Source organism: Falco cherrug, chromosome 2 (genome assembly GCF_023634085.1).
Source record: "Falco cherrug isolate bFalChe1 chromosome 2, bFalChe1.pri, whole genome shotgun sequence".
Classification (NCBI taxonomy): Eukaryota; Metazoa; Chordata; class Aves; order Falconiformes; family Falconidae; genus Falco; species Falco cherrug.
Genome location: NC_073698.1, coordinates 68,747,807 through 68,869,702, shown reverse-complemented (window position 1 = coordinate 68,869,702; position 121,896 = coordinate 68,747,807). Strand labels below are relative to the sequence as shown.

General features: G+C 41.1%; 3 protein-coding genes across 3 annotated transcripts; 2 read left to right on the top strand and 1 right to left on the bottom strand.

The window, feature by feature from the left end:
* Positions 1-11,377: 11,377 nt before the first annotated feature.
* On the top strand, positions 11,378-49,796 carry SLC9A2 (solute carrier family 9 member A2). Its single transcript, XM_055702473.1, has 12 exons — positions 11,378-11,811; positions 17,369-17,832; positions 23,235-23,485; positions 29,960-30,177; positions 31,529-31,731; positions 34,562-34,651; positions 35,943-36,013; positions 37,470-37,631; positions 38,191-38,287; positions 39,183-39,314; positions 41,191-41,281; positions 43,365-49,796. The coding sequence occupies exons 1-12, from the start codon at positions 11,538-11,540 to the stop codon at positions 43,733-43,735; spliced, it is 2,424 nt and encodes an 807-aa protein (XP_055558448.1). The 5' UTR covers positions 11,378-11,537; the 3' UTR covers positions 43,736-49,796.
* A 1,307-nt stretch (positions 49,797-51,103) lies between these two features.
* On the bottom strand, positions 51,104-60,595 carry MFSD9 (major facilitator superfamily domain containing 9). Its single transcript, XM_055702474.1, has 6 exons — positions 60,286-60,595; positions 57,944-58,031; positions 56,533-56,576; positions 55,114-55,243; positions 53,269-53,478; positions 51,104-52,722 (listed from the first exon to the last, which is right to left on the bottom strand). Exons 1-6 carry the CDS (start codon positions 60,469-60,471, stop codon positions 51,932-51,934), a joined length of 1,449 nt encoding a protein of 482 aa, XP_055558449.1. The 5' UTR covers positions 60,472-60,595; the 3' UTR covers positions 51,104-51,931.
* Positions 60,596-69,672: 9,077 nt separating this feature from the next.
* TMEM182 (transmembrane protein 182) lies at positions 69,673-90,686 on the top strand. Its single transcript, XM_055702399.1, has 5 exons — positions 69,673-70,067; positions 70,460-70,559; positions 71,971-72,069; positions 80,799-80,936; positions 89,589-90,686. Exons 1-5 carry the CDS (start codon positions 69,927-69,929, stop codon positions 89,810-89,812), a joined length of 702 nt encoding a protein of 233 aa, XP_055558374.1. The 5' UTR covers positions 69,673-69,926; the 3' UTR covers positions 89,813-90,686.
* Positions 90,687-121,896: the final 31,210 nt, after the last annotated feature.

Below are 121,896 nucleotides of genomic sequence, written 5' to 3'. Positions count from 1 at the left end.
TTCAGGCATGAATTCTCAGGGTAAATCGGACAGTCCAAGCCCAGAGTTTGAGTGACCTCCTGAGTTAGAAGCCAACTTCTCAGTGCCAGCTCTGAACCCTAACAATTATGCCTGTTTCCAAAAACTGCATCTGAACCTGCCATTCTTTTGACCATGGTGATTTTGGCAATTTGCATCTCTGAGCTCATCCTGTTTTAACACGCTGCAGGTGGGACAAACCTGAGGCTCAATCCCAGGAGAGAAGGCTTCATCAAAAGCTCCCAGAGTAGCAACCACTGCAGAGCTGACAGGTAAAATCCCTTCTCACCACAGAATCATAGAATGGTTGAGAAGAGACCTCTGGAGATCGTCTAGTCCAACCTTTCATCCATGGCTCCTTTCCCCTCTTGTGGGTAGTCACTTGGAGAAGACCTCAAAAGTGCACACAGCTACAAGGCTTTTAGCAATGATCAAACCTCATATCCCACCACAGTGAACAATGAGGGAGAAAGCACCTTGCTCAGCTTGGCCTGTGATTTTAATAGCAGCAGCAGGACAAGTGAGGTGTTGGAATCTACCACATCTGGCTTCAGCTGTCTGCACCATTTTATCAGCCCGGGGCTCCTTTCATGCTCAGCTGTAAGAGGCAGCATCTACAGGCAGTGACTGATGGACCTGTACTGGGAAGCAGCAAGCAGGCCCTTGTGAAGTGCTTGCTGCTTTCCAGGAGCCCTACCAGGAGCTCAGGTGCCATTGCTAAAGGACAGATGAGCCATCCTGAAAAAAAAAAAAAAAAAACAACTATATTTTACTGAGGAGTTGAAGGGATTTTAATAGATTTTGATCTTCCTATGAGCAGCTCCTGTGCACATTTTATATGGTGCTAGGGCTGAGCTTGTGAGCAGCTGTTAAAAGCGTGCTGATACTTTTTACTGTAGTTTTGTACCCAGCAACATACTTGCATTAGCTCTAAAAAAGCAATTTCCAGAACCGGAACAGCTGTATCATCATCTGTACCATGAGCCCTGTGCCCATGTTCATCTAAGGCAGCCAGCCGTTTTTCCCCAAGAACGTATCTGCCCACATGTGTATTGCCCTCAGCTGGATTGGGAATCCTGCTGCCAGAGCTGGACTACATGTACGGTCAAAATTTTGTTAGTTCCTCACTGCTGGAATTCATGCAGCTTCAAGTTTTAAGGCATTTGACTTCTACAATAAAAAACACAGGTCAGGCTGATTCCTCTGTCCTCTCTGAGGTTTTTCAGATAACTAGCTGCTCTGGTTTATTTCAAACATTGTGGGATCGTTTCTGCTGCCACTACAGGACTGTCACCAACAGGCTGGTCTAGCTGAGATGAGAACCAAACTGCTTATGTGACAAACTTACTTCACCACAACACAAGCAGAGGTTGATTGCACAGGACGGATATGCAGCCTCTGTTCCTCTCCTCAGAGCGAGCATTATTATTTTCCTGGCATTTTCCAAGGTGTCTGCAAATGGAAAATGGGATTTACTTATCTCTGTGTATCAAGAGATAATAACCCCTTACCCAATCCTGCTAGAAATTTTGCTAATTCTGATTTTTGGCAGTATGTTCCTTCCTTAAGAGATGTAAATGGTGTGTCACACAGGAGAAACTAAAAAAAAATACCAGTAGTTAATGGCTGTGAACATAATTGCTTCACCCTTTTTTTCCATGATGTAATGTTCCAAGAAAGACAGTTGCACAAGAAAGCAGTCAGAGAGAGGCTAAAATATAAGTAAATTGATACAATTTTCTTAATATAGTAATGCTATCTTGACATGGCTTCTGTGACTAGATTTCTTTTTTGTAGGCATCAGAAGGCACTTTACCATTCCTCCACACTTTCCTGCTATGCTTATTAAAATGGTTTTCATGGGTTTTTTTGGTTTGTTTGTTCTTTTATTCCCTGTGCAGCCTTTTCTCTGTTTAAAAAGTATGCTCACATTGTGATCCCCATATGTATTTGTGGAATCAAATCCTACTGCTTTTTTTTATAACTTGTAAATGCTTGGGATTTATGCCTAGCTGAAATGATTTAAAAATACAGGAGCAGATTCCAGTTGCAATAGCTGCATTCATGAAGAAAGTGAGAAATTATTTAATATGTAGGACTGTTGATCAGAGCTAATTACATGGAGATATATAAAATATATGTAAAATTAGACATATATTTGCATGTGTAAATGTATAGATATAAAATATATATATATACACACACACATGTAAAAGGTTGGCTGTTAGACCATGCAGGAGCAGCAAAATTGTTCTTTCCTGAACTCTTAGTATGCCAGTATAATCAAACCCAGAATATAGGTAGATACAGACAGTATGGAAGTCAAGTGACACTGATGATCACCAAAGGACTGTGGCCACCGAAAGGGTTCATCAGATCTTTCCAGCGGTATAAGTTGTGTGTGTCTTGCATTTAAGAAGTTTATCAAATGCTGTTAAAATTAACTGAAGTCATTTCACTGAGACAAAGAAAATTTGCCATCTTACTTATGATGCCGATGTGTCTAGCTTGTTTCTATAACAGCCAGCGACTATTAGTTTGTTAATAAAAATTTTCGACTCATTTGGAAGCTTCCCAATGAAGTGTCCACATTTTCCATTCCTGAAAGCTCCTGTATCCATCTTTCCAACTTAAAATGGCATTAAAACTCTTTAAAAAGTTTTATATTAGTAATTTGCCCTATTACTTTTCTTTTTTTTATTTGGAAAACTCTGTTAATGAAAATATTGTTCATTTTCTTTACACTCTTTTGGACAGTTAAATGAGGCATGGGGTTCAGCCATATCATCGCTGAGATCAAGAGAAAGCTCTTTCTATAAAACAAAGGATTTTGATGCTTGGCTGCTGCTCGCTCTAACCACTGCACCACTGAGTATTTTAGACTGAGGCTCTGTTAACTCCCCACACTGATGCTATTCCACTTAGGAAGCGCTAAAATTTGGGCTGCAGGTTAGAGGCAGGGCGGTTCATATGCAGCTGAATGCCCTACTCTTTATTTCCAGACCGGAGAGGCAGAGTTTAAGAGCCATAGTTCTTTTGACTCTATGTTTATGGTCCCTACAGGGAACTTCAAACCAAAGGCTTTCTTTTAACTCTCACAGGCTCACTGACTGTATTTTCTCAAACACACTTTATCTTTATGCAGCAACGGGGCGTGGGGACTTTCCCATGATATTTCTTCTTGAATGAATGAATGATTTTCATTAATTTCTCACCTGATTGTTCTGTGCTAACTTTCCCAAGGACAGGATTACGTGAAGAGGTGAGGAAGGTTTATTTTTACACATGACTTTGGAACAACAATGAACTTGACTGATTTTTATTGAAAACAAGCCATATGTAACATTCTGTGTAAAATTTAAAGCTAAACTTCCACCAAGTCAAGTGGAAAACTTAGGTTCACACTGGCTGTCTACTGGTCATAAAGCCAAGCAACTGAGATCAACAGTTAAAAGATTCTGCAAGCGTTTATTAACCTTCTGCAGTGAAAATAGGGTGACGTAAGAGGTGCAAGCAATGGCCAATTATCTTCAGTGAGTAGGCTGGATAAAGAGAAATAAGAAATAAGGGAAACTGGGAAGAGATAAGCAAAACATAAACTAAAGCCACTGAAAAGAAGTGAGAATTCATCAACTTCTGACATACAACGTGTATTTCTGAATCTTAACAGAAAGTTATACATAGCATATAGAAAACGCCACCTACTTTAGGTTTATTCTTTTTCTGCATAACATAAGCTCACTATTTAACCCCTGCATACACAGTATTATCATACAGGCAGTTAATTCTTTGACTGACCACTGCAGCAATTCACAAACTGCCTTGCAACTCAAACTGCAAAACGCCATCTTTTTATTAGGGCTGCTTCTGCTTCAGCTGTCAGGAACGCTTCCCTGCCTTCAGTGGGGTATGTCTAGCTTCACTCAAGACAGAGAGTCAGTTTTGAGGATTGTGGAGGATCTAAGGTAGTTTTTTATGCCCTTGTTAAAGGATGGTTCCTCTTGGCTCAGTGATGACCAGTACTGGTCAGCTCTGACTGAGCAAGCACAGGGTGCGTGTATTCATATTTTACAGGTGAGTTCTTGGTGTAAAGGCGGGAGACAAGACAGTGTCAGAAACAAAGGGGCAAGTGAGGAAGGGGCCATAGGGTGACTAGTTCCCTATAGTACCCACATATGCATAGCAACTCCAGCTTCTGGTTATAAACTGACCTGCATCACTGACTACAGGATGATGTTCTGTAGGGCACCTAAGTAAGCATTTCTAGACTCCTCCTGAAGATCTGATTCCTCTTAGAAAAGCCCTTATCAAGGGCCTAAATCTAACCTGCCGTGCCTGTACAAACCAGCTCGTTGGTGAAGGGGGAAGCAGACTTCAGGCTGTGCTCATGAGCTGAGTGCAAGTACAGAGAAGAAAGCTCCTGGACCAGAGGAACTGGTCATGGTAGGAGAGAATAAGATAGCAGTTTATTTGATTCAAGATAGAGCAAGTCTCAGTGCATTTTTTGCTTGCTTCAAAACAGCTTGAAAAAAATTGTAACCGAAACTTGATTTTGGGAAAAAACAACAACCCCTCAGCATTTTTGAAAGCAGCATTTATTCAACACGTTAGTGCCATTAATCTACTGACAAAGAGGGAGTAGGAAATGTAGCTTATCAGAAGACCTCCCAGGACTCTAGGACTGGGTTAGCCTTTACCTTGCTGCTTACAAACAGAGGTTTGCCAGAGTTGTTAATATAGACTATAGAACTAAAGGAATCACTCCAGTCACCAGCTCCAACATTTGACCTCAAGGGAAATCATTCAAAAATATGTTTATAAACCTATCAAACTCTGCTTTCAAAAGAAAATTCTCATTGTTGGTCATGATGGCATTGTAAGGCTGAAACTGGAGGCATTCTTTTAGTCATTAACTTTTTTTCCCACAAAAGTTAAACATTTAAATCAGTATTTCTGTATTCATGGCAATGACAGGTGCCAGGCTGGAGAACAGTGGCTACTTTTGACAGCCAGTGTGGGGACACAGCCTCAGAAATCATTCAATGACTAAGTGTCCTGGTGCAGAATGAGCTAAAGAGAGAATTTACAGTTTAAACATTAAACATGTTGCTTAGCGATTAAACAATTAAATTGTTCTAATCCTTCAGAGATGGAGACCGGTCTGTCATCTCTGGTTCTGGGTTTCCAGCAAATGTGCCCAACAATGTCATTTTCTAGCGATACCCAGATCACCTAGAACACAAGTAGTGAAAGAAAGGAAAAAAGCACAACCCCTCTCTGGGCAGCTCCTCTCGATCTTGCCTGGTTTATGAACAGAAGTGCAGTTTACTTTCAAGTAATTGCAAAAATTAACATCGTGGGTTATTAGCCTTCCTGGGTTGCAAGTGTCCCTCTGGAGCTAGAAACATCACTTAGCCCTCCTGCAGGAGCTGACGGCAGGTCCCTTTTCTGTTCTTCAGGATGACATTTAATGCTGATGCCCTGCAGCACTGCAAAGGCCTCTCTGTTACTTGGTATAAGGCACAAAATGCTCTCTCAGAGCTTCCTGGCTGAACCTGCTAGAGATGCTTACTCACGGAGAGAAGAAGTGCCTGTCTGCATATCAGCCAGCTGGGGAAGGCCTTAGGAGAAGTCTTCGGGAGAGTGTTCACACAGGTGCAATTACTCTGATACCCAGATTAGCTCTGGCTCTGGGGAGGCCGTTGCCCATAATCTGCAGAAGCAACAACACGTTGCTCCCTCAGGGCTTCATGCTGGAATAACTGCAACGAGTGCTGCCAGGTGGAAGCTTCTGCTTGCAGCCGCAGGAGACCCCGACAAAGCAGAGCTGATCACTGCGTTCAGTGCCAGCTGTCTCCGCTCTGTGCCACAAACTCAGGCTCAGCTTTGCTGCTGCGTTCTCCATGGGGCTGCTTTTGAAGATTAAAAATATAGCTATGCTCCTTCCTTTGTGCTCTGCACCTGTAGCCGTGCGGCCTGCTGCTTCTGCCACTCCTCACGTTCTGGAGAACTAGGTGGCTGCTGGTACCTGTGCCCTTTCCTCAACCCTTTCCAATTAAAAAACCGAGCTGCACAGACCAAACAGTTCCCATCGTAAGGGCCCTAAGGGAGCGTAGCAAAGTTCAGACCTGCGCAACTAAATTGCTGCCATTAAAGTGCCCATATGAGGAAGGTATAATGCCTCTGGTGGACTTGGTTTATGGGGGTGGTTGCTAAGCAGCCCTGGAAAAGGCTGTGGAAAAACATGTCCTCAATGGACTATTGATTTCATATAATAAATCACTCGATAGCTAAGATATTCTTTCACTAATTAATGGATTTAGAGACAGTTACACTGTCAAGGCCCTGATGACAAGGCACTCAAAAAGAGTCTAACCCCTAATGGAAGAGAGACTTTAAGAATGTTTGTCAACATAATGCATGTAGGTAAGCCACCAGCTCCCCTCCCAGAGAAAATAACTCTCAGTCAAACACGTTTGCATTTTATAATCCTTAAATCTCCACTGAAGCTGTTTCTAAATAAGTAAAAAAGATCTATGTCACCTCTTTGGTGCCTGTTACATAGTTTTTCCCTGTGCTACTGTGATTCCCATGCAGCTGCAGATGTCAAGAAGAACCACCTTTTTACTGGAGGTAACCTGAAAACTTCCTTCTTTGTTCTAACAGAAATACTAGAATTTTTGACAAATGTATTTCACTAACACACTGATGTATTTCAGAAAGATGGTCCCTGGTTAAGTCTCCTGTATTATACTTTTGAGGAAAATTGGAAAAAACTTTGTCTGTTTTAGAGAAGTGGCTAAGAAGAAAGGTGAAATTTATACTTTTTTTCTAAACCAGGAACACAGATTTTACAATACTGCTAGCTGGACTGTGTCAGGGAAAATTTAAGTATGAAACCTAAAAGCTCCTTTGCACAGTTAACTTCCATCAAAATAAAATATCAGCAGCAGAAGACATCTTCTTTTTTATCTGCTTAAAATGTCTGTCAAACTAAAACAGCAATGAAAATTATAGAAAAATATTAATAAATATGTATTTATAAATATTAATGATTTTCCCCAAACAATTTTTATTTTTTGGATGATATTTACTGGAGAACACCTGTAACATTGCTAGTAGGAGATCTAGTTATTGAAATAGTCACAGTACTTTTTCCAGAAATGTTACTGTGATATGAAAGTCTTGATATAAAAGAGGTCAGAAAATTAAGTATGAAAATATGACCTCATGTGTTTTTTTGAATCTCTAAAATTGAATGATGAAAATTTGAACTCATTTGTTCAAATCAGCATATTTTATTTCAATTGTGAAAGCAGATAAAGATAGGTCTGTGCCTACTATATAGATAAAGCTGGAGTAATAACAGATGACATACAACCCGGTAAGTTAAAGCCACGCCTACAACAAAAAGTCCCAATGCCCACTATAGCAGAAATAAAACCAAACTGTCATAACACCTGTACAAACCACCTGAGCTATTGCAAACCTGCATGGTGTAACTGCCAATACCTCTCTTTCCTAAACAGCACTCTGTGGGTAGCCTGAGCAGTTCCTTGCTCTGGTAGTAATTTCCAGTAGTAATCAATAAATGGATTAAAAGATAAACAAACTGAATTATGTGAGTTACCATCTTGATGTATAAAATAGCATGCACTTTGTCACGTGAAGTGCTGTTAGCACTGTATCTGGTAAAACAGACAATGCCTGCGAGCAGAATTAAAGAGATGAAAGTACACCGGGGTGCAGATGGCACGGCATAGCGTGGGCAGTGAGGCATTGGTGCGGGCAAGGTGGGAAGTCCTCTATGGATCAGTTGCAATCAGGCAAGTGCGGCGTACGTGCTTTCTGTTTGTGCTATCACTGAAATGGTGCGGAGTGACCCGCCAGAAAATTGTTCTGAAGTGGGAGCAGATGCATTGAGCTGTCAGGGGCAAAGCCATGACGAGACACTGTGGCGCCAGGGACACACCTTCACGTCTCCTCTGTTGCTTTCCCTGGCTGAGGGGACCCCTCTCCCTCCCCTTCCTGGGCGGCTTTGAGGCTCAGGAATATTTTTCTCTGTGTGGCGATGTCCCAAGTCATGGCTTCTTGTGCGGGTACCAGCAGGGCTGGGCACGGTGCGAAGGGTGATGGAGGGGAGTGAACCTGTTGCTGCTGTCTCATGACACCTGGGTGAAGGAGAGAGAATATCATACCCCATGCTGCTGTCTCAGGCAAATCTCTGCCTGGATTTAAAAACATTCCACCAGTGGTGAAACACTTCAGCATCTGTGGGACCAGCTGCACAGTGCTGGTGGCAATTAAAAGCAATGCCGCAAATACTGGGAGAAAGTCCACAAGACCTTCAGCACCTTAGGCTGTGCTGGCCTTCACTGCATCTATTTCAGCAAGCTCCAGAGTCAAATACGGTCCACTGCCTAACTGTCATCCAGTCCTGTGAAGGCAGTTCCTATCCAAATGTTGGATATTCTCATCTATATAATCCATCCATAAAATGGGTTATTTTGGTGTAACAATAGACAGTATCAACTCCGGCAATTAATCTCAACTCCAGTTTTCTTTGCTCTCCAAGTTTTTTTTGATTCTGTGTCAATGTATTATTACCCTTTTTATTACTGGCATGTAAGTCACCAACCTCAGGATTAATGATGCCTTTCCTTTTTCTTTTTTTTTTTTTTTCTTCCCATTTACCAACTTCTCATCTTCATAACATTATAACAAAAGAAAGTTAGTCTAGTACCCAGAACCAGAGCAGTGTCATAGCTAGACGGATTTCTGTTGCATGTGCCCTTTTATTTTTGGAGAGGAGGAAAGTAAAAGGACAAATAATGGCAAATATGTGGATGGTGCCCCGAGGAAGGGGTCTACATTCCTGTGTCTGCCATGACCTAGGTGCCAAAACATCACTCTGTCTCTGCCAGTAAGCAGAAGTCAGGCTTTTTCATCCCTCTGCTGCCTGTAATGAAAAGGGCAGTAATGAAGAACTTTTCCCGTGAGAAGGGACTTTCCTCCACATTTGTACGCTTCAGCACTTTCTCACCCAAAGTCTTCACCTCTTGTGGCAAACTGAAGATCCTCAGCCAGTTGTTCATGATTTTCAAATGCTGGTCTGGCAGCTTCTGTACCTTCAGGGCTATCGGACGGTGGTCCACCTCCCTGGTCTACAGTGTATTTCTGCTCTGACTATAGAATAGGGACATGAACCCTAGCACAGAGGGGGATTATGAGGTGATATTAGAGAAAAGGGTAGATGGGACAGTGTGTAAATAACAATACTTCCAATAGCCTTGGCCAGCTTGCTCTTGCCAATGCTTTTTCACTGACATTATTCTCAGTCCAGTGCAATATCCTGCAGGCAGATAACTAGAAAGGATCTGTAACACTGCTCTTAGGAGAGCAGGTATTGAGACTTACATAACTGTATTTTCAGGAAGGCTTTCTTCATCTGCAGGAAAGGTTGTAAAATGAGATGTGCAAGTACAGATCTTACGATTGTAGACAGAATTAAATTTATGGTTTACAGTATGATTTGCACATGGGAGATAATATTATCTCCTTCACCTGAGGGTTAGGCTTCTCTTTTTATGGATGGTCTTCCAACAGGGACCAGGAGATTCAGGAATGAAAGGGCATTTTCTTTTTGTATTTTTTCCCCATTTAAAAGAAATGTCCTCAGAACTGGCAATATTTATCTGTTTCTTTTACTTCAGAGAATCTACTATAACAAGTAAAAGGACCTGTGAAGATACCACATGCAGCTAGAGGGTTAGATGGTGTATACGCTGGTTCTATATTCAAAGGTGTTTTCCTGGCTGACTTGTAGATAAAATAAAAGAAAAACCTTTTATTAGTGTCGTGTTTTTAAATCTGTCATAAAAAACAGGCTTAGTGCCCTGTCTTCAGGTTCTGGGGGTAACTGACAGCTACAGATATTCAGCTAATTGAGCCTGAGCTTTAACTCCCTAGCCTAGAGAAACAGTAGCCACCGGTTACCTTTTGCCATTGGGGACAAAAGGAGAGCTCTTACCTCTTGCTTCATTTGAAGTAAAGACAGATACGCTTTGCTCTTAGAGGCACGCAGAACGGTGTGCTACGAAGATTTTACGAGTTTGAGCTTTGGAATACTGTCTTTCTCATAAGGGGTGAAGTCATGAGTAAATCATGGGTGAGATTCCATTCTTTCAGGAAATACAGAAAGCTGGTGCTCAGCAGTGTCTGATGGAATCGTATCCCATTGCCTTCAGGAACAGGGGTTTGTGACTGACACGTTCAATACTGGCAACACACACTCACACACACATAAATATATTATTAGTTATGTATTTATATACACATATATCAAATGGTATGTATGAATGCTCGTGTATGTTTATACAGTGTGTTCATTTAACTCTCTGAATTGCCAGAATGTACATTTCTCAGTTAACAGGAACAGGATTGTGCCTATCATGTTTTTGATGGAGGGCAACACACAGATGATCTGTATTCATATCCTATTTATTGAATACATGATATAGTATACTTATATAGCATATATTATACGGTATGCATTATATGGCATGTATATACAAATATACGAACCTACATACATGTATGTAAACAGAATGTGTTCTTGTAACTCTATAAACTGACAGCATTTAACTCCTAATTAGTGGGAACAGAATGTTGGTTTCACATATTTGGCAGAAGCACCTTTCCTGTAATTGGTAATGGCAACATATATATCTGTACATATACATATACATACACATGTGAAAATTACTTTATTAAAATATATAGAGACACACACTCATCCATATGTATATAGATACACACGTCCGGACATATGCATGTACATACATACACAGACTCTCTCTCGGTATGTGAATTACTTATAGATATATGCATATAGAGGCGCACGTCTATGTATAGATAGGCGTGTACACGTCCACACGGAGTGTGTTAGCACTGCAGATTAGTTTCCATCGACACATACAGCATGTAGGTGCGTTACTGCGCTGCACACAAGCCTCCTCCGGCGCACCCCGCAGCCAGAGGCGCCCTGCCGCCTGCGCCCGTCTCCGCGCCGGCCCGGCCGCCTCGGCGAGTACCGGGGGGCAGGCGCTGCCCCCGGTGCCCGAGCCCCCTGGCCGGTACCCGGCCGGCCGGCGGCGGGCTGGCCCGCTCCCAGCCCGAGCACCTGGCGGCGGCTGCGACCAGGCCCCCGCCCGGGCGCTCCCGCGGCGCCTGACAGCGGCCGCCCGGGCCCGGGGGCGGCGGGGGCGGCGGCGACTGCGGCGGGGCCGGGTCGCGGCTTTGCCCCGCGGGGGCGGCCCCGGGGGCGGCCCGGGAGGGAGCGGGACGCCGCGGCCGGCCGGCGGCGCCGCGCCGGGACTCGCCCCGTCACCGGGGAGGAGGCGGAGCCGGAGCCGGCGGGGCCGCGGCGGCGGCAGGTGCCGGCGGCGGCGGGATGGTGGCGGCGGCGGCCGGCGCGGGGCCGTAGGGCAGCGGCGCGCCCGGCCGACAGCGGGGACGCCATGGGCAGCGGCGGCGGCCCCCCGCGCCCCGCCGCGCCTCTGCTGCCGGTGCTGGCGGTGCTGGCGGTGCTGGCGGCCGGGGCGGCGGAGGCGCGGGCCACCTCGGAGAGCCAGCTGCCCGGCGCCGCGGCGATGGGCACCGGCACCCCGCCGAGCCCCAGCGGCACCGCTTTCGAGGAGACGCGGCTCCACGTCTTCACCCTGGACTACCCCCACGTGCAAATCCCCTTCGAGATCACCCTCTGGATCCTGCTGGCCTCCCTCGCCAAGATCGGTGAGCGGGGCCCTCGGGCGACCCCCCCTCCCCTGCCCTCCCGGGCCGCCCCCCCGGGCCCGCCGCGGGCAGCCGGGCTGGGGCGCTCCGTGCCCGGCGGCGGGGGCGCGGGGGCGGGGGCGGCCGGGGCTGATGCTCCTTCGCGGGGCGGGATGCCCGGGCGTGACAGGGCTGGCAGGACACGGGTTGTTCTCGGTGAGGAAACGTGCGGAGGAGAGAAGCGGTGGTTACCTCCAGCCCCCGGCAGCGGCGCGCAAACCCCGGGCTACGAGGACTGTAAACCCCGGAGCGCACCCGGTGCGCGGCTGACTTTCCCCCGCTCGCCCTGCGGTCATTGAGCGCTGCCTTCTTTCTCTTAAAGTAGCACCGGGCATAATGACAGTTTCAGAGGAGAACAACGGATCGATGGAAAGCAAATATTTATGAGCGTAGAGTAAGCCTCCTCCTGCTTTCCCACCATTCACTTAGCGTCCCGAGAAAGGCAAAAAAAGACAGCGCTGAATGAGTAAGGAAGGCCACCTCTTCCCTCATGTGGAACACACTTGTACTGCATAGTTTCACTGAGTTTTGGGCAGCTCGTATGTAATGCTTTTAATGAGCTTTCTACTTCCCAAACAGAGAAGTGGGCACAGTGTAACAATCTAAGGAACGTCAGGAAGTGGTGTACTAAAGAGCTGTTTAAAATCAGTATGTCTCTATAAATTATGAACTTTGTGTCTTCTTACCTAGAAGATAGTCTTAATGTAAGGATTAAATCCGTGGTAACAAAGGTTTGTTTACTCGCACTCCAGTTATTTGATTCAGAACTCTGAATTTGCAGCACAGATTTCCATAAAAATCTGTGGTCATACTCATTTTGATAAAACTTCGACTTCTGCTGGTGGCATTTAAATAGACTGTCACATTCCGGTTAGTGGCCAGGTTAATTAGGAGTCTGCAAAACCAGCAATTTGCACTTACCTGCTGCCACAGCTAGCGTTGTGGCTGAGGGCCTGATCATCTACCCCAGCAACTTGCTATGGCTGCATTACTTTCTGCAGAAATATTGTATGTTGCATCCATTAAGGATGCATGTATCTTGATGCATTAAGGATGCTTGCATCTTGATGCATTAAAGATGCATGCTTAGTCTTGAGTATGTGTTTAGGCAGTTGCAGAATTGGGAGAGAGTCCAAATGTGATATGCTCAAGCATATCATGAATTGTAATAGCCAGAAAATACAGAGTTTCATAAAGAACTTAGCCAGTTGAGTGCTGTAAAAGTGCTCTGGCTTCTGGGTTTAGATGCAGCAAGAACTCTTGAATAAGCTGACTAGTGAAAAAAGTTTTTGTTTTATTAAAGATTACAGGGAAGCTGTTTGAAATGTAAGTGCACATACATGCACATTAATATATAATTTATATAGGACTGTGCATTCCAGCTACCATGACATTTTGCTAGTGCATAGGCATCTAAAAAGTAAAGAAAAAAAATTACTTAACTAATTTTCTGATCTGAGTGCTTTACAGTAAATACGCATATAGCACAGATGAGGAAAAATGCATATGATTTTTAAATCCCTTCAGTTATACCAAATGAAAGCCAGTGTGGCTAATCTAGGGCATTACCTCTGCTGTTACGAGCGTGCATGCGCCAAGCAATGAAGGCCAGGTCCAGGAGAGGCCGTAGGTGTGGCAGTGCTCAGCTTCACCACACCTATCTGCAGGCACCCTGACTCCGGGACTGGAATTAGGAACATCCAGTTCTTACTCCTGGAGTTCTGTCTGTGCTTCCTTATCCAGTGAGTGCATCAGGTAAACCATCCCAGGATAGGCTGCTGTCGCTCCCAGGTCACATTCCCACAGCACTGATTGTGCCTTCTTTTATATTGAAGGTAGTCCAGATGGGCAGCTCTCTAACCACCGAGATACAGAAATGTCAGCTCTGCCACGTCCTACTCTGTTACTAAGAGTGGTCCGTGTGTCTCAGTTCAAAGGGACGGAGGGTTTTTTTCCAGACCGTCTCACTGCCTGTAGCCCAGAGAGCAGAGCGAGGAGGCTGTTCCGTGCATTCCTCTCCCCAGTGTTTCCTGCTAGGCAGCACTGGCATCTCACCCCTGTCATGCCAGGCTGCATGAAATCCACCTCAAGACTCACATGCTGCCCAGGAAACTTCGGTGCTTAATCTGGCATCGCAAATTCCTTTCTGGGGCTAGGTGCTGAATGCTTACGCTTGGCATTGCCGGGTAGCAAACCTTTACGAACGGAGCCCTAAGGTCTTTTCAGCGGCAGGTTGCTCAGAAGGTAGGGCCGCATTTAACAACAGCTCTCACAATGTGTGAAGGATCCCAAAGGCAATTCTGTTGCAGCACTTGCTTATCACCTGACGAGTCTTTTTGAACAAATGTGTCTTCACTGGAGAGCAGTTTCACTGGAGCTGAAATGTTCCAGCATTCGCTGATTTTTATAGGGGGATTTACCTGAAAGGTTCTTCCGATCCTGGCTGTGATCATGTCATTGTAGGCTAGGTTTAGAGGGAGCAAGAAAGACAGCATGAGAAAGGAAAACCTGAAGTTGTAAAGCAGAACTCAAACATTTTGACAAGGTACATTTTCACAAAGACATTAGAAACATGGTGCTTTTTATTTCAGCACAGAACAAGGGCACATTTTGAAATCTAAGAAATTGCCTTGAACGGAATTGTTATTTTCTGGCTACCTCTACTTACTTACTATCTTGTGTGGTGATACCACATAGGAGGTATGTTACATGCTGGTGGACTCTGTGAGTAAATAAGGTGGGACCCAGTGCACCCGAAGTATGCTGCAGTCTCTAGGTAGTGAGACTAGCCTACTTACCTCTCAGTTTTGCTTAATTCTTATGCTGTTAAACCTGCACAATGTTGTCTAACTGATACAGATTACACTTACTTCTGCGTTTAATCACAAATGTATGATTAGAAGCGTTTCTTCTGGGAACTGAGCTGATACCCTTCCAACACTTTGTTCCTGAAAAAAGGTTTTAAGCTGCTCGGAGGGCCCTTGGAAAACTCACGTATAATCAGAAGTACACGTCTCAGTGTCCTTTCCAGCATCAGACCGTGCTGGATTTTATCCAAGAAATAGGAAGCTTTTAGCTTGAAGAACAGTGAGCTTGCACTTCACTTGTCCTATTGCCCAAAGGCCTGAGGGTAAGCATCTTCCACACTGTTGAAGTTGGGTCACTGCATACTCAGGATCCCAAGAACACGGTCAGAGGAGGAGAAAATGGCTGTAGTCCTGGGTTCAACATAAAAATCTGAGTATCCATGTACTGCAGGGGATCTGCTCCCAGGACGCTCCTGACCATGTGGCTGTGGATCCATCAGAGCAGAGAAGATGCCCCTCATTCTGCAGGGCACCTGTGCCTGACTTGATGTGCACTGGGTTCTAAATCCTAGCTCTCTGCCTTTAAATGGGGAACCCCAGCCTGTCCCTGATCACCTCTGAATGCTTTGCATGGAGGCAGGCAGTCTTTCAGGAGTTTCGATGCTCTTTACTTGGATAAAAAGGACACTGAACATAGTGGGAGCCTTTCCACTACCTTTAAGGATAGACGAGGCGCAGTCCCAAAAGCTCTGGGAGGGTGTGAACTTCCCAAAGAATGACTTGTAAAGAAGGAAAGAAGCAGATTTTTATTTTTATATTCACAATGGGCACTTCATTGCTGTTGCGTTACAACTGGTTGGGATGTTTTTTGCTTTCATTAAAAGCTGCATTTACAAAAATTCCCTCCTTTTCAATTTTTATTGTGAAAATAATTTGAGATACTTTTGAAGGGCTTAAAAATCTTTTAGCAAAATATACTTACTCCGGGGAAACTTCAGTCACTGTGCTACTGCAGAAACTAAGGCAAACCATAAAATGTTAATGTGGAAGTGGCTGAAAGGTGAAGAGTCAAGTCTTCAACCACAAATTCTTGTGTTTCCAGGGTCAATACCTGTTCTACTAAAATAGGATATTGGTGATTACAGTTTCGAGGAATGATGGTGGATTTGGCAGTCCTTCAAAGGAATCACATAGGCTGTGTTTCCAAATATTAAAAACCAGTCTGTGTTTATCCAGAAGGGAAGAAAATGCAGCTTGAGCTGCTTGCTTTGAAAAATAGTTTTCACCGTTATAGAATGTGTAAGCAAAAAATCTGTGGATTAAAACAGCTTTCCCCTTGGTCCTTCTTAACCATTTGGTTTTTGTCATTATAAGTTCAGGCTTTCTTTTACCTGGAAAAAAATCTGTGATGAAGGGAGAATTAACAAGATAGGTCTTAGAAGATACAGAAGCCTGACATTGGGAAACTGGATGTGAGCTATACCAAGCTTGCATTAGTTTGAACTATACCAAGCTTGCATTAGTTTAACTGTTTCAACTACAGGTGTGAATTTTACTGAAATGGTTTTACTGAAATAGACGCCCGTTATTACCACACCCAGTGTTTCCGTGCAGCTCTCATTTAAAATAATTTAAATGCTTTTTAGTTAGGCAGGAATTGTGGGATCTTGTGGGTGTGGATAGTTTTCTATGTAATTATGTGGGCCAAATATAGATAAGGAGGAGCCTGGAAAAGATTGGCATCACTAAGACCTGGAATGTGACCTTGGTGCTTAAGGTTGATCATTCCATTAGATTGGCCAGAGTGAGCTCCTTCAAAACTTTTCCCATTCATTACCAAAATTATCCTTACAACAGCCAACTTCTATAATTAATGGAAATCTTTAAATCAAAACTGCATGGCTTCAAGAGTTTTTGTAGGCTGAGGAACATTCAACCATTAAATCCTCATTCAGAACTGGTTTTATCCATTTTTTCAGTACTTTGCACAGATTTTTATGAGAGACTCCTGACACTACCACAATTCACATGATACAGAAGAACAAGCATAATAATACAAGCTACAACTTATTGTCACTTTATGGAAAACATGTTGCTTCTGGTGAAATTAATTTGGAGGCTCTGCTAAAATTAAAAGAGTAATTGTGTCTGTAAGTGCTTCTTCAGGGTGGCTGGGGAAGTGACCATGGGTGACTGGGTGCAGGTCATATGCTGGATCCACTCCCTAGCATTGAGACTCTAGAAGACTTGTAAAAATAAAATTAATGTACTCCTTAAACTCCTTTGTGAAGCTGTACATGGAGGAAGGAGTGGTTAGTATGACTTTTTTTTTTTTTTTTTTTTTCTCTAGTGAGATGTAATTTGCCCTAGAAAACCGTTTGGGTTTTGTTTCTGGAGTATTCCACATGGCAAACCCCCCGCGCTTTCACAAACAGAACCCTTGCACACAGTTCCCCAGCCAGCCTAGCTATTAACTGGAACGCCTGGCTATTGAATTGTCTCTCCACCAAATTAACTGAATTAACCATCCTAGCTGACACATTCGCCTTGACCTGTTGTGGTTGTCCAGTTCAGTCTTTGCAATGAAAATGGAATTGCCCTGCAACCACTGTTTGTTTCCTATAGAATCTAAGATAATAGAATCCAGAATAATATTTTGGATTCTGTACAAATAACCACTTCACTTTCTTGTGTTTGAATTTCCTTTGAAGGCTTTCATCTGTATCACAAGTTGCCCTCAATAGTACCTGAAAGCTGTCTCCTTATTCTGGTTGGATTGCTTCTTGGTGGGATTATTTTTGGAGCAGAGGAGAAGTCTCCGCCTGTAATGAACAGTGATGTTTTTTTCCTGTATCTTTTACCACCCATTGTACTCGACGCTGGATATTTTATGCCAACTCGTCTTTTCTTTGAGAACTTTGGTACCATATTCTGGTATGCTGTGGTGGGCACGCTCTGGAATGCCATTGGCATTGGAATTTCACTTTATGGAATTTGCCAGATCAGTGCATTTGGTTTGACTGATATCACATTGCTGCAGAATTTGCTTTTTGGCAGCCTCATTTCAGCTGTGGATCCTGTGGCGGTGTTAGCTGTTTTTGAAAATATTCATGTCAATGAGCAGCTTTACATCCTGGTGTTTGGAGAGTCTTTGCTGAATGATGCTATAACTGTGGTAAGTTACTTGGTAAATGACTAGCTGATAAAAATGATAAATGGTTGTTTGCACATCACTCCATTATATTGCTTTGTATCTGGTTATTACAGCTTGCTAATAGATGGAAGTCAAGGAGTGCTACTGTGTTTTTGTAATTCTCTGAACTTGAGATTCAGAAACTATGGTAGTCTTACTGTACCAGAGTAATGTGTAATGGTAACGTATTTGCTCTAGGGATTTTACTACCTGATCTCTTTGGTTTCTGTATCTTTGAATTCTGTTACTTCCGTAATCAGAAACTGGAGTTTTTCCTCACCTGCAGAAATGTCATGGGGCAGGAGAGGGAAACGGGTCGATGTGCGGTGTCCCAGAATGTTCACAGGGAGAATGGGCAAGTCATTGTGTTGGCGCAGGACCCGGCTGATGCTGGCCTTTTGCATGTGCCCATCCAATTGGAACTGCCCTGAGACCACCAATACGTTTGTCCCAGGCTACAGATGAGATAGGACAGGCATCTGGAAGCAGTAATTTCTAATCATTAACTAGCTGGACTGGGTTTGTGGTGCTGACCTGAGGACAGCAATTCGCAAATTCCATTAACACCCCCAATGCTCCTCATTTGTACCTGATGACACCGTGGCTGGGACATTACTCCATTTATCCATGCCTTACTTGAAATCCTGCCTGTGACAGCTATGTCCTGGGATGCTGTTTTGTGAGACTCAGAGGTCCAGTTTTTCATATGCCAGAAGGATCGGAAGGATTCACGAATTGGGTCCATACATTCCCTGTCTCTGTCACTGACTTCTTATTCCTATCCCATTCTATGCACAATTGTCCTTCCGTTTTCCACTTTTGTAGGACTTTGCCTCATCTGCTTAATGCATGTATATCTCATCATCTAACGTGACCCTTGGTACTGATAATTTCTTTTGTGTCTGTGGGAGTGCTGTTTTCTTTTTCACTTTTGCTTCATGCTTTACCTGATTCTGTTGCTACCCAGCCAGCTGAATTGCATCCTCTCTTATGGGCTTGCTTTAAAGCCTAGCTTTTTTCATTAGCTTACAGCTGAAACCGGCTGCCATTATTAAACTGGTACTTAAGCCAGTCCTGAAAATAAGAGGGTGTAAATACTGAGTTTCAAAAGGCTTAGCACTGCATCCATAGCTGTGTCTGTCTATTCACTTGTACTGGCCACTCATACGGTGGAATTCTTTTTATACAAGTTTTTCTGGGGGAAAAAGGTCTGGGTTTATGTTAATGTAAAACTTCTTTTGGGTAGATTTTTCCAACCAAAATAATTTTTCCCAATCACAAAATCAATCACCTTTCCACTGGAGCAGCAGTTAATCCAGAGGGATTTGCTAGGAGAACACTGCATCCTGATGATGGAAGTATTCATGCGTGCCATTGCCCAATAGCAAGTTACTTCGAACCACCATTTTTATAGGTGCTAGCATGGCAATTTAGTAACCATGATGCACGGCTGTCCTGTAGGCGTCATTATTGCCTTCTTTGTCTCAGGGCATGTTGGCCCAGATGCCCCTAACACAGGGGAGATACTCTGAGGAATCTGCAGGGCCAGCCCAGTAACATACTGGCCATACATATATTCACGAAGGAGTGGAAGGAATTTAGAGTACCTTTGGTCTTGCTTCCCAGCTATCGCTTAAAGGCAGCACTTGGCAGGACGTCAGGTAGTTTCCACGTGCTAAGCATTGGTCTGCTAATGGTCCTTGTTATGAATTTGCACACCTGCAATCATGTGATTATTCTTAAAATGGGACCCAGGCTGTCACACAGACCCCCCCCTGGAGTGCCCTTAGAGGACCTCATCTCCCCTGGCCAAGGCAGCGCTGCCAGGTCACTCCTTGCCGTGGTACTGCCAGGGTGATGCCACTGTCTGCTCAAAGGAGGTGATGTTTTGTAAATAGTGTCCCTTCCTCTGCCCTTGTGCTACCCAGAGAGCTGATGAAACTAGCTAGCAGGCAAAGCCTGGCACCTTCCAGCTTCCATTTGCCGGAGCCCTTGAGTCCCACCTACCCTGGCATGTGCCTCCGGTGGGATGTGGGGATGAAGCAGGAGGGGAGTTGAACGCAGGCTGGCCATCCACGGAAGCTGCCTAATTCCTACAGCCACTGCAGTATCAAAAAACCCAGGGGCTGCACAGATGGGCAGTGCAGAACAGCATGGCTTTAGTAAACGTGCTTTCTAAATACTTTAAGCCCTTCTTCCTGCTATCCCGCTTGCACTGCCTGGCTTCTTCTAATGAAAGCTTTTATTAGGATAGCAGCGTCATCTATGCTTTCACTTTTCAGAAAATGTGCTACCACACCTTCATTTTAGATACAAAGCGACGTGTACTTTCTCAGGAATCTCAGCTCTGCTGCATTTCTCAGATGCTTTCATGCCTGATAGTTTTTGCGATATGCCCATGCAATTGGATGATCCTTTTCCCCCACTGACGGAATTTTGGAGCTTGAATTTGACTGAGGACAATGTTTGCCAGTTGGCTTCTTGTTCACCGTTGGTGCCTTACGGAAAGACTGGGTCAGTGATAACTGGCACAATGATATTAAATAGCAAGGTCACAGTTGAAGTTGAGTGTTAACAGTTCAAATTCCAATTCTGGGCTTAAAATCACAGAGAAGGAGCCAGTGTCATTACAATAATATTATTCCCACTTTAGAAAACATTACAGCAGTGATCTGTATTCCATCTCTGCTGAAAACATTATTTTAGAGTGCTTTAAAGTAATTTCAGAATTAAAAACTGATAGCTGAGAACTAATGAAATAAGCAGTTAGTGTCCAGGAAGAGCAGATATACTCTGAAACAAGATTAAAAAGCGATTGGTGACTAATAATCCTTGATGTAACCTTCAGCGAGTTCAGCTGAAGAGTGTTGACTAAAGGCAGATCTTGAACTTGAACACCCTCCCCCATTCTCATACCCAAATGGATTACGAAATGTGACCAGAGTTGATGCTAACTCCCCTGAAAGTTTAGAGAGAGCTGTAAAACTGAAGTGCTGTGGAGTAAAAGGGAAGTGAACCTGATTTTGATCTCATTTACTGCAGTGTAAATAAAGAACAATAGGAATGAGATTAAAATCATGTTCATGACATTCTGTAGTCCTAGCTGCTGCTTCTACCACTGCGCTCTCGTTTTGATCTGAAGTACAAAGAACATTGCTTTTCTTCTTTCGAACAACTTACGGCAGCAGAGTTGAGATTTATGGGGATGTCTGTCTGTGGAAACAACAGGCTCCGCTCTGTTTGCAGGGTGAATACTTCACTGTGCGGATGAGGTGATGTTATGGAAAAGCTATTGCTTGAGTAGACCAAAATCATATCCTTCTTTACAAGCAGGTCTCAGTGGCCTTACTGTGGAGACTTGCCTTATATATATTTATATAGTTACTTTTTAAAATATAAAAAAGGCTATTTGAAACTCTTAATTAAGGAAAATAATCATCTTCCCTAATACATACCAAGCGAGTGTTCTGCTAGGTCAAATTCTGTAGGTGTCTTGAAGAGTAACACAACTCTGGAGTAGTCCCAAGTTTCAATAAGTGACTCAGGGAAACTCCTGTCCTTGCAAGCAACAGAAGCCAACAGTATTTTTTTCTCCAATCTGTGATTCATAGAGTCCTGGGAATCTGCAGGCTGAGAGGTCCTTGTAAAGTGACCAACAAAGGCACACCTATTGTCAATAGGCTTTATTCTGGTGTACTTCCCATCTTGTAAATCCCCAAGGTGTACACATCAAAACAGGTGGAAAACTAGTGAAGCCTCTAACACCGCCCTCCTGTCCTGCAGAGGACATAGTAACAAGGGACAGGGCAAAAAGGCTGGAAGTCTGCCCCAGAGCAGCAAGATGAAGGGTGAAAAAGGACACTTCTCCCATGTGGACTCATCCTGAGGGCATCATTGTTACCAAGTAATTAGTTCATACTCCTGCTCTTGTCCTTTTTTGTTGCTTTGTAATGAAAATTTCTGATGACCATGCTAGGTTTGATTTAACCTTTTTCATGCTTGCTCTGAAATATGTTTTTTCTTTTCTTTTTCAGTTCTTTCTTTTTACTTAGTCCAAAGGACCCATAATAGGCAGTGTCTTTGCATTAGTCTATAGTGAAAAACTCTTATCTCTGTAAGACCTGTGAAATTTTGGCCGAGAAGAGCTGAACAACTTACTTTCTGTCATGTGAGAGAGAACAAGATTGTAAACATGACAAATCCTTCCCAGTCACTATTCAAACACCTATATTGTTGGCACAATGCAAGTACTGATAAAACATTTTTCTCTCAAATAGCATTTCTGAGAAACCTGTTTGCTTTACTAAGAAGTCCAAAAAGAAAGTGGAGGTTTAACTCCTGCAAGCTGTCCAAGTCAGGTGTTTCTTATGACCATGGTGGCTTAGCCTGGGAACCCACCATGATAGGAATAGGTGCCTGTGACCAAACTGCTCTGTATGAGGGAACTGTGTAACCATCACAGTATCACATGGCTGGGAATGTACATGCAGCACCACCAAATGCTTAAATCTCCCAAGTAAGTCTGCAGATGGGGACGCCCTTTAAGGTTTCTTTAAGAGTAACTGAATCCATTTTTTTCTGTTTTGTAGTGACTAAAATACTGGATGTTAGAGAAATGTGGACTTCCCATCGTTCTGTTTCCTGCGTAAAACAAAAAGGCTCTCTGGCTAAGAAAATGTGATAATCCCATTGACCCAGGGTTTTTTTGAGGATGGTTATAAACACTTTGAAAATTAAACTGGGCAAACACATGTTAACAGGTCTTTGAATGGGAAGTAAATCCAAATCTCTAGAAATAATCTGAAATTTGACTTCTTTAATTCCTGATGGTTAATAAATCAGAGAAAGAGCACTCCATGGATGCCATGTTTCTAGTACTCTTGAGGTGGTCACTGTCCTGCCCCCCGCCTCCCCCCTTCCCCCCCCCTCCACATGCCAAATGAATCTATGGTCTAGTTTAGTACCGCAGCTCTCAGTGTCTTATGTAGATCAAATGCATCTGCTTTTTCACTGATTATGAAACTTTTTTTTTTTTCATCCTTTTTTATTTCTTTCATTCTGGGGAAAATCTGAGATGGCCATTTGTGGAGAAATTGGAAGCTCTGCGAATAAATGAATTTAAAGATTAGATAGATCTATGCTTCTGGCCTGCAAGATGGTATGGGTTAAGAAACCTGTCTGATTTGCAAAAATGGGAATCAATATATTTGCCTGCTATTTATGGATGATAAGTAATATGCTAGAGGTAAACAACAGCATATCTCAAAAGTGAGTTCAAGGTAGGTAGATAAATTCAAAGTACAGCATCGAAGCAGAGGAACATAATGACATGAAGGGAAATCAGAAGAGTTCAGAAACATAATGTGCTTTCTTTTTCCTCATAGGTCCTGTACAATTTGTTCAAGTCTTTCTGCCAGATGCGCACAATTAAGGTTATTGACATATTCGCTGGGATTGCTAACTTCTTTATAGTGGGGATCGGTGGAGTATTGATTGGAATCCTTTTGGGATTTGTAGCAGCCTTTACCACCCGTTTCACGCATAAAATCCGAGTGATTGAGCCACTCTTTGTCTTCCTGTACAGTTACTTGTCATACATAACAGCCGAAATGTTTCATCTCTCAGGCATCATGGCGTAAGTACCCCAAACTTCAGTAATAATAGCACCCAAGTAAGAATGCCAATAGAAATTGCAGAGAGGACCAGATTTTGCAAACTTTGCCATGTGGCATTGTTCCACTATGCATGGCAGGGATGTTGGCTTGAGGATTTCCGGCCTCTCCCCTCCCACTTCCATCCCATTCTCTCAGCTTGCCACCACACCAGCTGTGTCACTAAAACTGTTCATGGCATCACACCATAAACCATATCTTTGAAGTGTTCCGAGTTAAAAATAATCCCTTGTATTTTCAGTGGGGTTATTTTTAACCCAGATCAGTTTGGTGACCCGTGTCCTCATGTGACCCTACAATAAGGGCATGGCTGAGGGTGGCCCACTGTGATGTAGGGGCAGCGGTGGCCTGGAGGGAGTGGGAGTGGTAGCTTGGAACTTCATGAACTGGCTTCACTTCCAATGCCAATATATTGTGAAACTACATCTTACACTTAGTCATGTGAGCAGCCAGTAAGTACCATTCAATGAAGACAATGTACATATCATTAAGGCAAATTCCTGCTGGATTACAAGCACAATAAGGATCGGGCGAATCTAAATTTGCAGCATCTTGTCCTATGGTAATTTAACCCTTTAGTTTAGTATGTTCATATGTGTGCCAGTGTGTTACAATGCTCTCTGTATATGTCATTATGTATAAAATAATATTATTCTTCCCACTTCCAACAGATAAAAATATTTTCACTCCTGTTTTTTCACTCCTGGGCTTCAGTAAAGAGCGAGCACAGCCTCTCGCTTGATGCTGTTTGTACTGTAGCAACCTCAACTTTAGAAAGAGCCTTTGTGACATTTGATATACTTAAATGGTTTGCTCTGGTTCCAAGTAGTATTTTTAAAGGCCAACCTTCTTTAATGACTTTCTATTGTTCTAGTGGCAAATATGAGTCATTCAGGCATTAGGAGCATAGCTTTTTATGAAAGTTCAGATGTTACTTCTGAGTATCACTAATACCTGATAATACTTCATCTGATGATTATCTTCTAGGAAAGTGAAGATAGGTTTGATATCATAGTCATGCCAGTATAAGTTTTTCTGGGGCTGGGAAGCAATTTACATGGAAACTTACAGCTGATGATTTCAGTAGTACTATAGAAACAGAAATAGGCCATGGAACGGGAGGAGTTCATACTTTAATACAAGTAAGAAGCTAAAGCTTGCATGGGTTTCTTTCTCTGATATGAACCTAAATAAAGTAACATATGCATCCACTTTGACCGAGTTCATAAATGTGCCATCTCTTTCCCTAGCTTCTATTCATAGCATTTGTGTGGTTTCTAGTTTCTTCCACTTCTTAAGTCAAATGCCCTTGATGTCCTCTGATCAAATACTTAAAGGGCTTCTAAACCAAAATGTGTGGCTAGACTGTACATCGAAAAAATTGTGGCAGTGTTCATGAAAATACTGATTTGGACACCCTGCATCCAGGTTACAGTGGAAAGGGCACGGCAGGTCTGCTGGTGGTCGGTGGACCCCACCGCATGCCAGTGCCTGCAACCAGCACACCAGTGCTCCCCGTGGTACTAACAGCCTATTCCTTTGCATTGGTAACAGTGACCCCTTCGTGGGTGCAAAACAGAGGAGGAAACACAAAGTACCATTTCCCTCCGACAGCACAGTAGCAATGAAGTTATCTTTAAAATGTCCTGTACATTTTTTGACTCTAAATGTGTTTTGTAATAGCTAAGGGTGCTGGATACATCAGTAACACCCAAGGGGAGCAGGACTGGCTCTCTGCAGCCCTTTAGTGTCTCAGCTGTCACGAAATGTAAAGCATGCCCCCTCCCAGCAGTGCTGCTGAGGGCCTTAGAGCTCCTGTAACCTCTGCAGCCCCTTGGGGTAAATCTACCCCGTCCTTTTCACATTTTGCTGGGCTTTGAACTGCAGAGACTGTTTTGCCGTGTGTCACGGTGCAACACGCACCGGTATTGAGTTCCCTGTAGTTTTCTGCAGCAAATGACTCACGGCAGGATTGCTTGGGTCTGACTTAAAAGTCAGCCTCCTTTGAGCATGTAGTTGAACCAAATGACCTTGGAGTGTCCCTTTACAACTGGATTACAATGGATTGTTTATTCATTAGATGCTTCCATGGCCATTTATAGTTCAGCCTATAGGGAATAATTGCCTGATCTCCCCTTTTTCACCCACATCCACGTCAGTCTGTTAAACTACGGATTCCTGCTTCCTTCATAACCAGGTTCATAAAGGTACTCAGCAAGACCTTGTGGTTACACACTGTGCCATACTTTAGGGGGAGGACATGATCAGGAATGTACAGTGTTATCAAGTATATAAGATACATACACAGAGTGCCTCATTTCTGTGCAAGGAGGAATTCAGTGGCAGGGGAATAGAGGGGAGTGAAAGGTGCTTGTCCTCTTCTGATAAGTCTGTGTACTCACACTGAGGACAAACAATTCCTCAAGCATCCATGTAAAACCCCTGCAGCAGGTTACCCAGCTGAAATAGTGAAGGGATTCAACCATGTCCCTGTGAGCTGCAGTAAGAAAGCCCTCTTCAGAAGGAGAGAAAAGGGTTCCTACTATAATTAGAGCTGGGCTTAAATCAGGATCACGGGTGTAAAATGTACAGATGTGAATCTGAACTTTATTTGATAGGTTTCATTTCTAATTATAATGCTGCATTTTCTCCTTACTAATTTCTCATAAAGGCCATGAAGCAGCAGAACTATTAATATATGTTTTGGTTTTTTTTTTTTTAACAGTGAATTAGCAGGCTGAAAGGAGCAAACATTGAAACTACTGTAAATTTAGTAGGTCAAGGAAACTTGAGGATTGAACCCAGTGGCCTAGTTTATTGCAGTCATGACAGAAACTGTACTGTTTGTACAGGAGGACTTTTATTCTTCAGAAGCACAGAAGGTTGCAGGTTAATTGCAATTAACTGTTTTTTCCCTCCCCTTCTTGACCAAGGCAACTAGCACAGGTCAGTGAAGTGGAAGCCAAAATTAAAGTATGTGGATGAGAAATGTAACATAAAACACACCTAAGCTTTTGCTTAGATTATGGTGACAGTAAAAATTTAGTTTTGGAAGAAGGCATTATAATAATGTAAATAAAATCTTGCATATTTAAGGAATATTTACTTGCATATTTAAGGAAATTGATTGTATATTAAATCCTAACTCTATATTACCATATCATTTTCAAATTAAAGGCACTTCAACAGGCTTTTTTCTAACATAAATAATTACTCTGAAGTGACACCAGATTCATAACATGAGCAGTGATAGGCTGTGGATTATTACTTACCTGAAGAGTAACAAATAATGTACAGCACTATTTATTATACTGGTGAACCAACTCATCAATTAGTTGACTAATTGAATGAATGCAAAATGTGACTGATAATAATATTATAAGAGTGTTGTCCCTTTAAATTCTAGTGGTTAAGCATGGTAGGTGTTTTAAATTACAGCTTGCAAAGATCCTGATTAATCTGGTGACAGATTCATATCGGACATCTATTTACAGTGTCTCCATTACCTCAGGATCCAAAAACAAACCATGTCCAGAGCATGATTCCCCACTCTCCAAGCTGTAAGGCTTTCCTAAATGACTATAATAATGAAAAATATTTATTTTAAGAAGATAGTAAATAGTACTGAATATTTTGTTGCAGAATCTTTGATGCAGACCTGACAACCCTAATGCTTCGGGCAGTGAGCTGCAGCTTTGAGACTCTGAAATGACCACGGCTCTGGAATTGCAGCCTGCTCGCTGCATTCTTGCTGTATTGCATTTGCTGCCCCTGCACTTGCCAGCTCCACCGAGTGCAAAATTGGCTGGGGGTAGCTGGGGTGCATCCGACTTGTCATACTTGTGCAGATGAGCAGTACATGCAGAGGAGAGCTGTCACGACCTGTGGTGTAACCTGAGATATTTGTAGGTCTGTCAGTGCAGCCTGTAGCTTGCGAGGAGCTGGTTTGCCACTGAATATGAGAGTTCTGGAGGGTGAATGTGTTAAGTAGATTTGAGACCTTCTTCACATAGACTTCTGAGGTTGGTCACCAGAACGGTGTGTAAACTGAAGAACCTGGGAATGTTTGACAGCTTCTGAGAATGGATGTAGGTCCTTGTCAGGACAAAATCCATGCACAGTCTAGGTCCTCTCCTGCTTTCTTCCTGAGGTATGCAGGCATATATGTTTTTGGGGTGTATGGTGGGATCTATAACAAGTCCCCTGTCTGGGCAACTGTAAGATCAGAATAGGGAGGAGACCTGTGAAGAGCATTGGCAGTCTGTCAGTACTGGCAAAAATGCAGGACCTCTGTTGTCCCAACCACATGCTCAAACTAAAAATGTTACCTAAACTGCTGAGTGTTGGAGGGAGGAAGCTTGTATGCTTATGAAATCTGCATCATTTCTTCCGTGGTGGATCCCATGTACCCATGATGAGCTCTGCTTCCCAGACAGCATGCTATTCTTGGGCCACAGAGGATCTTTCTCTTCCAGACTGTGGTGAGATCAGCTGACAATGAGGAGAGAGCTGACTAATTATGCCAGTGCTAGATGCGGATGGGGGTCTGGCGTAGTTTTAGTCAAGCTTTCCTTCTTAGTCGTGAGTTCACTTAGGTTTGGAGCTAGTTTATGCATGGCAATGGACATTGTATTTTTTGCTGACTAGATCTGCCTATTTCATCCGTTGTAGGTGGATGAAAATGCAGGGTGAAGGCCACGTTAGGTGCACTGTTCTGCTAGCAAACCCTCTCCACCTGTATTTATAAGCCACCACCTGCCCTGCTGGACTGCATCTGTCCCCATATCAGACCCTCTTCCCTGGGTTTTATTCACCCTGATGTGCTGCTTGACAGAGGTCAGCAAAGTACACTGTGTCCTCTCCCAGTGTCCACGTGTCCTCCCAGATTTGTCCCACAGAAGTAATGCTGCCCAGTCATTTTGAGGATGTGGATGTGTTGGTGGGATCAGAGATCTACAACTGTGTTTCAAATCTTGCCCATTGTCCTGCAGAGCAGGCCATGCTGGCTTCATGTAAGAGAAGGAAACTTCTGGACAAAACTAACTTCAATTAATTAGCAGAAACCTGTTCAGGGTCAGCGATGGGGCTCTTGGCTTAGAGGCAGACCATGGCCAGCAGAAGACTTTCTGCAGTGGGATCTCCATGAGACATGGGAGAGTCTTCTTCAGCTTTTCCAAAGAGATGCTGGCAAACCTACCATCCTCCTCCATGAGACAGAGAGGTGTGGAGATTTCAGTAGGAAAAAATATCCCCTATGTTGGCAAATAATTATGAACTGAAAAACTAGTGGAACTGGGATAAATAACTGTAGGACAAGTCCCCATGGGCTGTATTCAGAAAGGCAACAAATATACATCTCTTTACATTTAGCGTGCATGGTTTGACTGGGTATGTACATGAGTGTGTATAATGTTTTTAACTGGGAAATCAGAGAAGATGTTTTTGCCTTAGATAACAGAACTAGGAGTGACATCTACTTCACAATGCATCTTGCCTTAATTGCCCACCCTGATAATTATTAGGCAGTTCAGATGGTGCTTCTCTACACTGAGGCACCACTTTGAGGTTATCCTCCAGTCATCTCTGCTAACTATCCTTAAATCGATAAACTTTGTAGCTGAGTGGTCCTCAGCCATCCCTGCACCATAGGCAGCTGTACTGAGCAAGTGATGTGCAGCCATTAATGTCATTCTTTGCTCTTCCTGCTGATTAAGAAACTACTTAACTAACACAGGCTTAGAGCACAGACACGTACGTGTACTTAACAGTACACACATCTCGTGTATCAGCCCAGATGCCTATTTCATTCATTTGTAGGTGCTTTAAATGCACAACAGCACCAGCATGATTTCTGGTGGCGTTTTTCTCCTGTTCACCCCATGCACAGTCAAAGCAAGTAGTGGCCTAAAGCAGTGGAGGATGACAAATTGTCTATAGCCTTGCTGCTTACTTTGCCTGGAAAGAGGAGCTGACTGCTGTCACTGCCATTGAAGAGGGGGATGATTTGGTGGGACAATTGCTGATGGGAAGGGAGGGAAGCCCTGCCCTGGGACATGCAGTTGCCAGCCCGTCTGATGTCCCTCAGCAGCAACAGAAGCAGCAATCCCTGTTTTCTAGGGCTGCCCCTGGCTCTCCTCAACTCTGCCTCTTTCAAAACACAGAGTCTGAGGTGACCTCTGCACAGATCATGTGGATTTTAGTATGTGACAAAACTCTTCATGTACTGGTCTTCTCAGAAAACTCTCCACTGTGGAAAAAAAAAATCTCATGCCCAAAACTGTAGGTTCACCAAGTCTATAAATTTGAGATTGGTTATGGAATAAGTTAATCTTTGTATTTTAAAGATGACTGTGGAAAAGTGAATAATATTCTGCAGAAATGAGAGAGGCTAAAAAAACATCAAGCCAATGAAATACAAGTTAATGTTTGCCTTTCAGGATTACAGCTTGTGCCATGACCATGAATAAATATGTGGAGGAAAATGTTTCTCAAAAATCCTATACAACAATAAAATATTTCATGAAGATGCTGAGCAGTGTCAGTGAGACCTTAATCTTCATCTTCATGGGAGTGTCGACAGTTGGGAAGAACCATGAGTGGAACTGGGCCTTCGTTAGCTTCACGCTCCTTTTCTGTTTAATCTGGAGGGCACTGGGTAAGTCTCAGACTACGTGTCAGTATTTTTTGCAAGTGTAAAGTTTTTACCTCTTCTCAAGCAGAAAATGCCAAAATTTAGGCAGAGTTCCATCAGCTCGTACAACAGACTTCTTATTTGTAAGGTGTGCTAGACTGCAGGGTCAGCTTCCACCTTCTCCCAGATGGAACCCCAAACTCTGTTTGGTCCTGATCCTGCCCATCTAAAGTCAGAGGCAGTCCACTTGTTACTCAGAGGACATATATTTGAGCAAACATTTATTTACAAATAAGCAAATTTTGCTTAAAAGAATTAGCAGTTATACAACAGCTAAATAGGTTGTGGTTGTTTTGGTTTTGTTTTTTTTTTTTAATTTATGTTTACTAGCTTTGGGATTTTCCCAGTCATTGGCATAAATAGCATCAAACCAGGAAATGCTGTAGTTGAAGCATTGTTCAGGTGAAGAAAAAATTCCTATAAGAAACTGCCTGAGCCCTCCTGAGTTTGCACTACTAGCTCTTTCTCTTTTACCTTGAGACCAGTTCAGTCTTGTAGGTCTTAAACCTGCCCCTTGCCCCAGTTTCAGCTGTAATTATTTGGTCCCTCTGTGTGTAAAGGCAGCTCATGCTCTGATCTGCCTCTGCACCTCTAGTTCCAGCTCCCAAGTTTTCCCTCCCAGTGCAGAAATCTGGACTATTTTCCCTCCTGCTCCTGAAACCCCACAATTAATACCTTATGCTGAAAAGCAGCCAGGCAGCCTGCCTGCCCCCCAGCTCCTGGCCCCCATGCTTGCTCTCTTCATCTGCCTTTATACCTTTACTCTGGTGCATCATGTCCCTGGAGTCTTTGGCTTTGGTACATCAGCATGCACTGGCATCTTCTCCCTCCATCCCCAGTCCTGCATCCTTCCTGTCTGTGCAGGTGAAATTGAGTGAATAGGAGTTTGCAGGGTTCAAAGCACAGACCAACAGAGGTGACAAGCCAAAGTATTCAAAAGCATCTCAAAACCTATTAAAAAAAACAATTAGGAGTCTTGGTGTACACTGACACAGAGAATTATTGCTGTTCCAGCAGTGCAGAGTCTAGAAGATAGCTGTCATGTGGAGATCAGTTAGCTGCTTCAAGTCCTAAATCCAGCTGACCTGAGGTAGTTAGCTCACTAAGTATCTTTCAGATGATGCTGCTTAGGCATTTTAATTTTTTCTTCCATGATGTTTTCAAGCTGCTAAGTAACTTTTCATTTCTTCAATGACATATAGGTAAAAGGCAAATAGAAACGTTTTAAAACAATTATTAGCATTGTGAGGGATTTCTGTGTAATTTAGTTTCCCTCTTTTTCCCTCCTGCTTGTATTTCTGTTTTTCTCCCTCAGGTGTTTTTGTTCTGACTCAGATCATTAATGTTTTCCGGACAATTCCTCTCACTTTTAAGGACCAATTTATTATTGCCTATGGAGGCCTTCGAGGAGCTATTTGTTTTTCACTTGTATTTCTGCTTCCTCCTGCTGTGTTTCCCAGGAAGAAATTGTTCATCACTGCTGTTATCGTGGTGATATTCTTTACCGTTTTCATTCAGGTAATGCTTTTCTTCTTCTGTATGACTTCTGTCTCAGACAGGTTGTAAATAAGCAGTGGGTAGAAAAACAAATGTCCTAACTTTACTGGAAGGATCATACTTGAAGGTTCATAGTCATAGTTTAAAAAGAAAAATGCTATGCAGGCCACAGACAGGTAGCAAAACTATGCCAGATATTAAGTACTTATGCTAACATATAAGTAGTATTAAGCATTTAAGACCTAGTGAGCCTGGAGCAGAGATAAAAGATAATCTGTGTACAGCCCTAGCACTAATTCCTTGCTAGAATATTTGAAGCTGTGCATTTACTCAGGAGTTTGGTGTTGGATTCGGTGCACAGTAAGCAGGGGATGGAAGGCACGGAGGGCACCGAGAGGTGAACTGAAGTGTTTGAGTCTGGGTGTTAGGCAGTGATGTTGCAGACCAGTTGGACATCCATCCGAAAGCAGCAGCTCTGTGGAAGAACGTGAAGAACTTGTCTCTGGTGTCAATCTGGCCATGGAGGCCTGGTCAAGAGTGACCAAGAGAGAGGAAAGTGACTAAACCCAGCAAAACGTAGAGGAGGCTAAGCCCCTCAAATAAACATGTCACTCTACTCATTATCCAGAGCGGTGAGAGGTGTGAGAGGCTAGTATGTGGAATTTCAGGTCTGTGGGAAAAAATATATTTTTTTAGCCTGCCTTTTACATCGATAAAGGTGCCATGGGAAGCAGCAAGTATCTGTGCTTGTGCTTGGGAAAGAGGTGGCTGGAGCAGCTGGAGGTCAGCTAGTTGACCTTAGCATGTAAGCTGTGAGATTTTGAGGGATAAAATCATTTAAAATTTGGAAGTAAATGAAATGTGTTATGAAATGCAACATGGTTTACCAAAGGGAAACCTGGTATCATTCTTTGATAAGGAAATTTATTTTCTAGAGTAATCTCATCTAACTGGACTATTGTAAAATCTTTGGGGGAGAGGGCTATGTAGGAGATTGTTAGCTTAATTATTTGTTAAACTGAGGTTTAGATTGACATTAGGACGATTGTAAAGTGAATGAGGAAGGAGCTGACAATTTCTCCTATAAATGGAAATAGAAGCATATGGTCCTTTGCGTCAGAAAGAACCTCTGGGGGTGTCTAGTCCAACCCCATGCCCAAAGCAAGGCCACCTTCAAAGGTAGATCTTGTTGCTGAGGGCTATGTCAAGTTAAGTTCTGAATATCTCTGGGTGGAGATTCCCCAGCCTCTCTGGGCATCTGCTCTGGTGTTCAACCACCCTGGTCAGATAAAAGGCTGAAAAGGTTTTATAAATGGAATTCCTCAAGGATGGTTTCTAGGAATGGTTTTGTTTAATATTCTCATTATTGACCATGGCACATAAACGTAGCAGTCTTTTGTTGCTGGTATTTCTTGATGACAGAGTTTGGAAGGTGTTCTCAGAGCAACAGGGAGATGTGGTATCATGTAGAAAGAATAGAATAACTGAGGGCCAATATGATAGAAACAGAATGAAATTTATCAGTAATAAGTGCAAATGTGTTCTTGCTAGAACTTTTTTACTAGGGGTTTCTCTTATGAAATGAGAACCTTTTGTTTGAAAAAAAAAAATAAATAGAAAGGGAAAAAGACACAGGTGTACTAGTTGGTAACAGGGTAGGTTTTAAGCCACCAGTACAGTGGATACAGAAGAAAGGCAAATCTGATCTTAAGATGTACTGAGACAGGTATTTCCGTCAGAGGATAGTGTCGTGTTCTGGAGTGATCATGGGACTGGTAAGCCTGTCGTGTGAAAGGAGACCAGGATGCCTTGGCGTTAGCAAAATGAAGGAGGAGAAGGAATATAATTACTGTTTATATGAGGGAGTGAACACCAGAGAGGAGAAGGAGGAACACTGTTTAAACTAAAAAGACAAATGCTGGCACAAGAACAAAGTGGTACAAAGTGACCATGATGCAATTAAGAAGCAGCTTTCTAATTATTAGAACAATGAGGTTCAGGATGAGTGTTCCAGTATGAGCAATGGGGCAAAGAAACCTAACTGCTTTTAAGATAAAGCTCGATTCATTTATGAAAAGAAATATGTAACCTGATTATTCTGGGATAGTAGGGACTGATCTCAACACCATCAGAGATACATTCCTCTCCCATGTGTCAGTGCACCTATACAAATAAACAAATTATGTCAATTCTTCCACAAATACTTGTTCAAAACCATTGTATCATTCTGGGATAGCCAAAACTTTTTGTTCTTTCTCTCAGAATAATCAGGCAAGGACACAAAAAGTCTTAGTGTCATGGCCTTGAATAGCAATTTTAATGTTATTGTTGACAGATCTTTGAGTACCTGTTTTGGAAGTAATCACTAAAAGACAGGACTTTATATGTTTACTTTGGAATGATGGGGGTTGTTTATTAATTCAGAAAACAAGTGAGGGTTTTTCTAATGCATAACAGAATTGAAAAAAAAGTTTTAAAATACTATGGATAGGGTAAGTGACATAGTCCTGATGGGGTTGGTCAGGGTGCCCCTCTTGGAACTCTTAGCTCTAGGGAGCCCCTTCCTCCCTTCTGTTGCATTAGTGGAGTTTGTGTGCTGACAAGGACTTCATAGCTAAGTGGAACACCTGCTAATCACAAGAGTGAATTAATTCACTATTATAATTATTGTGTCAGGCTGGATTTTGGGGTTAGGAAGGTGAAAGGGTATCCAGAGCTAAAAAAGTATTCACTGCCATTTTCAGGTCTGACAGAGATGGAGAAGACTTAAAGGCTTTGTTTTTTCTTTACATTCATGGGGAAAAAAGAACCCAACCCATAACTCTTTGCCTTTTTTTTTTCCTCTTCACAGGGAATAACAATTCGTCCACTGGTGGAGTTTCTTGATGTCAAAAGGTCAAATAAAAAGCAGCCTGCTGTCAGTGAAGAAATTTATAACAGGGTATGAGGCAGCTTCAGTGTCATAAAAGAAACCTTCATATAGGTTAAACTCCTAGTGGCTTTCAGTAAGACAAGGGTTCAGTGTACAGTGTTACAGAGAGGGACACACTCTTAGATTTCTTTTCAATAGCTGTTATAAGCACAATAACTGTAAAGCTTATATTTATCCTTTGGTAATTACCAAAATTAGCATTAATATATACCATTATTTTGAAATCTTCATTTTCTTAATTGTTCACTTCTTGAGGTAGTTTAACTTTCTGTAGTTTGCTTAACATATGAGATACATGTTATTTTAGAACTTGACTACATTAGGAAATGTTTGCCAATTTAATCACATTACATTTAATTTGAGTTAATCAAACAAATGCAAACACCTCCTAAACACACTCTTAAACTTACTTAACTCTCACATCATCAGCCTCTTTATGGGTTTGTATTTGGTACATGTGTGTCTCCAATTATTGCAGTTTATTAGCCATGCATATTCTTGAACGTATTTCTCCTTGCAGCATACCTGTGGCAGGTGGTTTGAAATTCCAGAAATGAGGAATAATAAGGACCAAATTCAGCAAAGAATTCAGTCTAGGCATCTAGAAGTCCATCCTTTTAGAGTTGAACGTTTGGACATACCAGGATTTTCCCCTGAGTTTGAGAGACCCCTACTATGGTGCTTGAATCAGGAGCAAATGAGCTGCCTCTGGGGATCAAGTGAGATCTTAGGTGGACTTATTCACTCTTTCATAATTCATAATAGGCTGAGAGAGAGTGTGTTTCTAATATTAGGTGATCAGGATGCTTTAAGGTGAGACTAGACCACAGTTGTCTAATGTAGGAACTCTGGACCTGATGCTAGGTATCTCAGCTCTATTCTGTGCATCCTGAGGTGCAGACGTGGGGAGCCCACTCAGGCTCGCTCCTCCACAAAGTCATACCTGGTTCACTGTCAGGCCTGGAGAAATCCCAGGCATAGCCTGGAGTGGTTAGGGAACTTAAAAGAAGTGAAAATATGGGAAAAACCTTCATATTCAGGTAGGAGCTGAGTAAGGTTGACATTGAGGAAATTAGCAACTAATTTCTGTCCTTTTGGGACTGTGAGCTAAGTAAGCTCCAGGGGAACAAAAAAAGAGTCCATCTCTGAGTTTGGTTAGATTGCATTTAGTTAAACTGAAGCATCATCCTGAATTCTGACCAGGCATTTCTGTTTTGAAGTAAGTTAGAAATGAATAATTTCTGAGGGCAAGCCAAGTGATGTCTATAAGTTTATGTAATGAACCAACATTTCCCTTTAGTTCTTTGACCACGTGAAGACTGGAATTGAAGATGTGTGTGGACACTGGGGTCACAACTTTTGGAGAGATAAGTAAGAATGGCATTTAAAACTCATTGTCATACAGGAGAGGCTGAACTGGCTCAGCAGCAGCAAGTGAAGGCTGTTGGGCATCAGATTTCATTTTCAGCATTTTATTCTTGAAAGCGGATGTTTGTTTTTAGAACATGTGGGTTACAAAGGAAAAGCAGCAAAACAATGTCTTCTTACTAAACCACAAGCATGTAGAACAAAATCTCCAGCTGGGAAGAAAGGCAGCCCTCTGATCCCAGGGTAAAGCGTGGTACCTTCTGAGGGTGTGTGTCCTCCCTGTTTCTGACTGTTTCAGAGCATTTCCTGTATGTCTGCCGAGCCTTTCATCCCATCCGGCTTTCTTCCTGCAAATTGTATGTCTCTGCGGTGCTAAGTGAGGGGTTAGTTCCCTATTTGATGGGAAACATACAAAAGCTTTGGGACTTTCTCTAGAAAGATCAAGGCACAGCTGTCATGAGGTGCCTGTGAGATCCTAATGGCAGGCAGCTCCACAGTTCTTGATTGTTTAAGGCTTTAGTATCGGTTAAAAAGATTATCACCAGCAATATCTGAATAATTCATGTTTTCACTTTAGCTGCTGAGTCATCGTCATTGGTTTGGATCTAACTCCTGTTTCTCAGCAGCACACTCTTTTACACCCAAAACCTGTAGACCCAAAGCATGGGCATTGCTCACCCACCTCCTAGGCACTGCTCCAACAAGAATTTCAGTGTTTTATACAAAGAGGAATAACACCAGCAGGAAGGGCTGAGAAGAGCCCTCTCCAAATGACTTTGAGGGCAACGCAGTGAGGACACTCACCTGACAGATGCGTGACATGGGTACGGCTTTACTCAGCCTGGTTCTCCTCTAGTCTGTGAGGTCTTTAACAGATTACAGAGCAAAGGAGGGTCCCACCTCTTCATGACCTTCAGACGCAAATTCAAGAATAATTTCAGAATGGCCAGAGGGCAAAATATTTTCTGACAAACAAATTCACTCCAGCTGTAATCAATATTTTTTCACTAAGCATCCAAGAGGGTTGCAGTTGCTTTAGAGGAAGGGGGAACTTGCAAAGTTTTACAAAAGCAGGCTAAAATTTCAAAGAAAAAGCAGTCAGTGCAAATTTAGACCTTTTATTTGTTATTACAGTAAATATTTGATGTTCTCTTTGTCTTGATGAAAATGGAGAATTAAAAATAATATTGTCTAATAACACAGAATACCTAAAAGTTAAAGGTTGCTGCTGGAGAGACTGTCCATTAACTTCTTAATGAAAACATACGTTAAGACTGTCTATATGAAGCAAAGATGAACTTGACCCTTTTTAATGTTCCTCACCAGTAGTCTGTTAATATGAACAGACACATTCCCAGGCAATAAACTCCTTCACAAATGCCTTAGCTACAGTATATTGGCTTTTCTTAACTATGCACAGTAAAAATTAACTGGTTGGGTTGGTTTACCTCATGTACAGGTTTAAAAAGTTTGACAATAAATACCTGCGAAGACTTCTAATCCGGGAGAACCAGCCCAAATCCAGCATTGTTTCTTTATACAAGAAGCTGGAAATCAAACATGCCATTGAGATGGCAGAGAGCGGAATGATAAGCAAGGTCCCATCGTCGGTATCACTCAGGTAAGCAAGTGATGCCAGCGTGGATGCACGTTGCGGCTGGGTCACGTCGTTTATTTCACAGCCCAGTCTGCAGGCAGCGTAAGTGCTTTGACCTAGGACACTCTGTGTCCAACTGTCACCTGAACAGTAAGTGAATACAAAACGGGAGCTGCCTGCAGCTCACACATGAAGTGCTCGGTGAGCTGTGTTCGGCAGCTGCTCAAGGGAACGTTGATTTGCCATGTAGAGCAGAGCTGGATTTGAACCAGTGCCTGCCCATCTGCTGTGAATAGCTATAAGGGAAGCCTGAGGGGCATTTTGAAAAGTACCTTAAGCAAATTTAAAGTTTAATGTAATTTATATCAAATTTTGGAGACTGAGATTTAAGCCTTACCACTGACTCAAATAAGATCAAGATTTCATTCCTACATGCTGTTTTCACCTGTTCATCAGTTCTTTTGAAATGTTGTTTCCAACTGTAACAAAGGAAGTAATCCAAATGTAATTCCCAGTCGTAAAAATAAAAATATTCTTCCTCTCTCTCTCTCTTTTCTCTTTTCCTTTTTTTATCCTGCCACAGTGAATATCATGAAGGAAAGATAAAGCCACTTTCTCCCACTGAAATGGAAAATATGCGGGAAATATTAACAAAGAATCTCTATCAAATACGACACCGAGTAAGGATGAAGTTTTGCGTACTTAAATACTTTACTACTCTTCAAATATATTGATTACCTTCCTAACATATCTTTGGGCTAGTACATCTGCTGTACCAGTGCATAATGATTAATGCTGTTACTTACTTCTGTTACCTATGAATCCATGTCCTATCATATGTACAGCAACATATTCATACTCCTTTATGCAAACAGCTTACTTGATATTATATTATTGATAAAGCTTAATGGCTTTGTCATATTACCTGCAATATACTTACATTATTTAAAAAGGATCACAGGGCATAATCCAACCCAACACTGTCCACTTGAATCAGTATTTTGCTCACTTCCTGATATAGGATTAGATTTCCCATTTGCCTCCAGTTGTGAAGTTGTTTGCATTAAGAGCAGAGGTGATGAGCTGGAAAAACTGTGAAATCAAAGCAAAAGGACATTTCACATTTACCCTCCTGTGGCTAAGTAGTTTGAATGCCTGAGCCCTTGGAAAACATTCAAAAGTGGAGCAAGCTTCAGCTTGCTGGAGGTAAAAATGACCTCCCCATAGGTGACTCATCGCTTTCCAACGTGCATCTTCTGTTGACATATCAGTGGAGCTAGTACAATGTAGGGGTAAACACTGTATTAAGCCAGCATTTTTCAATTACTTTTTCATTATAAATATCAGCAGGTTAAAAAAACCCAAACAAAACAGGTGCTTGTGAAGCAGATGACTAAAAAAATGCTGGCATAATTACTGTTCTTGTTCTTAATCATCTGCAATATGATTTTGTTGACAAGGATTTATGATACTTATTAAAACATTAAAGCAAAAAGCCTGTTTTGCATTGTGCGTATAGTTCAGCACATTTGATATTATGCTTTTCAGAATGTGACCAATGCTTTTATATTTCAGACAATGTCATATAACCGTCATAGCCTGGCTGCAGATGCAAATGAAAAGCAGGCCAAAGAGATTCTGATCCGTCGCCGGCACAGCCTTAGGGAGAGCCTGAGGAAAACAAACAGCCTGTCAAGAGAAAGACCGGTACTTGCATCTGGTTGTTTTACAGAAAGCAGTTATTTGTAGCTAAATGTCATGCAGAAAAAAATCTTCTGAAATGCAGAAAAAATTAAACCCTGAATTTGGAAGACAACTGCACATACAATGTCACACTCACACCTTGAATTGCCCCTTAGTTTGTGTTGACCCTTTCAGGAAAGCTTCAGGCTTGTAGAATGTGATATGGGAGTGGAATCTGCTGCCATAATTTTATCTCAGAGGAGCTGAACAGGCTCTGTACACAGTGTACTTCTAAGGGATAGTCAGTATTCTCTACCAGTATTTTGATGAAGTGTGGATGATCAAGGTCAAAAATAAATTTGAGGTAGTCAAACTACTTACAGTATGCTCCAAAATACGGGAAAGGGAACTTTTAATCGAGTCAGGGAGATCTTAATTTGAAAAATGTTGTGGGCTCTTTCGTATTCATAAAATGTAGCCAGGACTTTAGGTTTTGACACAGAACAGCAAAACCCCTTCTGCCTACAAGAAAAGTTGTGGCATGACAGTATTTGGCTTTCTGAGGCAATCCTGCAATACTTCACTGCAGACTTCAGACCATATCTGAATGGAGCACACTGATTCAGCAGGGAAGCTGATCCCCCAAACCATCTTCTCATTTTAGGTATCAGGGAAATTAACCATCCTATAAATATGTATCTCCACGTTACAGGAATACTTAATGACTGTTGTCTTCATTGATACAGTCGTTCTTCAGCAGCTGAGGCTGGAATGATGTCTCCAATAAATGCTATATCTCATTTGTGATCATCACCGTGGCTACTGTGGTGTTAATAATGACAATAAGTCTGTCCATGAGTGATCTTTTCCCTCTCAACCAGTTATATATGTTGCCTTTGTCATACAAATAAATTATTTACTAGGTGGGATAATGAAGAGGCTCAGCAGGACTGAGACATTTTTAGGGCAGGGAGAGAAACAGGGTGTGTGGCAGCTTTTTAAAATGCACAGGTTGTAATTTTAAAAGTCATTATCCTCGGATAAATCCACCACAAAGCACCGTGGTCCTGAGCATTCAAAGAGGGAAAATCTCTCATGGAAAATAAATTTCCTTTCAGGTTCCCTTTGAGTGTGCAACAGTGAATGGTACAAGTAGAGGAGAGCTGGTAGACTGTAAAGGTTTTAAAAAATCTTTCTAATAAATGTAAGAAAGGATGCCCTTGAGAAACTTTGAATTTATAAAAAAAGCAACTTGTCGGGGAAAGTACCTCTCACGTTCCAGGAAGTATGAGCTGCGCACTGCACTGCTCCCAGGGCCTTTAGAGCTTAGTCTTGGGAAAACAAGGATTTTATGCCCTGAACCGGTAAATGATCACGCTGGTGCCTAACTTCCGCATCAGCTTCAGCGTGACTAGTCAACTGTATAGTCATTTATATGTATAAAGCACTTCCAGGATCAGAATACAGATTAGTTCTTGTGCCCAAGCTTCAGTCTCAACCTAATTTTTACAGCTCACTAATAAAAAGTTTCAAACTGGGGTTGCATGAAGTAGTGCCACTTGCAGTGTTTGCCTTCCTTAGGAAAACTCGTACAGGTAAGGCTGAGGTTAGAAAGCATACATCTATTAACTTTGATCTCAGAGGGCATATCACTAGTCTTTCCTTTGATTAAGCTGCTTGAGATTACTCAGTCTTTATCTTAGTTAGCAGAGTCCTCAACCAGCAATCAACATTAACTTCAGTGGGTAGTAAAAGATCACATATTAGCTAATCCCAAACTAACTCTCCAGCCCTTTAGCTACATAAACCCATTCAGGCTTCAGTCATGTATCTTAAAATGCATTATGCAGGTACTTCAGTCTGCAATAACTTAACATTTCTTATAATTCTTTGCACACAGGCTGCTGCAAATACGAAAAGATTCCTTTCACTTCCTAAAAACACAAAACTCCCAGAGAAACTACGAGTGAGAAATAAAACATCTTCCAGAGGTAATGAAAAATTTTCTGCTGTTTCTTAGTGTGCTGCAGTCATTTTACCTACATAGAAGGAAAGTTTTTCCCGGAATGATGTAAATAAATCAGCATATTAATTTTGAAACAAACATTGTTTTATGTGCACATGCTTTCACTCTAGAGTTAATACCCTCACAGCATATTTGTAGGTGTTGGATATTTAGCAGGGGTCTTGGAGCATTAAAAGCAATGAGTCCTAAAGCAGGTATTTGAGTGTGGGGAAATGCCCCGGGAAGCAGAGTCTTGGGCTTTCTCAGTTCAAATGCCTTGTGCCCTCCAGCACATCTCCTGTAAGCAAGCAGCAGCCTGAAACACTTTTGCACCAGAAACACTGCCATGGTTCATTTGACTTGTCTTTCTTCCATAATGCCCAGATCTCCCTCTTGGATTATGAGCCCATTTGTTTTCTTTTCTTGGGGTCAGGGTAGAGGACACTGCTCTGAGAACTTAACCAGGAGAATGAGGACATGAGGTCTGGTTTACAGTTATCATGAAGAACTTCTCAAAATACTGTGGTTTACAACCAAAATGTCTTTTTTTTTTTTTTTTTTTTCCTGCCTGAACTCCCAAATGTTCTATATTGGAGTTCTTGAATTCTAACAACAAAATAAAAAAAACTGGAGAAAGACAACCACTTGATGTAAAAACTTTGCCCAGTTCTGGATATTACTTTTGATTATTTATTACTGGTTGCATTACCATGCTTATACCATGCTCAGGAGCATTTCTTTTCATGACAAGCAACCATGAAGATCTCTTGCTGAGAAGATTAAATATCTGCACAGTCACTAAAACATCCTGATCCCCACCCCAATTAGCTTCCCACCCTTCCAAATTAATTTAGCAATAGACCATGTTTTTGTCTGTTAATAATTACATCTTTGTTCCTCTGAATGTAGGATGTCTCTTACTCTGTAGTTATGTCTGCAGAGGTCACCTACTGTCACCTAGAATTAAAGAGGAAATGTGCCTCCAGATGATTCAATTGTCAAAAAATATATTGTTTGACATATTTAGGGGGGGGAAAGCTTGCAAACACAGTCTGATGAAGACCTTCCTTGATATATAATTATCTGGGTGAATGGATAATTATGTGGTGATGTATTTTGTTGACCTCTTCCTCACCTTTTTAAAATAAATAACATGTAGGCTACTAATGGAAGTTGTTCTTCTGACAGTTGCACAATACATGATTATTTGCTTTGATATATTTAAAACATAACATCTGACTTAAGTCTAAGAACAAATCTGAGGCATTCATATATGATTGTTAAAATGATTATGAAATGACTGAAGTGTGCAATTCTGATAAAGATGTTAATCAATTTAAGTCTGCCAGGGAACATATGCACATGTACACATCCAGAAAGTTTTACCTGATAGCTATCATTGAAGAGCATTTTCTGAATGATTACACCAGCTTTCCCTTGACTGTTTTCTACCCTGCTGTGAGGGGATGAAGGATTATGCAGCACATGCAACCTGTGAGATTTGCCCTGTGGATTTTCTTTGATATCTTGCATTTAAGCATGTTAAGGACAGGATGTTTCCTCCCATCTGTACATTGAGCTTGGGAGATCCTTTGCTCAGCGTTGACACTCCTTTTCCAAAGTCAAGTTTCTAGAGCTCCTGTACATGTCACGCTCTGGAAATGCCTCAGATTAGATTTCATGGGATGTGAGAGTGAGAAATCTCATTTTTATATCCTCCTTGGATGTAAGTGGGGACTAAACCCCAGGTAGCTCAGAAACAGGTTTTTCCATGTCCAGAGCCACAACTGGCAAAATGTCAACTCAAATGGGGGCACTTGGCGATTACGGAGCAGCTGAGTGAGGGCTTTAAAAGTTACAGTTTTGAGGGGAGGGGTGTTTGTAGGTTGAATCTATCTGTCTTGGCAGAGTTAAGTGCCTGTTACTGGGTCTAATCAGAAAGCACTGAATTTAGGAAACACGGGGAAACATTCTTTTATGGCTCCTAGTGCTCATTGTGCTGTTGTTTGAATACTCCTGACATAGTAATAATCCGCACCTAAAATTTTGATTTTGTTTTCAATTAACAGTGGGCGACAGCAGTGACTCTGAGATGGATGCCGCGACGACAGTCCTCAATCTAAGACCCAGAGCAGGGAAAATCTTGAGAGACCAGAGACTGAGACAGCAGAGGCCACCACCTGAGTTTAGGGTGGAGTGGAAGAACGAAGTTGACGGGAGCCAGGACAGACAAGGAGAGCAGCAGGAGCCAAGCACCTTGCCTCAGCCATCCATTGGGTTCAGGCAGCCCCTGCTAACAAGACCAAGATTTGGCACTTTGAGTAGTGAAGATTTGACTGCAGACCATGGGTCAGCACGACCCGTGCCACCACCACGGTTAGTCAGGCAGGCATCACAAGGGGAAAGGCAGAGAAATAAGCCTGAGAACCAGCCGTACTGAACCTAGCAAAAAGAGACCTATTGGTAATAAACTATGGACGTATTGAATTAGGATTTGAAACTATCTGATCAGACTATGGGATCCATTAAAAAAAAATCACCAAGCCTCAGTGTGGATCTAACAACTTCCATTTGGGTAAAGTCAATGCCATTAACTAAGTAAAAGGAATACTGGAACAATTGCAACGCTGAAGACATTTAAAAAAATTATCTCTTTTATAAATAACTTATGGCAATGCTTTAATTACATTATTTCCATTATTAAGATAGAACGGAAATGTGCCTTATCACATCATCTCTTGTGGAACCAAGTCATGCAGGTTCAATACCCAGTTATCCAATGAAAATCATTGTTGAAAGTCCAGTGATGAAAGGATTCTTTAAAAAATTTTGTATCATTTCAGATTTTATTTATAATCAAATAATACTTGTTTTAACCAGAGCTTTAATATGAGTAACACTGAAAATTGCACAATGCACCTACCATATAGACTTTGTAAGAAGAGTAAATATATTCCTGAAGCCCAGTTTGTTGAAAGAGCTGTGATGCAGAAAAAGAAGAGAAGGAACAGGCTGTAGGAGCAGGATTGCAAATACAGTTTATAGAAAGGAGTTGCAACAGAGACAAGACCTGAATAGCTTGAATTGTTACTTCCTGAATTTTTGGCAATATGTTACATTTGAAAGGTACTGAGGATTACCTAAGGAAATCTGAATTACTTTGACTTTCACTAATGTCAACATGAGCTGAGAGTACCTAGCAGGACACCAGAAGCCCTAAAAAGAGAAAACTTCAAGCAGATAAATAATGTTCTTATTCAAAATTGCTTTTTGCACCTTAGTTTCTTGGTTGCAGTACAAACACAGCAGTAGAATAGTTGCGGAGTACTGCACGTAGACAAAGCAAGCAGCCTCCTGTTTGAGTCAGGGACCACTGAGACTCAAGAAAGCTGGTTCAGTCACATTTGTGAGCCTAGTCAACTTGTTTTACTTTTTGTTTCATCTGTAAAAGGGGAAAGATAGTATTTTCTCTGTCTGAACTACGCACTCCAAGGAACAAAAATGTTCCATCTAATTTGTTTGTACAGAGAAGTAGCACAGCAAGGCCCTGAAATCGGTTGAAGTCACTGTGCACCTTAATAACACACATAAGAAACATGGACTACTTCATCCCAGTGTAAATGGCTGCCATTTGAGTGCATACGGGAAGGGAGGGTGCATTAAAATAAATGATACTTAACTGTAGCTCTCAGGAATTTGCACTTTCTGTCCCACTTAATCTGTCTTAAGTTTTGAGCTTGCTTTAGCACAGATACACATTTCAGCACAATGCAGAAATCATTTTCATGCTACATGTTACAAGATTGATAGCTTCCATTGAAGAATGTACACTGTGAAATCATAACTTTTCTTTTTCATTAGCGCGTTTCTAAATCTGTGGGCAATAAGATTAATTTTTTTTTATTCAAGCTTGTCTTGAAAGAACTATTAAAAATCAGAATTTTCTTTTAAAATCACAGGGTAGATTTCTTTCAAAGGTTCATGGGTGGAGTTAATAAATTAGTTTTATAATTGGGGATTTAAGACTTTCTTCTAACGGCTTTGCCAAAATATTTATTTCATGTATGTATTTGAAATGTCAAACCTTGCTAAACTCTTGTATTGGCACATGTCTTTTAGTCTTTTTCTTCGGTTTCAGCTATGGAAGTTTCTGCTGTGTGTGAAATGCAAAGTCTAAGATGTAGAGGAATGGCTATGTGAACCCTAGAAATCTGAGTCAAATGTTCATGGCTATTCTCAACAAATGATTTTTGTGGAAGGCAATACTTAACTATCCTTTAATGATCATCTCCTCTTTGGAAATAAAACTGAGTTCAAACAAAGCCAGCAAGCTTTAAAAACAAATTTAAACTTGTCTTTCAATGGGAAAATATGTTTCATCACTGAAACTGTCAGTGAGTACTCTGTTACTGAATTATTGGGATCAAGTCTGAGTAATAAGCCTTCAGTTTGGATTTCAGTTTTGAAACCATGTCCTCCTTGCAGATCAGACTGTTTAGATTAGGTGTTTTATATCAGGCTCATCTGAAATCTGACCAAATAAATAAACAAATGTGAAATGTTGCACATCAACATTTAGTTTACTCCCTGTGGAGTTTTCTCATTCACCTGCTGGTAATGACCAAGCAATTGGCTCGTATCTGGGGAAAGCTGCCTTTTTTTTTCACATGGATATCAGTTTTCATGGCACAATTTTAAGTAATGAATGCAGGTTTCAGGAACCTTACTGCTTTGCTGGTTGTCCGTTAGTATGGTGCACGCTCAGATCATTGGTACTTAAATTGCGTGCCCCACAGTATAAGCACATCAAATTGGAGGTCATTTTTATGAAATGTGGTCTTAAGCTCTTGGTGCTGCAAAAAATGCTAGCATGCTGTTACCTTTCCAAAGCACTTTGAGATCCACAGAATACAAGCATCAAGGCAGATCTCCAGCATGGTTACACTGTGAAGCAGAAGCACAGGTCTCCTGGAACTCTGTCTCCTTGTAAGTGCTCTTTTCCTTCCTCACTCCTGCTCCTCCCACCCTTTTCAGGCTCTTTTGCACTAGTGCTGGGTCAGACCCTCATCACCTCTGGGAACTACTTTTCTGGGTGTTCTCCTTTTCAGCAGCAGTGGCAGGAGCAGGTGACACAGGCTATATCCCAGGTAGCCCTTCTTATTCAACTCTTGCTCTGGTTTGGGTCAGAGGTTTGCCGTTTCCTATCTTTTTTGTTTCTTTTCCTGCAAAGGAAAAGCAAGTTCAATAGCACATTTTGATCCTTCTAAAAGGCCTTCAGCTTGCTGAGGAGAATTTTCCTTCATGTTCCCATCAGTTTGCTGGAGAACGGAATCACCAGTAAATCTGTCCTCGAGCACCATCTGATGGGGAAAGTCATGTACTGACTGGGAACGTTCTTCACTTTTTCAGGAAACCACATCTTCAGCAGTGACTGGGAAACTCTCCAAATCCACATACAAATTTTTTGTTTCCAGATGGACTCCCCAGTACGCTCTGTAGCATATTTTACTGCCTTGGTGTGGAAGCACAATGCACAGTTGCTCAGTTTTAGGGACAGTAGGAAAAATGTGTTACACTCTGAATTAGGGTTTTCCCTAATTCAAGGGAAATTTTAAATTTTAAGGGCTGTCCTACTTGGTACTAAAGTACAATTCAAACTTCACTGAAACCAAAGGTGTTCAACAAAAGAGAACCATGCTGAGTAACAGTTCAGAAACTCGAGAATATCCTCTCCACCAAAGCCCCATTGAAATCACACGGAGAAACAAAGTTAAAAATTTGGCCAAAGTAATATACATGCTGTTATGAAGAATATCTTGGGGTCTTTACGAGCAAACACACTGCACAACCTTTTTCAAGAGATGCCAAGTCCACCAATTGCACACACCAGCAACATTTTAAGGCAGACACTGCAAGAAATGCTTCAGCTGGTCGCCATTTCCAAAATTGCCTTAAGTTCTTCCAACACCCCCTAGCCTCTAAAGAAAAGATGGATTTTGAAATTGGCTGAAGAAATGCTTTTTTTACTACTAGAGATCTGATCCTATAAAAATATGCTTGTGAATATGCTTAAATCATGACATCTGCAATACACAGCCCCAGCCAAGCCAACAATAGATTGCAGACCAGGCCAGAAAACGTGACAGAGGGGGGTATCAAGTCCAAGCATGAGAAGGAGGAACTGCTTTAGGACACAGTAGAGAGAGAAAAGTCATAGACTACCTGATTCAGGTGCTATTCAAGTCTAAGAGAGAGGACTAATAGTCTTTTTTTAATCTCTCATTTTAGCAGATGACATAACGTGAACTTTCTAGATAAACCTGCAGCTGCACTTGACAGTTGTGTGAACGACCACAAGGCAACTGTCTTACAGCTTTCAAGTCAAAGAGTTTCATCCCCCTCTCAGCCCGTTTAATTATTAGAGAGCCAGCTAAATGGGGAGCGACTTAAAATATAACAATAAAGAAATGCATGGCAGCTTCATTCTCCTCTGAACAATCTAAAGGACCTTAGCATTTGGGAGTTAATCAAAACTGGGGCTGAAAATTGCTCATTTGGGATACCGTGCTGAGCCACTTGAGAATCTTGTCCATCAGAAGGATTCTTCTTGCAGGTGGTAGAGAGATCTTCTAATAGGACAACACGATGGGAGATTGGGTTAGCATCGTTCCTCTCCCAGGTTGGCAAACTCTGATGTGGCTCCCACACAGCACTGACATGCTTTGGAAGCTTTTTTAAGCTGTGTGATTTGACAGAATATGAGGGACTGAGACTGAGGAAGGGAAAGCACTAGTTATGCAAGGTGCTCAGGTGAGCGTTCCTGGTTCATGATCAGGTTTAAATTTGTGGCTTGTGAGTTACAACAGCAGTCTAATTGCCACAGATTATGTTTCAAAAAGTCTTTTTTTTTTGCCACAAAAAGACACTTCATATCGAAGACCTCCTATTTGCTACAAGTTTGACAGAATGGAAGACCAGTTCCTATCGTGGAGCACATCTCAAAAAAAGTTCTCCGATGTTAATTTAGGATTTAAAATAACTAGAAATTTGGCTTCATTTCTCCTTGTAAGTTAACACAGAAGGTTTTCAAGACTTCTCTTTAAAACAAGCTCTACAAACTCTCATTTTTATGAGGAAAAGTCTGAGCTCCACTCACGATCATCCGATTCTCAAAGTTCAGGCTCTAATGTACTCCCTTAACAAGATTCACGATCGGCTCTCTGCAAATGAGTCTCCAAAATTATAGCAATAACAGCACAGTCAAGTCTTGGGTTTTCAAATCCCAAAGTGCCAGGCTATAAAGCCTAACTTACCCAGGGGTATTCCATAGCACCCATATAGAAATGGGGGCTGGCAGCACCTGAACGTACCCAACAGAGGTTCCAGTCAGCTAGAACGTGACGGCATTAGAGAGCGCTTGAAGTTAAGGAGCGAGCCAGTCGGTAAGCAATGCTTGTCCTGTGTTGTTGCTGCATTATCAGCTCAATGATCAACCTGTTCTCAGAAAATGATGGTACTGGCCCCTGGATGGTGCTGCAGTGAGTAAATTCAGAGAAAATAAAACAGGAAAAACTGAAATCTGCAGAAATGTTTATAAAGAATCTCTTCAACTGTATGCAGCATACACCAACACGGAATAAAACTTACATTTGCTTCATCATTTAAAAGCAAGAAAATCAGTACATAAAATATGCTACTAGCTGTTTTACTGAAATAAATTACTATATTATATACACAGACTCTTCAACATCAGCTGATCATAAAGTCAGAAAAGTAGTTGCTGTTAAAAAAGTGAAAATTTCAAAAGGTAAAAACCAACAAAAAAAACGCAACCCTGCCTACAAGTCCAAGAAAACCAACCTAAAACTAAAGTAACAGCAAGTAAGAGAAAAATCTTAATTTGCAGTGATTTGCAGGTAGAAACTTCTTTTCTTTTGTACATACTCAGATTAGTTTTTTTAGTCTTCAGACACAACTGGATTCAAGAAACTGGTAATTCATTCAGTAAAGCCCACTAGACTGTAGTCAAAAGTAGCTGCAACTGCTCCTCCCTGAAAAGGGGGAGTCACATCTCCTTCATCTCCAGGGATGTCATTTACTCATCACTGAACTTTCATGGTTATGGCAACTATGAGACAACACAAGAGATACGAACACGGTCTCCAGGCACTAGGAACCATAGCTTTAAGCACTCTATCTCAAAACTGGTAATTTCTCTATTTTCTTTTATTTCTTCTTTTTCATTCACTATCAAGCCACTTCTTGGTTGAAACCTTGGCTTCTGTGCCTTTTATATGAAAAGCAGGCAGACTCAAATGATCATTTTAAGGAACAGCTTGAAGAAAAAAAAAAAAAAAGAAACATCTGCACTTCGTATCGACTTGAACACCTCTACTTTGTGCTGTAGTTTCAGCAGAGGAAAAGGGGAAAAACACAGTGACAAAATGATAGACATGGTATGTCACTTCATTTTATTTCTATTCCTTAACAAAAAAAATAATTAGTGCAACTTTTCTGTAACTGAGCCTTTACAAGGAAGAAACATTTCTGCAGCATTTCAGAAATCATTTTGGCCTACAAGTAAAAAACTCTTCTGCAATGTCAGTTGCAACATGTCCCTGAGACCACAGCCTTCCACACATTTCTCACTTCAATTATTTAATTTCATTTTTATTTACCTTATATGGAGAACTATTTTTCACAATAAAAAACATTTGCTGGATATGGAAAGCACACTTTTCACTTACGTATAAACAAAAACACTGAAGTTTTGAAGCTTTTAGAAGTAATGTTCAGGCAGCTGTATATGTCAGTATAAACTGAATTATGATGTTTACATAATGCAACCTTTATCAATACTTAGAAAAGTAAATGTTATGTTACCTCTTATAACCAACTAGTATAGGAAAAATTACTAAATCTTTTCTATATGTTAATTTTTGAGGGGTCTTTCCTACCCTTTTTCATCATCCCTTGCTACAGTTGCAAAACACAAGTCCCTGACTTACAGAACGGTGGGTTTAGCTAAAAAAAAATAAAATAAAATTAAAAGATGGAAGGAAAGAAAATAGGAAATTTAAGGCAAGAATATTTTGGGACATTTACCAAGCAAGATAAGAGGAGACAAGACACTTGAAAACACCTCAAGTTTCTAGGGAGAAATGAAACACAGATTATTACAATAAGGAACTCTGAGGATATGTACTGAACTCATAGCAGTAATGTGACACACAATCATGTCAATATATAAAATTAAAACAATTCGTTGTTCTATACACATTCCCATGGTGCTGCCACTGGAATTTAAATGATAGCAGGCACTGGAAAAGGTAAAGGAAAAAAACAAAAATAAAAAATTCAAAAGACCATCTATGACTCTCCTGAAGCAGCAACACTATTTGCATGGATATGTTCAAGGAAATAACTAAACTGTTTTTAATCAGAAAACCCTTCAACAATTATACATAGTTGACTTTGTACTTTGGTCAAGTAACACTAGGAAATACAGAATGTTATCAGTGCAAAATACATTTTTTGTATGCTTCAAATGAAATGTAAACAGTGGTGACTGGCAAGTAATATGAGCTTGAACAGTAAATAGCACAGGAGAGTGCTCCAACTGTCAGTATAGCCCTGACAGTAACCTCTCATTAGTTAAGCAGTACAGACTAATGAAGACTAAAATACCAACAAATAAAGTTTTTCTCTTGTCACTGAAACGTCACTTGTGCCTCCAAAGATGAGAGAGAATGCACTAATCCAAACCCATGAACTACTGCTAGTTGCTCCAGCACACTTTTAACAGCCATTCAAAAGAATTAAGAAGCAAATTTATTCCTAAAACAAAGGTAGAAAAAACACAGAGGAAATATTAACAAATAATTTATGACAAAGTTGCTCAGAAGTTATTACTAAACAGAAACCACCAGTTTCAATAAAGCTTAAATTCAGTCTCCATTTCAGTTTGAATGGCACTGAATAATTGTCCATTTCAGGCCTTCTAATACATGAAGTTAGCATATACCCAATTCTGTTACCTAGGAATCAGCAGGGGTCAGATGGCTACCCCAAAGTGCCTATCATGCCGTGTAGCAAGTAGACAACGTATGCTTAATTAAATCATATAAGCAAGCACCCTGCTAATTAAGCTACTGTCACAGCAGACAAATGACAGCAGACCACAGCATAAGAAATTAAGGCTAATGAGCTATATTGCAAAATCTCCTGATAAAATAATAAAAATTAACCTCTGGTTAAACAGTAAGAATCAATTTCTGTCTTTTAACAATCTATCAATCTAAACACTGTTTCAAATGTGAGCTACAAGCAGGATTTGTGTATTTCATGTCATTCTTTTTTTACCTCCAAAAAGGTTTAAAAACCATTAAAAAATCCCAGCCAGTACAATACAGCAACACCTGTCCCACAAGTGTTCCAGTGGTACCAGTTAGAATAACATCTGCCTGGAGTCAACAATCCTGCAACAGAAATATTTGTATGTACTTGCCTCCACGTGAACAAAATGTACAGTAGTAGCAGAATCTTTTAAGAAGGTACAGGTCTGACACACATAAGCATCACCCCAGGTTCATATTGCCTCTCCTGAAAGATACATCTATGCAATATAAATTTGCAGCTATTGATTTTTTAACTTAACATTTCCACGGCTACAGTACTTTTGTTTGTTTGCGTTCATTATCAGAATAGCTACCAAAGCTAGTCCAACCCCTAGACTTGGAGGGCCACAAGGACTGAACTCCTGAGCAATTCCAGAAAGAAGCGGGGCAAGTATACGTCCCACTGATGTCACAGACTGTCCAACACCTAGGAGAGTACCACTGGCCTCATTCCCACCAATGGTCAATTCAAGATCAATGATACAAGTACGACCTATAGTAGTTGAAAAGGCTAAGAATGTGGAAGACAAAATAACCATCCATATGCTCAGCGCTGACGCATACAGGAGCATCAACGTGCAGGTAAGTGTGCTAGAGTGCAACAAAATCCTGTAAGTGTTGTGCTGATAGAGTCTTGTTATTGGTCCAAGCAGACAACCAGCCACGACTCCAAGTGCACTGCTATAGCTCATTAGGTATCCAGCAAACAAGGGTTTCACCCCAAATCTCTCCTCCAAGGCCAGACTAAAATTACTATAGTACAGCAGTATAGCAACAGACATCAGCAACCGCACTAAAAATATATCCCACAGATCAGAACACGCAATTCCTTTAATCCTCTTCAGCACTGTTGCAACTTGGATCCATGGAGACTGGAAAAGACCATCGCTTGCCATAGCTCCATTAGTTGCTGACTTCAAGTGCAGGTCATGCTTTGCTTTTGCTGAGAAACTGTCTGCTCTGTTGTTGCCTTGTTGATGTTCCCTATTGCTCCCATTTTCTTCACTCCATGGTAACATCCAGACAAGACCTATATATAGATCAAGAAATTAGCTGATTTCATTACATTGCATTAACTTTACATGGAAGGTATCAGTTTGATTGTAACAGTTTCCTTAATGTGAAGATCCAAATTTAAAAAAGGACTTAAACAATCATTTCACTTTAAACGACTATAAAGATTAGTGTTACTCACACTATCGGTTCAATTTCAAATTCTGCGAAAGCAAGGGAAGAAAACACTGAGATGCCATACTCACAACATATAAACATATCTAAAGGCTAAAGCCAAAATTCCGATTTCTAGTCTTCACTTCTGGGCACGTTAAAAATTCCTACTCCTGTGTCTGAACGTAAAAGTGAGATATACGATACAAAAGAGAAGCACCTGGAGGTTAACTGTTTCAAAATTCCCACTCTTCCACACAGGTCGAAATTCAAAGGGTAGTATCGGTATACAGAACACGTATGCCATAGATGGTAAACACACTATGAATTCAGGGTACAACAAATGGCATAAAAACACAAAAGCGAGGAAGGAAGGGACCCAAGATGAAAAATATGACATACAACTTACCAGCATTCAGAAGGAAGATAGAGGCACAGATGAAGGACGTTTTATAAAAGCCATCTTCCAACTCTGTAAGATAGCCACCGACAACTGGCCCCAGAATGAAGCCCACACTAGAGGCTGCATTGAAGCGTCCCATTACTAAAGGGCGATCTCTCTCAGAAACCAAGTCAGAAAGCAGGGCTTTAGAGATGGAGAGTGTGTGTTTGAAAATACCTGCAACATAATATAAGCAAAAGAATAAATATCTATCGTGCAGTCCAAAAGATTAAAAATGACAGAAGCTATTTGAAGTATCAATGGTCAAAATCTGTATGATTATATTTTTAAGATTCCATTAGCCACAAATTCTTAAATGCTCGTGCAGCAGGTTGGGTGATGACCATCATCCTGCCGTCCAAGGATTTGGACTGAGGAATCTAAATTATTCAGGCATCTGTCTCAAAAATGGTGCTCCTGCAGAAGGAAGTAACTGAGTGCTGAAGCACATTAGGAATAAAAAAACCCGCTAAAGTAGGAACTCATGGATGGGTAATGGTGGAGTAGGAATAGCTTGCTCATTTATGAACATAGCTCTGTACCAACTTTGCTGAGTATGAGATTGTAACACACCAAATTCATTGTGGGTGGCAAAAGAAAGGCACAGAAGGGTAAGCATACTGCAGGAATATTAACAATGCAATCTTTTATATTCCTTCCCTCTGACGAGGGCAATGCTGTCACAGTGACAGTGCTGTTAGCATTAAAAAGTATTACCTCTACTAAGTAATCAAATGTTAAACCAACTAATTCATTAGCAAACTGTCTTTAAATGACGAAATATTAACAGTTCCTAAACCAAAACTATGGGCCACAAAAGTGCCCTTTATTTGATATGTAATAGCAATGCTAATTATATCAGAATATATGCAGTAGATGTTCAGATATGTTAAGAACTCCGATACAAACCCTGGCACAAACTTATCTCAGTGCTGCAAGCATACATGCATTTGCGCAACAAAAAGTTGAAGCAGTGAATTCAAATTTCAGCCAAATCTTGCACTATCACTTTGAGATATGTTTTCAGCACTAATGCACTTATCATTCCATTCTCCATTGCAAGTGCAGGCCACGATCTCCAGCAGTGACTTGTTGTGACTAGCCCTACAATAGCCTCTTTCAGGGTATTGCTGCACTCCTGGTCTCATAAAAGTTGCCAGTCAAGGTGCCATAAAAGTTGTGACAGTTGTTGAATATACATTTGTCCTGGTTTCAGCTGGGATAATTTTCTTCCTAGTACCTGCTAAATTGTTTTGGATTTAGGATGAAACTGATGTTAGTAACTCGCTGATGTTTCAGCTATTGCTAAGTAATGTTTACACTAAGTCAAGGACTTTTCAACTTCTCACCCCACCCCACCAGAGAATAGGCTGGGGGGCACAAGAAGGTGGGAGGAGAAACAGCCAGGACAGCTGACCCAAATGGGCCAAAGGGATATTCCATACCATATGACATCACGCTCAGCATACAAACTGGGGAGAAAGCTGGCCAGAGGCCGCTACTCGGACACTAGGTGGACATTAATTGGTGGGTGGTGAGAAACTGCAGTATGCATCACTTGTTTTGTATCTTCTAATTATACTATTATTCCTTCCTTTTCTGTTCTATTAAACTGTCTTTATCTCAACCCATGAATTTTACTTTATTTTTTCTGATTCTGTTCTCCATCCCACTGGGCAGATGGGGGAGTGAGCGAGCAGCTGCATGGTGTTTAGCTGCCTGCTGGGTTAAACCACATTTCAAATTATTTTCAGGAAAAAGTCCAAAGAATACTTGATTTGTAGAGATTTTTTCAAAATGCTGTTTACTCACCTACAGGGACTCTAGAAATAGCAAACAGGAACACAGTGGTGGACGTTCCAAGAAGGAAGTAACCCAGTGCACTGAGAAGAATACAAGCAAGCAGGGAATACCGCCTTCCTACTACATCACTCCAGCAGCCCTTTCACAAAGCAGGTAATTAAGATTAGCTTTTTATAACATTTAACTATATACAGTGAACAATCAGTACATCTAAATTAAATTGAGACGAGAGATCAAAGGACTGTCAATGAAAGCTTAGTAAGATTATTACACAACATTCCTAGGCGCTCAAAATTTGGAAGTCACAAGCAGGGTTCTGCCCTGCCAGCAGTGCATCTGCCGAAACTATGATTCCATTTAATGTCATGCACAGAGGTTTTTAAAAAATAATTTCTCTCTTTGAAAAATAGTCCTGCAATAAACACCACAACATATTAGTAGTAGGGGCCCTCTGAAAAAGTTGTCACAATGAACCACAAACGTTTGCTTTGCATCAATGGTTGCTATGTACTAGATGCTTGTTGAGCATCCTAAAAGGAATGATCTTAGCTATGAGGAGTTTGTCATCTGAGTGCAGACAGGTAGGTAGTAGTAATGAGAAGGGCAAACAGTAAACTTGCATTTAGCATGCTTACAAATCAGCTGGATTCCACAGAGGGAACAGTTTTTTAAGAAAGTAGTCAATGGTCTTGCAGTTCAAAGAAAATGTCACAAGATTATAGAACCAAAATTACCCCAAGTGGCCTGGATAACAAACGCTGAAACCGTTTTTTTTTTTTCATGAGACACTCAAAATCTGCTCTCTTGGAAGCTAGGAGGCACCAGGTTAATATTAAAGGTGCCCCTGTCTAAATATGGGGATCTCAGTTATTGATAGTTAAGCACGCATTCAAGAGGTTTAGTCTTTGCACTCCTGCTTAGAGTAAGATGTAATAAATCAAAAGCTAATACAAAACAAAACCAAACAAAGCTCAAAGACATAATGCACGAGTTTAGGCCATAAGGCAAATTATAAGGCACTGCTCATTAAGCAGAGAAAGCAAACTCCAGGTAACAGGCTTATGAAGAGCTGACTCATGAGACTGCTTTTTGGACAGGCTACAGCACTGAAGGAAACTGCTTTACTAGCACCAACATTCAAGAGAACCCTGTGTGACTGCAATGTGCTCAGTAACGTATCTGAGCACAAATCTGGATTCTAGTTTTTGTCTAAAGACTGTTTTCTGTTTAATTCTGTAAATTCTGGCAATTCCCTATAAACTAAACATTTTCCATACCACCTAAAAACTGGACCCTCCAAACAAAAATGCTTCTATGAACACTGTAAACATTTTAAAAATGTCAAGAAACACTATTATTAACCTCTTCCTTTCCCCCTAAAATCCACAGAAATACGAACATAACTAGGAATGCAGTGTTAGAACTCACCACAAAAGTGCTGGAAAACAGTTGCATTATACCATAGAGAGATCCTAAAACAAACAAGTAAAATAACAATGTTTAAAAGTAAACTTGATTTTTTAAAAAATGAAAACTTCACAAAATTTTAAATGAGAAAACATGACAGAAGTTCTGGGAATAATTTACTAGAACAGGAGGATGGAGCAGAACAAACCAAGGGTGGAGTTTAGCAGATAACCAAGGAAATAGCTTCAGGAATGACAAAAAAAAAGAAAAATGGTGAAAAATTATGAAACTATGTAATGCAGAAGGATGTTACCCTGTATGTTGCATTAAACAAAACAGATCTTGGTATTTATAATTGCTTTCTCAGAATCAGGAGAGAATGTAATTACTGGGAGGCACTAATTACTTTCCACTTGACACTTCCAACATATTGCAAGGCTCCACAGAAGCCCTGAAGAACCCACAGACCCTATGTTTTAATTTTGGAGGCTAGTTTAGCAGCAGTTAGTGACAGAAGAGAAGAAGCGAGAAACATGTGCCAGCCTTTTTCATTTATAAGACCAAACTTCAACCTCCTTTTTTTTTAAAAAGTTAAAAATCAAAGCAGACTGTTGAAATGAAAACATAGTTTTGATTAATTGCTGCTTCAAATGGTACTCTGTCAACTCCGAGTAGAACCAAAATTATTTCATGAAAAGCACTAAATCTTATTCAAAATAAAAATGCAAATTAATAAAAAATTGAATAACAGAGCCCATGTCAACCACACAGAGCTATGAAGAATATCATACTTTTACCATTACAAACCATAAAGACCACCATAAAATATAAATAAGAACATTAGAACCACAGAACTTACCTTACTACTTCATTTCATAAGATAAAATTCCTAAGCTTTTTGGATTTTACAATTTTACAAGATTTTTGGATTTTACAATTTTACAAGAATTTACTTGTAGTCACTCCTTAAAGATAGTAAATATTTTGCCAAAAGACAGTTGCAAGGAACTTAAACTGGGATTACTCATGGGCTTCGGAAAGCTCAGGAGAACCACCTGCAGAAGCACTGTTTGCAAAGTCTGTAAATAACAGTAAAACTAAAAGCAACACCTCTGGCTCCCAGAGTTGCTGAGCTGTGAATTCTTGGGATGCTGGAAAAGCATCTGCACAAGTATTACTAAAAGCCTTCTTTGTTCTTTCCAACAGTGCTTTTTTCCAAGCACCTGCTTTTGGCTACTGTACACAAGTTTGGGCAGGTCTTTGGGTCTAACACAGCATGGCTGCCCGTATGGTTTTACTTGGATATTTGCCTTCCTTTTTATTATGCTACTAGCAAGAATTATGTTACAATGTCCCATTTGCAATAAGGTATAATCCAGGTCATGTCACATTATCATATTCTTTGGTAAATTAATCAAGTACTGCAACTCACCTATTATTCCAGCAACTGTATGACTTGCTCCTAGAGATCTGATATGAAGGCTCATTAAAGGAACAACCATGCTCACACCAAATAAATCCTGAAAAGAAGTGAGGAAAGTTTTAATAATTGATCACTTTCAAAAAGATGATGACAACCTGGCTTAATAACCGTCAATATATTAAAAAAAAAAAATTATTTCCACATCAACAAAGATTAAAAGAATTATTTTCATGGCCAATGTAGTTTGTTTTAACATCAACAATGCATCCACCATGTACAAAATTACAAAATCACGTAAACTAAAAAATAAAGGATTGCCTCACAGAGGAGTTTAAACTTTGAAAATTGCAATCCTCTTTCCCCCTTTAGATATCATTCTGAAGATATGTATTTAAACATTAAAGATTCCTTTAATATAAACTTTATCTGGTTTTTAAGAAAAGTACTTGGTACCAGTAGTTTAAATTCAAAGTGGTCTTTAATTTCAATCACCTAAAAATATTTTTTACTTGTGCAAAGACAGCATATTTGGAAAATATACAGTATTTTAATCTTGACTACAATGGGAAAGAAGCTATGGTAGGTCTGAGTCTGCCTATAAACTGCCTTTGTGTATACCTTCAGAAGTATACTGAATACAGAAACATGAAAAAAAGAAAAAAAAGCAAAGCATAAGTGAAAAATGTTTTGTAAGAGCCAAGGCCAAAGGAACTGCCCATCCTAAACAGTAGAAGGATCTCCTACTCATTCCTTTTGATTTTTTTATCTTTAGTTAAGCTTAACCACATTCACCCCATAGTTCTTTCATTACTACTACCTGGCACAGCATACAGTGTCCTATTTCAGAGCAGAACCTGTCAGAGCAAGAGCACCTTTTATCAGCGATTGCTTGAGCTGAACTAGACAAGCCCTTCACAGCATGCCCAAAACCTGAATAATTTTAACAATGTGTATCACTAATTCTCAGTCTGTCTTTAACTGTCTTTTGATGGTTGAAATTGAGACTTAAAAGGTTAAAATAATTATTAAACATGTTAACATGAGCAAACAGAGCACAATACCTAGGGGTATCTTCAACAATACAATCTTAGGTGTCACTTGCAAACCTGAAGAGAGGTTCGATCGTCATGCAGGACATTGACAGAAGCATTTGAAAGGCCAAGTCTTAGAACATACCCTGGTAGTACTGGACTGGTCACAGGCACGTAGGTAGAGCAAGACCCATTGACCACTATCCTGTGATGCGTGTTTATTTCTCATTTCACCTATAATTTCTTATTTTGAAGGACAAATACCCGGTATTTGCCTGCTTACAGGAAGCTTGCATCACAGGCAATGGCTCTTTACTATGGTATTTCAGTTCACTTTACATCCTCTAAAAGGCCGCTCATTTGTGCTTATTTCAGTAGGTACTCCCTGCTTGGTGTCAGCAAGACATCAGAGGGGTGGAGAACCACAGCGCTTTAAAAGTTAGCTAAGAAACAAAGCTTGTTCAAACACACCTTTTCCTGCAATATTTATTTGCTCCAGGACCCAAACCAACTAAACTGTTTCTAGTGCCCAACCTATGGGTAGGTAGGACAAAATATCTACATTTCACAGTGCAATTCTGTATTCATTTTGTTTTACCTATTTTGTCCAAGTCATCCCTTTTTAATTTTAAATCAAATGACATTTTCACAAGGTTCACTAATCACTACACAACACAAACCTTCTTTAAAGTCTGCACTCCGTGTTCTTTCAGTAAGGGTTTTTTTTCCCGAAAAAGCATTTTTTAAAATTTTGTTTTCTTCGGTTTACACCAACCACTGGTATTTCAAGGAAAGAAAGAACAGCTTTCTGACAAGCACAAGGCAAGACGTAGCTTTAAGGTTGCTGTGCTTTTAAATCATAGCTTTGCATCAAACCGCTCCAAGGCCTCCACAGACAAAACATGACAGCGGCTGGCTACAAACCACACTGAAACTGCGAAGAGGCAGTGGAAGCGATGCACCCCAAAACCCAGCTGCCTTATCTGGGCTCCAATATGGGGGGCTCCGCAACGAGCCGGGGCCGGTGGGCGCCCCCAGGATTCATTCAGCCAGGCAAAGGACACGGGGGAGGCTGGGGGGGGGGGGGCTGTGTGTGCGTGGGGGGCTGTGTGTGTGTGTGGGCGCCTACCCGACCCCAAGCTGTGCATCTCCTGACAGCCCTGAGGGGACCTCCGGGCTGCGGGCCCCCCCTCCCGCCTCCCCCAGCGGCTGTGGGCCGCGCCGCGGGCCCTGCGGGGCGGGAGTCCAGGCTTCCCTCCTCAGGCACGGCCGCCCGTCCCAGGCCGCGCCGGAAGGGCGCCGCCGCCGCCCCCCGCTTACCAGGAAGCCCACCGCGTAAAGGCACCGCACGAAGCGGTCGGAGGCCGAGGCCGTGCTGCCCGTGGCTCCGCGGCCTCCATCCTCCTCCTCCTCCTCCATCCGGCCAGCGGCGGCCGCGGGCCCGCACCCCGTTGCGGCCGGCGGTGGCTCCGGGCATGCGCACTGCCGGCGGCGCGGCGGGAACATGGAGGCCGCGGGGCGGGCAGCGGGCGCAAAGCTTAGTGTTTTGTTTGCGTTAGCGAGCGTGTGCTTCGTATTTCCTCGTGTTCGGGCGAGGTGGAGGGTGGATAAGGATCCCTGCAGGTTTTGGAAGCCGCCGGGATCCCTGGCGCCCCCCGCCCCGTCGGAGTTTGACCTCTTGGCCTCTTGTGTGTGTTTGTACGTGGAGTTTTGCAACCCGTCAACCTCGGGGCTTGAGGCTCTGAGGAGAGCAGGTGGGGTAGAGGGGCTCTGGAGGCAGAAACATGCCCAAGGAGCGTGGCAGCGGGTCCCCTGCACCGTTCTCTTGGATGCTGTAGAAGGATGGCTTGAACCTGCGCACCTGAGCCTGCCTCCTTCAAGGGGAAACGTGGCAGTGTCCCACCGCTACGGCTGTTCTTTGGCCTTCTCACAGGGCTCAGCCCGGTGCCTTCATCAAGTGGTTTTGGTGGCAAAGTGTTTTCCTGCCGCCTTGTGCGGCTGGGGTGCTGCACCAGGGAAGGAGGACGTCCCTCCTGATGTTAGTACATGTGCTGCTGTGCTTCCATTACAGCCAGGGACAGCTGGGACTGTGGACGACTCTTACGTTATAATGTATTTGCATACAAAGAAGTAAAACAGCATTCTTCAGTCTCTGAGTTGTGCAGGTGGAAGCGACTGTCACATGCAAAATACCTTTATGCTGGAGGCAGGGGGGATTTTTTTTCTGTAGCTGTTAGGCCAGGGATCAATAGACAGGCTGCAGTTTTAAATACCTTTTAAAAAAAAACACTTTCTAAAATACTATACTATATTACAGTATTATATATAAGAATAAAATATTTTCTAAAAATACACAAGGGAATATGCTTTAATATGTTTTTAATTATCTGTAAGATGAAGCTTTTGAAAAATTATGATTTTTAAAATTTAAAAGTTAGCATCAGTTGAGAAAGTTTGAGAAAGACCAATCAATGACTGACAATAGGATAATGTCAGTTCTATCTTAATATTTTCAGAAGAAATAAATATCACAGGATCAAGAGTCTTCAGCAGATTTAGGTCACAAATCTAAAAAGGGGAAGGGAATGTGATTTTCCTTATGGTTATGAAAAATTAAGCTAAAAAAACCCAAAAACCAAACCAAAACCAAAAAAAAAACCAACCCCAACCACCCAAAACTGGAAGGGAAGACATATTCCTAGGTAGGTAACTTGTAAGATACCAAGGCAAAGCTTAGTCTAGCGTATACATAGGGACAAAGATGTTATCAGGGTCTCCAGAATAACTCAGCTGTGTAATATCCCGGTGTCTGTGATATTTTATAGTTGGCTTAACCAATACATCCTATTAATTTAGCTCTTTAAGGCCACTTTGAATAACAGATCCTCTCAGTGGATATATATATATATTCTGAACATAATATTAATGGAGATCACAGTTGCATACAATTCCTCTGAAATGGACAAAATGGATACAAGGTATTAAAATATTAGAGCATCATGGGAATCGATAATACATTGTCTGCTCAATATTGCACTACTTTTTTCCTTGGTCATTTTAACTCTGATAAAATAAATGGAAAAAGCCTGAAGATTTATCAGAGGGAACTATTAAAACAGGTGGATCATTAAAAGATCAGAAGAATTTAGATACCTTAGGTACCTGGGGTATAAAGCAGGTTGACTTTTGTGCTAACACTGAGCCCAGGTGAAATTTTTGAGGTTCAATGTAAATGTTAGTGTCTGCTATAAGTCTCATATTGAATTCCCTGACAATGAAAACTCCTCCTTAGTTTTGGTTATTATTTCAAACTGTCTCCATGCGGAATGGCTTGTAAGGCAGAGAATAACCAAACTTTTTGATGCTCCAATAACATTGTCAGTGCAAACTTCACAGAGGGAAAAAAATAGAAGTCATATAGGTGCCTCTTCTTACTTTTGTACTGACAAACTTGATAAGATTATTAATATGCATAGTGCATATTACACGATTACTTTTGCATAATATATAAGAAAAAGGAATTTATATATAGTAACATGGCAAATATCTCTGTTGCCTTTGAACTGAAGACAGATGGTTCCTGCTACCTCGGAGGTTCCCGCTCATATTCTGTCATTGCAATTACAAAATTTAAGATAAAGGCTCCCGAATAAAGAAATCTTAAGAGAAAGGTCCCCAAATAAAGTGATGGTATGACTGATAAGGAAATTGACTAACAATTAACAGAATGAAATACAATGAAGACCATTTATCACAGTCTTAATGAAATTAGATCCAGTTTAGTATCTGTGGGTGCAGAATTGCATAGTTGGCTGACTAAAGGGAGACTATCAATATAGTACATTTACATTACTTTAAGGTATTTGACTTTAGTTGCTGCTTTAAGGTGTTTGACTTATTACTGGAGGATTCTTAAAGACAGTAGAACAATGCATCTTCAGAAATGGCAAACAGCACATGGATTCAGAGTTGTTTGATATGCCTCCAGACTCTTTGTGAATGGATAATCTTCCCTGTAGAAAGGGTATGTCTAGATGGTCCTTTCATTTCTAACCCCTTTTTCCATGACCTGGAAGAAGAGTTGGAAACAAAATTACTGACTTTATGGACAATGCTAGGACCAGGAAAATTATGCAGGGTACTGACATGATGCAATCTGAGTTCTGAGCTTTCATGACATACACGTATTCCAAGTGTAAGGGCACAGCTGGAAACAAAGCATGATGCTCACTTAGGGGTGCACCTCACTGTTGTGGCAGTTGGTGATTATAAGATGAACTTGGTAGTCAGAGTAAATAACCAGCAACCCTAAGTTTTTATTACAATTTGGTGCCCAAAACCTAAACTCCATCTTTTGGTAAGAAATAGAGGAACCTGAAGTAGAAAAGCAGGAAAGCTATTACTTTTGTATCAGTTATTTGGTCTGAATGCTAATGCAACATTGTGTCTAGTTCTGCTGTCCTAATTGAAGATGAATGTTAAATAAATTGAAGGTTATGAAAAAAAAATATTGTAATGGCAGAAGGAATATTTCTTGCGGTGTTGAGCTGCCAGAGACAGAACTGTCCTCAGCCACCTTCGTGGGCTTTTCTTGCCTCAAATTATGAATGGGAGGAGAACTAGTTTGAGGGAGAACGTCTGAGGTTCAGTTTGCTGATGAAGAGAAGGGGCGAGGGTTATGCAGCCCTTTGCTAAAAACATCCGTGGTGGTAAATGCTTGATGTCACCTGCCAAGCAAGGGCTTGAGGGATTGCAGCTGCCCTTCATCAGCCAGCTCTGTGGCTGTGTGTACTCCAAGCCATGATAAAGTGAAAGCAATGATAGAAGTCATCTGAAATCTAACAGAGTTTTGAAAATAAAAGATCCTTTCATTCCTTCTACAGGGGAGAAAATTTTAAACCTTATAAATTCTTAAATAAAGTTTGTAAAATACTTTTGTAAGACAGATCTAAGACAACTACAGCAATTTATTGCAGTAAATGGAACATATTCTTGGATTCCTGCATTACAAATAGGTAAGGTCAAGACCCCCAAATGTCTAATTTGTCATCAAATTTAGTGAATCTAACGATGACTTATTTCATTCTGGTTTACCGCTTCAGATCATTAGGGTAACATTCAACAGTCATTTCAACTTTTCATATACAAATTGAGCCCAGTAGAAAAAGTTACAATCCAGTGGTCCAGAACATTTTAAGAGGTACTGTAAATGAACTTGAGTTTGGAAACTGCTGTTCATCTTAAAGACATTTGAAGTGTAATCTCTCTGAAAAAATCTGCAGATTTAAGGAATGTGGAAAGGAACCTTTTAATTGACTCCACCCTCAAAACTATAAGTGCTCATGTGCACGACAGAGGCTTAGAAAGCATTTTGAAAAATCTTGTTAAAGGAAGGAATTATTTCAGACATTGGGCCTAGTTTTCCATTTCTGGAGTTTTCCATGGCACCATAACTAAGGCGTGTAGCTTTCCAGGTTTAATTCCACCTGTGTTTAAGTTCCAGTTAATGTTTAACAGATAAAATAAATATGCCAGGAATGGTTTAGATACTATTGCTCCTGCTATGGAGCAGAGGATGGCCTGGATGACTGCTGTTGACTCCAGTTAATTTCCTGTCATACCACAGTACCCTTATTTCATAGACACGCACGCACACACAGAGTGCCTATGATTTTTTTAATTTATTTTTTTTTAACATCAGGAGCTCTGTAGAAGCTGGAAGCGTGTGCGCAGAAAGGGCTGGAGGCGAGTTCCGCAGGATTCCTGAATAAAATCTAAAAATGTGTACCAAAAAGTGTCTTGTGCAGTAGATGGAAGGAGTTCCTGCCCCAGAGTGAGATTCATAATAGCCTCCTGCTGTGGAAGGACCCATGTAAGACAGCAATAAGAATGGTGAAGAAAAGTACAATTCTGACTGTTTCTGGGTTGTAGGTGTGTAACTGCTTCCATGGGAAACTGCATGGAACACATCCTAAAATTAGGCAACTTATTTCTGTGAAAATTGCACGTCATTCCTTTAAAGCACTGCAAGGAACATTAATGGTGTTGGCCTGGCTTTCCTATAATTGTAAGAAAAGTTCAGAGCACTCACCAAGGGTGTAAGGAATTCAGGTGCACCTTGTTGTACCTCTGATGGTTCTAGTTTTCTTGCCCAACTTGCAGAGGCGTGGATTCACCACACTTTGTATCAGTGTTATGGCTCAATATCATGCCTTCCCATATTTTTACCTATTTTATCCAGTGTAGATTTAATGTAAGATATAATGCAGAATGGGATATATGAAACAGAGTGACCCACGCACAGTCATACTAAAGTTTTCTCTTCCTTTCTGTGGCTGAATACATCTGTGATGCTTTGTAGACTGTCAGAGTCCTGAGCACAGAGAGGGTATGAGGCAGGGTCCAAATGAGATACACAACCTGCAGCTTTGTTCATCTGCGTGGCTGCAACTCTATCACATATTCCTGCAAATGCATAACAATGGATCCTGGATACCTAAAAATGTGTAGATATAATGCCTCATAAAGAGGATTGGTCTTATTGATTTATTAGAGTTCCTGTTGAAGCTGTTGCTGGGATATGGGCTGCTTCTGTCCTTAGGTCAGAAGGAGGGTAGTTACCATAATTATCTCTTCATAAGCTTAGTATAGCTCATGTGGAATGAATGACTTCATGATACCTGTGTTCATTATGGCTTGATTTCATCCATGTGTAGAGGACTTACACTTTCTACAGTCTCTACTCGGGTTTTACACGAGCCAACAATGTGCCCTTGCTGCAAAGAAGGTGAATGGTGTCTTGGTCTGCATTAGGCAAAGCATTACCAGCAAGGCGAGGTAGGTGATCGTTCCTCTCTGCTCGGCACTGGTGAGGCCACACTTGGGAGTGTTGGGTCCAGTTCTGGGCTCTCCAGTACAAAAGAGGCATGAACATACAGAAGAGAGTCCAGTGAAGGGCCACTAAGATGATGAAGGGGCTAGAGCATCTGTACTGTGAGGGAAAGCTGAGAGAGCTGGGACTGTTCAGTCTGGATAAGAGAGAGCTCAGGAGGATCTCTTGAATGCGTATAAATACCTGAAGGGAGGGTATAAAGACAATAGAGCCAGGCTCTTTCCAGTGGTACCCCAAGGACAGCACCAGGGGCAGTGGGCACAACCTGAAACACAGGAGGTTCCCTCTGAACATCAGGAAACACTTTTTTACTGTGAGGGTGACAGCACTGGCATGAGTTGCCCAGGTTATGGAGTCTCCAGCCTTGGAGATATTAAAAAGCTTCCTGGACATGATCCTGGGCAACCAGCTGTAGGTGGTCCTGCTTGAGCATGGGGTTGGACAAGGTGACTTCCAGAGATCCCATCCAACTTCAGCCATTCTGTGATTCTGTGATTTGTGGCCTGATTCACTGTAGTATTAAGATTAATCTATCTCAAACTAGTTATTCCAGGCCCATTTTTAGTCAGTGAAAAAAAAAAAAAAAAGAAAGAAAGAAAGGAAGAAATAAATTGCACTTTTATGGCATGATTCATGCACGTTGAAGCAGTCATCCAAAAATAGGTCAGATGGACTGTGCTGTAGAAGTGCCGCTATGACTGTAAAGGAAACCTGAGGTGACCAGCTTAATTGGAGACGGCTACCCTGCAGCTGTCTAGTGTTGGGTAAGATGAATCCCAGCCAAAGATTTAACGGACAAGGTGTACTATACTCTGTATGTCTGCCCAGCATGCTGCTGACAATTGATTATGTGGGTGCAGTGGATAACATTCCCAGCTGGGGAAGATGAACAGGATGAGGATCTAAGTGAGCGGGCGAGATAAACCATCGCTGCTCAGAATGTTTCTCTTCGGCAGTAAATGGGCATTGAGGTCTCAGAAGGACTATGCTCTGAGGCAGCTGCTGAAATTATTTCTTGGTGTTGGTGTATAGTGAGACATGCAGCCAGTTCTAAAATGCTGTTTTTAGATCATGGACATATCTGCCAGCACAGATAAGGAGCTGCCTGCCAATTCCAAACATACACACACGACATTTACTCAATCACACACAAACGTAAACAAGCAAATAAACAACCTCCACCTCCCATAAACTAATCAAGCTTTTTTTTTCCTTCAGATGGAAAAGGAAGAAAGAAACAGCCTGCTATTGTTTTGGTTTGTATTTTTCTTCTTTTCTATTTTTAAATCCAAGAAGGGGCTGAGATACTATATTGAAGCTGGAACTATTTAGATACATAAATAGAGTATGCAGATTTAGGAGTTAGTTTGGCCCTATCTGGAACTAATAACAGAAATAAGATCATCAAACTTTTGCCAGCCTTGTGAAATGAAATTGGAATCCATCCATTATATGGGGGCCTTCAATCTTCACACTATGGATCAACAAAATGAATGAATGTTGGGCTTAATTGGCCAAACTGGTTCTATATTAAAACTGATCTAGTTACTTCGTTGTCATTGTAGTAGGGATAAATTTGGCTAAGTCACTTTGGTTTAAAATGCTGGGCTTTCTGTAGAAATTTAGGAGTTTTGGAAGGAGTTGGGAAATTATTTTATAAAAGATTCAGAACAATGATTGCTTTGGCTTTATAAGCTTGTTCTCATTTTCCCTGCCTTGAAACTTTCTCTATTCTATTGAGGAGCCTTCAGATTTTTAATTTAGTTGAAGAAAAAGTACCCTGAGACTTTCTATAAGTATTCAAGTAATTGATAACATGAATTTTTAAGCTGACATAACAAGTCTTAACATGGTTTTTGATTCTTTCCTGACATAGCCTGGCATAATACTCGAGATGTTGGACTATTTGGAAGATAGAATTGCTGGAGAATGTGCCATAAATATGAAAGAATAATTAAATTAGATCCTCTCAGGATGAACATGCTAAACTGAGACCAGAATGCGTGTACACTATATTAAAAATAAATGCTTGTACTGCACAGGCAGTGATTCAGCTGTCATTCGAATTCAGTGAAACTTTTAATGCAAACTGATTTCAGTGAAGCTACTCATGAAGGTAGGTTACTGTCATGCAGAAATGGGTTCACAGAGTCACTGATGTATTTCTGACCTGAAGCTGGGTAGGTGCAATAAGACTGAAACCAGCCATTTTATTTCTTTTATTATTTGTGCTTCAGTGGCTGAGTCAGGTGGCTGGAGTTCTCTTTTTACTTCTGATATAATGTTGAGAAAATAATTTCGCCATTGTGTGCTACACTTCCCTTAGCTACAGGTATGAATAGCATTGCATAACCATCTCTGAAAAGAGCTTTGAGAATTATAGAGTAAAGCATGAGTGTGAAAAGTGTTTGTATTATTTTCATGGTTGGGATTCACCAGCTTCAGGTTTGTCCCCTTTTGCAGTACTCATACATAATTCTGTTTCCAAACATCACTTTCTGCTATAGCATAGTGAACTGCATCAGTGACTATAAGGGAAAGCAAATATAGCAGAAAGAGTCTAACTGAAAATTCATTTACTGTTTTGCTTACACTGAAACTATGCAGTGCAAAAAGGCCACAAAAAATCAGATGTGCTTGCCTGTAAAGTTAGTATAGTATGAGGTTTGAATAAAATATGACTTGTAAGAAATGTGAATATGGTGTTTGACAGATAATGTAGCATTATTAAACCACTGAGGACACATCTGGTTCATCTGTCTGGAGATGAGGAGAGGTGGTAGAAACAGTCTTTTCCTTGCTTTCCTTGGGCACACTGGTGCACTATCCAAACGGACACTGGGATATTGGAAATAGGAGTCCCTCTGGAGACCTTAGTCTGTTGCAGTAAAATTTTGTGATAAACGTTTTCTGGAATAAACTGACTTCATCCTTCTCTTGATCCCAGCACTTCCCAGCATGGGAAGACAGTTAGCATGTTTTCTACTCTGGTGGCAGATAATGCTGATGAAGTTTCATTGGGTAAGGACTGCAGGATCTGGTGCATAGTATAAACTCAACAAATCTCTACAGAGGCATGCCCTGTAATCCACTAGAGATGTTTGGGAAGGCCTGTTTGACATGAAAAGAAGTTGTTGAAAAAGCTTTTTTCTTGTGCAGTAAGTCCTGGAATTTAAATATATTACCTCATCACCTTCCAAAATGCCCAAAGCACATGTATGGGAAAGTATAATCTTTTTTCTAAAAAGACTGAAGTCTTTTTCATTAGGTGCTGGGGAGAATTATTAATTGCATGTGTTTGTGATATATGCAAATAAGGTGCATGTGAATAAATAAAGCAGTTAAACACTTAGTGTTGTTAAAACTATTACTTTAAGGGTAAGATGTAAATTTAAAAAACTAACTATATTTATAATAAAGGTTAGGATTTTTCAAGGGCATCTCCACAATGGCTTTGCATTTTTTTGCAATTTTGCAATTGGCTACCATGTTTTAAAGTTCCATAAAAAAATCTCAGCTTTCATTTAGTAATGTGACTTATAGTAACTTGCAAGTGTTGCGTGTGTTTCCTTCTCTACTAGCAGCCAAGGAAACATTCACCACCAAGCCTGAACTTTGGAAGTCCTTGCTGCTTCTGTGTGCTCTGTAACGCAGTTCACGTGGATGGACAGAGCCATTGCAACTCCCATCTCTATCTCCACTGGTGTTGATGCACCAGCTGCAATAATATTTCAAGTCAATCCCTGATTAGTTAGGGGAAGGTCAGCTATTTCTGACTGGCCTTGCCCAAACAGAAACAGAATGAAGCTCTGCCATCAGTGTCCTAAAATAGAAGGCCTTTTTCATCTGTCAGGCTTGACTCAGACACATGGAACACTAATTAGGAGACACGAATCGACTCGCAGGGCATTGAGAAGAAGGGCACAGGCAGAAAGTCAAGTGAAGAGAAACTTCTTCAGCTATGCACTGTATTCTCCAAACAGCTTTTTAGTCACTTTCCCAGTAATTTGATTTATTTTAGTGTTTCTTCTTAAGAAACTAAGTGTTTTTTTTTAAGAAAACTTTGATAATGAAACTGAGTGTGGGGATTTTTTTTGGAGGTTTCTTTGCAGCTTTGGGGGTTTTGCTTTTTTTGGTGGCATTTGGAACTGATTATTGGCTTCTTGCTACAGAAGTGGGAAGGTGTTCAAAAGTACCTGAAGATGCTGGGGTTAGTATGGACATTTTTATTTATAATGAGAATTATATATGTAGATTTCTTGGAATTGTTTATTTTGCAAGAATTTACTTCTGTATGAACGTTGGAATATGCTCATTTTGACCTGGAGGCTTACAAGCCTTCTTTAAAACCTCTTGTAACCAGTTTTAATCAACTCTAAAATGAATTTGTCTTTTGTGATACTACTTTTGCAACATGACATTCTTTCAAAGGAAGTATAACTGTTTGGATATGCTATAGCTAGCCTATATTCAGACAGGCTGTTTCATTATGATGGTGGTGGTTTCTACTTCAACATTTAATTTCAATTGAATTTGATTTCTTCAGCCATTTAAGAATTGTATGATAATGTCTTCCTTTTAATTTTTTTTCCCCTCCCATAGGGAGAGAAGGCCACTTTCCATCATGAAGGTTTCTTTTGGAGGTGCTGGTTTAGTGGAGATGTAGGAGAAAATAATGCCAGTATGTGGAATTTCTGGTACAGTAAGTAACTTTTCCCTTTTACACCTACAGTAGTTTGTTCTCAAAATTGTTGGGCTCTTTTTTCCTGTCTTGTGAATCACCAGGTTTCATATGGCTTCTTTGGTTCTTCAGCTACCCTAAAATAAATTCTTGACAAACATTTTTGTAATCTATACTAAAGGAAAGCCTGGGAAAAGTATGTTTACATACCACATGTTTAACTTTCAGCTTATGCTGTGAGTGTTAAGGCTGCCCTGTTAACCTGAGTCCATTCTTATCAGGACAGTCTCCTGCCACTTACAGTTAAACAGACTGTTTATTTCTGATACATAGGGAAAAGGAGCTTAGTGGTTAGGATGGTCCATGACTTTTTGCTTGGAGAGTTTCTCCATCTAGTTCTACAAGTGGGTTAAGGAGGGCATGGGCGATTCCACTGTGAAAGTGGTGTAGGACACATCATTTCCAGAAAAATTCCTCTACTAAATTCAAAGATGACCCTTTGCTTTCTTTTACTACATGCCAGGATTCTGGAAGATCAGATAGTATTTTACAACCAAAATCTCCCATGAAGAAGAGGTCAAGCAAAACTTCTTTTCCTGTCTTTGACCATACCTCTGAGGTACAGAGCTCCCTCTCCTTATTGCAAGATTTCCACAATCCTTGTGAAAAGCAGGTGCCATCATACGAATTTGACTTCAATAACCCATATTTTACTGAATATATTGCTTGGTCTTAGGTGGCAAATGTAATATTCACTGTAGTTAATTTCTCCTTGTTATTTATCTGGAGAATTCTGTGGTCAGAAATCTGAAATTTAAATGTGGTTTAAGCTATAGTCAGCCTTTATCTTTCACAAGGGAGAAGGTGATGTTTTAGATGCATTTAATATAAAGGGTGAAATTACCCTTCTCTGGGCATATTGATTCCATAGACTAAACTCATATTTTTGGGGACTGTAAACTTTCTGAAGATGCTTGATATTTTTCATTGTTCTTTCACAGAGAAAAAGTAATTTCCTAGGGTGTTTTTTTTTGGTGGTTGTTTGGTTGTTGTGGGTTTTTTTTTGGTGTTTTTGTTGGTTTTTTTGGTGGGATATGCAATAATGAGAGGGACATAATTAACCCTCACAAGAGAAAGGTACATATGCCTATAAAAACCGTATGTATGCATTGCATATAAATTGCTGTGTGCCTTTGGCAAGGCTGCTTTACTGTTCCTATAGTACAAATCTGTGTTGCCCTTTAAGGAATACTGCTGGCTGGATAACCAGGCTGGTATCTCTTACCAAACCAAATCCACTGCTAGCTATTACCTGGGAAAGAACCTGGAATCTCGACCTATGAAACTCAGTTTGCCCATTTGAAGAAAAGGCTTAAAGTACTTTATTGTTAAGGCAGTAAAATAGTAATCTTTAGCTTTCTTTCACTTTTAGCTAACCAGTCACCTTCTAAGAATTGTACACATGCTTACCTGTCACCATTTCCTCTTATCCGAGATGAACACAACTCAACTTCCTATGACTCTGCAATCAGTAAGTATTTTTTTGGCTGAAAAATGCATGGATACAATGCCTAGTTTCAGGAAAACAGTTTGGATGCTTCAGTATAAAACAGCCTTATCGCTCCCCACAGTTTAATTAATAGAGTTTTGGTTTTTCGTACTTCTCATAATTTTACAACATGCATATTTAAACCACTGTTTAGCAAAGCACTTAAATGAATGCTCAGCTTTAAGCATGATGGCAAAGTGGAAGTAATTCCTAAAAAAAGAGACATTTCCTTTTTAGTCCTTTTTTCTCTGACATAAAAAGTATCTTCCTTGGGCTGAATGCATTAAACAAGTACTCCTTCTCATGTATTCCAGTAAAAATGTTTTTCTGTTAAATAAATAGCCACATGTGGAAATATATTGCATTTTTATGTTATGAAGAAGGAGGAGAGGGGCCTTGATACTGTCTAAGTTTATTCAACTAACTCAGATATACTGCACCGACTGCTGCATGTGCCAGTTTCTCGCCACTGACATTATAGGGAGCTGAGGCACTGAAACCACTCTTAACAGTGTGTGCTGTACATGAATAATGTAGTCTAACACTGTAGCAATGGGCAGTTTTGGTTTTTGAACTAAACTTTTTTAGAGAGTATATATATTCTCTATAATAGTTTAGAATACTGTTAAACAGAGATACTAAAACTGAGAAACTCTAGTTCTACAACAGAGGTACATATATAGATGGAAGTTATGCAGTAATTGAAAACTTTATGTTTGAATAATCCCTGGAAAGCCCTATTTGTACAACTCTTAAAAACTACTTAAAAATATTTGTCACATTTCATCAGATCAAGGGCTTTATACAGACGTATTTGAAATAAATCACTTCTGATACCTATTTCCTATGACTTTTAAAATAACCTGTGATGTGTGGATGCAGCATGTCTCTGAGCAAACTGGCTCGGTGACTTAAGTGATCTCTTCATGTCCTGAAACTATAATTGTGCCTTTGCTAACTTTGAAGTGTCTTCAGAATCCAATTTTTATGCAGCAGACATGAAAAAGAAAATAAGTTGGACTGATAATGCTCCTATTAATCTTTAGAAATTATGAACTGTTTGTCTAGGAAGAATTCAGACCTCATTCAGAGATCTAATCTGTAACTTCACAGTGCATCTAGAACAGTTTATCTTTCCATTTGAAACTGACAGAGTCATCAATTCCTAATAATCTAGACAGAGTTTGTATTCCACCATTCACTCATACATTCATAAAGGATCCTCAAATTGTACTGCATGATTACACAGAAGTGGACAAACAAAGAATAAGGAAAGGAGAAGGAATATCATCAAAAGTTTAATTAATTTTAGTTAATGTTTGCCAAAAGAACCAATGCTCAAATATAATTTTCCTATCTATATTTCATATTAGGAGATTAAAAATAGACAGAACTGTACTATAGATGCTGTCCCAAGTAGAGTATATTCAGAGCCATTCCTGCTGTATAAATAGATACAGTTGGATTGCTTTTGAACTCATTAAAACTGAAGAGGGTTTTTTTTAATGCCTCCAGTTCATTTTCAGCATCCAAGCTGAGTTATTTACTGGAGCAAGTATGCTTGTTCAAGAATCTTTCACAACTTTTTATGAAGAAGGTTATGTCATCATCTCTTCTGTTAGTTCAAAATTTGTTTCTTCTTTATTCTAGTTTGACAGTCCTGCCAATGATACTCCGCAAATGAGTTTTTAAAACCTTGCTGCAACTGCAGTTGCTAAATTAAGAAATGCTAGAAGGTTATCCTCTTCTTGATTCACAATGGAGGAAATGCTTCTCTGTAAAAGCCAGGGGCAAAACCCCTCAGTTTGATTTCACGAAGAAGATTTAATCAACTATTTGTATATCCAGTTGGCTGCATCTCATACCTTGCATCAGCTAAGCACAGAACAAAAGGGCACTACCAAAAGATTGAGGTTATTGTCCCTTTTTTTGGTTCTGCTTCTGTTTCTTGATACAACAGTACCATTTTCATGGCTCATAGCCATATTCACCTTTGGGGGATAAAAAAAAATCTCCCACACAGATGTATCACTGTGGTGTTAGTGAGTCCCTCAAGTTCTATTTTAATTAGGAATGGATAAGAAGAAATATTCTGTCATCTGAAAAATACTTATTTTGCTTTTTGTAGAAAAAAAAGCAGTTAAATAAAACCCTTTAAACTTAATTAGAAAAATCAAACATGTATGTACAACACATTTTTCTAAAATTTCTGACTTTCTGTTTACAGAACTGTTAGTTTCTGAGCAAGCAAAGACAGGTGACTTCTTTTACAGACTGTTGGGATTAAGAGACCTTTGGGACCTTGTCAGAGGAATTTGCATTTAACTGCAGCCCCTAGTGGAAATGCAAGTTTGGTTTGTTGGTGGAGTGCCATGTTACCATCCAATTAAGAAGGGCTCGGGCAAAGATAAGTTTCCTGAAGAACATAAAATCTGTGATGATTTTTTGAGTGCAGTGTCTGGACCAAGTTCTCTGTTGACATAACTCCTTTCGCTTTAGTATCAGTAGGAATTTGGTTCAGAGCTTTTCTGGGCCAGAATTCAAAAGAAGCTCAATCAATTCCCTCTTAGCTTGTTTACATCTTTTTGTATGTTGGTTTTATGATGTTTGTGTGGTTTTTCCTAAAAGATTCAAAACACTGAGGACCTTGAAGTTCAGTGTTATAATATACCTTAGAAAGCTTTAGGCCAAAAGCTTGGTTCATCCTGCTGTACAAACCCGTGAGCTCTTGGTGTCCAGAATTATAGCCTTAGATGGAAAGACAGAACAGTCTACAGTGATGCTTACATTGGAGATTTGAATGCATGTTTTAATGCCTCAGATATCTTTTCATCTTCTCTGTCAGATGCATGATCAGTTTCAAAGGTTTAGACAGCACTGCTTTGAAATTGCAACTTGCTGTATCATTTAACCACAGTTGTAATGATTTTGTTCGTTCACTGGTTTTGTTAAATATCTTGGCAGAGTATAGAGGTCTTCATCTACCTGCAGTGTAAGGTGTGGTCCACAGCTGTGCTAACCATCATTTATGGTTAATGCACTTAAAGAAATTTGTAGGCCATGTCATTTATCTTGACCTGAAACAGGCATCTAAACGACCTCAGGGGAAGCCTGACTCAAGTGACTTTTTGTGATGGTACAGTGGTTTATAGTGACAGCTGTTGTAGTGTGCAGCTCTTAAGTAGACTTAGACAGCACCTCACTGTGTTGCCAGCAAATTCATTTATAGGAAGATTCACAAACATGTGCGACAAACTACAACCTAGGAATAAAAAAAAATAAATTAGCCCATACAATAAAAGTGCCAGAGTGATGACCTCTACATTCTAAAATAATCATACATTTGTATAATCATAATCAATTTGGTTATCCTGTCAGGCTATTTTGAAAACATAATAATATAGTACTTAAATAATAATTCATTGCTAGCTAGATTAATGCATGGTATCATGTCATTAGATTACTTAACACTGACATTCAAGGATTATCACACTTCTATAAAACTCTTTTACTAAAGGACAATACTAGGCCTGTTTTTGAAAAATGAACAAATCCTTTCTTGTACCAGTAGTTCTGTTAGTTATAGTGAGATTATTCTTGAGAAAAAGAAGTGCAAAATCTAGCACTCAGTTAAGTCATTCATTTTATTTTTGAGAGGGTTTTTTTTCAACTTGATTTGGACATAAACAATAGTTCCTTAACTGTTGTAAATTGCCCCAGTGCCTTCTGAAGCTAAATTGGAAGCCGTTTAATGGGCTGCACTGACACATTAGTTTAATACTCTGATTTGTAGCTGCTAATACTTTTTTTCCTGACTATTAGTATCTTATTTTGTCCAGTACTGGGCACATTGCCAGCATTTGAAGTAGTGCCTAATATAATGTAGAATACACAATGTTTATAGGACTGAAGTGAAATACTGGTTCAGCAACTGTTAAATATAAAATGGTGTGATCAAATTTATTGGCAGGTTTGTTACTGGGTTGAAATTGATGTAGGGTAGTCCAGAAAATATCAGCAATGAAATCTGAAAATAAAGATTGTACAGTGAAATGTTAGCAGTAGCCTATTTCTAAGACAAAAAAATACTGTTTCAAAACACAGTCACAAAATTGCCCATGAGAGATTGTAATACAGTACATTTACTAAGGGAGAACTCCCCAGCCACCAAGCAGTGATAAAGCAAGAAGTATTTAAAAAAGCTTTGTATTAATACTGTGAATATTGTATTTGTTTTACTGTTAAGGTTATTAAACAAAAAAGATTATTACTACTAAGGGATACTAAAAGGTACTGAGTGAAACTGAGAAAAGTCTTGCAAGGTTTACTGCATTGCCAGGTGTGTCTTCTGCACTGCTGATGAGATCTGTGATCTCATTTACAATTGTTTATCTGCAGAGGAGATACTCTTGATTTCGAGCAGTTCAGGTTCTTCACCTTTCACTGTATTTTGCATTATGGGGGCGATACTTTTGTCAAAAGCATTTTGATATCTCTTACATTAAATAGAGAGGTAAAAAAAGACATATTCTAAAATAAAATCCACAGTCAAATCACAGGAAAGCTTTAATTCAGGATGTGAGCTTGTGGATGAAAATTCAAGGCAACTTTTCCAAGTCATTTTGCCTATCCTTAGTAATGTTTATGCAGCACTGTACTCACACATGCTTCAAAAAGTATTTCAGCTTTGTAATGCTTATAATATGTATTTATATTAAATTCCTTATTAAGTGGCTGGGTTTTTTTGTTTTTTTGATAGGCCATAGAAAGTGTATGGGCCGATGGCTGAGATTTTAAAACACTTGAAGCCAGCAAGGTCAATAATACATGTGGTATGGTTTCATGAGGTTGATGTTAATATCTCTGACAGTAGATGGGTGTCACATTGTGTTGTCAGCTAACCTGTTCCTTAATAACCCGTTATGGAGCTTCAGAGGTGTGCATGGCTACTAAACAAGTGTGTCTTGTAGGTGACGCAGCTGTGTAACTTTGTGAAATGTATCTCTGCTTCTCTTTCACATCATGCATCAGTAGCATCTTAAAACATGATTTTGTGCTTCAATTTATAATCAATGCTGGGGTCTAGTACACTAAAAAAGGGGGCTTTTGATAATTTTCAACCATTTCTCCAAAATTTGGTCCCTTACTCAAAACCAGATACTTCTTCTAGTTTTCAAATGGTGCAGAAGTTTCCAGAGGGATCCGAATTAGGATCTTTAGAGAGAAAAGCAAGTAGCAAGGGAAAACTACAGGTCATGCGGTTTTGGAGGAATATACTGCAGCTATAATATTCCCATAGTATACAGGCCGAACGGTGCAGAGCTCAAAGACAAGTGTACTGTCTGTACTCCTGTTGTAGTTTAAATAGTATTTTATATTTAGGCTTGCCTGTCACTGCCAAGGCAAATGTTGTACCCAACAAAGGGGCAGCTTACCAAGGCAAGTTACAGAACCTTCTGTTTAGCACCTTGCAACACAAGAGCAATGGTATCCAAGATTATTGTTGCAGATAGGTTTACCTTGGACTCTGCGGTAGTGCTTGTACTTTATTTCATCTGTTGTAGGGAATACTTGGAATAATGCGTGTATTTGAGGTAGCTAACTCAAACATATCTGTGAAGTACCTTACAGAGGCAAGTACTCCTTGTCATCTGGACCAGAACATGGGCTGTGTTATGAACTGCCTCAGTGGGACTTGAAATGGTGCAAACTTCTGTTAACACTTGTATAGGTACACATTATTTCTTGAAACAGGCTGCTTGGATCACAACGGCAGCCCTTTTCGTGGGATATAAAGAAACATAATTCAAAGCAGCATCCTCTGTTGCATTTTGTCTGTCATGGTTCACCTCAGAGCGGAAAAGTCTTTGACTTGAAGAGTAAGTTCACTCTTAGGAAGGTTTAATTTCAACCAGCTCTTTTGTGTTCATCTACAGATGCCAGCTAAGCTAAATGACAGCAATAGGGCTGCATTGTAATTTTGAAAGATTAGCCCCGTAGGAACTGATCTTGCCCATCTAGGCAGAGAAAATCAGAAAAGTGGTCTGAGCAAAAATGATCTAAGTATGAAATAAGTGAAGCCTTCTTTGCAGAAAAATGGTTGCTTTTTAACTCCCTTAATAAAGAAAAAAGTCTAAATTCTCTTAGGATGGTTCCTCAGGCCTGTGCCACAAATGATCCAAATTACTTGCTGTCTTGCAGATTAGAGGGCATAGTCCTTTTCTTGGAAAAATCACAGATTTGGGAGCATTGCAGACTTTTCCTCTGTCAACTATACTCTGTTTTCTAATTGTTGTTTAATGATGGAGTTAGCTGGATAAACAAGTATTAGAATCATCAGTATTTATCCATGATTCTGTAGGGTAAATAGTTATTTCTAGAAAAATACAATGGAAGCTTATTTCAGGTGATAGTTAGGTCAAATCAATATTTCACATATAACGCATAAAATAATTATGCTGTTGAGCAAAGAAACATCCTTTCAGTTATTTAGTTACAAAGAGGTTTAAAAAAAATGTTCATCGGTTACATTTGTACTCCTTTTGTTTTCCGTTTTCAGGAATATTTGAACAAATCAAGCTTTTCTGGTAAAATTTCACTAAAAGCAGACTTCAAAGCTTCCTGTATGAAGAGCAGATAATGAAACTGGATACTGATTTTGTAATGCTGGAGAATCTTGTGTCCTCATCCATTCAGAAAATAGAAACAGTGCTGTACAACTTAGGTGACTTACCATAATGGTATCGAAGCAAGCTTTTTCAAGGTCCATTTTGGCCAATGTGTCCTATTATGTAGCATGACTTTGAAGTACCTTGGGCCATCTATGTAAAAGAGTTGGGTGGTTATAGACTGATTTAGAGGTATTAGGTTTTAAATGAGGAAGTAATGTCCCATGGACTTGGGGACTGCAATGAAGCCTAGCAAAGTAGCCCCATGAGTAAAATAATATGAAATTGCTTCAGAAACCCAACACTGAAGGACTTGAGAGATTTACCTTTCTAGGTCTCCGTTCACTGTCCATTTGCATTAAGTGAATCATTTAACTATGTGTTTAACTTTAAACAGGTGCCTAAATCCTGTAAGAGGTAGAGTACTTAAAGCAGAACACCTACGTAACTGCTTTGCTGAGCCACAGCCTTATTTCTTACCTACTCTTTCCTTTTTTGTTGTTTTTGTTGTTGTTGTTGTTTATGTGGAAAGAAGACTTGTATTGGATATGAACCAAAACACAATTTTAACCCTTCTGCCAGCTACTTTCAGGCACATTCATCCTTCCTGTGCCTAAATCTGCTGATCAGTGTGGCGGAAAATTGTCTCTGAATGTTTGCCTGGATTATAAAGGATGTTATTTAGCAAGTGTGGCTAATGTGATGTGGTGAATGTGATGTAGCTAACACACTTACAAGGCTGATAGAAGTAAGATGGTGTATACTTTAACATGAGTTAAGATGGTCAAGTTAAAAACTGTAGATTTTTGGAACATATTAGTGGGAATGATAATGATTAGCTGATAATGTCTAGCACACCTTCAGATTTCAGATAAGAGCAAACCCAAATTATTCCAGAATAGCTGGCTCTAACAAGCTGTATGAATTTGAAACTTTCAGGATACGAACCGGTATAATAGTTGCTTGGTTGTGTTTTGCTATAACAGTAAGTAGGTGCTGTCAAATGATAAGTGGCAGTTTCTTTTGTGACTCACTTTTCCTGACTTGCCAGCTGGCTTATATGCTTTCCCTCAGTTGGGTGGAAATGTTTTTCACTGACTGAATTGTCAGTGCTTCAAGATTTTCAGATGTGATGATGGAGATCTTTGCAACTCATAATTTTACTAATGGGTTGTGTTAATGTACCAATTTTTAAATTCATGGGAAAAATTTATGTCACTCTTGTAGCATTTGTAAAATGATGACTTTGTTAAATGGATGTGCAATTAACCAGCTAAAAAAATAATTGTTAGAAAGACTCTTTTGGCCAGAGTATGTCACAAAACTCTCGGCTCATTTATCACCAGCTGCATCCATTAATTCAGCACTGCTTGGCACTGTCTAACAGGGGCTTCTGAAACATCACATTTTAAATTTAATAAAATACAAAGAGCTTTAGAGCAGGAATAGACTGGTTTAAAATACTTAACTGTTTTTCAGAAACCAGTTTACATTTTTTGAGTTTCTCCCCCCTCCTTCTTTAGATTTCTGTCTATTGAATGGGACTATATATAAGGACAATTATCCAGCTGTAAATTGTAGAGAACTTACAGACTGCTATTGCTGATATGGTCTGAGCACTGAGAATGTCAAGATATTGCAGCTCTCTGCTTTTCCCAGACAATTTTGGTAAAACAATTGTATCCTGTCAATCCAATCATTTATCCCAAAGAATCATTGCTACAGCTTTGGTGTACCATTTTCTAAAGAGCATAAATTGGGTCAAGTTGCTATCTTACTAATCACTGCTAAACACTGAGCAGACAGATTTCATTTGTGGTAACTTACAACCTATTTTCCATGTTCATTAGGTAGGGAATGGCATTCAAACCTAATTTGGACCACATGATATATAATGTATATGTACAATAGAGTAAATGTTTCATTCGTTAATAAGGCAAGTGAAAAGAGAGGGAGAAAAGAAAAATCTTTGTTAGCCAAATGTGTCACTTGTTCAAGTTCTAAAAAGTGTTGTATTCTTTTTCCCTTCTTCACTTGCTCCAGTTTACCGAGGCTTCTGGACAGTTCTCATGCTCTTGGGAGTGCTCACTGTTGTGATGGCGAGTTTCTTCATCATCTGTGCAGCTCCCTTTGCCAGCCACATTCTGTACAAAGCAGGAGGAGGCTTTTTCATCATTGCTGGTGGGTATACTGTTTGCTTTAGTAAATTAAAGAATAGAAAGGATGAGGTATTTCTTCCGTTTTCCTTGACCAAAAACTGTAAACTGTATTAAGCATGGTTAAAAGAAAGAAAAAAGCATACACTTCTATCCTTTGGCTTGTGGAGTGCCTGCCTGGAAGACAAGTCTTCCCACAGTTATTTAGCCATGAAACTATTCTAAAAGCTATTTTTGGATTAAGACAAAAAAAAAAAATCCAGGACAAATGATGGAATTCTATTGCAATTTCAATCTACTTTTTCAGCAGGAAAAAGAATGCATATTTAGAGATGCTGCCTTACAGGATTCTCAAGAGCTTTAGCTAAGGAAAGGATTTTTTTTATCAGTGACACAAAAGGTGATTATGGTGAGCTCTAAAGAAATTGGGAAACAGAGCACATTCACATGACCAATATAGGAGAAATGTTTTGGATGTGATTGGAGTAAGTGGGAGCTCTAAACCTCTGTGAATGAAAGATAACAAATAAGTGAATTCCCTCCTTCCTTGTAACCCACATGTACTGTGGAGGATGCACCCTTCCAGGATTCAGCTGATATGGGCAGCTCTCTGTGATGCTGTTCAGTTAACCTTGAAAAGTCTGGGGAGATATCACACTGGTGTGCAAGATACAGTTGTATGGGATGTAAATGATGGTGTGTGATAGATGTACAAGATAGAATGTGCTCAATCACTCTTCTTTCTGTAAAGCCTGGTGAGAGGCAGTGCTGTGAGAGCACTGTTGTGTTACAGTGTAGGGCCGCTCGTGTCAGGACCAAAAGGCCTGGGCTCTCTTTCTGCTTCTGTTGCTGACCTGCTGACCTTGCTTACCCACTTCACCTCACAGCAATTTCTATGCAGCTAGTGATCATTATTCCCTTTTCAAGGACCTTCAGTGAAGTGCTGGAAGTATTTTATAATATTTTTGCTGAAAAAAACTCCTACATACTTGCATTTGATCCCTTGAGAATTGCTCCTCCACACTTTTAAACGACATAAAATAATATTCATAGTCTGACAGAAATCCTAAGATACTTCAATGCTTTTTGTTACTAATTGGCAGGGTAAGAGCCCATGTGAGTCCTTTCTGCATTTGTAATCTGTAAAACCCTCATCTGTCACTAGAAAGTAGCAGAGGCTGTTAGAGAGGTAAAGGGCACTTGAAAGACATCAGGACCCAATGGGCAGAGGTGCCAAGCGACATGTGTGTTCTCTACTCTGAGTCAATTCATCTACCTTCATTTAAGCAGGGGAAACTTAGATCCCCAAGTCTATGCTAGTCTTCCATGGCTTCCCTAGGAGGCCTGCAAGAGGCCATAACATTCATTGGCAGTAAAACTAGTAGGTATGTAAGAAGCTCCCTCAGCTGGGAATTCATTTCATCCTGAAAGAAGGGCCTAATTGGATCAGCTGAATGCACCTATGGGGGAACCCTACACCTCTCTTTCTTTTACTGAGGGAATCTAGAGTCACTATTTTTGGGGGTGTGTGAAGTGGGCTTTATTATCCCAGTGTGTGAGCTTGGGCTTGTCTCTTTGCCCCTCGTAACCTTTGTCCCTATAGAGCAGCTGTTCTTCAAGGGAAATTCTGAATTTTTACTATACATATCTGTAGTACCTTTCGACTTCAGGACTGTTCTTAATCAGGCCTTCAGAGAAGAGCTGTGTTACTTTAGCTGTTAACATTGTTGCTGAAAAGCAAAGATATTTAGCAAAATCCTGCTATGATTTGCCAAAAGGTTGTGGTGACAGCAGAATATAGGACCCTAGAGCCATTCAGTTTGCACAAGACATTTTGACTTGGGTAGGGGGACACAGTTCCTGACCAAACTGTTCTGCACCTATTCCCAGTCCCACCAGTAGGACAGGTCTGGTTGGGGAAGATACTTACCCTAAATATCATTATCCTATCCAACACTTTAGATCCACAAAAACATTAAAACAAAAAATGAGTTGCTCTCAGCTCTTCTCACAAGTACTCCTGTAGGTGAGGGTTTAATTATATCATGAATTAAAATCATGCTGGTGGGATAGACTTGCCTTTTGGAGGGACCTAGGAAAGGAGCCTAAACAGAGATCCTGAGTGACACAGAGTAAATTTAGGTTGGAAAGGACCTCTTGTAGCCATCTAGTCTGACTTCTCATTCAGAGCAGGCCTGTCTTCAAAGCTGGATCAGGCGGCTCAGAGCCTTATCTAGTCAAGTTTTTTAAATCTCCAGTAGTGGATGTTCCACAGCATCTTTGGGCACTTGTCCCAGTTTGACCAACTTAATTGTGAAAAATGTTTTTTTATATATATTTTCCTTATATCCACCTGAAATAATCCTTGCTGCAGCTTGTGATCATTGTGTCTCATCCTTTCAGTGTGCAGGTCTCTGAAGAGTGTCCCTATCTTCTCTATAACTCCGTGTAGAAAGAAGAAGACTACTTCTTTAGATTAAAACTCCCCAGCTCGCTTGGCCTATCCTTGTCCTCCATCCCCTAATCGTCTTGATGGTCATCACCTCAGTTTATCAGTTTATCTCTCTTCCACCAGGGGGCCTCAAACTGGACACAGATTTCCAGATACAACGTCACAAGTGCTGAGTAAAAGGAAATATTATTTTCAAACTTGATGACTGTTTTCTTGCTAGTGCAGCCCTGTATGAAGTTAACTTTCATTTCTGTCAGACCTGCTTGAACTCTTGCACACTGAGAGCGACCATTCTTGTGCCTTAAAAAGTTGCCTGTGAGGAACAACCAGTTCTTCTGCCCCCCTTTGCCCTTCAAGGCTGCCTTTGTCCTTCAGGGCAGCCTCCCTTGGGATCCTGCAGGCTGAGGTCCTGAAGTTCTGGGACTTTATTTTCTACTCACCTGCCATATTCCTCCTAGTATACTAAACTCAGCCATTTCATGGCTGTTACAACCACAGCTAACACCATCTATCATATTCCTGACCAGTTTTTTCTTATTTGTGAGTAGCTGGTCCAGCAAAGCACTTCCATTAGTTGGTCTGTCCCACATCTGTTTCAAAAAGTTATCCTTGTTGCAGTCCAGCTACCTATCTCCTAGATTGCTTGCTCTCTGCAGTGTTGCCCTTCTAGAAGGTATTGGGGTGGCTGAGTCCCTTATGAGAACCAGAAATCATAACTGTTTTTCCAGTCCACTTCCTCTTCTTGATTGGGTGGCCTGTAGCAGATGCCCACCATGACTACACCCTTTTTGTCCACCTTGTCGCTTTTAATCCCTAAACTCATGTTACTTAGAAGATCTCCATCCATTCAAGATATTTCGTTGTGCAGACTGCAGTCATCCCACCCCATCTTAACTGTATGTTCTTAGTCTGTATTCATCCAGAAATGCATTCCAATCAAGCAAGCTGTCTCACCATGCCCGCAGCTGCAGTGGCACCATCCATCATCCAGTGACTGCAAAACTTGAATTCCTCCTGTGTTATTCCAACACTGAGTTAATTTATGTACATGCCTTTGGGATGGGCTTTCAGTTGTGCAGCTTTCTGAGTGGAAGTGTATGAGCCTTCCTCATTGAGCTGTCCCATGCAGATGCTCTCCATTCCTCCTGCTTATCTGGAGGCTTTGCTGTCCATCTGCCAATGGTCCTTGCTTGCATCTTTTCCCACAAGGTTACAGAGCTTGCTGTTCTTTCCCCATCTTGTCTGGTGGATCTCACCCCTCCCCAGGAGTCTTCGTATCTCAGAGAGGGTCCCGTCGTCACAGAAGCCAAAGCCCTGCTTGTGATGCTAGCTACAAAGCTAGGAGCTGATGCAGTGTGTACCAACTTTTGTACAGTTTATATTATATGTACAGACCATCATCACCTGCATTCCATGCTCTTACCTCTCACCCTCAGAGCCCTTTAATTACTGACTCAAGACCTCTCCGCCAGCATCATTAGTGCCCATATGTATGAACTGCAAAGGGTCTCCAAGGGCAAAAGGACAAAAGGAACCTCAGAAGCCTCTCCACAGTGTCACATATCTGGAGGCCAGAATAGTAGCAATCTTACCCACAGAGCAATTTTGCTGTCTGATCTGTGGCAGGGTCACACACTTGCCTTTTCTTCATCCTGATCTTTAAGAAAAAAGGCTGCCCACTTATTGAGTGGTGCAGCTGAACTACCACAAATGGAGGGGAACACACAATTGTTAGTATTGGGGGCAGCTCATTGACTAGCAGCTTTCCCTGTTAAGCTTTATAACCACATTAACTACCTCAGGCTGCAGGTGAAACTGCAGATGCTAACACCTGTGGGGAAAAAGTGCATATCAGTTCAATGATGCCACAGGCAGTGACATGAGCACTGTCTTTGCAGCCCTGCCTCCATGTCTAGAATATCAGGGGATGGACCATGAGCAGCTACAGCAGTGCAAACTGTAAGAAGCCCTATAGTTGCTTCAAAGATCGTGGGAAAAGAAGGGAAAGCTGCCCTAAAATAATCACTTAGAGCAGCCCTTGGTAAAGTCCATAATTACCCTGGGCCTGTTCCTGCCTGGGTGGTGGTGAAAACTGCCCTCTTGTACTGATGTGAAACAAGCAAGCCCTCAGGATGTGCACAGAGCGTTACAGAAGCACACCCTTGTGAAGAAGCAAAATAAAAGTTCAAATATGACTTCTCCTTCCTGCCAAAAGAGTGAAAAAACCCCAGTATTTTAATTCTAGCTCCTGGATGAGGACAAAAATCTGTCTTCAGAGGTATATGCCAACTGTCATAACTCCTTAAGTGGGATCCTTTGCGTGTACTTCAGAGTGGAATGTCAACCTTACTTTTTAAATAAAGGTCACAAAAGGCCAAAGTAGGTGGTAGAATCTGTAATAAGGACAGGACCGAAAAATACAATTCGAAAAAAATACATACACACATATACAAGTTTTCCTCAAGTGAGATAAAAAGTTCTAAACTTCTAGGCACAAGTAAAAAGCTCCCATCATTCTTTCCAGCACCTGTTGTCTTCGTGTCTGCATAGTGAAAGATTCGTGCCATAAACAGCCATTCACCATTGACAAGTGAAAAGCATGTCTACGTGGGAAGAATGAGTACTAAAGGCCAGCATACTGCTTCTTGAATTCATAGACATTTCTAAAGGTTCTGTATTCTTTCTCCTCTGCAATATGCACAAGTATTTGTTTGAAAGAAATTCCAAAGAATAAATGCAAAAGACAGAAAAGACTGACCTCAGAGAAGCCTGTGTCTTATCACACTGCACAGAGCTGTGTATTAAACATGTGTGTTCTTAAAAAAAAAAAAAAAAAAAAAAAAAAGCAGCATTGAAAAAAAGAAAGAAAAAGGAGGGAAGCATTTATTTTTCTTAATCTCTCTCAGACATATTTCATGTTCTAGGAATAATTTTGCCCATCATTCCTGCTTCTTACAACTGCTGGTTTATTTTAAATTCACTAAAAGGCAAGGGCAAATGAACACCCAAGCACTATGCAAAAGGTCTAAATGCCGAAAATGTAGAAATACATCACAGCACACATTGTTCCTAAAAATATTTCAATCTCAGTAGTTCTGCCTAGGAGTTTGGCTAGGAGAGTTCATGACATTCACAATTGATAGTAAGTGCAAAACTGCGGGAACAGATTTCCCAGAATAAATATTCAGTAAACTCCTGTATAAGTTCTTAACTCCCATAAAATCATACCTCTGTGAAAATTAGACAAAAGGAGCACTAATGCATGAAATGCTCTTGGAGGCAACAGGACATGGGCAGTTTTTACTTAGTCTGATTCTACTGTTCAAGACGTTTCTTGAACACACTAAGCAATATACCTACTAATTAGCCTCCTTTAGCAGATAGTGAGAACCCTTAAATACTCCTTTAGTGCCTTAATTATCTAAGAGGGTTTACATATTCTGCCTTTCATTTTCTTCTCTTTTAAAGAAGGACATTTATCTCTGCTTGACATACATTTCTTCAGCAAATTTCCATACCCAACAATTTGCCACACACAGGTATTAACAGCTTGCTGTGAAATCACCCGATGGATTTTAGCTTCCCTGAAGTTGTTTTACCACTGGCAGCGCTGGCTTACCATTTTATACCTACATGGCGCCGGCTTTAGTTTAACCATCTGGAAGGTGTTGCTTCTGACTGCTGGAAGAGCAAGGGGTGCCCATTTTTAGATTAAAGCACCTCTGACAAAGTCTTGTTTTAACGGCAGATGCTTCTAACTAACCGGGATACTTGGCTTTGTATCTGCCCAGGGTGCCAGAGGTCATTCCAGATGTGCAAGGCCTGGTTATATGTACCTGCTGCTATAGTAAAGGAATATGCCTCACTGCTTTTTGCAATTACTCTTGTTTTTGACTAAGTTTGCTCTGATGTAGAGAATAAATAGAAGACTACAGACATTTGAAAATGCATAGGCACAGCCCTCTGAAGGGGGAAATTCCAATGTTCATGTGGACTTTGCCATATTATCAATGTATCTTTCCAAATCTTTGGGCTATAATTTCATTTTTGGTTGAGGTTTTGAAACTGTGAACAAACTCCATATCTGTACTAACTCCATTTATGAACTTGGTCCTGAATCTTTTTACATCAAAAGTTACTAGCTCTGTTTGGTTCTAATTTTCCTATGTTGCCTACATTATCTACTATCATTAGATCCTTTTATAGGAATCCTCTCTTGACTTATATTTGGAGAGTCTTTGATTTAATTTCTTCTTCTTTATGTCTGGCCATAAGGTGATCCTTCTCTCTGATTGTTTCACTGTTTTATGTTTAATATAAGCGCAGTACTAAATTCCATCAAGACTGAGTTTTACTTAGGTAAAATACTTTCAAAATTGAATTTGTGCCTTTTAGAGTTGAATGTTGGGGTTTTTTTCAAACTTTGTTAGGAATTTGAGCCCTAGTAAAAAATGTAATCCTGAAAGTATATTTCATAGACAGAAAATGTGTCTGCCTCCTTTATTTAGTTTTCCTGTTTTCTTTCAGCCCCATAAAAATTGCACATCCTTTGGGATTTTCAGTCACATTTTGATTATGCCTCTGGTCAACTACTTGAGCTCATTCTTTGGTGGCCTTCAAAAGCCAGTGTTCGCAAACATTAAGTTGTGAGCTCTCACCTGTCAGATGTTTAGGATGTCCAGAATGTAAAGCTATTACATTTTGACCATAAAACACCAACATGAATGTCACCAGATCACTAATTTAAACTGTTGCAGCTAACCTGTCTGATCTTGTCTGAAGCAAATGAGGGAGTGATGACAAGAGTTGCTCCCTGATAAGTGGGTAGGAAGAGCAGGGAAGGGAGGTGATGAGGCAGCATCCCAGGGTGGGGATGGGCAAAGGTAACCATGGAAGCTTACCAGGACAAGTGGTTCTGGAATCAAATACTTGTCCATGGGTGCTTACAAAGTGCATTTGTGGGTTTTGCCAGAAGCGTCACATTTGTTCAGGGCGGCATTGCAAGTATTTAGGAGGATGGGGAAGAGACCACACATACCTTTGACTTATGCTCTGTGGCTCTGCAGCCTTTAGACCCAACTTTGGCAATAAGTGTTCCCAAGATTATGCACTGGCTTGTGGTTTTAATGAGGCACCTAAACATCCTGGGATAAAAACATAGGGTGGTGTCCCTCAAATATTTGAATGTTGGAATAGCTGCTGTAACTGTGCTGTGACAGCTGGAGCTAAGGGAGCAAGTGGGTACAGGCTGGAGCATGCAGAAAATTCAGACTTGTGCCCTCAGTTTTCCAGCAGATCTGCTAGAGCATCTGTGCTGCAGGCTTGCATTTCTCAAGTGTCCACATTCATCTGAAGTGAAATGGAATATTAGGAATGCAACTGATACTTTGGAAAGCACTTTCTTCTTATATCTCTTTCTGGTATATAGTAACAAAGAGGTTAACAAAGTTTGTAAAGACATGTGCTCCTATTACTATCACGTGTAAACAATCCAAAGGCCTTTCAGAGGAGTGGTTGGGAGAAAGCTGTGAGTTATGTGGTGGATTAATTCCAGGAAACTGTTGTATCCAACCTGAGGCTAATACTAATAGCCTGCTTCATAGCTAGTATTTCATTTTTGTTGGGTTTTGTTCCTATACCAGGAATTGATTTTCTAATGTGAAGGATTTTGAATTAAATACAATACATCTGAATTTGTCAGCAAAATATTTTAGTAGAATAGTCTGAAGGTAGCATGTTCCAAACAAAGCCCTTTTCATCAGAAAAAAGAAGCAAGTGTAGGGAGGTGAAGATGATAGAAAGATTTCTTTTCATACCTTATCCAAAAGTCTGTGACAGAAACAATGCCAACGTTTGGGAAGTGAAAGTAGGTATCTTTTTCTAGGTCATCTTGTCCCATCCTGTTCCTCCTCCTTCCATCTCCCTTGACCCTGAATTCAAAACAGTAAATACCTGTCTGAATTTTGTCCTAAACACACCTGTTATTCAATCTACCTACCAAACCCAGATAGATTCTTTGTCGTGGGAGTATGCCTTTCAGTGCAAATCAGAAGCAAGATGGAGATAATGCTTGTTAGAGCAAGCCAAAAGCAAAAAATATCCAGTGGTGGCTGTCTGTGCCTTGCAGACAGAGCCTCAAGCATTGATGTGTTTCTAGGTTTTACAATAAATGCACCCAGCATTTGTCTCACACTCTGTTGTTAAAACGTAGTGTTTCTTTTCCAGGTGTTTTGTTTTCGCTGGTAGTCGTGATGTATGTCATCTGGGTCCAGGCGATGGCTGATCTGGAAAACTACACAAACGTGAAAAAAATGGATTGCCCAGACTTTGCTGTTTATGTACGTTATGGCTGGTCTTTTATGCTGGCTCCTGTAGGAGTATTTTTTGCTTTATTAGCAGGAATGCTGTTCTTGTTGGTAGGACGTGCCATTTATTTACACTCAGACTAGTCATACACTGTTGAAGGGAATACAGGCACTTCATGAGAATTGTAAACTGGAACAAAATTTTATACGTTATTACTATTATGGCAATCCTAAGGGTGCAGGCAGACTTTTGGAAGTTCTTGTGTTTCTTGTTTAAGGGTATAGGACACAAAACTCAATGCAGGAACAAACCACCTTTAGTTGTTTTTAATTCTTCAGAAAGTACACACATGGTTCCCCATATTGTACTATTAGCAACATTTTTGCTGTTTTGCAAACAGAGGAAGGCAAAAATTTTCTGCAACCAAAAGCCCAACGTGAAGTGGGCCAGATCAACATTCTATACATCTGTCTTTTAACATTTACTTTATGCTTCTGCTTGTGGAGAATGGTACAAGGTAGAGGAGAAAAACATTCAAACTCAGTAATTCAATCTACCTCTTCTGTTTTCCAATACTTGCCTTAGCTTTAATACAAGCAAACATGTCTGCACTTTATAAAAATAGAGTGCAGTTGTTCATGCAGCATCCATGGGAAGAGGACAAGAGAGAAGACAATTGCCGTGAACAGCGACCTGGTGCTAGTCCATACATGTAAAAACTTAACTGCTCCTGTTACACATTTCTCTTTTCTGTATGCATTTGAAAGCTGTATACTTCTGTGTTCTGAAATCCGTGTTTGTTGCATGATTCTATAAGCCAAAATGCCGTAGTTAAATCACTAGATGAAGTTATGACAAAGTTGTACTCTGAATTATAGCATTAGTATTTTAATCAAGTTTTAACCCTTTTATTTTTGAGTGGAATAATTGGCTCTTCCAACAAGCCTTTTCCATGTTGTGCAAAGTGATTTTTTTTATTAAAAAAGCTTTATTATGAAGACAATATCTAGGACATGAAAATTTATCTTTTACGTAGCCTTCATTTTCCCAAATATTAAAAATCTGCATTATAGACAAAATTCAACTTGCCTACTAGTCATCGCAGGGGAAGCAGTGAGCCTAGCTAAGACAGTAGGGGAGATCGATTTGGTTCTGTATTGTAGGAGTGGCTGGTTCTATGTGTATGTACACATATGTTTGGAAGATGGGGTAAGGATGGGACTGCATGCATGGTATGGAAAAGATGGGGTGGACTTTTAACAATGGGGAAACTGGCATTGGGCCCAAGTTGAAATTACATCCATCTTGAGGGTGTGCTGGTTTTCACTTTGTAACTCAATGCAGAATAGTTTGGGACTGATGAGGAAAAGTAAAGACTGCATGTTGGTTTCTTCTTGTTCATAATGCTTAATTCCACAGCTGTTATGCATACTGAAAGCATCACTAAAAGGCAGGAAAGGAATGCCCACCTAGAAGATGTGGTGGACCAGATTGGATGTTGCTTCCATTCTGGGAGCTTTTGTGATTGGAAGATTTCCAGCCTTCCCTGCTACTTATTTATTTTTCCATCATCAAGATTAGCTTTATACATTATAGAACAGGAAGACAAGAGGGGTTGGGGGTAAGGAAGTTGGGAGCACAAGGTCTGGAATAATTACCAGATCACAAAAATATTTTTATTGGCAGCTAACATGGTGTTTTTAATTACTGTCAGAGAGTATGATGGGTGAATTTTAACCAAATATTCATAAGCACATATATGCACTCCATATAAATGATAACCATCCGGAGACCATTAGGGTTACGCCATAATGCCCTTGGTTAGCCAGGAAATGCTGAAATTAACCCTGCTCCTTGTGCATATGGTATTATATTCCTACCCTTAATTACACAATCACATACTGTTTCTCAGATAATACAGTCTGTTGGTATTTAACCCCTTTACAGTCTAGGATACTCACTGGTAATTGTGGAGGTAAATTCAATAATCAAGAGTTATTTGACTAGGTGCCCCTCCCAAACCCTGTCTGCTTCTCTGCAGGGGACAGTCCTACTCCACATCAGCTTAGAGGGGGCAATATGCTTGAGCCGCTTTCTTGCAACTTTTAGAAGCTGGAGGAATTGAGAGGTGCCTCAGAGCTGGACTTCTTCCAGCAAACCTAACCATGTGTGCAGCAGCAACTAATAAACTCTGCAAGGAATGAGCCAAAGGCTCCCGTGGAGCCCTAATTCAGCCCATGTGCATCTTCAGAACTCTCTCCATTATGCAGCTAAATTAGTTACACTCTTGTGTGCAAGGCAGCCTTTTAGGAGGCAACCCTTTGGGTCAGACTGTGGGCATAATGGCGGTTGAACATCCAAGGTGTTTCTGTGGGTTTCCTTAGAAACTTCAGGAAGCCTTTCTGGCGTCAGTAGAAATTGCTTGAGTACTCATAAATTCTGCACTCAAAGTCGCACTTTTGGCAATAGTCTGTAGCTCTGTCAGTTTGCTTTAATTGGATACCACCTTCTTAATGGCAGAACCGAAAGTCAGGTTCCTTCTGAAACAGTGGGGACGGGTGGCTCGCTCCATCAGAAACACATATGTAGGTAAGCACGTGATGTGTAGTAAGTAGCTGCTGCAGACCAGGGGATGGTGGTGTGGGTGGCGGGGAGGCATTTCTGTATGGATATTACTCAAAAGCACAGTCTGACACTCGTTCTCCTGATTTCATTAAAGAGCTGTGTGCAGGGGAATGGGTTTGTAACAACTCTCAGGGAAGACAAGCCAGCTAAGGAGTCTCGCTCCGTGGCATTGTTCCAGATACGCTTTTGTCTAGAAAATCCTTGGCGTCGATGCAGGGATTTTCATTGTTAGAGCCGAGTAAAAGATTGTAAAGGGGATTAAATGCTGTAATCAAAATATTCTGTGAAATTGGTCAAAGAACTGTGTTTCTCACAAATCTGTAGTTTTTTGGGCTTGCTTTTGGGTTTTTTTGGGGAGGGTTGTTGTTTGGTTTTTTTTTAATTGCCTGACTGGTTTAATAGCCTGTAGTCATATTGGAAGAAAAGAAATACTTTTTTTTGAGTAACATGTTTGGAAAAGTGATGGTAACAGGAACAGGCAGGTAAGAAGCATTTTCTGATTACTTTCAGCCTGACCATCATCTGCGTGTCCAGCACAACCATGGCGAGGACCATGACTACCCACAAAGGAGGCAGTGAGAAAATGAAGGGATGGAAGTGAGAAAGGAGGGAGAGAAAGGAGGGTGAGCGTCCCTCTGCGATGCTCTCTGCCAGCACGCTGTGCAGCTGTTGTGGATTCCTGGGGGACAAGCTGACACAACGTGGCAAAAGCAGCTGCAGACAAAAACAGTCAGGAAAGGATTTGCCCCCCTGGTTTATCCTTGTTACTCATTGGGGTGGCTGCTGGAGGTTTCACTGGAGCTAACCTTCATGGTGTACGTGGCTGGTTATTGACATTTACATTCGTGAGGTAAAGCAATGTTCTTCTTTGAGGAAGTGCAAAGTGAAGCCTGCTTCATTTCTCTGCAGGGTGCCTAGCTCCTGCAGCTGAGATGGTACTCCACAGTGTGCTAGTAAACGGCTGGTAGGACAATCACAAGTAATGCCTGGATTGCTGACCCCATTCTTGCAAAATCCTAACTGGCTGCAAAGTATGTTGTACTTACTTTCTTTTAAGAAGTCATATTGAACCTCTTAAATGAGCTATTTATCTTCTGGGCCAGCAGTGGGGTTTTCCTCTGGCTCTCCTGTTCCTATCTGTCGTTTCAGCAGTGTGATTTCTACGCAGTAAAGACTAGATAAAGTATGTTGACATGAAATTCTGCTGTGTTAACTTAGAGTAAGTCTGGATTAATGCTGTGAAGTTGGTGGAGACACTGAAATTGAAAACAGAAGTCGGTCATCTATAATCAAAAGTGACAGAAGGGATGAAGAATCACAAGTATTTACAGTACCACTGTTCCCTCCGTGTCTCTTACTCACGTTAACGGTTTAAATTGGTCTATCTTTCCAGTTCACAATGTGGCTCATCTACCCAGGAGACATGTTGACAATAGGGATCAGGGGAGTCATTTGACATGAAGGTAAGAAGGAATGGAGGCTTGGCAACATCTCCTATATTAGACACCTCCAAACTCTGCACCTGATTTTTCCCTACATCGCAAAGAGCTCAGAGGAGCCTCATGGAGTCCTGCAAGGCTCCAGCTTTTGCTGAGAGGACAAGGGGAAGACATGGAGCAGAATTCACTCCCTATTAGTTGCCATAGCTCTGTTCCTTATCTGTTTCTAAACACTGCCAAGGATGCATTTGGTATGAACTGGGAAGGTGCCTTTCGTAATTTTCACACTGGGAGGCAGCCACTCTGAACTGGGTTGCAGCAAGGGAGTGGTCTCAGCGGTGGTACTTCACATTCGGCGCACCATTGTCCCCACACCTTATGCCTGGGTGCCCAAGGAGATGTTCTTCGAAATGACCTGCACATGATTCAGATTTTAAGCCAGTTAACAAAAAAAACCCACCTTAAAGTGATGCATTGTTAAGATGGAAACACTTTTTAAACAGAAAGAAACACAAAAAGATAATGAAAAACGTTCCCCCCTCCTTTTCATACCACATCAGATTGACTTATACTCTGTTATGTGGCTTTACTTTGAAACAGATCATTCTCATTGCAACACGTTTAGTGCTGCCAGCCACCACATGGTTATTTGGCAGCTATTTAAAGCTCGGATCATATTACTCTGTCGCAGTGCTAGGCACCCATATTCCAACTGGTATACAACTGATCTAAAGAGAAATCAGCTTCAGGTTTTGTTCTCTGAAATTAAATGTGACGGCATGATCTCTATGATCCTTTCCCCCCCCTTTTCTCCTTTCTTTTTCTTTCTTTTTTTCTTTTTTTTTTTTTTTTCATATGCATTATTACTTTTTGGAACAGCATTTTGCTAGCACCACAGGGGAAATTCAGTTAGGTTGTCAGCCTGATATAGTGTATTATCAGAAGCGTTAGCTTTTCCTCTCTCTTACATTTGCTTAAGAGCTTATAAACCACAGAGAATAAAAAGTGCTAAATAGAATGAAATGACCTGTCAAGAGTAGATATAGTATTTGTGAATGACTTAAAAAAATTCCACCAGCTTCAAGCACTCCAGTCTCACTGACTGTTTGCGCTATCTTGAAATTTGGCCTCTCTCTTTTTTTTCCCCCAAGTAAAGTACTTTGATGGTCATTGATCTTTGATGATTGCTTCTTGAAAAGGACTAATTTTGTCTTCCCATATTCAGCCCAGGACCAGATTTTGCAGCAGGAGAGGATGCCGTTATGAGATTTGAGACAGATTTGACTCCTGCTCTTAATATGATGAGCCTAATCTTGAATTTTACAAAACATTGAACAAAGTCAAGAGAAGTGACTCTCAAGAAGAATTAACCAATAAATACTTTACACTGCAGAGAATTTAATTATTTTATTAATGGAGAATAAGAGAATTTTCCATAGGAAATAAAGTGACTGATCTCATACCCAGGTCATTGTTAACCTTGAGAGATGTATTAAATTGAGGAGCTGGGGTGATCAGCTTGCATTTAACCTCTGAGTTATATGAGATATATATATATATGAGGTAGGGCTTACCCAGAAGTTCTGGTGGGTATTGATTAGGAAACTGAAGTTTCATATGCAGTCCTTCTTTTACTCCTCTTTTCTAAAGTCCTGTCTGTGGTGTTCACCATCATCACTTCCCCCCCTGCCCTATGCCAGCTCCCAGCAATTACGTCAAAACCTTTTCAGGGTTTAAAGCTTTGCCCTGAACTTTAAATAGCAACTTGCTAGTCAAAGCAATATGAACAGCATATTCCTATATGTTCCAGGACTAGTGCTAAGGTTATAATGCAGCTTGTTTCTTTGGCATGTATGTCACATAATCCAGTACAAGAACACCCTTTCAGCCTTCCCTGAGGAGCAGGCTTTAGCGAGGGAAGTGTTAGGGCTCCCTCGGAGCACCGTATGCTTCGAGGCACTGCTGTGCTGCTGCCATGCCCACAGCAGTCCTGGACATGTCTGGTGCTGAGACAAGCCTGCACAGCTACTTGAGCTGTTCCAGGACCCACACCGGCGTCCAGACGTGGGAGGATACAGCTTAAAATGCAGTCTCCAGAGATATCTATGTAGTTATGTAGTGTGGACATACCAACCAGCTCCAAAAAGTTAGCTTGAGTACTGGACTCTGCCAGCTGACGGTGATTACGCTGTGGTGTGCAAGACAGAGCTGCTCAAAGAGAGAGGAGGAACTATATAACCTGAACTGCGCTCTCTGCCTTAACCACAGAAACAAGGCCCAGTGTGCCAGTACTGTGGTCCCATCGCTGTAGCTCCAAATAATTGTTTTGTTCTTTGAGTTGCACAATAAACCATTAATTCATGGGTTTCCCAAATGTTAGCTGTGTCTGAGGAAATGAGCCTGGTGGGGTTTAGAACAGAATGTGGTATTTGCAGGTTGTGGCTCTTCAGCGGATTCATACAGTATTGTATAGAAGCTGTGCAGTGCTTCATATTTCCTTGGAAGATGTTTCTGATAGACTGCTAAGTCTGTATCTACAGAGAATGCAATCCACAAGAGGCACTTGCTTCTAGTTGCTCTCAGGAAAAAAAGCTCTAGCCTGATAAAAAAAAATCAACTCCTGTCAGCTTCGTTTTTCTAGCCTTAATGAAAACCTAGTAGTACCTTATTGTACAAACAGTCCCATAGAAATGTGTCACAAGGCAATGACGTACACACTCAGAAGACAGGACAGTGACAGCTGGTTCTGGTACATGAGACCCTCTTACAAGTCTAACCTGAGATTCACCCAGTAGGAAAATATTTGAATAACCTTTCTGCAGTAAGAAGCATTACTTTGTGATTCAGATGTATGGGAATATTAAGTAATTATGTTCCAATTATTATTTGCTATAAAAAGTCATGTCTGACATTTTTTCTCTGCAGAAAAGAACCCCAACAAATTTCATGCGTATTTCAATGCCCTCGGTAATCTGTGCCCATATCTCCACTGCTCCAGTGAAATGAGCATATCCCTTGAAGACTCTGCATGAATCAGCTATAGGCTCTTTAATTTAATAAGGAGCTTCTGCACTCAGAAAGGGAAGAAATTCGTGAACTAGAGAGACCAAAGCAGAGGCTCCAGTTAGAAGCTAGTGCCCTACATCTTGGTATCTGAAACTCTTTGATCAGTCGTGTGCCTGGGTTATTTGGCCAGATCCTTATTCCAGCACAAACACACTGCTTGTATGTTGAGACACAGAGATACTTTTAGATGCAAGAGCGTCTAAAACCTGCTTAATAATAGAAAAAGACAGGGCCTTGAGAGAACGATTTAACAAAAAAGCACTTGGCCTGTGCCGGGATTCAGTGCACCTGGGTTCTACTGATGAAGAGTTCTGAAGGTGTGGCTTTAAGTTTGGAAAGGACACCTGTACTACGTGGGCTTCTGAACTACCTGTTCTCCCAGCTTAAGACAAACGGTTGGCGAGAACAAACTCTCACCTCACGAGGCAGGGATACCCACCAGCTCCTTTGTGGAGGAAGAGCTGCAGCCTGCATCGCGTTTGTAGGGGTTTGCATTTGCTGTTCAGCTTAAGAGGGAGCATAGGTAATACCCCACCACCCTTGTGCACGCCACAACGCGGGATGGAAATCGCATGAGCCGGTGCCTACGCCTGCCAGCCAGCCGCTGAGAGCAAAGCGGTCTGGGAGAAGGCAGCGACGGCATTTTTGGAGAGGGGATGCGCAGCCCGGTGGTGTGTGGCTGTGGCGAGCCCTGCCCCGTGCCGGACGGCGGCATTCCCAGCGGGGCCGGAGCGCAGGGACACGGGCTGCTGCGGGCGCCGTGCGGTGCGGTGCGGTGCGGTGCGGTGCGGTGCGGTGCGGTGCGGTGCGGTGCGGGCTGCAAGGCGGCCGGCGGCCACCGGAGGGCTTCGTGTCCCCTCGAAAGGAGCTCTGCCGGGAGCTGATTCGAGAAAGCGGCTTGTTAGCGCTAACGAGAGCCTGGCTTTGCTCCTGCCTTGCGGAGCGTTTGCTGTTGGCTCAGGTTTTATCCATTTAAAGGTATTCCGGCCGCCCTGCTTATTTTGGGGGTTTCAGTTCGGCCGGCCTTCACAGAGTTGGGGCTAATACACCGAAGCTCATGTTACTCTTCACAGGGGTCTTGCGTTACCTTAATAACAACAAAGGCCGTTTCTGGGGCAGGACAGCCCTAAATGTTGTGCTAAAAGCTCTTTACAGCCTACCAGGCTCCTGTTCCCTTGGTGCTGCTCTACTTTTTTTGCTAGAACCGGGTGCTTCAATAACTTCTTGCTTAAAGAATTAGCCTTGAGAGTAATACATATTAATAACTATAATACATGGGTTTTTTTAAATACTTATATTCATTCATAAGATCTCAAAGTGCTTTTTAAATGAGGTCAGCACAATTAACCGTATCGAACCGCTGCTGTGAAGAATTTCCAGACTTGCTCATAACTGATGCTGTCACTGTGCATCAGCCAGACAAACAGTCCCGTTTCTAACACCTTTAAGCTAAAGCTGGAACCAAAACCAAAACAGCGGGAAGCCCCCATATTAGATAAGGGTTTTGGTTGCAGATGCTGCTGCTGCCTTGAAGGGAGGAAAAAAACAGCCTGGAAGCATTTGGAAACTGCCCCGCTGTGGTTAAAATGGTTAGGGATCACTGAAGAGCTGAAACGAGGAGAAGCAGCAGTTGGCAAAAACTGGAAGAGGTAGCAGTGAGGAGGAGAGTGGAGTTTCTTAAGTAACGTGTAGCTTAGAGAGCTGTCACAGTTCTTGAGGTAGGCTCCTGCCCTGCCTCGAAGAAAAACGTTCCCAGTGATCTGGAAGACTGAGGGGGCTAAAGCCCTAAAAGGAGGCCTCCAATTTTAGAAATCTCTCTCTTCTCCATAATCCCTCCACTTTTATAACATTTTCTACGTATGACATTATACAAACTGCATAACTGACAAATCCTCTGTTTGCATTAGATTTAAGTGGCTTCCCTCCTATCACTCCTCACGGTTAAAAACACATTGCAGAAATTACTATCCTGCCTAGGAAAATGTGTGATGACTCTGGTGTCTGTCATGTATTTCTAAAACATTCTGGCACTTTTCCTGCCGGGTTGTCTTTTCCCTTCAGCTTCGAGTGCAGAAAGTGCAGGGTTAGGGCAAGATTTTTCAATTTCCCTGGTTATTGCATGCGTGCATTGCAGCCCACATGCCAGGCATGTCAAGTTCTAAATGCTGAGCAGGAGCAATGAAATCCTCAGGAGGAAAGGAGAACAGAAAGCATAGGGAAGCCACGGTTCAGGCTTCCGTCAGAATGGCCATATCATATCGGACCAAAGGTATGGGCCCAGGATCTTGTTTTCCTACAGTGGTCAGCATTTACAGAAAGACTGTCAGCAGACAGCAAGTGTAACATGACCTTTCCTCTCGCATGACCTTTCAGCTTCTGTAAAAGGGAAAAATTCACCCTGGCTTTCATCTTCTTGCCACGTGGACTAAATTTGGCCCTCTGCACCCAAACAACCCTCCGATCTCCTTCGCTCCTTCCTCCTGCAGGCCTCTGGCTGATGCTCCCGTGCTGCTTCCCAGGGTCTGCTTGCACAGGGTGTCTCTGAGAATTAATCACGCCGCAGAGATCCATTTTCCCTCTGATAAGAGCCCAGCTTAATCTGCAAAGAAAGGAGGGGAATCAATCTGCCTGATTGCCGTAGACCCTTCATTTTGCACTCCACAGTCCCTTGCCAAGCAGAGCAGCAGGGGAATCTCTGCTCAGTTGCTCCCAGCAGGTGTCACTATGGAATGGGAAAATGCAATTCTAGGGCTGGGAAAGGAGCTTGGCTGCAGGCAGAGCATCCTCTGACATTGCCGCCGAGGTAGCATGCCACTACGTCCGGGACACTTTCATAATTAAATCTGAAACAGATGTGCTGCCACCCTCTGCTTTCCCCCCTTTTTTCCCCTCCATTGCAGCAAGCCTAATAGCTGGTTGGAGGAGTTTACTGATTTTTTTTAAATTGTTCAGCAATGAACGAAGAGACACCTGCCTTAATGGATCACTACCCTGTGTAGTAACACAGCACAATAATGTGTGAAGTTTCCAGAACTGTTGGTAATTACTGATAAGCCCGGTTCAGCTCTCAGTTACATACAAAGCTGGGTAAACAATGAGAGGAAAAAATTAATTAGAGCCCGTGTTTGCTAAAGCTGGCTAGCGATTCCATCTGATCACGTTCCTGCTCCTTTTATTCCCTTTGCACAAACATTTGGGTGGTCAGGTTTTGCTGGCACCTAGGTATGCAGGAGGAGCTTTTGTCTGTGCAAATAGTACATCTCTCCCAGGGCACGGGCCCTTTTGGTGAGTGCTCGCCTGTGCTCTGCCCTTGTGTTTGCAGCTGGAAAGGTGTTTGGAGGCCTGACAGGGTAGAAGTTAAATGGTCACCTCTCCCAAGCAATGCTGGGAGTCTATACACCAGCAAGAGCAGCAGGGGAAGAGACAGGAAAACCAGGAATGGAAGACAGTGGGAAGGGCACTCATCTGGAGACATTTCACATGTGTTTTGACCTCAGAGTACCCTTGTGCAGTCTGTCTTCTGTGACAGTCAGCACAGCCTACACAAAGAGGGAAAGGGAAATTCAGCATCTCACAGAAAGATCCGCTTAGGCGTGCTCTGAACACACTGGGGCACAAAAGTTGCGTCTTGCTTGGATTGCCTTGCTGGCTGGGAAAACTGAGGTGGGCCCTGTTCTTAGAGTTTTGTCCCAGCCAAATGGTAAGGCTTGATGAGGGCTACATGGCAGCTTGAACACTTCATGGGCCACTTGTTCCTCCCGGGTTCCCCATGAGGGACATGGACAACTTCTGTGGGTTCCAGGGGACTGAGGGTGTCAGAGGGTGTTTCCAGGGATCTAAAAAGCATGTTCTCCTTCACGACTGATTGAACACTCTCACTACAGTAGGTGTGGTTTACTAATGCCAAAGCTATCCCAGCCTTGAGAAGGTGGTCACACCAGATGACCTCCAAATGTCCCTTCCAACTAAAATAACTCTGTAATTCTATGAATGTAGGGTCACATTTACTTATCCATGTCCTTGAACAGTGCCCTCATGTTTTATGCGTGCCATTTACCAGTTTTATGCAGTGGCAGTGCCTGTTCTTCCACTCTGCCATTCTCAGAGATCAGGAAGGCTGACTGTGACAACTCCTTCACTGAGTATAAATCTGGTATACATCTATCCCTCTCCTTCATCCTGAGAGGAACTCAGATAACTATGCACGTGAGGACCATGACTGGTCAAGAACGAACAAGGAAAGGACTTCAGCGGCCTCAGCATTGTCTCCTCCCATGCTCCATTCCCTGAAGTGCTCCCTCAGAGTCAGGACCTCAGTGATTTCTTCAGATTCAGCTCCAAAGTGTAGAAACTAGGTCAGGCAATCATGGGGATGGCTTGATGTTTTGCTGGCAAAGAACAGTTTGGTGAGACCTGACATCTGCTTAGAGTCATGATGTGTTTCTCCTCTTGTGAAGAAATGCTTGGCAGATGGATCCATAAAATCCTACCCTTAAGTGCACCCATTTTATTGGTGGTGTTCATGCCCTGGTGTGCAGAGTTGTTTTTTATGGGGTGCTGGGAAAGGCTTAGATCAAAGCTAATGTGATTTATCCATGATACTTTCAGCAAGAAGAGGAGTTCAAAAGATAGGAAATTATCTGTGAAGGCAATCAGGCTTCACATATCCTTTCCTGTATTTTATGCAGAGTTGGGACCACAAAAAGAGAGGTTCTGGGCAGATGTCTAATATCTGTCTGTCCCTTTTCCCACTAGCATGTTGGACAGCATGCACCCCATCTAACTTAGCCTGTGGGTCTGCCCTTGGCCTCTAACCACAGCATCTGCCCTGGCAGTGTGCTTCTGAAACAAACTCAGACTGTGTCGGTGTAATTAAATGCTCCCCTGTCCCTATCTGAGCTACCGTTAGGAAAAAAAACAAAACTATGTTCTAATTTTTGTTTATTCTGAACACAGTTGCTGGATGTAAGCCATCCTAATTAAACTGCAAACTTCTTTTGTAGAGAGCTCAGATGTTGCTGAAATTGATGTCAAGCGTTACACAAGCCTGTATCATTTGCACTGATCTTTCTAAATTCCACTGGCATAGAGAAGAGTAGCAAAAAAATCCCCAACCAACAAAAACCCACCAAAAAACAAAACCAAGCCCCCAAATCTATTTACTGTTGCACTTTGGCTGTCCCCGGGGTCTCCATGGAATTTACAAAATCAGGAGCAGAGCCTGATGTGGGGCATCAGCTGGCAAATGTGAGTAGTACTTGGGTATCACATAAAGATTCATTTAGAAATGCAGCCGAGGAGAAGAAAGCCTCCTTCCATACCCAGCACAGCCCTTGCAAATCTGGGCTTGGATTTGATATCATACAGTGAACAAGTGCTCTGCAAGTTGTTCCCCACGTGTAGGTTACAGAGGTGATGCTACCTTAACCTACATGGTTGCACCGGGTGTCCAGCAGAAGACACTTTGCTAGTGGTACGGGAGGGTCTGGGACATCAGCCAGCCGAGCTGCACACACTCACTCATACTCAATTAGCAGGTTCAGGGTGCGTATGTAATCCACACTGCCTACAGTGCCAAGCTGCCAGTTGCCCTCAGCAGCTAATAATATAGAACTGCAAAGTACAGTTAATTAAGTAGGTACAATTTATTCTGTAGTATGTTCCCTACGTACAAAATGATGTGTAATTTTCTGCTAGCAGTGAAGGATGTTGCTCCCAGAGCTTTCCCTCATGATCCTGGTCTCAGGTGTTGATTCCTTCTCATGTGCTCTGTGTGGGACTGTGGCCTGCACTCGGGGCTGTGGAAGCCATGACTGGCACAAAAAATGTTAGGTCTTCTTTTGAGCTAATGTCTTGGCTAGTCTTGGGGTCTGGACTTGTGAATGGTTTTTCTTTGGCTACCTTTGCCATCTCTTACCGTCTAAACTAGGATCCAAAAGGATGTCTACAATCATAGTTTGTTGCTGTTGGAAAATAATAGTGTGGAGGGCAGGGGACAGGATGAGAAAGGTCACTTTTCTAGGCTAGCATCAGGATTTCTTTGGAAGCTTCATGCCAGTTGCTCGTGGTCATCGCCACCAGTGTTCCTTCAATGCACTGACACAGTACACAGTAGTCTCATGCAGGGATTCTGGGTCAGCTTTGCTCATGCACAGAGAGCTATGGCTTATATGTACAGATGATGTATGGGAAATGCTTTACAAACAGAAAAGGGCTTGTTTTATAAGCTGCCAGTGAGTCCCCTTTCAGAGAGAAACATGTTTTTGAGACTGCATATCATGTTTGAAGGCAGATTTGTTACAACTGCATTGTTAGTTATGGGGTGAAAAGGGATGCAGTGACACTTTATAAGGGCACTAAAAACCATTAAAGAAAAAAAATCAACAAAACCCGACACAGAAGTTATTTATTAACAATTGAGAGTAATCTAGGGGGTATTGTATGAGTGAAACCTTGCTGTCCTCTCTGTCTCTGCTTGCTACAGTGAGCTTTTGGCAGCATCTGCCATTTGTCTGGTTCAAGGAGAAATATCCATTTGGTTTTGAGGAGGAATCAAACATCTTTACAGTGTCATCTTATTTAAAGTGTTATTCTTGGGTTGCAAAGAAAGCTTTGCTACCACACTGTAAATGAGGTGTAGGTCCACCGAAATAAAATCAGATCAGTTTAAGCAGAGACCAGAAAACAGCACCACATGTTTTTTTTAAAAAGAAAGACAGAAAAAATCAACAAACAAACCAAACAACAAAAAAGCTGGAAGAGACAGTGAAAAATAAAGATGTATTTGAATGATCTGGTAATTATATGTACACCAAGAGCCATTCATTCGTTTATCTATTCTTCCTTTGCCAGCATTGGCGAGCAGGCAGAAACGAAACTCTTCCAACCTTCTCTGTCATTCGCTCCTTCTTTCATCTGCTTTCCAGTTTTGAAATCAAACACAGCCATCCCTCTGCTATGGAGATTTGTAAGTTTTCTCTTGTGTTTCCTTCCTTGAGCTGGCTTCCAGTTCGCACTGCAGTGGACAGGCCCAATACGAAAGGTTAAATGATTAGTCCATAAAACTGAATTATTACTTCCAAGAGAAAATAAAAGGCCATGAATCCTGCATACTGGGAGTGTCACTTGCAGTGATGAGAAAGGCATCTAGGTGTTAGGGAGGGCTGATGGACATGTAATGGATGCAGCCCTGTGCCGCTTATATACCACTGGTGTAGGGATAACTGCCCTATACACACATTTCAGGCATACGGAAGACAAAGTGCCTGCCCGTAACAGTCCGTGGTTTCACTTAGAGCAAAACACAACATTTAGGAGGGGAGAGAGCAAGAATTAGGAGAGTAGTAATAAGATCACACAGTAAGTAACTGCCTACATGCACAATTAGACAGTTCCAAGACATTTTTAAAGTGGAGTTGTGTGAATAATTGATTTTTTGGTTCACTGGTCAAACTGAAGAAAAAAAACATTCGTTTTGGGTTGACCTGAAACACAAAATTTTATTGGCTTTCTTGGCAAAATTTTAAAAAAAAGGTTAAAAAAAGTCATTTGGGGTTGAAGTCAAAGTTAATGGTTCATTTCATTGGGGAAATTGAAATACTTATTAAGTGCATTTTTAATTTAGAGAAGTTTAGAAATAGTAACTTTTGAACAGAAGGTTTAAATATTGTGAAAGTATGAAAATAATTTCTTTTTTAAAATAACCTTTTTTTTTTTTCTTTTCAGTAAATTTATTAGCCAATTCAAACCAAAGTTAGGAACAATTTTTACCTGCTCTGTTTGCCTAGTACCTAAGGACAATGACACTGGTTCCCTCAGTCCTTCCACCTTGCTTTCACAGGATGGCGCATTAGTTGGGAGAAAGGTTTCAAACAACTTCTGAGGCAAATGATGATTTCTTTTCTAAATTAGGAGGTTTAACTCATTTCTTTTGAAGATGAAGGACATAGTTCTAAACTAATTTCTCTGTTATAAAACTAAGATTACAGAAAAAATATACAAGTGATTATTTTCTACAAAAGAAATATGTAAAAAAATAAATAAAGCTTGACAAATGAAGAATGTAGTTATTCTTAAGCAGACCACCAAAACCACTACTAGTAAAATTACCAATTACCAGTCTTGAGAAATAAACCAGAATGAAATAGCATGCAGTGTCAGAATAGTCAGGTAGGTGTCATGGATTCACGGATTTGCACTGGAGTTACAAAGTCAACATTCCTGCAGCAAACTGGTGGTTACTGTGGGTGAGAGGGCCAACCGGGGGTCCCATGTGGAGCCAAGGATGGGTGAGATTGATGTCTGGTTGTGCTGACTGCCCAGGTGTCAGCTCCCAAGGCTGGATCTCTCATTTTGACACCCATCTACAAGAAGGGCCGGAAGGAGGATCCAGGGAACTACAGACCCATCAGCCTGACCTCAGTGCCGGGGAAGGTTATGGAGCAGATCATCCTGAGTGCCATCACATGGCATGTACAGGAGAACCAGGTGATCTGGCCCAGCCAGCCTGGGTTTATGAAACACAGGTCCTGCTTGACTAACCTGATCTCCTTCTATGACAAGGTGACCCCCTTAGTGGATGAGGGAAAGTCTGTGGATGTTTTTCCCTGGACTTTAGTCAAGCCTTTGACACCGTCTCCCCTGACATTCTCCTGGAGAAACTGGCTGCCCATGGCTCGGACGGGTGCACTCTGCACTGGGTAACAAGCCGGCTGGGTGGCCGGGCCCAAAGAGTGGTGGTGAATGGAATGACATCCAGCTGGCGACTGGTCACCAGTGGTGTTCCCCAGGGCTCAGTACTGGGGGCAGTTTAATCCTGTTTAATACCTTTATCAATGATCTGGATGAGGGGATCAAGGGCACCCTCAGTAAGCTGGCAGGTGACACCAAGCTGGGTGGGAGTGTTAATCTGCTGGAGGGCAGGCAGGGATCTGGACAGGCTGGATCGATGGGTCGAGGCCAACTGTGTGAGGTTCAACATGGCCAAGTGCCGGGTCCTGCCCTTGGGTCACAGCAGCCCCACGCAGCGCTACAGGCTTGGGGAAGGGGGGCTGGGAAGTGCCTGGTGGGAAAGGGCCTGGGGGTGCTGGTCAGCAGCCGGCTGGACATGAGCCAGCAGTGTGCCCAGGTGGCCAACAAGGCCAACAGCGTCCTGGCTTGTATCTGAAACGGTGTGGCCAGCAGGGCTAGGGCAGTGATCGTCCCCCTGTACTCGGCACTGCTGAGGCCACGTCTCGAATCCTGGGTTCAGGTTTGGGCCCCTCACTGCAAGGGGGACGTGGAGGTGCTGGAGCGTGTCCAGAGACGGGCAACGGAGCTGGTGAAGGGTCTAGGGAGCAAGTCCTGTGAGGAGCAGCTGAGGGAACTGGGGGTGTTTAGCCTGGAGCAAAGGAGGCTCAGGGGGACCTTATCGCTCCCTACAGCTGCCTGAGAGGAGGCTGTGGGCAGGTGGGGGTCGGTCTCTTCTCCCAGGTAACAAGTGACAGGACAAGAGGAAACAGCCTCAGGTTGCTCCAGGGGAGGTTTAGATTGGATAATAGGAAAAATTTCTTCACTGAGAGGTGGTCAAGCATTGGAACAAGCTGTCCAGGGAGGTGGTGGGATGACCATCCCTGGAAGTGTTTAGAAAATACATAGATGCGGTGCTTGCGTCATGGTTTAGTGATGGACTTTGCAGTCCTGGGTTAAAGTTTGGAGCTGATGATCTCACAGTCTTTTCCAACCTAAATGATTCAATGATTCCATGATTTTCACACACTAGGGAAAAGCTGGCATGCCTCCTGTGGGCTGTGCTTCTAAGCTCACTCTTCTTTCTGTAACAGTCCAAAGATCGAAGAAGGAGCAGAGGCTGTTTCCCCGGATCCTGAAAGACACCCATGACATGCCCCCTGGGGGAGGAGCCTGGCACAGGAACAGGATTTTGTGATTGTTTTGGTTAATATCTGGTTCCTTCCTCCCAATCCCTTAATTTTCCTTGTATTTGAAATATTTTCTACCTTATAAATACCATCTACCCTTTATTAGTCCTCTCTCTTAAGAAGTGTAATTTAGTTATACACATCATACTTTATATACACCTAAAAATTCCTGAACAGGTTACTCCTTGCATTAGCTGAGTAACTTCGAGTAAAAAAAGGAAATAAACAGTCTAACATGAGCATCCCCCCCACATCCATCTCTCAGCATCACCAACCTAGTGTATTTGGTGCACGGGGCCTCTGCCTGGGTCAGGGAGGAGGGGGCTTCATTTGCAGGAGACTGTATCAGCCTTTCCTCACACGGGCTCAGCACAAGAGTACAGGCAGTTATTTGTGGCTCTGAAGCCTAAGCAGCTATTCAAAATGAAGACACCTTGATCCAGTTAGGTTACAGAAAATAATGGGCACTGTACACGCGCTTTGATATGTTTGCTTTTCTTTTGATTTGGCTGAAAGCCTCTTGTTCTCTGTCTTTCCCCACTGTCACTTCCCTTTTTCCTCTTTCCATTCCCATTTCAAACCTGACTTACAGAGTTTATGAAGGAGAACCAGGCCCCAGCACAGCCATTGATCTTAAAGGGAGCAAGTTTCTCCCCCAATCAGTCCGTCTTTTGGGTGCTGCTGAAGCCATCAGACAATTCATTTATTTTATATTGAAACTTTATTAGGGACAAACAATCTTGTTTTTCTATATATGTTTCTCGATTTTCTTCTCCAGAAAAATGGAAAGAAACAGTCACACCAAGATGTATTCACAGAGCAATTAATAATGATAAAAATAACATCATCACTGTCATTAATGACCACACTCTGATACTCCTTTTAAGGCAATAGATCACCTTATCATGACTTCTGTGGCAATCTGTGCAAAGGAATAATAATAAAAAAGGCTTCTCATGGTGTATAAAGAAATTGAAACCTGTTTATTTATGACTGGATAAGAATGAGCTGCCTCATTAATGTGGTATAAAATGGGTATAATTCAGCATTCCAAACAATCCTCCGTGACGTGTTGACAGGTGCTGTCATGCGCTATCACTTTTAGGTTATTGCACTCTAATAGACTACAATTATAGCTCATTTAATATGATATGACAGTGGGGAAGCATGTGTGAGGTTACAAGCAGTTACACTTGCAAAACAAGCTGGTGGCAATGGGTACAGCTACAGGTAAATATTGCAGAGGGCAAATCCCCTTTCTACCATCACGGCCCAAATCTCTGTGGCTACAAGTCCTATACATGCAGTTCTTGCAATGAAAAATTTGTGTCTGGCCACTTCCTCACATTTTCTCTTATTTTCCTCACAAATGCCAATATTACTGCTTTCAGTTGTGCCTCCTAATGTTGCTCCAACAGTCGAAACCACAGCAGGGGGTGGAGTAGGCTTGAAGAAAAGCCGAAGCTGTAAGTAGCACAAGATTTATAACAGTTGGCAGCCCAACATCTCATCTCATACAAACAACTCAGTTTCCTTTTGGCGGCCTGCTGTGCCACTAACAAGGCAGGCTACAAAATTCACCCACTGGGTGATGGGGGAAGGCAGCACAAAGCACATGCCAGCATTGTTTTTGTACGGTAGGAGAGTGGCAGAAAAGTTGGGCCCTGTGCTTTGGTTTCACTCATTAAAGGGGAAAACTGCAGAACTGATGCTGGATGGAAATATTTTTAACCAGTTTTAAAAAAATAGTCCCCTCAGGGGTGTTGAAGATTTCTCAACAAGGTTTGCAACCTGAGCATTACAGGGTTTTGTCAGGGCAAGATTCAAACTGCGGCCATGTAGGTGGCATTATAAGCCAAAAAGATGCCAACTAGTCTGCATTTTTGTCTAAGCTGTGTACTGAAGTGAGTGGCTCTGCTACTTTCTCACTTAAAATGTATTTCAGATATTGGTTTAAATGCTGAGGTTGTAGCTGTGCTTGCATACTGAACAACTGTAGGATATACTCCTTCTGGGAGTTGCCATGCACTAAATTCAAGGGTTTAAATATAAAAACCTAGAAGCTCACTCTGTGTGATGTTTTCAGAAAACCTGCTTTCTGGCCCATGCAGCCATGGTGCCTTGACAGCTGGGTCACGCCATATGGGTCAGGATGCTGCATCTCCGTTTCACGCATCCATGGAGCCGCAGTAACTCTCCTCAACTGGTTTGTAATGAAACATCTCCTTTGCATTACAAAGAATGCGCTTGTTCGCTGAAACTCCTTCCCCATCAGCAGCAGTCATATGTTTGGCATACCTACTGAAAGAGTACACACTGCTCCTCCTCAGCAGCATGGAAAGCTCAGCCTGGTGAGCCATCGCTTTCCTGCCTTCCTGAGCAGCCGCCTGTCTACTTCATTATTCAGTTTCCTCTGCCACTTCTCACACCTTTCAGAACCTCCAGCTCCCACCATGTCCTTTGTGTGCCTGCTCCAGTTCCTGCCATGGGCTCAGCAAAAGGGAAGGGAGGTAACTCTCAGGTCAGGTCCATGACAAGGCTGCTGGTCCTCTGCTGATGGGAAATGATTTTCAGCCAGCCCTGTGTGCCCCAGAAAGCGAGATATTCTGACCGTAGCTACTTTTCAGGGGAGATGCCTATGCATACTTCAGCTTGATAATCCAAACTGGTTGCTATGTCCTGTGGACCTGCCCAAAGGGTGCATACTGGAGCCATACCAACCCTGTTAAACTAACTGTGCCCTCTGGTTGGGGCAATCTGGAGATTGCAGTGCTATAGAAACCATCACAAATCAGCTCCTCTGCTAAAAACTGCAGCATCCTATTTTGCATCTTTTCATGCTATTTTATGCCTTTGTCCCAAGGGAAGAATTGAATTAATACAGCATACTGGGGTGCTGGAGAGAAAATACAAGAAATGCTGGTATAATCATGCAACACTTGCCTTTAATATTACTGCTAATTTGAGGCAGGACTCTGAAAAGCTGCTGCTGCTCTTTGGGGAAGAACTTTCTCTGCAGTGCACTGACCCCTGGGAACCCAATCCCTTGGTTCCTTCTGACAGTCTTCCATTTAATGTCACTTGTTTATAAATTCTCCTACAACAACGACAAAACTGTGAATATTAAAATAAACAGGAATACTTTGTTTAGTAGCTCTTTGGTATTTGGAAATGAATTAAAGCAAATGTCTAAATATTTGGACTACATTCATTAGCAATGGATGCATTTGTAAAAAGTTGATCTCATGTCACAGCTATCAGCCCTTTTCTTCATCATTGTGACCAATCTTCTGGTAGCCTTTTTTTAGTTATAAAAGTACTAAAATTTAAAAGCTTGCTTTAGTATACCAGTAATGTCACATGGTGGAGATCTACTAAGAAAGTGTGAGTGCTAACATTGTCACAACAAAGTAAACTCTGCTATCCTGCAGGATGAATGCCACAAACAGTAGCATCTATATGCATGAAGTAATGCCTATTGCTAAAAATAAATAAATAATAATAATAATAATAATAAAAAAATAATTCCCAAGCCAAAAGGAAACAAGATTGAGGCTGGAAGAACACAAAGTAGAAAAGTAGAAACCTTCACTTCTGAATTTTCTAGTTTTTTTCCTGTTTGGCATAAAAAGTTCTGTCTGTAAACTGAAGGACAGTTGGACCCAAAGCTTCTGGCCCTGATCAGCATTTGTTTGGCAGGAACTGTGTTCTCCTTGGTTTTGGTTGTTATTTTTTTTTTTTCTGTACCTGAATAAAGACTTTGCTACTGAGTGGGGAGGTTAGGAGGGAGAACAAGTGTTAATGCTGCTTGGAATAAAAATCCAAGTGAATTTCTACAATGATCTTCTGGGTTCTCCTGAGGGATGCTGCAGATGGTATGTGGTCCTCCTGCCTTGGACTGCACCCAGCAGGCACCTGTGGATGGACTGGGGGGCGAAAGAAGCAGTGCCAAGGAGAGCATTAATCGCAGAGGTTTTCTTTTCCTGCAGACTGGTTGTAAAACAGCACCAGCAACACAGTAAAACCTTCCCTGTTACAAACTTTGGTTATTTTATCATGTCTTTTAATACTTCATGCTTGTAATAAGCTCCCTTCATCCCCCTTCTCATCCTCACTTCCATAGTCCTGGGAAAGCAATTTATTTAGCTCCCTTTGCTATGTACAGAAACTTCAGTCATGGCTGTGTGATTTCAGTCAAGTTTTCAGAAGTGAAACAACATGTTTCACCCTGCTACTATAGAGTGATTTCTAATACATTTAATAAATTTCATTCTGAAAGAAAATGTCAAGTAGGGAATTCAAAGTCCTCTTTTTAGTGCCTGTCTTCATGAACTGCTCACAGTGGATAATGCCATAACCTCTACCGATAACATGGAGTATTATCAAAGCCAGGCATTTGCAAATCAGCAGGGAGGTAGAGACCTGAAAGGCTTTTTGTTTTGTTTTTAGTTTAAAATAAGGATGATCGGATCTTTGCAGGTACCTCTTGGCTTCAGGCTTTGTACTGGTTTTGGTTTGACTAAAACCATGCTGAATTGGCAGGCATTCTCCCTTCCCTCTTTGTTCTTAAGAGCTGTGCCCTGTAGTTTTTTATGATTCAAATATTTAGATCTATGTATGTGTGAAAAAAAGAAAGAAAGTCTGGTACATTAGTGGGGTTTTTTGACTACATGCAGAATTCTTCTATTTTGTCCTTACATAAAGAAGACTTTGGTTGCAACAAAGAATAGAGGCATTGCATTTTAAAATAAATTTAAGATTATTGAACACTTTTGAAATCAGAATCCCTGTGAAATCACATTTGTATTTGTATTCCTTCAAATACTCACACCAAGAAACTGGGCATTTTATTAGAATTTGTCCAGTAGGATTCTTTCTCTCTCTCCTCATTCTTTTAATTTTTCTTTATTTCTCCCCCCTCTCGCTTTTCTTTCATGTTTTCTCTTTTGCTTTTCCTTCCTTCCTTCCTTCCTTCCTTCCTTCCTTCCTTCCTTCCTTCCTTCGCTCTTATCTCCCTTCTCCTTCCCCTTTCTCCCTCTCCCTCTCCCCCCTCTCTCTCCTTCAGCTATTTTCAAGATAAATCCTATCCTTGCAGATTCATAACTGACAGGGCTGACAACTAGAATATTTACTGGAAAAACAAGAACGCACAGCAAGACTTCATGATTCTCTCTCTCATATATATTGCTTTATAGGGTGCATTCTGCAGTATTCGGTGCATGTGTCAGTGGAGATGAAAAGATACTTTACAGGGAAACTGAAATCTATTTCCAATGACATCACTATAGCACAAAATGGAATACTAGGAATGACAGTCACTCAGATTTCCATAAATGCGTCTCCTCTATAAGCGAATTTCTGAAGTGATTTTTATTTCTAATGTCTCCCTTGGAGGCTCTGCAATGTCACCCTCATTTTCCTCAGAATAATTGTATTTAATTTCCAGGTTTGGTCTATCAGAGGTCTACAAATTTGTTTCATCAGTTAACAATACTCGTTTGTCAAAAACAGGCAAGAAGCAATGATTTTCCTGTTTCACTTCTATACTGTGTGGACATTCTTTAATGGTTAGAATGCTATCCGTAGGGGAGGAAAAGAGAAAACATCTTTTATGCATCTTTCCCAGCGAACACAACAGTCTTTGTCTGCCTCGTGTGGTAGACCAGCTGAACCTTGCGCTGCATGAAGACCTGGACACTTCCCAGTCAAAAAGGAGCAGTTTCCCCAGTGAGAGTGCAGCAGTCTTTGAAGTCTGGAGAGTGTGTGTGTGTGTGTGAAGCTAGATATAGGGAGTCTTCTTTAGCAGCAAGATATGTAAAGTTTCAAACTAGAATCAGTGAAGTCAAATCAACCTTCCAAGTCCATTTCAGCCTTCTTTTTTATGATTTTTTTCTCTTTGGACATAAAACACTTCAAATAAAAGTTCTATTAATAAAGCTCTAACCACAGATTAAATATTTCTGCTGACATTATTTGACTGATAATATCTATTTCAAAGTTCAAATTTTAATAAGGTATTACAAAGCATAGGAAGAAACAAGCTAATCAAGCCAAGTTTCATATTTCCCCTCTTTGTATAAAGTGATACGTGAATTTAAAGCTATGCTTTGTCTCTTTAATATCTGCTAAATATGGATGAATTACTGAATATATATTTATTCTTAGCCTCATTTGAAGGCAAATATTTACAAGGCTTTTCTGTTGTAATCTGATTTTAATATCTCAACTGAAAATGATTCATAACATGTGGCTTCAAATACCCTGTAGTTAAAGAGGCCAAAAATTAATTAGCTGATTCTAGCAAGGGTTTCTTGGAACTGACCTTGAAAGAAAGAAAGAAAGAAAAAAAAAGCCGTACTGTTTATCAGATCATTGTACATTGTTGTTGCTTGTGCAAAGAATTTCAGGAGTAAATAACAGAGATTGGCAATAACTTGTGTCTGATCCTTGGTGCTGATGTCCATGTACATCTTTTGGTCTTCTGTCGCTCCTCTAGTAGGGCTTCAGGGACCAAGTATCTTCTGTCCTTCTGGTGTGGAAATTGTTCAGACAGGCATCAGTATGTGAAGTGGGTTAGCGACCGTTATGCAAGCAATGGGAAGCACCTCCCTTTAATCCCCTGTCCAGATTAAAATGCAGTGAGTGCAGAAATACTCGCAGGTCCTTTTTTTTGCATCTTATAAATATACTCAGGAAGCCATCTGGGAACAGAAATACTCCCTAAGTACCGCTGACCTGAAACGCAAGTGTCTTTGTGAAGTCAGTTTCTCTCCTTCCTTTGAAAGACAATCTTGCTGATGCTGACTGCTAAAAATAAGGACGCAAAATGTTTTCCAGCATCTGGAGTTTTCTGTGCTTTAATCCATTCATTTCCTTATGTATTGTTATATAGGTATTTCTGTGCGCACTCTGATTAATGTACAAATATGTATTTTACTCAGTAGGATTAGAGTCAAGTGGGCCTGATTCTCCACTTCCTCGCATCTTGCATCATTAGCTATAAGTATAGGTAAAGAACTGTCATTTTATAAGGAGCTTTAGGGAATTAGATTAACTCTTGCTTTGCCACTTTACAAATAGTATCCATCTATTGTGAGCTGAAAACAGATCTTTCCTCTGCCATTCTTTTTTGGCTACATGCTTTTCTACAAAGCTGAGCTGTAGGTTATCTTCTGTCCCATTAAAGCAGTTGTTTCCAAAGGGTACCATGTGGTCCAAAACGTCCTTGGGGCAAGACTATTCCTTTAAGTGTGTAGAGGTACATGTGCGGGTATTAGGTATTTATGCCATCTAAATGCCAGACATAAAGGTGCATAAACTGTTTGACAGCCCTTCCACAAAACACCTCAGAAACCTCCTCTTCAGTTCCTGTCGTGAGTGGAGGAATGTTGCCTGTCTTTGTATTTTTTGCATTTGTTTGTTCTGGGCAATGGTTCATTCAGCTTTGCAGTAAATCACAAATTTGCTTTACTTATGTCCATTCTCCTCCCCTCCTGTGAAACTGGGAATCATGGTAGGTGTGGTGTCCTTGGTTGCTACAGCCATGTTATCTCAATAACGTTGTGTCAATGGCAAATGCTGTGATGTTAGGTGCTCTCATATAATCTTCAATTTAGGCTTAAATTTGTTAGGGCTTAAATTTGTTTAATCTGCCTATATCTGATATTTCCACTTACATACTAGGTTGGCGCTAATCGTCCTTGGAAGAGTCAAAGAGTACAAAATATTCAACATTATTTCTCCATCAGCAATGAACCTTGGTTTGCCATAAAAAAAGGTCTTCGTGATCGTTCTGAGTATGTCAGAAATCTGGTACCAGAATACTGATTCAGCAATAATTTCATAAATGTGAATGAGGTCAGGATTTCAGTTTTTCACAGAGAGGAAAATGGAACAAGAATTGTATAGTTAACCAAACAGGAGTGTAGCCTCTGCTCTGGGGTTTGGGTTTTCTCAGTGATTTAGCATCTGCTTTTGTTTTGATAACATTAATTCATTTTAAAAAAGCAAGTGGAATTTTCTCAATATTAAAGCATGAGAATTACATATGTGCATACATACTCGGTGGGATTTTGTCTTTCCACATGGGTGTGTAGGTGCATGCATGCCTCTGTGTTGTGTGTCTCAAACAGTCCTGAATGCCCCGTCTGCAGGCTGGTAAGAGGGTGTGCCAAGGATGCAATGATACTGATCAGACTGAGGTGATGTGCATGCTCCCAGTATCTGTCCCAGTGTATTATGCATCCTTTATGTTTCCTACTATAAAAATCTTGATTTGTCCATGAGCATCCTTTCATAACAGGCTTGAAAATTTAGTTGTACTTGTGAGACTTTGCCCATCCGGTGTTGTCCAATGTTGCACTGTTATTCCCTGGATTAATGCATGTAACAGTTCTGCTGACGATCATGGAAAAAGTCAAAAAGACTTTGGTGCCCCTGACTTGCTGAATGTTTTGTATTTCAAGATACACCAGGGATTGTAAACCTACACTTAGCACTTTAGATCAAGTTGCATCTATCAGGAGTAACTGTATGTTTATCAATGAATGAGTTCACTTTAAATAGTCTTTTTTCTCCTTCCACAAGATTAGCTTTGCCCTGGTATAACTGGTAACTTTTAATCTTCTCTTAAAACAATTTCTGGAAATGCAAGATACATTTTGTTTGAGAATTAAGTTGAGGTACAGTTTTAGGCAATCTCATATGGTTAAAGGTAGTACGGTTTGTTGTTTAAAAGCTTCTACTGTATACAGCTCCATATCTTGCTTTTTAACAGTGTGATGTGATCTAACAGCCACAGCAAAGAGAATATCCTGAGTAACCAGCAACTGCCCAGCAATATGATTTGGCAGAACTCTCCTTGTAATTGCTGAACTTGAGCTGAGGAAATACAGTTAGAAGAAAATAAAATAAACACAAAATTATTTGTGCCTTGCTTTTTTTGTAAAAATGTCAGGCATTGCTTTGTACTCCAGACTTTTCACTGCTGCTGCTTTTACAAAAACAAAGGAAGCAATGTTTTGAATGACCCCTTCTGTGTACATACTATCTGTGGTTTTGATATAGACTCCTTGTTATAGTAGCCACATCCTTCCTTTCTTATAATAGCTCTTTTGCTCTCATCTGTAGTGCCACTGCTTATTTCCTCCCTCTTCATTATCTTGTGTAGTGGACTTATAAAGATCCCTTCTTTACCATACAGCTTAGATGACCTAGTCTGGGCTCACAATAAAAAGTACATGCTATGGGAATGCCAGAGAGCTTGCTGTGATCTTTGACCAATGTTTTCCTGGTGTTTGCTGCTGTATAGTTCCTTTTTCCATAACACCCCTGCCTACTACCATTACCATAACCACCATCATAAAAATAAAATAGAAAAAGAAAGTATTTAATTGCAATGCTTTAAAAATCAAGTTTAGAAGCTAAGGACGTAGACGTTGGATGGTTAAGATGTTTTGACAAACATAGCTCCAGGGAGCTAGCTAAATACACTACTGAATTAGCAAATCAATCCAAAGAACTTGCATAAAGTCTGCTGGTTTATGGTTTCTTGAATGCTCCTAGTCATTGGGTATTAGCAAGTTATGCTACAGAGTTTACAGCATAGCATATACACTTCACGTCCTGTTATAGCCATAATACATATTTTAATGCTTTATGTCAGGCATCCCTGCTGCCCTCTAACCATTCTTTAATAATAAGACAAAAGTGATATTTTAGGGTAACAGTTAATAAATAACGTGACTTATCCAATCACACCTTTCACTAAAATATTATTATCTTTTGACAGGTTCATTACTGTAGAGACATCGGGGACTGGTGAAACATTGTCTAATTCTACCACTAGTACATTTTCTGTAGTTGTCTTTCTTTTAATTTAATTCTCCTACTCTGAAAGCATACTGTCCATTGCAATTATCGAATGAGCATTTAATCTAGCATAACTAAGGCATTTTAATCTTTTCTTATGGAAAAATGATTAAATGGTCATAACATTGCTATGATGTGCACTCATCTACTCCTGACTTACAGAATCAAAGTTTTCTCCTTTCTGATAACCAAACCTCAAGTAAGCTTTATTGCAGCATGTTGGCTGCCTGAACAAGAAGAGGACTGCTGGTTATTTCAGAAAAACAGTTGTGGTTATTGGTCACTTCTGGTACAATTGTTTCTGGGCAAATTCTGCATATACCAGTGCCTTTTGCTGAGTAACATTTAAAAAAACACCTTTATTTCTTAAATCGGAGTTGTATGAATAGTACAACCCCAAAATATAACAGATTGAAACAAAGCAAAACTCAAAATAATTATGTCAAAAACTCTTCCTGCGTACTGATATAATCACATTTCAAGAAGTCAATTTCTTGCAGGCTGGAGTGTCCTTTTTGTCTGACATTACATGTGGAAATTTAATGGGAAGTAAATTTGAAATACACAAATATAAGGAGATATTTAAAAGACTTGTAGATGTGATACTTAGGAACGTGGTGGACTTGGCAGTGTTGGCTTAACGGTTTGACTTGATGATCTTAAAGGTCTTTCCCAACCTAAATTATTCTATGACTCCATGACTGTAATTCTATGCAGAAAATAAAATACTGGTTTACAAGTTTGCCTGCAAAATTTGGCTAGAAGCAGAGCCCATACCTACCAAAAAGGAAACTGAACAAGAAAGTCAAATTAACCATCCCAGAATGAAACAGCAGCTCAACATTTTTTCTTACTGAGATCCAGCTGCTGTCTCTAGGACAGCAGTTCCTGTTGACAACATGGAATGGAGCAGTGAGTTAATTTCTCTTTCAGAATATGCTGCAGTCTCCAAGCTCCCCTGGAGAGAGTATATCAGATATCCACAGATCTCTGCTTCAAATCAAGTAATAGACTTTAAAAGATATTTCAAAGATGGGTAGAACTGTGAAAAAGAAAGCTAAATTTATCAGACAGATTTATTGCTCACTCCAGCCTCCCAAACAGCTGTTTTTTAATGGCTTAAAATTTAGCTTTTAAATAACTAAATCTGTACACATTATAATAAAAGATGGTAAGTGGTCAAGGCCAGTTTGGATGTGGCTTTGAGAAACCTGGTCTAGTGGAAGGTGTCCCTGCCCATGGCACAGTGGTTGGAACTAGATGATCTTTAAGGTCCCTTCCAACCCAAACCATTCTGTGGTTCTATGATTCATAGTTCCTAACCTTCTACGCACATACTAAACAAAAACTTAGGTGATGAGTCATTGCCTTTGCACAGAACCATAAGTCATACTTCTAAATTCAAGGAGAAAATGCTGGTACATATGTATTCCCTGCAACATACTAAAAGTATGACCTGACTAGGTTGACATGCAGGTTGTCACCATTTAACAGCTCTCCATCCCAAGCAAGGATGAAAAATGTCTTAGTCCATCCCCACAGGAAAAGACAACTGTCTGTAAAAAATGTCTAACATTAAGGCTTCTTGTCCAGTTACTGTAAATATTGATTCAGAAATGTCAGTGCAAGGCCTCATAAACTCCCATATTCATGGGAGCTGGGTACCTTATAGCCCTAGAGTCTTCTAAAGATCCTTTGGCTAATTCCCCTTCTTCCGGCCTCACCACCTTCCCACCGCTCATGGAGCTGAGGTGTTGCACTGTGAGAGCCTCTGGCTTTAATGAAGCATGGTATAGGTCTGCAGTGAGCAAATGGCCAATGTGAGACAAATAACTGGTCTAGAAGGAGACCAGCTGTCCATTTAGTGAATGCCACAATTGCAAGTGGCAGCTGACTGACATGAGAGTATTGCTGGAGAGAATGATGCTCCAAAATCCAGCAGAGGTAGTAATGGCCAAATTGCATCAGCCTCTACCTCCCAGAAGTGTCTTTTAATTTCTCCTCTAAATTCTTAGCTTATAGTTTTGGAGGACAAAGTCTTTTTTTTTTTTTTTTTTCCTACAGATGCTTCCTGAGTACATTTCCTACCATGCTAGGCAGAAAAAGGGGTCAATTCCTGTTTGTCATTGAAGGATCCATCAAATATTTCTCTTCCCAGACAAATACTGACAACAACTGTTGGTTCTGAACACAGTAGCTTTCTGTGAGGGCAGCCACATGGCAAAACTCACAGAAATTTAGCTTTATCAGCAGCTGTAGAAAAGCTCTTCTTTAATTTAAATGTTAATAATCATGGACATCTTGTTCCATGCTGACAGCATAAGTTGTGGAAGACTTTTCTATTCCTACTAGCAGTGAATTAAAAAGACTACTTTTGTTCAGTTTTGAACCTACTCAGTCATTAGGGTTTGCAAGTTCAATTCAGACTTAAAGGTTATAGTGCCTGGATGCTATTGCAAAAAGATCAGAGCAAGGAAAAGAACAAAAACCTAAGTCATGTCACAAAGGAGGGACACTTTGCAGGCTTGAACATTTACTATGGTATTAGTTCATACTTTTGATCTTTTAAAGAAAAGGATGGATGACCTTTAAAAATATCAGGGAAAACATGCATTAACTTTGCATTAACTGAGTTCTTAAAACCTAAAATGATTATGAAATATGCAATAATTGCTCATATCTTTGCTTTCACTAACACTCACAGAGAATGCATCTTCTTTTAGATCAACGTTTCAGGTTTAAACAGGGTGAGGTCTCTCTTTCTGAGTTATCTAAGGACACTTCAGGAATGGGAAGACTTTTGTTAAAATAAGAGCAGACCCTCTCTTCCCTTTTAGCTGTGGTAAGATGAACATCCCATGTGTCTTCTTTCTTAATGTGGACTAACTGTGTTTTGGAATATGTGACTGGGAAAAGCGTTCACGTTGTTGGCTCCCATAGCTGGGGAATGTGCTTCCTAGCCCTGGGCACTTGCAGCATTCTGCCCCAAAATGGGGCAAAGAACCAGCATCTCTGCTTTGCAATGTAGTGGAGATCGCATTTCCACCTCCATCCTCTCTCTCCAGGTTATCGGTGGTCTTGATCATTCTTTCATGTTTGTGACCAAGGGAAAGATGAAGGATAACATATTTTCTTATTGTCATGTAAGCTGTACATTGGTGGGAAAATGGTTGGAGAAATGGAGGGACAAGTGGTTTCTCCATTTGGTTTAGAAGCCATTTCAATGGGAGGATGCTCTGATTTGCTCTATCCTGTACAAAGCTAGCCAAGGATTTGGTACATTAGCATTTTTTTTCCAGCCCAGGAATATGTTGTTAAAGCAAATCTGCCCTTGGCTCTTCTTACCAGTTTGGTTCTGTCCTGGTTTCAGCTGGGATAGGTTAAATTTCTTCTTAGTGGCTGGCACAGTGCTGTGTTTTGGATTTGGTGTGAGAACAATGTTGATAGCACATTGATGTTTTCAGTTGTGGCTGGGTAGTGTTTGTACTAAGTCAAGGACTTTTTAGTTTCCTGGGCCCTGCCAGCGAGAGGGCTGGAGGGGCATGGGACATTGGGAGGGGACACAGTCAGGGCAGGTGACCCGAACTAGCCAAAGGGATATTCCATACCACGGGACGCCATGCAGAGTATATAAGCTGGGGGAAGAAGAAGGAAGACGGGGACATTTGGCATTATGGTGTTTGTCTTCCCGAGTAACTGTTACATGTGATGGAGCCCGGCTTCCCTGGGGATGGCCGAACACCTGCCTGCCCATGGGAAGCGGTGAGTGAGTCTCATTCATTCTTGTTTTGCTTTGCTTGCGTGCGGGGCTTTTGCTTTGCCTGTTAAATTTTTCTTATCTGAACCCTCGAGTTTCCTTTCGGATCCTCCTCCCCATCCCTCTAGGTGAGGGCAGTGAGCAAGCGGCTGTGTGGGGCTGGGTTGCCGGCCAGGGTTAAACCATGATAGGTTCCTGTTATGGGGTAGTCTCAGGGGGTATGAAACAGATCCTTTTGGTTGAAACTAAACCAGGGGATACATTGCAGGAATGCACCTAGTGTGTTGTATGTAGTAATGGGTCTTGAAACCACAGGCCCAGTTCAATGTCCTCTCATGATCATAGAGTTTCACCAGCCCTTCTTGACTCAAATCCAAAATAAGGGCAACAATATGCTTAAGTCATAGCTAGGTTACTGAAAAGTGAGGACTTCACATTTTCTTTCTTTGCCACAGGTGAAATCACAGTCCATACCAAAGATCCTTATCCTTTCTGTTCTGTGCTTTGCCATTCCCTATTTATTTGCTCATTTGCTTTGCCTTTTCCTGTGTCCCATTCCATACCTGATTTAAAACCTCTGATCCTCTATAAAACCTACCTCTGTCTGCCTTCCCTCTTCCATTTCCACATTTCCCTAAGTCACTTCCTCCACTAAAACAAAGCTTATTGACTTTCACTCAAATCAGAAAGCATGCATTATGTTTATTTGGAGGTGACTGGAAAAAATATTCAACTTAAACAGTACTTATTTACTAAATATGCTGATTCATTCAAACTTTTCAAAATCCTGATAAATTGTTATTCTGTTCTGACCTTCTCTGTATAAAAATCTCTATTTCAGGCTCAAAATAATGGATTGCTTTGTAAACCAGACTAATTATACTATGAACTTTTGTAAAAGTCTGAGATGTAAAGGGAATATTTTAACTGCTTTGATGTAATTTCCCCCCTTATTCCTAATGTGGGAAAAATTTCAAAATGCTGACATTTGTCCCAGCTTGAGGATGAAAAAAATAGAAATCTAGAAATATTTTGCTTAGCAATAAAGCCATATGTTTAAGAGGAGCAAAATGCACATATAGCAACAAGATCATCTCCTGTAATTCAAGCCACTAGTGCAAGAAATTTGTTCAAACAGGTATGAAGTTTGATTATCATTTATGTTACTGACATTTCTTTCTTACCTGGCTATAAAAAAGCCCCTGAAATGCTAATGCTAAATATAGCATATGCTTCTGCTAAAAGGTGTCAAAATCTTCTCACTTCCTTACACCAAATTAGGCAGCAGTGTCTATATGTAATGTATATGTATTTGGTCAAAAGTTGAGTCTCATTTTTTTTAATTATTGTTTTCCTTGGTCTGAATTCACTGTAAAAAAACCACATGAGGATTGCAGCGTTATTATACCGAAACAGAATGAAAATAAATGTTACCTAACAGAATGAAAATAAATGTACCCTCTAACTTGGGCATATTCCCCTTTTCCTACTGGGCAATCCCTGTTTTGACAATTCCTTGTTGTGTAGAGTTGATCCCACTGTCTGTGGAGAGA

Excerpts from the sequence above, each read along its gene's own strand:
- SLC9A2 (XM_055702473.1), top strand. The coding sequence starts at position 11,538 with ATGGGCAGCGGCGGCGGCCCCCCGCGCCCCGCCGCGCCTCTGCTGCCG. Across the intron at positions 30,178-31,528 it reads TTTAATCTGGAGGGCACTGG|GTGTTTTTGTTCTGACTCAG; the intron begins GTAAGTCTCAGA and ends TTTCTCCCTCAG. Across the intron at positions 34,652-35,942 it reads GTGAAGAAATTTATAACAGG|TTCTTTGACCACGTGAAGAC; the intron begins GTATGAGGCAGC and ends ATTTCCCTTTAG.
- MFSD9 (XM_055702474.1), bottom strand. The coding sequence starts at position 60,471 with ATGTTCCCGCCGCGCCGCCGGCAGTGCGCATGCCCGGAGCCACCGCCG. Across the intron at positions 56,577-57,943 it reads TACAGTTGCTGGAATAATAG|GATCTCTCTATGGTATAATG; the intron begins GTGAGTTGCAGT and ends TGTTTGTTTTAG. Across the intron at positions 53,479-55,113 it reads TATTTCTAGAGTCCCTGTAG|GTATTTTCAAACACACACTC; the intron begins GTGAGTAAACAG and ends ATTATGTTGCAG.
- TMEM182 (XM_055702399.1), top strand. The coding sequence starts at position 69,927 with ATGAAACTGAGTGTGGGGATTTTTTTTGGAGGTTTCTTTGCAGCTTTG. Across the intron at positions 70,560-71,970 it reads TATGTGGAATTTCTGGTACA|CTAACCAGTCACCTTCTAAG; the intron begins GTAAGTAACTTT and ends TTTCACTTTTAG. Across the intron at positions 72,070-80,798 it reads TTCCTATGACTCTGCAATCA|TTTACCGAGGCTTCTGGACA; the intron begins GTAAGTATTTTT and ends CACTTGCTCCAG.